This window comes from Apodemus sylvaticus, chromosome 22 (genome assembly GCF_947179515.1).
Source record: "Apodemus sylvaticus chromosome 22, mApoSyl1.1, whole genome shotgun sequence".
Taxonomy (NCBI): Eukaryota; Metazoa; Chordata; class Mammalia; order Rodentia; family Muridae; genus Apodemus; species Apodemus sylvaticus.
Genome location: NC_067493.1, coordinates 57,622,696 through 57,749,064, shown reverse-complemented (window position 1 = coordinate 57,749,064; position 126,369 = coordinate 57,622,696). Strand labels below are relative to the sequence as shown.

Here is a 126,369-nt window from a genome sequence, read left to right as displayed (position 1 = left end):
TGTAGGGGTCTAGAGCTTGGGGTGGTGTGACCCAGGAAGGAGAGCAGTGGAGACCAAACCCCAGCCCATCCTGTCTGGGATGCCTCGGACACACCTGCTTACATACTGACCACATGACCTGATGTGAAACCAGCTGCTGGCTTCATATCCTCTCAGGGATGCTATGTCAGGAAAAGTCAGAGCAATCCATATCCCCAAACCTTCCTGGGGTGCCAGGCTGTCTGCTGCTCACCCCTTACATCCACCTGATAGTGTGCCACATGGCAGGCCGACTTGAAACCCCTAGAAAGTGATTGGAAGGAAACCTTTACCGACACCATCTTCCCACCTGTCACCTTTCTGTGGCTTGGTCTTTGTGTATCCCCACTTCAGAAGGAGGAAAGGGGCCCACAGAACCCCTGTCCTCTCCAGAAGACCCTGGGCTCTGTCCGGGTAGCCACCACCTTGAAAGCCTGGGCTAGGTGCCACTCCTTCAGGAAGGTGCTGCTTGTGGAGCAGCCTCTGCCAGTTCCAGCCCTGGTTGGTCATTACTCCTGACTGATGGGTGGCACCTTTGAATCTCACGTTTCACACCCTGTTTTAGCTTGGGCACACTAATCAGAGGCAGGTCACAGCTGTGCCCTCTCTATCACCTCCTGTCGTGGAAGTTTCAGCCATGAGCCTCAATTTCTCCAACAGCAGAAGTGTGCCTCTAGTGACAGGACACCTTAGTCTTGGGGTCTAGCACAGGTAGAACACAATCTGGTTTCTGTCCTCAGAACCTATAACAGCAGCTGTTGACCAGCCTGGATCTACCCTTACTCCTCCCTTCAGTCTCCAGAATGCACTTCTGTCAGTGCATCACTGTAGCCACTCCAGGCAGGAACCCTGGCTGCTTCCCCCAGCCTAAAAGGTATTCTTGGATACAGGTGAGATCCAGCCATCCTTTGTCTTTCAATCCAAGACGTGTCCTGCTCACCCTCACCACAGGAAGGAGACCACAAGTCTCATGGGAACAATAAGCTCCCCGGACATGGTAGTGCACAACTTGGCAAACCTAGCGCTCAGGAGAGAAGCAAGATTTCAGTTGAGCCTGAGCTACTTAGGGAGTTCCGGATCAGCCAGCCACAACTGCACATTGAAACACTGCCTCTTTGTTTGTTTGTTTGTTTGTTTTAAGGTGGTGTAGTATTTGAGGCTTTGTGTGACATTTTCAGTAACAGCTGTTTGTCTTTGCTTGGTGCAGAAACAGCCAATGACCTTCATATAGTATGTGGCCAAAAAAAGCTATTCTTGTATGGTCAGAAGCGGAGGGCCCTGTATGGCTAGCCCTGAGCAGCTTTCTGGAATCCCTGTGATGATGATGGTGCGTTCCGACTCCTCAAGGTCCACAATGAATTGCCACTAGATGCTTTACCCCAATGGTGCTGGCGTGCTGCCCTATCTGTGCTACTCAGAGAAATAGTTGCAAGCATTTCATTTCCAGCCAGCACAAACCCAGAGCTTGCAGGATGGCACTCCAGTGAGTTCACAGAAGCCACCGAAGACAATACTGAGTAAATTCTTGGCTGTGTGCTGTGACAGCCCCAACTTGTTGGCCTAGGCTTTGTGCCGTGGCTTCTGGTGGGGTTTGGCTTAGATTCTGAGAAGCTATGAAACACCTCACAGTTGCCTGTGGTGTATTGATCTCTTATTGCATGTTGATAGTAAAATAACATTACACTTCAAACTATGGGAGGCACGGAGAAGCAGAACAGAGGCATGGCCTGCAGGGGCGGTTGGTTCATTAATGTTTATGTAAAACAAGCTTTGACTCTGAATGGCCCATGACAGGATGACTCCCTGCATCCCTGGTGCTGGTAGCTCATCTGAGCACACCCACCCAGAGGTGCTGCTATACCCCGTTCCCCTCCAGTTTGTGCTAGCTAGCTTCCACACCCATGTGTCCTTGCAGGAGAGGATCTGTGAAAGGCCCCAGAACAGCTGTGGTCCACAGTGGTTGTGCAGATTGGGGGCTGGCAAGCTTTCTATAAAGGGCCAAGGTGTTCATTGAGATTTCCATGCCACAGTCTTATACAACTGCCTTGTGCTGCCCCCACAGCAGGCATATAGCCTTGGTATCACAGAGACAGGAATGGCGTCATCCATCCCAGGGTGAGAGGTGTGGCTCCACATGGGCTGGGTGACACCTTGCTAAAAAGCTTTTTAGATCTCTCCCCACAGTTTCTCTTAAGACATCATCTGATTTCAAGAACAGCGCTAACACTGACCAGCCTGTGCCATCCAAGTAGACCCCACACTGCCTTTGCTGCTTTACAATGCCTGTGTGGTAGGTTCCACTCCCTGCACATCTGCTGAAAATGGAGACAGGCTGCCTTCTGATCAAGGGTCCCACAAGCAATGGCCTGCTTGTCTAGACTCCAGACGCCCGTTGCAAAGCTCCAAGCTTGTGGATTTCACAAAGGCAGAACAGCCTTGCTGCTGCTGCTGCTGCTGGTGTGTGTGTGTGTGTGTGTGTGTGTGTGTGTGTGTGTGTGTGTGTGTGTGTGTGTGAAGAGCCTTGCTGCTGCTGCTGTGTGTGTGTGTGTGTGTGTGTGTGTGTGTATGTGTGTGTGTGTGTGTGTGTTTTGAATTTTGAGACAAGGGTTGCTCTGTGTAGCTCTGTTCTGTAGACCAGCCTGGCCTCAAACCCAAAGATCCACCTGCATGTTGGATTGTCAGCATGTGCCACCTCTGATAATCAACATCTTAATAACATTTCCTCATAAAGTCCTTTGAGGCACAGCTGAGCTTCCCCATGGTGGCAGGGAAACCCTAAGATTACACACTTGGGGGCCTCACTAATATGGAAGAGGTGACAACCATCCCCTCCCCTTGCTGAGGCCCCCTGCCTCAGTGGTACCATGTCTCTCCCTAACCCCCAACTGACTTTATGTTAGTGCTGTGGACATGAGGGGTCTCCAGGAACCTGTGGTGTGTTCCTTCTAAGTGTACTTGACAGCAGTTGGGGTAGCAGGGGAGCTTGGCCCATAATACCTGGGTGGAACAATGGCCACCCTGTGGGCAGGGCTGCTTCACTTTACCAGAGACTACCTCCCCTACATCCCTGCCCAGCGTTGCCTTATCTGTTGGGCATCTAGTGGGCCATGAACTCAGGATCCTGTTAATATGGGATCTCATGAAGCAGGCATTATCTTGGGATGCTGGGAGGCCGGAGGTGCCAGGATGAGATGGTGACCCCGTGCTTGCTCAGGGTTTATTGTTGCTGCCAATCTCCTGCTAGTGATCCCTACAAGTATCCCTGAAACCACGGAGTGTTAGCACAGGGGTGCCTGCTCACACTCTGCCAGAGGCGGAGATGGAAGGGCTTTGGCATCTTGCACGTGAATCCCTAATGCCTGCCCCTCCTCCCCCGAAAAATAGGCCCAAAATGAAGCCTTGACCCCTCTGAGCCTTGGTGTCCTGCCAGTGGAAGTCTGGATCGTCAACACCAACATGGAACATGGCTCTGTGACAAGGAAACATGAAAACAACACTTTATGCCCTGGTTGGGCTCTTAGCTGGAGTCGCCAGCCAGCCCACATTACCCAGGACAAAGGATTCCTGGGAGGCCAGACTTTGGCGCTAAAACCAGGACAGTCCTGGACAAACAGAGACCATTGGTTACCCTGTTACAAGAATGCAGCAGTTTCCATTTAAAGGCAGATGTAAACACTGGGCCATTGTACAGGAGACAAGCTGTGCTGCAACCTGACTGCCCCCATCTCCACCGGCAGCTCACAGGTTGTAGAGCTGCACGCAAGAGCAGGGAAACCAGTCTCACAGGAGGTCTCTGAAAACACTTAGCCGGGCCAGGGAGAACCCAAAGTGTTCTCACAGTGCTCTGTTCCTTCCAGACTGCCATGGACAGTCAGGGCAAGTGCATCCAGGCATATTGAGCTTCCAGCAACCAAAGACACTTTCCCAAAGGCGTGGGGGGGGGGGTGAGGGGGGAAGGGGCCTCTCTGGACAGCAGCCTGCAATCTTCCCACCGGTTCATTCTTGCCACTCACCCTTAGGCTCCACCCACAAGGGCCTTAAGCCAGATCCTGGGACCCTAGAGCCCATAGGTCTGCTTTGAATGAATGGAACAGAGCAGGATTTAACCCATTCCTGGCTAGCTTGCCTCCTGACATTAACCATTTCTTCCCCCTGTCTGTGGCTTGCATGACCCAACAACAGCGGCTCAACTCTCCCATTTTGCAAGGGAACATTTCTGCTTTATGACTGACTGCATGTGCTCTCGTTTCTCCCATTATCTTAATGAATTAACTGGGTGCCCGTTGCTCCCTGGCCCCCCACAGTTTACGAGCCGTACAGCGATCACCGCGGTCTTAGTCAGCTCCACACAGTTGTTGTACCGGTTCCTATTACAGTAATTGGCATGAACTTTATTCTTTTGCAGAGAGGTTCTTTGGCCCGCTGAGACTGCATAACCATCTGCCATAAATTGAGACTAGTACGGCTTATTTTGGTGAATGCAAAATTGGATCCCATTCTTTACTCTGTGGCTTGATTCAACTTCCAGATGGTTAATCCACATGAAGTAATAGGAATGCACCACAGCTCTGCTTAGCCGAAGATGGAGACGTAATATTTATTTGCTGATGCGGAGGCCTCCAAACGCTGCCCTGTCGGGATGTCAATATATAACATGGCAGCACAGAAATGTCAGCTTGTTCTGCAGGAATGACAGGCTCCCCTAAGTTGCCACGGGGGACCCCTGGGTACCCACCCCCCTTCTGTCCTTGACCCAATCTCAAGAGGTTTTTATTCTCTCCTGGGCTGTTTCTTATCGGCTAGGTCTGCCTGTGTAGCTGGCTTCACATCTGCTTTGACTTTAGTGCCTGTGACATTTTCATTAATACTTCTCCAAGGTTGAGCCTTTATTCCAAATACCCTGCAGCTCCCAGAAGCTGAAGTTCAGCTGTGCCCAGCTGGGGGCTGCTGGGAAACTTGGCCCTGAAATACCAGCAAGTCTGCTGTCCCCACTCAGATGAGCTGATTGTAACTTTTTAATTGTTAACTGATCATGCTCACCTGCTATGCTGCAGGATGCAGAGGCAGATCTTGGGGTAGGGGAGAATTGCTTTCACTCTGGGGAATATTGACTGCCTCTGTATGTATGTCCTGTCTGTCCTGGGCCTCAGCATGTGGTACAGGGAAGTCCAAAGCCTGCATCCCACCACCTGGGAGTGCTAAAGCTACAAGACTCCCTATACCAGATGGGTCCAGCAACCCAGTTTACCTAGGGCTGCTTTGACTGAGTCCCTACTTCCTGTGCACCACTCAAAGCTGGGAAAACTGAGACAGTTGCCTACCCTATGGCCCTATCTACTCTAGATTTACAGAGAGAACCTCTGGGACTCATTCTGAAGGTCCTACATTGTGCTATGTTCAGCGGTGATTCCGGTGAGGTCCATGAATTTAGGAACCACAGTAGTGAGTCTTGAGTGCTTCCGTGGCCTGACATGGGCCTCATCTTGGGTGTAGAGGGTAGACTTAGGTAGACTTGACTAGATATTATTAGATCAAGGAGATTCTACACATGGGAATTAGACTTAAAAGGAGCTAGTAAGTGCCAGGTATAGTGGTGCACACCTTTAGTTCTAGAACCCAGGGTAGAAGCAGGCAGATCTCTGGGGCCAGCTTTAGTTATGTAGTGAGTTTCAGGCCAGCCAGATCAACATAGTGAGGCCCTTTCTCAAATAACCAAAAGAAGTGGAGTGTGTGTGTGTGTGTGTGTGTGTTTGTAAAACAAAAACCAAACCAAAACAAGACCTTGAAAGTTTCCAGATGGAACGCATAGTGCAATAAGGCGGCAGATCTCAGAGGCTCCTCAGCGACTGGGGCTGGTGGGCAAGAAAGCAAGACCGCCAGCCCCTTCTCCCATCACACACAAAGCCACAGGCCGTCTCCGGTCGCTCGAGGCCACCTGTACCATGCAGATGGAAAGACTTTTAAGCGGGCCCCTGAAATGCATTGTTGGCAAGAAAACGGCAGCCAATCAGGAGCTGCCAAGAGGAGCCCAGGGTCCATCCAGCAGGACCAGAGCCTCTGGCTGCAGCCCATTGGCTTCAGTGGCAGGCAACATGTTTGTTCAGGTGGGCTAACCAAAGCTCCAGGCACAGGCTGCGCAGTGGAAGGAGGAAAGGGTGCAGCCAAGCCGGACGCTGGCTCAATCCAGCTCCCTGGCTGGGTCAGACCACACCTTTTGCACTAGTGTTGGATGCATCCTCATATCCTCTGGTCTCCACCCTCAGAAAACTCTGAAGTCCTGCCCTTTCTCACTGCCTGACCAGGGCTTCTCCCTCCTCCCTTCTCATATGTCTGTGCTCAATGCTGTCCCACAAAACAGGGTCATTCGCAGATTCCTTGGTGGCTCACACTGTGTCCTGGCTAGCGTGTGACCTGCCATGCAGGTCCCTTCCTCAGCGACTGATCCTGTTCCCTGGAATGATCACCACATCCCTTCAAGGCTCCTCCACTGACTCACTAGGTCCAGTGGCCCCTCTTCATGTCTCCTGAACCACCTTTTGGGTCCTCTTGCAACTAGTCATATAACCTTTCTCAGCCCTTACCACAGGGCAGGTGGACAGAGCAGAAGAGGGAGGCATTTCCCACCCGACCTAAAGTTCCAGGAGATCCCTGCCTTTGTGGTTGGTAAGTGTGGGTTGAGCAGCTACTATCTTCAGTCTTTGGATGGGCTGGCATCTCTCAAGAAGACGCACAGTAGAGTGCAGAGAATGCATACAACCGAACAGGGCTGTCCAAATGTAATAATGGTCGTCCGTGTTGTTCTGCCCAGAGCAGCCATTCTGGAGCATTCTGTGTAATTGGAGCACAATTAAGCATCTGGCAGTGTTTCCCTAGGCTGAGATCTGATTCTGAGCTTACTCAACACGGGCTCTGGTTTCTCTTTGCTAGAACAACAAATCTGGATTCCCCCCCCCCACCAAGACAGACCCTGTGGTCTGAACTGCAGGGCAAAACTGGAGAGTGAGGCTCACATTGAAGAAATTTAATCTCCAGACAGCGGGCTGTATATTCAGGGACAAGTTCTCGGACTTTTCATAATACTACGAGACGAGAAGCTGAACTGGAGCAGGAAGCTGCCCAGCCTGGGCTGCCAGAGAGGACCAAGTCAGCGTAACGCCAGATGGAACCATCTGAGGTGCGCCTCACCACGCTTCCCGCCCAGCCAGCACTCACTGGCTTCACAGTCCTTGCAGAAGTGCCAGCCTCTGTGTAGAGCTCCCATGGCTATGATCTTCATCTTAAAAGCAAGTGAGCAGTCAGGTGCCTGCAGGAGCAAGACTCACAAACGAGAAGGTGGTAGTGAGCTGCAGGGGCAACGGCATTCACATTCTTGAGAGCCATATACCAAGGGACTGTTGCCTGTCGCCCTGGACCATGAGTGTGCAGAGAGAATGGCTTGGAAGGGTGAGACCGTAGGGTATGGCAGGGGCGAGAACAAGCTCCTCACGTGATGAGGAGGACTCTGACCTACCCATACACTAGTGTCCTTGAGGAAATAAGTTCAGATATGGTCTCTGGTGATTAAAATCAGGAGGGTCTTATGAGCCATAGCCTGCCTCCCCAATGGGTCCTAAAAACTATATGGCAGACAGTAACCAGGGGTTAAGAGTGCTGCTCTTCCAGAGGACCCAAGTTTCAAAGGACTTGTATTCAGTTCCCACACCAGGCAGCTCATATCTGCCCAAAACTCCAGATGGTTTCCAAGGGCACCCACATATACTTACACAGACAGACACATAAGTTATATATATAGTTGGATTCGCGGGACTTCTACACTTGTCAAAGCATGCAGGCATATATAGTGTCCTAAACTGGAATTATCTGGGACCAGAAGTGCTTCTGGTTTGAGATCTTTCAGTGTTGGTGTGCTCACTCAGCCAACATCCTTAATCTGGACATCTCGTGTCCAAAATACTAGGAACCCAGAGCTCTTTCCACCCAGAGCAGTGTTGTTTGTGTCTCCTAGATACCTAAGTATTTGCAGAGTTTGGATCAACGTGTTCAGAAAGCGAGTTTCAAATTAAAGGTACTTGGCCAAGAAAAGATGAAAACCTCCATTCTAGCGTATTCTCTCCTCCCCTGAGATTCTAGAGCATCCTCGGGTTTGTGTGGGGCTGCACGTACTGGGTTTTCCTGTTCTCTAACCCTGGCACCCTTCCTGAGGCTTTCCCACCCACTGACAGTCCCTTTGCATCTTTCCTGATTCCTCTGCCTGCACTGCGGTGTGAGAGGGAAATGTTGAATAAGGCTGTACTTCTAAGCGGTTAAGACTCTTTGCTGTCCCTACCAAAGCAGGTCGTCGGGGAGGAAGCAGGGATAGTGTAGGGGTCCAGGGATCCCCAAAGAAGTGCTTCACAGCAGGAACCTCACAAACAGCTTGAACCCACAGGTTTGTATGGCAAGAGAGGCCTGCAGAAGGAGGAATAGAGGCAGGCTCCAAAGGGCCTGGAAAAGCCAGGAAAGCCGCACTCCATTGCAGAGGGGGATGCCTGCTTGTCTGTAGCCCTGTAGGATCCAGTTAAGAAGACTGGGGGAGGGGGGCCCAGCTGGGAATCCACAGGCTGAGACAATTAGGGGATAATTGGGGCTGAATCATCTTGGTGGAGGCCCAGGAGGGTGCTGGGTGGGCGTGGGCCCTGTAGCGATTGCTCCAGACCAGCACTGGCTGAGTTCATTCTGTGGCTCACTTATCCTGGCATTTACCCGCACAAGAGCCTGGCCTTGACACCAGGGTGACCTGCTAAAGACAACACAGGCCCCAGGAATGCCCCGGTTTAGGACTGGGACTCAGCGGTAAGCACCGGCCTGGAACATGTCAGCCCCTGGTCCATCCCCAGCACTGTGGATATAAGAAAAATAGTGTCTTAACTTGGGACAGTACCACAGCCCATTTGTTCAACGAAGTTCTCTTTCCGTATCTCTAACGTCGATATGGGTTTCACAAGTGATAATGTCTTGACTGTGGTGAGATCTCACAGTAAGAGAAAAGTCGTAGACCAATAACCATTATGCAAGGCCTAACATGCATCACGCTGACTCCACGGGACTTCGTCTGTCCATGATGTTTGAGAGCCTAGAGGTTCGGGGCCGGTGTGCATTGAGTCTACGGTTCTACTGAAGCCATCCATAGATCCGGATGTCTGTGGAGCCAAACAAATCATAATACACCGTGCAACAGCCACGGGCTAGGTATGGCTCAGAGAAGCGGAGAGACACAGAGCTTCAAGTCAGGTCTACAGGAGCCCTGTTCCAAGTCTCCTGGATCGTGGGGTCCCATTGCTTCTCTGAGCTTCATCTTCTGGGAAATGAACCCTGTTCAGGCCACAGAGGGGACCCGGCTATGGAGTAACGCACACTGAGTTCATCATGAGAAGCTGGGCCAGGATTCCCCTACAGGGGCACCACAGGCTCAGACTCGCTAGAGCCTCACATTCCATTCCCCTTTTACTGTAAATGGGGAGATGCCCTCCTACACAAGCCCATGTATATGAGATCCCATGTGCAGAAACTCAGCCTCAACATGCAAGTGGACTCCTGGCCAGTTCTAGCAGCACCCCCCAAAACACAGGTCCTCATTCAGATTCTGGGTTCTGGCTTTTCTCCCATCTCATCCTGTAGGGTGGCCGAGATTAGGTCGGCACTGCTGTACCTGATCCTATTAAAAATCATTTTATTCCTGTGGTGCTCTGAGGACTGTCCTACTGCAGGGCTTCTGGACAGGCTGTCTGGAATGGTAGGGGAGGGAGCACCCAGGGAAGCCCCTGTGGACTCCAGCAGGTGGGTTCTGCCCCTCTCTCCCTTTCCAAGGGTAGAGGCTACCCCTGTTTTGGTCAAGACTGGCCATGTACAGTTTGACATGTGGACACAGTCCATGTTTGTTGAGCTAATTCTAGATGGAGGTTCTGGGGCGTATTTCAGCCCTGTCTGGAGGGCAGGACATGTGTGCCCCGCCCAGCCCTGCCTCAGTTTCGAGGTTCCCAGGGCTATCCAGCCTGTGCAGAACAGTGAGGACAGCAACCCAAAGCAGCGAGGAAGGCTAACAACAGCCTCACCCATTAGACACTGCCACTCCTGCTTTCTTCAGAGAGGATTCTACCTGGTGTGGGACGATCCGGTCCCCTGGAGCCCAGACCCTGGTGACATCTTAGTACAAGACCTTTGCCTTTTGTGAACTTTTTGCTGGGTAATGTATGCATGTGAGGCTTTGCCAACATGTATGTATGTATGTATGTATATCACATGCTTGCCAACACATATGTATATGTACCATGTACTTGCCTATTGCCTAAAGAGAGCAGAAGAAGGTATCAGAATCCCAGGAACAGATAGCTGGGAGCTGTCTTGAGAGTGCTGGGAACAGAACCAGGTCCTCTGCAGGGGAAGCCAGCCCTCTTAACCACCGGACATCTCTGCAGCCCCGATTTCTGTTTCCTGTCAGCCAGGGGAAGTGCATCTCCTGCTCTTTCCTAGCTGTCCTAATACCTCCAGCTGTTCTCCCAACATGCTGCCGGGATAACAGCTAGAGGCACCTTTTCAATTACAGATTTGACCCTGTACGTGCTGTGTAAACACTCCCACTTTCTTATGCTGCCATCCAGACCCTTTAGGCTCCTACCTGACCATTATGCCGTCTTATTTCACCACCACAGTCCTTGGTGTCCTTCCTGCCTGTCCTACATTTGAGACTCTGCTCGCATTGAGATAGGCCATCTCCAATAGTTTGAATCTGAGGTTGTGACAGAAGCCATTTGCTCCAAGCACCCTCAGGGATGTCTTCCTAAACACAGGCACCTCGAAGGAAGAGCCCTGCTTTCTGGGATTGCAGCTAAGGAAGCTGAGATGTTTACAAGGCGCACATCTGTGGCTCTAACACTTAGAAGGTTGAAGCAGGAGGATCGTGAGTTTGAGGCTAGCCTGGGCCACATAGAAAGACCTATCTAAAACACACAAAAATAAATTAGAAGACAACCTATCTTCCTTCCCTCCTGTGCCCACACATCTTCAAACCTCAGTTGCCCACTGTGTAAATTGGGCATATTAAGCCCACCAGGAGAGGCAGCTAGGGGCCCCATGATCATAAGTCACTCGAGGACACTGTTCCCTAGCCACCATGACAGAACATATCTCTCTCTCACAAGGCGGATTAACTGTCTCCATTTGCCCAAAACTGAAGGGTCTCCTTGAAGGTGGGGCTCAAAGCGGTGGGGCTGTCAGGCCCAGCAGATGGAGAGTTGGCAGCTCTCCATCCCCTCTTCTATTTGTTCTGGAACAACTGTCTTGCCTGACCAGAGAATGCCAAGTATGTCCAACGACCAACCCAGGGGCTGCAGGCTCTGTATAGAAGTGCAAGCTGGCTTTGAACACACGAGGGATCGGCTGTTTCCTTTAGGGGAATGAGAATGATGTCAGTCTTCACCCTTCAAAGGCCACACTGTGCTACCCCTCCCTTCCGACCACCCTCTTCCCAGCATGCGGTGGCCAGGCTCGGGTTTGGACCTTCCATGACTGCATATTTCCCCCGTCGGAGTCTCTCCCCCCTCCTCACTCCTGCACTGAGTTTCTAGATTTGAGCCAAGCAGCTCCTCACCCCAACTCTTTCCCCTACTTTTAAAACCCAAGGCTGTGTTCAACCTCCAAGTCCAAACCGCACTTATGTAACCCATGGTAATGCCGACTGAGCTTGGCTGAGAGGTGGACCCCTTGCTCTCCCAGGACAGGGGACATTCTGTCCTCTTGAAATGGTCCTGGTGTGTGTGTGTGTGTGTGCACGTGCATGTATATATGTGTATATGTGTATGCATATGTGCATGTGTGTGTGTTTCCTCTCGTAAAATGTAAAAACAGCTCCTTCTGCTCAAGATGTCAAAAACGAAGGACTAAGAGAAGGAAAAAGGCCTGGAATAATTTCAGCATTGGGCCCAGATCAAGAACGGCAAACGCTGGGAATATTTTCCGAAGTCAGGCTGTGAGCAGAGTCACCCTTACGGGAAACTGGAGCCTGACCTTGTGTAGCTTCAGGGGTGTGTGCTGGCCACATCACACATCACACATCACAGGGACAGCAGGCTCTGGTCCTTCCTCATCACTGAACTCTTGCTCTCACTCCAAGCCCAAGCAAGTTACCTCTCCCACCTCACAAACGTGTTGTGATGTTGAATCCATTTTCTTAGGAAGTAAATCTAGTTCCAAGAAGCAGTAATGTCCATGACGGCTTGCTGGTTCTGGAAGAACAGGGCTTGAACCAGATCCACTTGTCCATCACCACATGGTGCAGTGTGCAAGCACTTACTCTCTGCAGCTCACCCCGCTGAACAAGCACCTACTCTGCTCGCCCTGCTCAACATCCAGCCAAGACTGCTTTCAGTCTCTTGCCAGCCAACTAGAAATGGAAGAGCAGCACCTTTAGTGACACAGTGTCTGGATGTTTGGGCCTGGATGAATGGAACAACCATTCCTACAACCAAGTTCTTAACTGGGGATCCTTAAGACCTTGATCAACTTCCAAGGGTAACGGGATTCAGCACTGGCCTCCACCAATCAGCCCAAAGTCCCCAGAGGGCCTACTATGCATTTGACGGAGTTTGACTTCCCTCTTAGAACAATTTCCCAAGTGGCTTCTGAGGCAGAGCTGGGTGGAGCCCAGCCTCATCACCCTGTTTGCTCAGCTGGAGTGCAGATCCAGGCCAGCGACTTCATAACAAGGCAGCACATGGTCCAGGGAGCTATAAGGAGGGTGAGCCTATCAGCCAGAGAGGTTCAGGGTAGCAGAGGCTGAGTGTATCCTGGTCACTACAGAGTCCCCAGCATGGTGCTTGGTACCTGGTAGGCCCCAAAATGTGTCTCTGAATCGCCAAAGGAAGGGAGCTGTTTGTCTGGGGAGGACAAAGACCCCAATGGCACAGTCTTATACACAGAGCCTGTGAGTGTTTCTTCCCGTGGCAAGGGACACTTCTGCAGGTGGGGCGAATGCGAAAGGACTCGAGATGGTGAGCTTGTCCTGCACCATCCTGGAGACCCGGTCTAGATGAGACTTTAACATGAGCAGAAAGCTTCTGGGAAGCTGGGCTGCTGAGGCCCATCTGTAATCCCAGCCCCTCCCCCTCCCGAGAGGCTGAAGCAGGAGCCTACAGTTCCAGGCCAGCCTGGGCTAGGGGGCACGACCCCATCTTAAAAAACAAACAAACAAATAAACAACCAACCAACCAACCAAGGAAATGATTACTCAAGAGAACATTCCCACATGAGAGAAGAAGATGCGTCTACAAGACCTGAGGCTGGTGGCAGACAAGGAACCACCCCAGCCAAGGAACATGGTGGTCTCAGGATTCAACTTGTCCCTAACCTCTAGGAAGAAATGCAGCCCAACTACCACTTGATGCTAGCCAAGTGAGACCAATGTCCCAGTGTCAGACTTTTGACCTCTAGTTCTGTAAATAATGATAATGATAATAATAATAATAATAATAATAAATCAATTTGTGTTGTTTAAAGTTAAAAGCCTGTGGTGGTTTGTTATAGCAGCAGTATCGTATCAAATATTGCAGAAGGGGTTTCCTGGTGGTGGAATAGCATTGGTAAAATCCCAGGACAAGAAAGGACACAGCTGGCCGGGCGGTGGTGGCACATGCCTGTAATCCCAGCACTCTGGGAGGCAGAGGCAGGCGGATTTCTGAGTTCGAGGCCAGCCTGGTCTACAGAGTGAGTTCCAGGACAGCCAGGGCTACACAGAGAAACCCTGTCTTGAGAAAAACCAAATCCAAAAAAAAAAAGAAAAGAAAAGAAAGGACACAGTTATGCGTTTGTGTGCTGACAGGGGCTACTCCTGTCCTTCTAACTCAGGTCTGCAGCAAATACATCTCGGAGAGCTCCCATCTTCCTGACTAGAATTGTTTTGCAAGGTCAGGCAAGGATGAGGCACTGCTCCCATCAGGTCTGAAGCTTGTCTTCTTCCAGAGCACTCGTGAAAACCACCAGTGGAGGGGCCCCTGTCAGACGGAAGAGGATTAGCTGTCAGAGCACAGCTGCCTGCTGTCCTGGGAGCCTCACACTGCTCACTGGCGGTGTCTCTCCCTCACTGGCCTGTCATAGCATACTCTGAACATCGTTACATCTCAGAGCTAGGAGGAGGACTGCCAGGCCTGGGGCAATGACCCCAATAACCAGGAGGGTCCCTGAGGTGAACCAGCATGTCAGTTGGGCCTCCGCTCAAACCTGTGTCTTCTGATGGCCTTTCCAGGGTTATTTCCTGTGCATGGGTCGTTTCCTAGTTCTGGGTTGGAGCACCCGTGAACCTGGTGCTGGGCTATGGAAGGAGCCTCTAGCACACCTGGACATTCACCGTGGGAAGCAGAAGCCTTTTGAGACGTCAGAGAATTCCCAGCCAGGGCTGCCTGACCACTCTGTTTCTGTAAGAACTCTCCTCAAACGCTTTCTGATGGTTCTGCAGGTGAGTGCTTTGCACTGCTAATATTTACAGGGTTTTAAAAACTAGTTTTGCAACAAAGGGGCCTTTGTCAGCTAGGCCAGAAGCCTTGTAGGGATCTTACCTGAAAACTGATCAGCCTCCGCCAGACACAAACTATCCCACTGTGGTGGTGATGGTGGTGGTGATGGTGGTGCTGGAGGCTGGCCCTTTGTGGGAAAGGCCACCAGCTCCTTGACACAGTTGTCCTCAGGCCAGCAACTCCCTCCTCACCCTTCACTTCCTGAAGTGGAGCAGGTGATGAACTTGGTCTGGGTTACTGGCACAGCTGTGACCCAGTGGGACTATGAACTTGGATTTGAACCTGAGCCTATATTCTCCCAGTACTGATTTCTCTGCAAAGGCTTGCTGAATGCATACAGTAATCACCTCCTCATGCAGATGTCACGCCCTCTCATTAGAGATAAAGAGCTTCACACTGTCACATATCCCAGCTCTTGATCCAAAGGTGGGGGCGGGGGAGGAACTTTCTAGAAAATAATAGTGATGAGGACAGCCTTGGTTGAACTCAGTAGGTTACAAAACAGCATACAGGAGAGGGGCTGTCTGGAGAGGGAAGGACAGCAACCAGAATCCACTATACACAATATGAAGTTGTCAAAAACCACATCTAATAAGAATCAAAGAGCAGGGGACTGGAGAGATGGCTCAGTGGTTAAGAGCACTGACTACTCTTCCAGAGGTCCTGAGTTCAATTCCCAGCAGCTACATGGTGGCTCACAACTGTCCGTAATGAGATCTGACGCCCCCTTCTGGTGTGTCTGAAGACATCGACAGTGTACTCATACATAAAATAAATAAACAAATCTAAAAAAAAAAAAAGAAAGAGCAAATGAAAAGTGAAGCACAGTGTTTCACAGAATCTCCCTAGCTTCAGGATTTAAGATTTTTATTCGTGATGACTCCTTAGAGAAGCTACATCAGGGGCATCCTATTTAGGACTGAGCGCTCAACTGCTACTTATTCTTAGCACAGTCTCAGTCTTCTCTGTTGTTTGAGGCCAGCCTGGTCTACAGAGAGACTTTCAGGACAGCCAGGGCTACACGCAGAGAAACCCTGTCTTGAGAAACCAGAAGAAAAAAAAATATTATGGGATGGCACGTGTGAACTACAGTGTTCATGTGGCAGTCAAAGGATATCATGTAAACATTAGATCTCTCCTTCTGCCACATCTTGGGGTCCCGGGGATTGAACTCAGGTTGTCAGGCTGAGCAGCAAATATGCTCGCCCACTGAGCCATCTTGCTGGCTCCAGTTTTGTTGTCGTTGTTTTGTTTTAAATTTTATTTATTATATGTCACTGTAGCTGTCTTCAGACACTTCGGAAGAGGGCGTCAGATCTCATTACGGATGGTTGTGAGCCACCATGTGGTTGCTGGGAATTGAACTCAGGACCTTCGGAAGAGCAATAAGTGCTCTTAACTGCTGAGCCATCGCTCCGGCCCCTCCAGTTTTTTTCCCCCTCTGAGTAAGCATAGTCAACACCAGCACACGATTGAGCTGCAGAACCAGTGTTTGTGTTTGTGTTCAGTTATTATGCAACTAGGACTATGGTAAAACCATAACAAGGTAATTCTTATTATTTTCTAAAAATAATTGTTTCTTCTTAATGCCTGTATTAATCCATGTATCCTATTATGAGCTGAGCCCGTGAGCTTGAACTAAAGCCAAATGTGCACAGCATCGAAACCTCCCCTTAGCAAGCAGCCAGCTACTTTTTGGTTGACGGGGTGGGGGTTGGGGGTGGGGTGGATGTATTAAAAACTGTGCAAGCTGAAGGGCAGACCCACAATAACAGGAATGAAGTGTTTTGTGACGTTATTAGATAAATACATCTGAACACCGAATTGAATGGCACACGCCGAATTTGGGCAGAATGGCCTGACATTTTTATCGTAGATTTTATGTAGTGTTTCTTGGAGACGCTGCTTCCCCTGGGAAACTTTCTAGGGCATTTAAAAGAATCAACATGTGCTGAATTTAATGGTGATCCTCCCCCATATTCATGTCCACAGGGAGCCTATGATATGACTTTATTTGGAGATGGGTCCAGATGGAGGCACCTGGTCACAGGTGTGGCTCAGTAGGTAGAGTACTTTTCTAAAGTGCAGGAAGTCCTGGGTTCTATGGCCTGCACCGCCTAAAACAGGTTTGGTGGTGCACACCTGTGATCCCATCACTGACAAGGTAGAAGCAGGGGGGGTGGGGAATTTGAGGCCATCCTCAGCTGCTGAGTTTGTGGACAGCCTGGGCTAATATGAGACCCTATCCTCAAAACAAAAACCTTGCATTGGCTGTAGGGAGGGAACTTAAGTCTAGGTGTCCTTATGAGAACAACTTCAACAGAAGCTTGAAGAGGCAGTCATGGCATGAGGAAGGAGGGATCAGAGCCGTGTGTCCACCAACCTGGGGTTCAGGGCTCACCAAGAGGTCAATGCAGGCTCTCTTAAAGTCTGAAAACAGCTTGCCTTCTGCAGAAGGCCTTGTGTCTCTTCTCTTCCCCTTGTCTCCGTACTCCCACCTCAGGGCCTTACAAGGACCCAGTCACAAAGAGTTTTCCCAGAGGTATCTGGGGATGTTGGGCTACCCGGAGCTCAGGTTGGGAGTTCAAAGCCAAGGTCAACTGTAGGAATGTCTGGGGATATGACACCTATCAGACAGGCATTTTAACTAGGGAAGAGGAGAAGAAAGCATGCAGAGTGGGCACAAAAAGGGAAGAGAAGACAGCTGAGATGAGCAGAGGCTGAAGGGACTGGGATGGCCTAGGAGGTCATCAGGCCTCACAGACAACCCGAAGAACCTCGCTGTCCTCCTCAGGGGACGTCGCTGGGACGAATAGGTGCTTGCGTGTGACCCGGTTTGAACACACTTAGATCTTGGCTGCTGTCTGGGTAGGGGCTGGGGAGGGGAGTTCGGGACATGAGAATGGGTGTGTAGCATTTGTTCGTGTGCGTGCATGTGTGTGTGTGTGTGTGCTTCTGTGCACGTAAGGCACACGTGTGCACCCTTCAGATGTCAGGGTGGAGAAGTGTTCCAGGGTTCTTCCCCTCAATCTGAGGCTTCCCTAGGGTTTGGGTGGTGGCTGTAGCGGGAAGAGACCCCGGACCTGGACCAACCCCTCCTCTACAGTCCTCTCCTTTGGAGCGTCTCTGTGTCCCCGCCCCCCGCCCCCACTTTCTCCCGGCTCCCTGTGATTTAAGAGGCATTTTCCTTTAGGGTGATATAGCTTCTGAGGCGCAGCATCCATCTCCAGCTTGGTGAGGCCGCCTGAGTTATAGCAGATTGCTTTCTGTGCAGGGGCGGGGGGAGGGGTGGAGGGAAGGGGCGGAGGCCGCTGGTTGCTTTCTGCTCCCCGAGCCTGGAACATTTGAGCAAACATTCCTGGCTGCTTTAGAAGTTACCAGACCCAGATGAGCTCATCGCAGCCAGAGGTGGGGGCAGCTGGCGCCTGGAGCCCAACCAGAGCTCCCCAGGTGGCCCGGTGGCAAATGGAGGCGGCTGAGCCTCAGCTGGGAAGAAGGCAGGCAAGGCAGGGTGGGCCCCTGCATGGCTGGGGCTCCCTGAACCCGGTGGGTTCTTTGTGTAGGGCCCTTCCTCATAGCTAGGGAGGCACTGGCAAGGAACTTCTGCAGCACAGCCAGAGATTGGGAAAGCCACTCTGAGAAGCCTGGCTCCAGCCCTTCCTGGGGCTACCCCAGGGATCTACCAACTCCTCAGGGCCTCAGGGCCTCCCTCCAATGCAGTAGCTGCCGTTTATTGAGTGTTAACTACGTGCAAAGTGCCTGGGCCCCATTCATCCTCCTGAAGTTCTTAAGATCTCTTACCCTTCCCATTTGGCAAATAGGGAAACTGAGGCCAGGTGGGTGTGGTAGCTATGCGTGGCCAATATGGAAGCCATACGGTCTTCTTGCTAGCCACAGAACAGCTTTCAGAAAATGGGTGGTCATATTGCCACAGAAAATTCAGGACATCCCTGGAGGACTCAGGGAGGGGCCCAGCCATGACCCTCTGGGCAGTTTCTGAAGGCCAACAAGCTCTTTCCTACCCTGTCCCATCCTGGCAGCCTGACAAGGCAAGGGGTGTGCCCGGCTTCCCCCTCAGAGCTTCTTTTCCTGGCTCGGCCCTTAGGTCTGTCCTGGGTCTCGCATGTGCTAGGCCATTACTCTGCCGCTGAGCTCCTGTGGGCAGGTAGAGGGAGGCACATTCCCCTGTGGGATGTTGTCCCTATGTTCCCGTCTGTGAAATGGGCACACGTCCATCCATCCTCGGGTGGGACTGGTGTGGGACTTAGAACTGATCTCTGGAGGGCCCTCGTGAGCGGAATATTACTCCCTTGCAGCTTGGTCCCAAGAGGATGGCCAAAGCCACCACCATGTCCATATCCTCAGAAGTCCAGCAGAGGGAGCCACTAGGTTCTCTACCTTCCTGGAGTGACACAGGAGAGCCACACCTAACCCTAACACTTCACATTCCGAGCTGCTAGCACATCTCCGTGTAGGCAGCATTGAAGCCAGGCTTACAAAGGAAATTGAGGCACAGGAAGATTTACTCTAAGGTACGCAGCATCCTCTGCTTGGTAGAAGGGGGTCAGTGGTGCTGCACAGCAGGGCTCTACCTGCCCAGCACCTAGGCAGACATCACTGCTGTCTACCGTCTGTCACAGACCAAAAGACAACTGCTCTGGGGAGTCAGTGTGATGACGCAGGTGACCTTCCTGTGGCTGTGGGGGGCTTCTCTCTGCAGCTACATCTATGACCTCAGCAGCCTTGTCTGCAGCTGAGGGGGTGAAGGCAGAAAAGGGCACAGAGGAGGGTCATTGAGAGGGGATGGAGTAATTTTGGAGGCTCTGCGAAGGCTGTTTAGAAGCCTATTTACTGCTCAGTTCTAGTGGTAGGGAGTCCTGTTGCCACCAGAATAAAAGATGGGTGTATGTGGGGAGGGGCAGAACATGACCATGCTAGATAGGGTTGTGTCTTCTCCCTCACTATGTGTCATATGACACTTGTGTACCAAGTCTGTTTTATTTTTTTATTGCTGATTGGGCACTCTAAGGGAGGCCCTGGAGTTGCTGGGTTTCATTTCCAGCCGGTGGAGTTGCTCTGAGTTATTTTGGGACAGGAGCCGGGTTCATCACACTTGGCTTCCAGGATGGAGAACGGAAACTCCCGGCTGGTAGCTGGAGAAGAGACATCCATATAGAAGGAGACACAGGCAAGGCTTTGGGGTCCGATGGTCGGAGGGTCTGAGGCGTCCATCTGTGAGGCCTGGAGCAGGTAGCCACACCTTTCAGGGTTCAGGGGCTAAGGGTTTAGGGGAAATCCAGAAGTTCCATCCAGGCAGCAGTGCAGGCTTGTGATCCCCCCCCCCCCCAGTATTCCAAGCGGCAGAGGCAAGACGTTCATCAGAGTTCATTCCCAGATGGTTTATCTAGTGAGTTCCCAGTCAGAGTTATGTTACAAGACTCTTTCAAAAGAAAAAAAAAAAAAAAGAAAAAACAAACAACACAAAATAAAAATAAAACAAACAGAAACAAATCCCCAAAGAAAGAACTAGCTCTGATTGCTGTTGGAATGTCCCCTCTGGACAGTGGTCTCCCTTCAACCGCTGTGTGCCCAGGGTGGTGCTACCCCAGGGCCTGCTACATGAGCTGGGCAGCTTCCTGCTGTGCTGAACTGCCTTGTGCAACCCAAAGAGCACTCAGCACAGCCGAGCCCTCAAGTATCTGGGGATTCCCTACACCCCTAGTGGCTGGATACTGTGCAGTTGAACAGCCTATGGTGCCAAGAAGGCTTCTGTGGCACGGGATCCACCTGGCCCCAATAAGCTTCCTCCTGAGGGGACAATCAGTGGCTTTCCATGCTTACACACTGAGGGCAGGTTGCCTGGAAGGAAAAGAGTGGAGACTCTCTCTCTAGGCTGAGGGCCTTCGGGGCCGCGTTCCCTTGAGAGGATAGCTTGGATTCCGAGGAGCTAAGCAGAGTGGAGCAAAGAGCCGTGGCCCGGTACCAGCTACTTAGGTGCTAGTTCTGGCTTGTTTGCTTTGTGAGTTTAGGCGCGTCGGTTTACCTATCCATGCTTCAGTTTAAAACTTTTAGAAAGTGGAGAGCAAAGAAACCTGCTAATAAATAAAGGTGGCTGTTGGTTATATTAACAGTGATCTATTAGTCTACATAGTGCCTGCTAGGACCCCTGTCCATCACCTGCTTACCTAAACTAACCATCTATCTTTACCTACGAATCACCCATTAGTAGACACATCATCCCTTTCTGCCTGTCTGTCTGTCCATCCATCCATTCATCTATCCACAGTTCATTACTATTCTATCTATCCTCCATCCAACTATCTATTTTGTCTATCTATTCACCTTCTTTCTTTCTGCTTCTTTGTTTCTAAGTTTCTTTTTGTTTCTTTGTCTCTTTTCTTTCATCACCTGCTTACCTGTCATCCATACATCCAATTCATCTTCCTTCGTCCCTCTCTTTCCTTCCTTCCTTTTTTCCTTCCTTTTTTCCTTCCTTCCTTCCTTCCTTCCTTCCTTCCTTCCTTCCTTCCTTCCTTCCTCCTTCCTTCCTTCCTTCCTTCCTTCCTTCCTTTCTTTCTTTCTTTCTTTCTTTCTTTCTTTCTTTCTTTCTTTCTTTCTTTCTTTCTTTCTTTCTTTCTTTCTTTCTTTCTTTCTTTCTTTCTTTCTTTCTTTCTTCTTAACTAATTATTTATCTGTTTGTCCATCCATCTATCCAGTGAGCCAGGTTCTTTCTTGCACATCTGCCCCTCCCCGACCCCTTCAAGGCAGCTTTGTAGGAGTGAGACATCTTATAAGGCTGCTGCCTGCTCAGGGCGGTGGCAGTGGCTCTGAACCTGACAGTTATGACTCTCATACCCAAGATGCAAGATGTTTCCCAGGGAGCGAGTCTTGTGCCACAAGACTAGTCTGTGCAAATAGTGTGGCATGTTCTGGGTTAGCTGCTTAGGGACAAACACAGGACTACCTCCCTCCCAGGACTACCTCTTTCCCAAGGAAACCAGGTGAGAATGATTTCTGGGACCACCTTGAAGGGCAAAGAAAGGAATGGTTCTCAGGTCTCTAGGACTTTGCTTCTGATCTTTCATGGTATTCTCGAGGCCTTCTCTGGAGGGTCTCCTGATGCAGGTCTTAAACCTTGCCTTCTCCTGAATGTTGCCTGAAACTTCCCATATCCCTCTAGCCTGTGTTTATATCTGGAAAGGTCCTTTGGCTTCTTCTGAGTGTCAAACTCCTATTCTACCTTCAAAACTCACTTTAGGGAACCCTTTTCTATTTCTTTACCCTCTCATCACAGGTATTTTAAGTCCTTATTGATGGAATCCTCATGTCAAACAAACAAACCAAAAAAGGGGCGGGGGACAAACCAAAAAAGGGGCGGGGGGACTTCTTTGATCTGATCTGAAGGTTGAAATTGTTTTTTGCCTTTCTTTTGCTGAGTTTCCAGATGGAACCTTCTCATACAGTGGGTATTCAGTGGACAGCTAGAAGAGATACTCAGAAGATATCAGGTATCATGTGTAGAGAGGTGGAATCATTGTTGCTTAGCAACCAGCAGCCTGTGGCTACAGGAAGTTCTCATCCCTTGCACCTACTAGTCAGTCAGCCCCTTGATCTTCTCTCCTGGTCACACTGGGCCTGCCTGGAGGTTTCTGACCAGGGTGCCATCTAGACTGCTCCATGGGCACTAGCTCGGAGCGGGAGTGGGAGCGGGGGCAGGGGATGGTAAGATGCCCACCGAGATGTCCACTTTTGATAGCTGGGCTACTGAGCAGTACTGAGCGGGACCATTGTTTTCCTCTGCCTTCTTTCATTTAAATGCAGAGACAAACAGAGCCTGGACAAGAATAGTGGCTGGGACAGAGGCTTACTCGCCAGCCACACGTGAGGTCTGTTGGCTTTGCAAACATGATCAATCACCTTTATGCTCTGGCATGGATGCTCCTCTCCAAACAGAAAATAGAAGCCCAGAGAAGGTAGTATTTTGCCCAAGGTAATACAGCCTACGAAGATAAGATTTAAACCCATAGGTCCACGAAGAACTTCATCTTGGGGCTACTCTGTGGTAAGACCATTGGAGACTCAGGCTCCTCCAGATCTTTCAGAGGTCAGGGCCAAGTGCCCAAGCTCTAGAGTGCATGGGAGACTTGGGAAAGGGAAAGGGGGAAGGTTCCAGGGTGGCCATGCGCAGCTATGGCCTGGCAGTAGCCTCAGGATGCTGTCTGTGGACTGGAATTTGGAATCTGCTATTACTTTGCTCTGGGCAAATTCCTTGACCAAGAGCAGCATCTGACAAATGGGTCAGGTCTGGACCTTGAAGGGACTGTGGTGATGAAGTCGGACTTTAGATGGGAAGTCCCTTGTACACAGCCAGATGAGAGGACACTTTGCTGGCCTGTCACTAGGACTGTCTACTGTCTGTCTACTGTGCGTGTGCTGACAGGCACCCTTTGGATTTGTGTGGGCTGATGGGCAAACATGAGCGCTGTGTCTCCCACGCGCAGGACCGTGCGTTTTTGAATGTGTGTATTTTTGTATGTGGGTTTCAGAAGCCCTTCTTCAGCCCCAGTTGGAGGCTGTTCTGAGCAGTTAGGGGGACATTCCAGGCAGCTCCTCACATGTTACCAGCTCAGAGCACCCCCAGTAGCCCTAGGGGCCCAGCCCATCTGTGTCCCTTCCTTCCTTTGCTGGTGCCAACATGCTCAGTCGCGGTGGTGTTGGTGGGGTACAGGAAGGGGGAGAGGGAGGAGAAGGCCTGGCTAGACGCCTGAGGCTCTGCAGCTCCTGGCTTGGTGCCGGCAGGGACTCTGAGTTCGTTTGAGCACTAGGGGGCAATGTGTCTGTTTGAAAGAAACTTAGAAGCCAGCTACACACACACACACACACACACACACACACACACACACACACACAGAGGCATATACAGGGGTGTCCACACCATAGAGGGTTCACGCTGTGGTGCAAGAGGCCCCAGAGAGAAGAGCACATCCTCATGTCAGTAGGACAACAGGCACACAGGGGCAGGGGTGAGGGCACCCAAGGGCCAGAGACAACTAACTGCACAGAATACATAGTTGCACACCCAGAAAGAGGTGGTGGCTAGGAGCAGACAACACACACACACACATACACACACACACACACACACACACACACACACACACACACACACACATCCCGCACAGTGGCCTTCAAAGATGCATACACCTACCATATATAGAAACACATAGGTACAGGCTGGCCTCCTGGGGCAAGGACAAACGTAAGTACAGTCCATTTATAGTGTTATGGAAGGGGACCCCCATTTAGCACCCTCTTTCAGACACCACCCCCAAAGTGCTGACTCTGGGAAAGAGCCTGGAAAACATATGCCCCCTTCTCCCTTCAGATGTGGGGACCCTCTACCAAGGAGTATGAAATGACACCCCAAAAACTCAAATCAGTGCTCCCCAGACAGCAGACCTGTGAGTCCTTCTTCCCAGCTCCTGACATCCCTCCCTAGTGCTCCAAACAGGTCCCCACACCCCCTTGTCCCCTCCAGACATGACACACAAGGCATTCCATCTCTACCTCCCGAGAAGGCTGCTGTCCCCAAGCACATGGCCAGGTGTCACAGCTTTGCTACCCGGGGTCTCCTCCTGACATCTATTGGTGAACTTTTCCCTCTTTCTGCACAGGAGATTCAAGAGACCCTAGCTCTGGGCCTGGAGGATCAGTTGGGGGTGTCTAGCGGGGTGTTCTTTCCTTTGTGCCTACACAGGCAAAGCCTCTGTCTTCTCTCTGGCTTTCCTTCCCTGTCACTTTGCTAAGTAATAATTTCCATGTCCAATTCCATTTCTTTTCTAGTTCTGAAACCTCTAAGCTATCAGCAAGAGGATAGTTCGCATGAAAACTAATTACACAAAATCAATATTTAATCACAGACCAACAACCTGATCCTGCAGAAAAATCCTTTTAAAACTCCACCACCCTGCACAAATACTTCTTCCCAATGCTTATTTATGGGCCCCGGTTTTGGTGGGGGTAATTTTCATTTTTAATTTCAAAAGGAAAAAAAAAAATCTGTAGACTGCAGGAAAAGCCAGAGCTTGTTGCAGCTTCCTGAGAGCTTTTATTTGGAGTGTGTGAGGGTGGGGGTGAGTGTGTGAGGGATGGGCTTGTGTGGGGTGTGGGGGATGGGCTTGTGTGGGGTGTGGGGGATGGGTTTGTGTGTGGGGTGTGTGTGCGCTCGCGCGCGTGTGTGGAGAGTGTGTGTCGTGGGCGAATGTGTGTGCGTGGGTGATTTCTTGAGAAGTCTCTTGGGGCTTCCTGCCCCCCTCCTAAATCGAGCCCATTTTCCAACATTTGCTCAGAAGCTTCGGGGAGTAATGAATCGGCCGCGAATGACACGGTAACTTTTAACTCATGCCCGCGACAGTGGAGTGCTTAATCTGAGGTTTTTAAATAAAAAGGGCTCCGGGTTGGTTTTATTATAACGTTTATTTCATTTCAGATTTCATGCGTAATTTAGCAAACGCTAGACAGACTTGGGCGATAAACACTTTCTTTTGTTGGGGGGAAAAGGCATTTTTATACACCATGCTTAATTTTATTTAGATTTAATAGCGATATCGGGGCACTTCAACGAAAGTTTTTTTTTTTTTTTTTTTTTTTCTTTTCCCCTCTTCTTTTAAGAATCCTGGCCTGCCAGCAAAATTGTCTCGCTTTATTTCACGGCAAGGAAAATTAAAGGCCTTTCCGCCCCTCCTCCCCTACTTACACTTTGAGAAAACTCGCACACGCATGCTGGCGCTTGGGTGCGCGCGCGCCCACAGAATAAACACCTCCACGTCCTATCACCTCCAACTTCCAACTTTTAATTGCAAGATAGATTTCAGCCTCTGCTCCGTGAGGAGTAGAAAGATCTGAACATTTAAAGTAAGATTATTGGGATAAATATTCCATATGAAATAGGGCAGGTATTAAATCACTCTTATTGATTTTAGTATCACAATCCAATTCCGTTCTTTGACCTCTTCAGTTTAATTGATCTCTTAAGGAGGCCAACTTCGCGCCCTTCAGGGCCTGGGCCTGCGCGCTTGTGGCCGCAGCAAGGTGTCGTCCCCCACCCCCACCCCGTGCGCCCTTAGCGCCCTCGCTCTCCTCAGGGTTTCGCATTGTCTCGCCTCGCCGCTCCCGCGCCGGGCTCACCCGAAGTGTCTCCACAAAGCGGCCGAGGGTCCGTGGCTTCTTCCCGGGTTAGCCGGCGGCAGAGAACCGGAAGCCGCGCACGGTGGGTGACTGGGGAACGAGCGAGCCAGTCTCTAGTCCCGGAGACAACCTTACTTCTTGTTTTTCCTTGGCGATCACCTCGTGAACTTGCCAGGGCCGGCTCCCTGGGGCGCCGCCCTGGGCCGCAGCACAGGCGACACTTAGCGACTTTCCCTGGCGCGTCCGGGGACTCTGCCAGGCTACCCCCCATTGTCTGTGCGCCCCGCACAGCTCACCGCCCACCTCCCCGCCCCCTGCCCACCCGGCAGGTCGCGCTGGCTCCGGTTGGGGGTGGGGAGTTGGGAACAGCGTGAATGGGAAGGGGGCGGACAAAGCCTGGCTCCCGCCGTCGTCCTCGGCTCGCGCCCTCCCTAGCCAGGGGCATCCCGGGCGCACCCCCAACGCCTTAGTACCGGACCCGGAGTAGCGCGGGTCGGTGGCCGGGCCTGCGCAGCCGGGACCCGGGACCACCTTAAGAGCGAGCCCCGCCTCCGGGCCCGCTCGGGCGGTGCTGATTGGTGCAGAGGTAATGGCTGGAATGGATTGCTGAAACGCAAAACTTGTTGCTGCTTCTCCCGGAGCCGGCGAGAGGCAGACGCGGAGCGGGAGCCCGGACCGCGCAGCGCCTTGCCCGCCCCGCGCGCCCTGCTCGCCCGCGCGGCCCCTTCCCGGGTCCGAGGGGACCCGCGGAGCGCGGAGGCGGGAGCCACAGCTTCGGAGCCGACGGCCCCACGCCTCTCCTCCTGCGCGCGGCCCGAGACTCCCGCGAACTCGCGCGGCGACCGGTGATCGAGCCCGAGCCGCGGAGCCGCGCGTCTCCCGCAGCCTGCGTTCCCGCTCCGGCGCTCGCATCTCCTGCTGCCGGGCCAGCACCAGCGATGAGGAGCCGAGCAGCCCGTCTTCCGAGCCGCTGAAGCTTTCACCGCCGATCGCCCGCGGCCGACCGGAGGTGCGGGAGCCGGTGCGGCCCGGGAGCGGGGACTCGGGGCAGGGGAAGGACCAAGGGGCTCCTCTACGGTCCCAGCCGCCGCGCCGCGGACTCCAGAAGGTGATCATTCTGCTCTCCCGCCCCTTTCCCTCCCCCTTCCCTAACTTTTTGTCTCAGGTCGTCGGCCTCCAGGTCTCTTCTCCGCATACCCACCCGCGGTTGTGCCATCCACCCGGGGCATGGGCCCCCCGACAAGGCTCCAGGAGGCGCCGCGGCCTCGCAAGACGTGAGAGGCCCGCTTGGGTCGATTCCGAGGTTCCGGAGAGCAGCGGAGAGAGCTCCTAGCCAGCGCCCGCGCGCTCGGCCGGGCGGCAGTGAGCGCTGCGCCGCGCCCCGCGGTGCAGAACATCCCGGAGCGCCGGAGCCGCGCTGAAGCGAGTAGCTGGCCCGGAGGCTTGCGGCGGAGCAGGCTGTCATGCCCTATTGATCCCCCCCGCACCCCCACCCCCCGCCAAGTATGTTTGGGCTGGACCAATTCGAGCCCCAGATCAACAGCCGGCACGCCGGTCAGGGCGAGGGGAACTTTAACGAAGCCGGACTGAGCATGAACGCCCACTTTAAGGCTCCTGCTTTCCACGCCGGGCCTCCTCCTGGCCCCGTGGACCCTGCAATAAGCACTCTGGGCGAGCCCCCGATCTTGGGTTTGAACATGGAGCCCTACGGCTTCCATGCGCGCGGCCACTCCGAGCTGCACGCAGGGGGGCTGCAGGCGCAGCCTGTGCACGGCTTCTTCGGTGGTCAGCAGCCTCACCACAGCCATCCCGGAGGCCATCACCCACATCAGCATCACCCCCACTTTGGGGGCAACTTCGGTGGTCCGGACCCAGGTGCCTCATGTCTGCACGGGGGCCGATTGCTTGGCTATGGAGGTGCAGCGGGCGGCCTGGGCAGCCAGCCTCCCTTCGCAGAGAGTTATGAGCACATGGCGGAGAGCCAGGGGCCGGAGGGCTTCGGCCCGCAGCGGCCAGGAAACCTCCCGGACTTCCACGGTTCGGGCACCTCGGGCCACGCCGTGCCTGCCCCGTGTCTGCCTCTGGACCAGAGCCCTAACCGGGCTGCCTCTTTCCACGGCCTGTCTGCCTCTAGCGGCTCGGATTCTCACAGCCTGGAGCCTCGGAGGGTGACGAACCAAGGAGCTGTAGATTCCCTGGAATACAATTATCCGAGCGAGCCGCCCTCAGGACATTTTGACATGTTTTCACCCTCTGACTCTGAAGGGCAGCTGCCACATTATGCTGCAGGTCGCCAGGTTCCCGGGGGCGCTTTCCCGAGTGCTTCGGCCATGCCCAGAGCCACAGGCATGGTGGGTTTGTCCAAAATGCACGGCCAGCCACCGCAGCCGCCACCACAACAGCAACAACCGCAGCATGGAGTGTTCTTCGAGAGGTTTGGCGGGGCCCGAAAGATGCCTGTGGGTCTGGAGCCTGCGGTGGGCTCCAGGCACCCGCTAATGCAGCCTCCCCAGCAGGCCCCACCACCCCCGCAGCAGCAGCCCCCGCAGCAGCCACCGCCACCACCCGGGCTTCTGGTCCGACAGAATTCTTGCCCTCCTGCGCTCCCGAGGCCCCAGCAGGGTGAGGCTGGCACACCCAGTGGCGGCCTGCAGGACGGGGGCCCCATGCTGCCCAGCCAACACGCGCAGTTCGAGTACCCCATCCATCGGCTAGAGAACCGGAGCATGCACCCATATTCTGAGCCTGTTTTCAGCATGCAGCATCCCCCTCCTCAGCAGGCGCCCAACCAGAGGCTGCAGCATTTTGATGCGCCCCCCTACATGAACGTGGCCAAGAGGCCGCGTTTTGACTTTCCGGGCGGCGCAGGCGTGGACCGCTGCGCCTCGTGGAATGGCAGCATGCATAACGGCACCCTGGAAAACCAACTCTCTCCCTCTGCCTATCCAGGCCTCCCAGGCGAGTTCACACCGCCTGTGCCGGACAGCTTTCCCTCGGGACCGCCCTTGCAGCACCCGGGGCCGGACCACCAGTCCCTGCAGCAGCAGCAGCAGCAGCAGCAACAACAGCAGCAGCAACAGCAGCAGCAACAACAACAACAGCAACAGCAGCATCAGCAGCAACGCCAGAATGCGGCCCTCATGATTAAACAGATGGCGTCCCGGAACCAGCAGCAGCGGTTGCGACAGCCCAACCTGGCCCAGCTAGGCCATCCTGGGGACGTGGGCCAGGGAGGCCTGGTCCACGGAGGTTCCGTGAGCGGCTTGGCCCAGACGAACTTTGAGCGCGAAGGCAGCAGCGCAGGTGCGGGGCGCCTGAGTGGCTTTGAGCAGCAGGCCCCCCACCTGGCGCAGGAGAGCGCATGGTTCCCGGGTCCACCCCCTCCTGGCGACCTGCTGCCCCGGAGGATGGGAGGCGCGGGGTTGCCGGCTGACTGCGGCCCGCACGACCCTGGTCTGGCGCCTCCCCCTGCCCCGGGTGGCTCAGGGGTGCTATTCCGAGGCTCTCTGCAGGAGCCTCTGAGGATGCCTGGGGAAGGCCACGTGCCCGCACTAGCCTCGCCCGGGCTGCAGTTTGGGGGCAGCTTGGCTGGCCTAGGCCAGTTGCAGTCGCCTGGGGCCGGTGTGGGACTGCCCAACGCTCCGTCGGAGCGACGGCCTCCGCCTCCAGACTTCCCCGCGCCAGCTCTCGGGGGCCAGTCTGGCTTTCCATTCGGCTCAGGCAGCCGGCAGGCCACGCCGCACAGCGCTCCAGGCGTGAATTCGCCCCCGAGCGCGGGCGCGGGCAGCGGTAGCTCCGGTGCTGGCGGGGGCGCTTACCCGCCGCAGCCCGATTTCCAACCTAGCCAGCGCAACTCGGCCAGTAAGCTGGGCGCGCTGTCGTTGGGGTCTTTCAACAAACCGAGCTCTAAGGACAACCTGTTCGGCCAGAGCTGCCTGGCTGCGCTCTCCACTGCTTGCCAGAACATGATCGCCAGCCTGGGTGCTCCCAACCTCAACGTGACTTTCAGCAAGAAGAACCCACCCGAGGGGAAGAGGAAACTGAGCCAGAACGAGCCCGACAGCGCGGTCGCAGCCAGTAACCCAGGCTCGGATTACTTCCCCGGCGGGGCTACTCCTGGGGCCCCTGGACCCGGAGGCCCTTCCGGGACCAGTGGTGGTGGCTCCAAAGCCTCAGGACCGCCCAACCCTCCCATCCAGGGGGACGGCACCAGTCTCTCCCCCAATTACACCCTGGAACCAACGTCGGGTAACGAGGGCAAGCCTGTCCCTGGGGGCAGTGGCCGGGGAAGGGGACGCAGAAAACGGGACAGTGGTCATGTGAGCCCCGGGACCTTTTTTGACAAATACTCCGCAGCTCCTGACAGTGGGGGCGCACCAGGGGTGAGCCCGGGGCAGCAGCAGGCTCCTGGTTCAGCCGCTGGGGGAAGCTCAGTGAATGAGACCCGAGGGCCCACACCCCATGAGAAGTCCCTCACATCACCATCGTGGGGAAAGGGAGCCGAGATGCTCCTGGGGGACCAGCCCGACCTCATGGCATCCCTGGACAGCACAGCCAAATCAGATGGCAGTTCCCCGCACGTGGGTGAGTTCGCCTCTGACGAGGTGAGCACAAGTTATGCGAATGAGGATGAAGTGTCCTCCAGTTCTGACAACACTACAGCCCTGGCCAAAGCCAGCCGAAGTCCCCTGGTGACCAGCTCACCCAAACTCCCTCCTCGAGGGGTGGGTGCTGGGGAACACACACCGAAGGCTTCTGCCCTGGGCCTGGGCATCCTGTCTACCTCTACCTCGACCCCTGACAGCTATGGTGGGGGCGTGGGCACCGGACATCCCGGCACGCCAGGCCTGGAGCAGGTCCGGACCCCAACGAGCAGCAGCGGTGCCCCGCCGCCTCCTGACGAGATTCATCCCCTGGAGATCCTCCAAGCCCAGATCCAGCTGCAGAGACAACAATTTAGCATCTCGGAGGACCAGCCCCTGGGGCTCAAGGGCAGCAAAAAATCCGAGTGTGCGGTAGGGGCCTCGGGAGCACAGAATGGTGACAGCGAGTTGGGTAGCTGCTGCTCTGAAGCAGTCAAGAGCGCCATGAGCACCATCGACCTGGACTCCCTGATGGCAGAACACAGCACCACCTGGTACATGCCACCTGACAAGGCCCTGGTGGACGGTGGAGACGATGACAAGACGCTGGCGCCCTGGGAGAAGGCCAAGTCCCAGAACCCCAACAACAAAGAAGGTATATGTACGCGCCTTCCTTGTTTTCTGGTGCCAGCCCTAGCCCAGGCTGGCCTTCCTCTCCACCCAGACCCTCTGGTTGCACCCTGTTGGACTGTCAGGCAGAGTTTGTCTTTCCTGGTAGCAAGAACTTAGATTCCCCTTTGGAGAATCATCATTAGTTGCCTTCTTGCTCCCCATTTTTCTGAGTTTTTCAGGGTTCGGGCCTTGGAGAAGCTGGGCCCCTCCCATTTCACACTAAGACCCTCTCAGCATTCAGCCTCTCTCTGACAGGACACCTGGAAGGCCACAGGGCTGCCACCCTGCCCTCCTTAGCCTTCAGCTGGAGTTGGCTTACGGTGGTTAATACTTTTGCAAAGTCCCCGCCCTGGTGTGGGCAGCGTCACTCGGAGGCCAGGCCTCATTGGGCAAAATTTGTTTTTAGAGAATAGTTCTTTGGGCGTTTAAGTTGGAGAGTTTCACGGGAAAAGCAAAACACCTGGGGACCTGTCAGGGTCCTAGGCAACCACCGCAGTCTCAGGTGGGTGTGAAGACCAGGCCGGGTTCTGCTTGGCAGCAGCCACAGCACTCCTTCACGACACCATTTGTGTTTGGGGTTATGACTATGTATTCCTAAGGCACAAAGGACCTTCGCTTGTCAATATCTCACTTGGCGTTGGTGACAGATGTCCAGTCCCAGGTCTCATTTGCATTCAGAGCACCCCTTCCCCTCCAGGCCTGGAGGCCTTTAAGGTGGCAGGGACGGGTGCAGGCACAGGCTAACAGCTTTTAAATCCAGAGATGAATAGACTGCAGTAAGTTTACATTTTTATTTTAATGGGACTCTTCTTTTCTTTACAAAAACCAAAGCAACAACAACAACAACAACAAAAAACCATTGCTAGTACCCTTTTAAAATTGGTAACATTGTTTGTTTGTTTTTTTTCCCTCCTGTCCTTACTTCATTTCTAAATCCTAGTTAGCTTATCCAAGTTTTGCTGGACAGAATATTACCGGGTGCCGTGGCCAGCTGTCTTTCAAAAATGCGCCCTTGCTTACGCCTCTCCTCGTCCTTTTCTACTCCAAGTCGAGCCCTCCCAGAGTCTACTGTGTCTTAAGTATATCCTCGGGAGGGTAGGTTTTAAGAAAATATAGTCCTTTTAGGGAAAAGGAAGGTGGGAGTTTGGGTGATCTGGAACTCTCTGGGTCGTCGTCCTTCAGTTTCTGGTTCACGAGTGTGGCCTGGCTGCTTTTCTCTTTGTTCCTCCCTACTGCCCAGCCTGGGATGCCCAGACGTCCGCGCGCTCTCATTTCAAGCCGGGTGTTTAGCATGCACGGCAGACACCAAGCCCCGCATCAGCATTCCACAGACTACTCCCAGGCAAGGCCAGAAATTGGTTAGTTTGGGACCCTCAGCTTCCCCCCCCCCCACCGGCTCTGAAAATGGAGTTGGACAGGGTATCCTGCCACCCCCTTATTTTCTTGTATATAACATCTCGATCTAGCACAATCAATAGTCAGTTAGCAGAGAACTCAGCCCTGTCACTTCTGGCCCAGCCTGCTGCCTCCAGTAATCAAGAACATATTGGCCAAAATGGGGTGAGAAAAGTTTTCAAAAATTAGAGAATTAATAAAGAAAACCAGTTAGTATTTCTCCTTCCAGTCTTTGGAAGGACTTTAGTAGGTGGAGAAGTGTTGGAGGTTTTAATGAGATTTTTTTTTTTTTTTAAACGTAGCTTCACGTCTCATTCTTAACAGGAGAGGTGCAGGCTGCAAGCCCTGAAATGTCTTTGTAGACATGCTTTTAGCTTGTTTCAGTGTCCTAGGGTCATACATTTATGGAATCAAGTGCCAGCTGCTTTTGGGTTGATTCTCCCTGTAAACCGGGGGAAAGCCCTCCTGCATGAGGTGTCAGAGACTTCCCTGGTGCCCAGAGAGCTGGCTGCCTCCCAAGCCTGGGTGGGGGGACGACACCCACTGGATCTCCTTTGTTCCCCACTCTGATGTAGGAAGGCTAGAACCCCAGATAGGTCTAGGAAGTGAGGGTTTCGAATGCTGCTGTTTGGGCTGCAAACTGGGGCTTAAGAAGGTCTCTCAGACTCTCTCCCTTGCTGGTAGTAAATAATGATGATTAAACTTTTCGTTACGATAACACCCCACAGTCCCATCTGTACAAGTTGTATAGGTTGTTTAAATAAATACACACGTTTTTTTTGTCAGGCTCTGAGAGACCTAACTGAAAACCAGTGAAGAGAACCACTTTGAAATAAGTCGGGGGGGGGGGGGGGGAGGTGAGGGGGAAGTATAAGAAAAATGGTCTTTTTTTTTTTTTTTTTTTTTTTTTTTTTTTTTTAAAGTCCTATAGCCCCATTAGCTGGAGTGGAGATACCCAGAGTCCTGATGGGCCTCCACCTTCCAGCACAGAAAGTGCTTCCTGCCACTACCCTCCGAGGCAAAGGCCATCTCTGTAATGATATTTTATTTTGTCTTGCTGTAAAACACACCAGTACTAATGCGATTAAATATTAACTCAGTTTCTGAAATTCTCTGTTCAGATGACAAAATGCGAGTCATTGTTTTACAAAGTGATCTGTGCTGGAGAAGTCTCAGGGACATCTCCAGCTGCGCCCTGCGCCCTGCTTGTTCTCTGGGCTGTAGATGGTCCCTGGGAGAGGAGCAAACTTGACAGGTCCATTGCGGTTCTTTAAACGTCTAGACCACAAGGTCATGTGGCAGTGAGGCCAGCGACCTTCTCTGGGTGACTTGGCCCTTCTCTGCCAACGGGACAAATAACTTTCTGCAAGGAAACTCCATGTTTGCGCGTGAGGCTTCTTCCACGGAGTTGGAGTGGAGGAACGGTCGGGGTGAGCGAACCTGCCTGCCTTTGAGGTGATTCTTTTACGTCAGCAAAGACAACAGGGGTTTTAGATAGTTAGCCAGACCTCTACCTGTGTGGAATATTGTAGATTTGGGGAATTTCAAGACTCAAAGGAAGGAAAACTGACAGGAGATAGGCCGTGGGTACTGATGTGGAAAAAATTCGTTTTCCCTCTCCTTTTGCTCTGCATGATTTTCTTTTCTTTTCTTTTTTTCTTTTCTATATTCTATGTTTACATTCCAAATGATTTTCCCTTTCCTGGTTCCTCCCTCCCTATAAGTTCCCTAAGCCCTCTTCCCTCTGCTCATTCTCCTATCAACCCCCTCCTACTAAGACGGGAATTATGCTCCCTCCATACTGAGTCTGTTCCCACCAAACTTCCCTTTCTGCTGGCAGCTCTGTATATTAAACCATGCGGCTAGAGGGTCTTCCACGCACAGTGAGGCTGGAACTGCCTCTGTGTGCACTTAGCACCCAAACCTCGTCCCATCCAGCACCCAAACCTTGTCCGGTCCCCCGTCCTTTGGAAGTTGTGTGTTTTCACAGAGACTCCGGAGACATTTTTGGAATTTCATGCTCCTCTGTGTTCCCTTAGGAACACAGTCAGGGCTGAGAAATAACTAGGCAGGCGGGAATGGAACTCTAGATTTTGTTGGATGTAGGGTGGGCTTGAGAAGGGAAGGCTTGCCCTGGCTAAGCCCTGGCTGTTGCGGCCATTTATCCAACCTTCCCGCACTAGGTACGGAATTTTGAAGTCTCATTCGGACTTTCCCTGGGAAAGGAAGCCAGCATTGAAATGCTTTTTCTCTGAAGCATTGCCCAATGTGGTCTGTGTGCCTTCATGTGACTTCTGTGCCTTGGGAAGAACTCCTCAGGTGCTAATCAAGGGTACTGTAAATTGATAGGGGCCAGCTTCGTGTCAGCAGTGCTCCGGCTGCCCACTCCCTGGCTCGTGGAGGGCATATAACTACTGTTCTTCTACGCTTGTTTAATATTTCATGGCTGTAATAAACCTGTCTTCCTTGCCCGCCTCCCGACATAAAACCCCAAGTAGCACACATCTGCAATTATACATTTCTACTAAATATTAATAAAGGACAACGGCTTTTTAAGGGGGCCGACGCTTGGTAGAGTTGAACTTGCCCTAGACCCCGTTCCTTCATGTTTCTGGTATATGTTTTTTTAACATTTATTTTTTATTTTTTTATTTTAAGTAACAGTACATTCCAGTGGGTGCCATTTACTCATGGCCGCATACAACCTGGGCTGACTGAAAGACATTCCTCACATGGCTTTCTCTCATATAAATCCGTTTAGATTTCTTGAGAGGCCCCCTCAGACCGGAAGTGAGAGGCTGTTGAAATGTGCTCCTGTTTTATTGAGGGCTTCAGGAAAGGCGCGTGGGTGGCTTAATCTCATTTCTCTTTCTAGCAATGAAATTCTATGATTCCTGATATGATTTTGTTTGCCTGACAGAGGTATTTAAATTTCTACAAAGAATCTTAATAGGTCCTGAGAATACAGCTGGCCTCGCCAACAAGCTCCTGGATCCTCTCCCCTTATATAAAATATGCGTCTTTAATACACAGTGCTAGAGGGCCAGGTGAGTGAGAAGCCTGAAAATCTCCTCTGGGTGGGAGGGCTGGCTGAAGGGGATCAGGGACGCTTCAACACGGCGGAAGCCAGCAAATCACTAGTGGCCCGTTTCTCTCCACTCAAGTGACAATAACATTGGATTGTGTTCCTTGCCCAGGGAGCAATCTCCTTTGCCAAAACCATTTAGGAGATAAATACTGTCAGTTAGGAATACTGTATTTACCTCTGTTTGGCTAATTTTAGAGATGAAAAGCCTGCAGCTTTGTATAATGGGATCAAATGTCTGGGGAATGTGTGGGGACAGGCAGGCAACAGGAGGAACCGCCAACTCCTCCCTTGCCCAGGGGTCCTCAGCTAGCGTGTTTCCTTGTAACCAGCATGCCTGTTTGGCTAATTCTCTGTTTTTTTCTTTGCCCAGGAGGAGCTGGCATAGCCCGGCTTCCTCACCTTCAGTCAGGGTCTGTCTGGTGAGGGTAGGTTTGTTAGGACGGTGTCTTTGGTAGATAGATTTGATTGTGGGATTTGATTGCTCATGGCAGACATGTTGATAGATCCCTGTGTGTGTGATGGAGTGATGGGGCAGCATTAGGAGTTCCCCATCCTCCTCGTACACACCAAGGCTGGAATAAAGTCTGGGGGCTTGCTGGAGAGAGTGTCGCCCCAGTGGGATTAAAGTCCTCCGTCAGGTCTTAGGATGAAAAGCATAGGAAAGTCCTGGGCCGCTTCTCCCCACACATAGATGTGTGCGCATGGCCAAGTGTGCCCCCCTCCCTCAGATCTGTGCCTTCTTGTCTGCCGTCCCAGAAGTGAGCTAATCTACATCCCAGGGGCCATAGACAGGTTCTGATTCCGTAACGGGATGGAACAGACTCAAATGCCAAAACCGTTGCTTTTGACCGTCCTGCTGACAAAGCCCCAGGCTTGCGGCTGCTGGCCTGTGGTGGCTTCCAACTGCAGCGTCTCGGCAGTAGACACCGGCCGCTGTTTGCTGGGTTTTGTGTGTGACCATGTGGTGTGGAAATGTCTTCCCAGCCAAGTTCAGCCAGGTCTTGGTTTTCTATGAGGGGAGAAATGTTTGAGTCGGCGATCCCCACCTCCCCCAAATGTGGGCACCGGACACTGCTGGTTGTTTGTGGAAATTCTGCTCTTTTTATTATAATTCTTTGGTGCCAATGATGTGGCAGAGATGATGCCTGGCTTTCAAATTAGTCATGGTTCAGCCTGCAGGGACCCTCTGTGGCCAAAGGACAGCCCTTCACATCCCCAACACCCAGCTGTTTGGGGGACTGCAAAATCCAGAATGGGGCCCCAAGCTTAAACAACTGCTGGGATCTGGCACATCTGTCTGGATGGGTTGCCAGCCCAAAGGTGGCTGGCATTTCCTGCCATCTTCCAAAGGGCCTGCATGCAATACCCAGTGTCATGTGGTGGCAACTGCGTGCCAGCCCAATTTGAGGACAACTGGTTGTTCTGTTGGGGATGAGCAAAACGAAGCATCTACAGAGATGTGTCCAGAAGTGGGGAAGCGACTTTACTTTTCTTGGGTGAGGAATGGGTTTGAATGCCATCATTTTCTTGGGGTATAGTGACCAGAGGGAGCTGAGGCCTGCTCTGTTTTCTTGCCTGTATTTTAACCTCTTGGATTGAGGTTTGGGAGTCCAGTGGAGGAGAGTCGCCACGTGTTTGCCCTACAGGGGCCTGAGGTCCAGGAGGCACCTCCTGAGTCTTGCAATTCTCTAGTCATTTCAGCTTGGACCTAGCAGCCTTATTGGTAAATACTCCACAGAGTGGAGCTCAGAGCTAGCCACAGCGTTCATGGCTGAGGAAGCTTGTGTGTTATCCCCATTCCCTTGCGAAGCTAGATCAGAAAGAACTTTATAGCGATTGCCTGTGAATCCTTCCACGATTTATACATCATCGAGGGGACCCAAATGCCCTTTAAACAGAAGGCAATTGAGGTCTTAGCACATTCCTTTTCGATCGCTGGCTCTTTCTGAATGTCCCGGAAGAGACATCTTATGTGAAATGAACTGCTCTGAAGAAGGAGGGTTAAAAAACACCCAGTCAGTTTAGGCCAGCGCAGACCATGTTTTTTGGCAGCAGAAGCTGACTCTTGACAGTCTTACCCTTAAACTGTAGAGGTTCAGCATGTCTGCCATTCCATGTCCCCTCTAGATTGTGAATAAGCTGTGTGGCTAAGAAATCTCTATCTTCCTTTTCATTTTTGACCTCTCTGTGGAGAGTTCTGGACTCTTCACAAAACTCTCACTCCTAGGCTTCGGATGGCTGTCAGCCATTGGTTTTAGGTTTGTAGTTGAATCTACCTGGGCTGACACTTGCTCTGGTGAACTGAGCTGGGCTGGAAGAGCAGGTTGGGGACAAGTTGCCTCTGAGGGTCTTTGGAAAAGACATGTGGAGAACTGTGCTCCAGAGCCTCTTGCAAGTCCCTCAGGTAGCCAGTGCCCTGGAGGAACCCTACATTGACTCTGAGGGACTCCTAGTCTCTTGTCCTTCCCCTCGTCCCAAAACTGGCCTGTGGTGGCAACTCGGTATGTGAGCTCCAAGATTTAAAAATTACTTTTTCTTCCAAGGTGCTGATAGGTATTTAAGGAGTCTTTGGGCTGAAAGGTTTCTTTTGACCCTAAGGCATGGGAAAGGCATTTTTCTGGGCCTGACAGGATGCTCTGACTTTTCGGATGCCTTGGGCTTCACATGGAGTAAATTGGGAACCCTAGCATGCTTTGTCTAGCTTTCCTGGTTGGATTTGGGAGTTCCTGGAACGTGAGGTGATAATTAATGAATCTCTCCATGCATGTGCTCATTTGCTTTCCCCCTCCCAACACACACACACACACACACACACATACACACAATTCTCTAGTCATTCAGGACACAGGGCCTAGGACCTTTCCCAGTTACCATGACGTCCTTGGATCTTGGAACCCAGCATTGTTAGATGATTGACAGCGGCCACCAGGAATAAGATCCCTTAGATCCGAGCGGCTGGGTGAGACTGCAGAGACCCCCACCCACACCCCTAATCAGCCCTGGGAGGAAAGCTAGCCTGGGCTGAGATTCTGATAGAAGTTGGGGGGTCCTCTCTAGTTTGGAACTCTTAACTGCTTTAAGTTTGTGGGGTGACCTGCTCTCCTCGGGAGCCAGAAGGCAGAGGAGGGAGAGAGGGAGGGAGGGGGAGAGAGAGAGAGAGAGAGAGAGAGAGCTTTCTCCAGTTTGAAAGACTTGGGTACAGCATATTTTCTTACAGTGGGAGGAGTGGGTGCCACAGAGTGATGGACAGGCTGAACTGCACCCTAAGAGTACAGGGTTATTTACTGCATCTCAGGATTTAGGTGTAGAAAATAATTTCTAACAGTGGGAGTCATTTCCACCTCCCGGACAGAGGCAAGGACGTGGAAATCACTCGGAGACTGACGTACCCATCAGGAATGACAGAGCTGAACTTTCCCCACAGGGCTGTGGATGTGTGTGGAGAGACACAGCCATGGAAGCTCTCACTTGGAAGGTCTGTTTCCAGTCAGAAATCATTTCTGTGTGGTTCTCGGCCTCGGATGGCTTGAGCCACAGAAATGTCCCTCCAGAGACATCCCACAGATGCGATGAGATTAGAGGATGTGCTGGGGTTGGTCAGTAAGCCAGGGACAATGGGATGGGGAGTGGCCTTTCCCCTGGAGACCTGTGGGCTGGCCTTCCCTTCCTCAGTCCCTGAGGCAGGCGCAGGCCGTCACAGCTCCCACTGGCCTCCCACTCAGGAGATATTTTTATCCTTTTTCTGAATGGTGAGGAAAGAGGGAACTGAGTTAGTGACAGATTTAGCAGAAGGGAGATTTCCTGACTTGGGGTAAGCAGGTATAGGAGGGAGCCACAGCAAAGGGATTTATGCCTGGCCTTTAAGGGACCAGAAACCCTCACACCCCAGTGAAAGGCCTGGCTGGTTGAAACAGGTCATCTTTTCATCTCTGTAGCTGACTGTTGCATATTGCTAGTGGCTGAGAGAAAGGCTAGGATTTGGCTTTTCTTTTTCTCTCTCTTTCTTTCTTTCTTTCTTTCTTTCTTTCTTTCTCTCTCTCTCTCTCTCTCTCTCTCTCTCTCTCTCTCTTTCTCTTTCTTTCTTTCTTTCTTTCTTTCTTTCTTTCTTTCTTTCTTTCTTTCTTTCTTTCTTTCTTTCTTTCTTTCTTTCTTTCTTTCTTTCTTTCTTTCTTTCTTTCTTTCGAAGGGGGAGTGATTGCCTGATTCTTCTGCTCCAAATGTATCTAAATGATCCAGGCTCCTCTCTCTCTCTCTCTCTCTCTCTCTCTCTCTCTCTCTCTCTCTCTCTCTCTGTGTGTGTGTGTGTGTGTGTGTGTGTGTGTGTGTGTGTGTGTGTCCTTCTGAGCTAAGGCCTCAGAACTCTTCCTAGGAAACAGAAAAATAATTTTCACTCCTCGAAGCTCAGACAAAGTTCTGGCCCCATTCGGCGTGAGGCGGAGGCTCCCTGATCTCGGTTGGCATGATCAGGTTTCGCTGAATTGGCTATACTGCTGAGCCTCCGGGAGAGGACTGGTGAAGTTCCTTGTGTAGTTCAGTATTTGGCTCAGTGTAGTGATTAAACATTTATTTTGTTTGATTCATGAGAAGCATTTGCGAGCACATGTGAAGTTAGAAGGGTCTGCGTGCAAACGCATGTGCGCACACGTGCACGTGTACATGTGTGCATTAGTGAAGGAATCCAGTCATTGGTCGCAGAAGAGCACCTCCACGCCCCCATCCCTTCACAGGCTCGGAAGAGGGGACGGTGACATTCAGCCTTACCCTTTTGGAGAGAAGGTAGTAGCTATTCAGCTGTACCTGCTACCCAGGGCCTTGGAGGCAAGCAGAAGCCTCTTCTAATGACCCCATCCTGGGACCCTGGGATGTTTCTGAGCATTAATTCCCCAAAGCCTGGGAGGCAAGTGGAATAACCCCAAGCCTGGGGCATCTCAAAGTGGTTTGGGGTGCCCTGCTCATCTCTCGCCATAATGAATGGTAGGAATGGCAGTGTGTGGGCCTCTGAGTGTTCGTGTAACTTCAGAAATGTGTGGGTGCACTTCCAAAGAAGGAAGGGAAACCGTGCCGGGGCTTCATAAGCCAGAAGAAGGAAGGAGATGGCTCTGACCCAGAGCCTTTCTGAACACAGTCTCCATGGGGTGGCACGTGCCAGGTTGATGGTGGGAGCTTCAACCGCTACCCCACTCTGTCCGTGGGCTCCTCGTCGGTTCCTGTCTCTAAGATGGTGTTTGAAGACTCCGCGTTCTAAAGCCGCTGCCACCATAAAGCTAGATTAAGTGATGACAAGTCTTGAGCAAAGGTCTTTCTGAGACCCCCCCCTGGGTCCACCCCTTACTTTGACTCTCCCACGTTTTCGTCCAAGGCCTCGTCTTTGCACAGGCAGGCCCAGTTTGGGTGTTTTTGGCATTGCACCAACCTTTAGTGAACTTGAGGCTCTGAGGAAACTGGCGTTTGGAAGGATGAGGATGCCATTTCTTTTTTTATGTGGGTCTGTTAAACTCTAATGGACATCGGTGGCTGGCTTTAAATTTGGAGAGGGTCTTTATCTAACCCTTAAACCCGGAGTCATTTCCTGTAATTACGACCCCCATCTCCCTTGTTTGGGGTACTTTGGCAGGGTGGGGCACAACCGGTTACCTTTCTTAACTGTGATTATGACATTTTGAGCTCCTGGTTGGTAGTAAGAATTTATGGGCCAGGTCGTGCCAGAAGACGGCAGCCAGAGGCATGGTAGTGGGGGAGCCCCACGCCCAGCCTCTGCCACAGCCTCAGCCACAGCCTTACTTGTCTTTAATGAATTAATTTAGTTTCCCATACTTGGTATTCAGTAGTTATTTTGGGAATCCAAAGGAGAAAGCTGGGAGATTTAAAAAAAAAAAAAAGACACTTTGAGAAAAGAGAAAAAGATAAAGTGCTGTTTTTGAAGTTTGAGCTGACTTGGCATGAGATACTGTGGGGATGGACACGAAGCCAGAGCTGGCCCCGCTGACCCCACTTCTCTCGTGGTGAGCTTTTCGTTGTTCCGAGTTGCAGGGTTCAGGATGCCCGGGAACCTCCGTGTGCCGTTAGGTGCAGCTGTTTACACGCTCTGGGCTTCCACGGTTAGAGAAAAGAGGTTTAGTGGGAAATAGCGGTCTTGCCACCTCGATGTCGGCTCTGTGTTTAAAAATAGTTTGTTTTGATGTTCTGGATCCCGTCCTACCCTTATTTGCTTGTTTGACAGAGACGTGTGCACCGTCATGCCATAGCGCGTGGATCCCGCACGGGCAGGGTTGGTTGGATGGTTGGAACCACGCAACCAAAAATCAACAGGGATTTGGTGTGGCGCTGGTGAAAGGGACATTTGCTTTTGGTTTAACTGTCTCCTCTCTTCGTCGACTCTCTCCCCCCACCCCTGCTCAGCAATATTTTGTTTCTTCCTTTTAAAAAAGGGGGGATCTGGGCCCTTTTGCTGAGTGACCCCTCTGAATAGCATTTGAGGGGTTACAGTAAATTGGAGGCGATCTCAGCCCTCAGCCTGGGTGTCCCGGCACTAATGGTTAGCAGGGCCTATTACAAGAAGCAAAGTACATTGTAAATGGCTTATGCAGAAAAACCATTTAGATAAAAATGCAATTTTCCCTTCTGCATGTAGTACTAAGAATTAATAGCATATTCCTTCTAAATGGGTATTTTCATATTATATTTTCCCCCCTAATGAAATTCTTTTCCCAAACAGGAACAAGTTTCATTTGAACTTGGGGGTAGAATGAATGGATGTGTTTGGTAGCGGGCAGATGCAGCCACTACCCCAGCTCCCCTAGCTGCCAGCCCTTGGCTGCAGGGGAGACCGGGGACTGACCATGCATGTGTAGGCTGAGACTGGCAGAGGGCTGCATCTGCCCGAGTGGGTTTCCTTCCTTTTTCTGGTTGTAGGCTTGGGGTGTTTTTGATGCATTGAGCAATTAGCCCCTAGGCTCTGGCCCTTCCCTTCAAAGTGGCCTCACCTCTCCAGCGTGGGGAGTTCCCATGATTCTCTCTGATTGTGTCTGCCTGCCTTCAGGCCAGCTCCTTTATAGGTGACAGCTGGAAGGGCCTGCTTTGTCCTGGGTTCACAGCAAGGGGCCACACTGGGGGGCCCGGTCCAGCAGTGTCTGCCTGAGTGACTCTTCTGGGCAGGAGATCAGGTACAGGCAAGACAACAGCATACAGCGGAAGTGTTTTGCCCTTGTCTCAGCTTTCCTGGGACTGGCTAGTGGTGGGCTAGCCTTACTCAGGTGATCAAGTCTATGTGGGAGGTGTTGCTGCCGTGGAAGAAGACAACTCTGTGTTGTCTCCGTGCGTGAAACAGAGTTAAAAGTGAATGTTCCAAGATGGGAGAAACTTACGCTTGTCTTTCATGGTCCCGTCCTAAGACATTTCCCAGCTAAGAGAGAACTGCCCAGAGATGTCAGGCAACTCAGAGAAGATCACACAGCACAGCTTCTAGTGGGCCTTTTCTTTTTCACTGGGGGATAGGATCTCATCCAGCTAAGTGTTATATGGACCAAAACCAGATTTCAAACCAGAGATTTCCAAACCTTTCTAGACTGCTCTAGGACACAAATCTCCAGGTGACTTTCAGCCCATGCAGGGCTCACATTGGCAGATGGGTCTGGATTCTGAGGAGGCCGTGATGGCTCTCATCTCTCTAGAGGAGAGACTGTGCCTCAGGCCCAGCTCTCGGGCTTTTTCTGAGCTGCATGGCCCCTGACATCCTCTTCCTCACTCACTGACTGGCATCTCTGATGTGGGATGTTTGCCCCATAGAAGTCCTGTGAAGACTATAGTGAGAAGGTAGCAGGTGTCGGGTAACATTGCAGAAGCTACGCTCCAAAGTCAGACCTGGGTTCAGGCCCCAGCGGCTCTCCTTCCTACCTAGTGCCCTTGGGTACTTTACCCAGTCTCTCTGTGCTCCTATTGAAGCTAATAATAGTTCTGTCTCAGCGAGCCGGCACCGGGAGGCCCTAGCACAGCCCCAGCCATTATTATTGACGGCCTGCTCTGCAGGTCACCTCTCGTATGAGGCCTTCAGAGATGTAAGACACATGCAAAGAGTTGGTTTCATCGTTTGTCTGATCCAAGGGTCGGGGAAACCGAGGCATGTCGCGGGTGTCACGGGGATGGGGCATGCCAACCCTGCACTAATGATTCCACCTTGCCATCAGGCTGGAGGGTGGGAAACAAGCTGTGTATAGACCCTCTTGTTTGAGCCTGTTGGACAGACCTCATGCAGGCATCGGCGGGCTGGCGGCGGCACTGTCAGGCGCTGTCAAGCACTGTTGGTCGCCAGCAGCTGGAGGCACGGAGGTGTTTTTCTTCCTTCTGACAGCAATACCCGGCTGGAAAGCAGTCTCTGGTGTGCATAACGGTCACCCCCCACTCCCCGTTGGAGGAATTCATGAGTTACCCCGACCCTAGCCTCCCAGTTCTGGGCAAGGAGCCAGAGCCAGCCATAAACAGTCTGGGAGCTGACAGTACACCCGCAGAACCCCAGTGTCTAGCACCTCAGGTGGGGCCTCAGCAACCTGCAGAATGGAGCTGAACAGGGAGAGTGATCTGGGGGCAGAGTGTTGACAGACTGAGGTCTTTCTCTGCTGCTGTAGGGTGTAAGGAACGGGGAGGTCTGTGTTGGATCCCCCTGTGCTGTGTGACCTTGGGCAAGAACTCCACCTCCCTGATCACTGGTTCCTTCCCCTGTAGACAGGTAGACTCCTGTGATCCTCTCAGGAGTGGGTGTGGGTTGAGCAGTGGAGAGGTTGGGGCACTGAGGAAAGGGATGGCAACTTCGGTGTTCATGGCTGCCAGCTGGGCTGTGGTGGCCTCAGGGGGACGTCCCCCAGGGCAGTTTTGGCAGCATCTAGACAGCTCTGGTTGTCTGTCTGAGTCCAGCTCCTCCTGGAGTCTACTGGACAGAGGCCTGGCAGGCTGTGAAACGGTCCACTCTTCGTGAGGTGTGGCCCCTTCCCCCAACAACAACAGCAGCAACAAAAACCCATCCAGCCATACACATCAGTAGTGCCCCAGAACCTGAGAAACCCCTGGACAGCAAAGAGTGGCCAAACCTCAGGATAAACCTCAGATCATTCCCCAGGTGCCCACCAAGTCCTCACCATGCAGTAGGGCCACAGGGACCACCTCACTCTGGTGTAGTCTGCCTTTTAGGGAAGGAGATAGGCCACTGACAGCAAAAACAGAGTCGCAGGATGGACCAGCCTGGAAATGAGGGACGTGCACAGTGTATAGCCTGGGCTACAGGAAGGTCTGTGGAAGATGGAGACACATGCTAAATTCTAGATGGTGAGAAGGCGTGGACTGCAGCATTCTGGGATAGCAAATCAAAGTTGCCAATACCCATGGTGTACGCACTGGAGCTGATGCTTCATCGGCAGACTTTCTGGATCCGTAACACGGACTCCCGCATCTTGAAGCCAGCCATGTCCAACAGTGCAGGTTCAAAGGTAGTGCTGTCCAGAGGGTTCTGAGCTGTGATTGGGGCAGTGGTATTTCATTGTGGGTATGGTGGGAGCTGGGGGTGGGGGAGGTTTTGTATTCCAGAAGGTGAGAGCCCGCATCGCCATGGATTTCCAGTTAACTGGGGCTTATTTGAATCCAAGGTATCCAGAACATTTTCCTCCTTCAGAGCCACGATACAGGTTAGGACAAGGGATGTCCCTGGCACCATGGAAGGGGGAGCTGGGGCACCAAGGTGGTCCAGCTCACCTCACTCGGGAAGTCTGTTGTCCTCTGCTCAGGGCAAAGTAGGATTTATGTGCTGGTCCAGGGTGCCCGCCTCCTCTGTTCTGTCCCTCAGCCATTGTTCCTGAGGCCCCGGAGGTCACCAGCAGGGAAGCACAGGCTCCAACCAGGTGACTGCCCTGGCTTCTGCCTTCTAGAATCTTCTCCCTCTTGCTTTCCTCCCAGCTCCGTGTGTGGCAAAGGACTGTGAACCCTCAAGTCTACAGATAGGGAAACCGAGGCTCAACAGTAGGTCGTGCGCGCCTGGTGACATGCAAGGTCATCCATCTTGGAGGGATGGTAGGCAGACTCACAACCGGCTCTTCTGAGCCATGCTTAGGGGAGGGCACTGGAGTGTGTGTTTCCCTGCCGTGTACTGGAGGTAACACTGCTCTCCCACACTCCCTGCCCTGCAACCGGGCTGGGCCTAGAGCCCCGGGCACCAGTGTCATTATGGGGTGTGGCTGGGGTGAAGCCAGCCTTATCTCCTTACCGGGCCTCTGGGATCTTAGACAGGGATCCTGGCCTCTCCTGATGAGCAGGGAGCTTTGTGTGTGTACAGGGGCACAGGGCCACCCTGGCACAGCTGCTTCCTGTTGACTTCAGGTGGGCTTGGCACCTGTCAGGGATAATACTGAGCACAGCTGCCCTAGCAGCACCCCACTGTCTTTGACCCCTGAAGCTTAGACGCTCTGTCTCTCTCCAAGACCATCCATCTTTGCCTGTGAGGAAGCTACAGACTGATCTCTCCTTTGGTCCTGACCAAAATCACTGTGCAGGGCCACTGGCTCCCCGCTCTCTGTCCACCTACCCTCCCCACCCCATACATATCTTCAGTTTCTTCCTGTCTTCAGAACCAGGGTGACTGTGGTGGGATTTCCTGTACAGTTGTCACAGGCCTTGATGGAGTCAGGGTTTACATCATTGATAGGTAGAATCGGGGACCTGCAGGCAGTGAGGGATGCTGCGGGGGGAGGGGGAGCCAGCATCTATGCACAGTGATCTTGGGCAGGACCAAAGGAGAAATCTGTCTGTAGTTTGGGGTTGTGATGATCCCAGGATCTGGGGTGTAGGGCATCCTAGGTTGGCTTTGTGTTTTCCAGTGCAAACCAGTGCAAATATGCATCTGTTGGGGTTGTGAAAATCGATGTTTTTTTTTTTAGATTTTTTTTATTTTTTATTATTATTTTTATTATTTTTTTTTCCAAGGCATGGTTTGTCTGTATAGCCCCAGCTGTCCTGGAACTCACTCTGTAGACCAGGCTGGCCTTGAACAAATTTTGCCTTCCTCTGCCTCCCAAGTGCTGGGATTAGAGGTGTGTACCACCACTGCTCAGCGGTGTTTTTTTTTTAATTAAATTTTATTATTATTATTATCACTTATTACTTGTGTATATGTGTGTATGCATTTCATGGTGGTCGGAGGACAGCCTGTGGAGGTTACTTCACTCCTTCAACTATGTGTCCTGGGGATTGAACTCAGGTCATCAGGCTTGGCAGCAAGAGGCTTCACTCACTGAGCCCTTTTGCCGGCCTAAATCCATTTGTTTTCAAACCCTCTGCTCCATGCATCTGCTCCTTCGGTCTTGCTTGTGTGAGCTTTGGGAAACCTGCCCCTTGCTAATATGAGAAAACTGTTGTAGAAGACCCCTGGGAGACCGCTAAGAACATCTCACAGACATTGCCTGTGTGCGGGTGTGGGCAGCGAATACACAAGCCCCATGGCTCTTGTCACAGGTCCATCCTTGCTGCTTGTCACCCACCTTGGGAGAGGCACCCAGTAGGTCTTCCCTCTTCTGAGAGGTAGCCCAGGCTTGCCTCAGACTCTCAAAACTGGGGCTGAGCTGACCAGGTATGGTGGCCGCCTTCTAGACCCCCACTCTTCCTCCTCTCCCTTCTTTAGAAGCCACGCCAGTGTGCCCTTTCACCCCCTAACCCCCTACCCGAAATGAATCTGTAATCCAGATAGCCTGTGTCATTTTTGACTACCATGGTGCTTTGGAAGAAATCAGAGCTGTTGAGGAGCTGGGGCCATGCGATGTCAAGAAAGAACAGTCCAGGCACAGTGATGCACAGCCCAGGGACTGAGGCCCCCCCACCTTCCTCTAGGCGAGTTTCTCAACCTGTGGGTCATGAGCCCTTCAGGGGCCAAATGACCTTTATCACAGGGGTCACGCATCAGACATCCTGCCTATCAGGTATTTACCTTACGATTTCTAACAGTTGCAAACTCACAGCTATGAAGTAGCAACGGAAATAATTTCATGGCTTGGGGGGTGGGGCGACCCCAACATGAGGAATCATGTTGAAGGGTCTAAGCGCTGCTCTAGGTACTGTCCCCTGCCCGCCCTGGTGCTGCTGGCCAGCCACCCGCTGTGTTAGGCTTCCCCGGGCATTCTCTGGGTTTTTTTTATCGTTTAACAGGGTCGGGCTGCATTTGAAGACAAGCAAGGGTCCACTGTTTAATGGGGGTGGGGGGAACCCTGCAGAAATCACGTGGTAAATTCCTCATCTTCCAAGTGCCCGAACACCCCCAGCATGAGGCAGCTAAGTTTCTTTCCCTCAGAGTAACCACCCCTGCCCCGGGAAGACACGGCCAGGGACCCTGTCAGGGTTCATTGATCCAAAGCACACCAGCCCCAGCGGATCGGATCTCCTGTCTGAGTCCAGATCTGTTTGCTTGGGTGGAGCTCTGCGGGAGGAAAGCTAGAGCTGTTCTTCTTTCTGCTTTCCTCTTCCCTTCTCCACAACCACAAGCTCCTGTCTCCTATATGATGTTTTCTCTTCCTTTCAGGGACTAGTGGCCCTGGGGTGGAGCTTCTGGGGGTGGGGTGGGGAAGGGGCGGCGGCAGCCTAGGCTGCTCTGGGTGTGCTGGGAGAGAGCTCAACCCTGGAGGACTCTGGATTGTGGAATCCCTCCTTATCCCTGGACCATGAGCTGAGCATGGGCTGTGGGAATGGTGGTTCGCCTTAGCGGAAGGTTTTCCCTTCCTGCGGACACTGATGGTGCCATTACTCAGACGTGGCTGTATCATTGAGGTCACACACTCAGCACCACGTGTTAATTGTGATAGACGGTCATGGCTACCCACATGTGGCTGAACCCAGAGCTGGGTTTCATGACCCCGAGGGTGTTCAGTGACCCCGAGGATGTCTGGTGACTCCAAAACTCTACCATGGGGTGGAGAGTCTTCCTATCAGGAGCCAGTGGCAGTTCTCTGGGAGAGATACTTGCCACGAGCTAGCCCTTGGCCAACTGGGTTGGTTGTGGTAGGTTGTCCTGGCCTCGTGGCCGTGGCCTCCATGGTCCTGGCGGGCTATAAAGGACTGACCGGGTGGAGTCTCATTTCTAAATCTCAGGGCTATTGGTGCACGTAGGCAGGGGCAGGAGAGGGTAACCTGGGGACACCCTGACTCTGGTCTCTAGACTGTGTGCTGCAGACACTGCATGTGCAGAGAGTTCTTGCAGACCCTGCAGTGTGTACAAGGCAGGTGGGAGGAACGCAGGGAAAGTTAGCTCAACAGATGCCCTGCTGACCTCCCAACCACCACCGACCTCCCCCACCGACTTCCCCATGCCCCTGTGCTCCTGACCCCATCCAGACATGGCTGCAGACCCATGTGCCTGCCTGAGGTCAACTTAAATATCACTCAAAAATCAGATATTGTCCCCAAGATTCACACAGTAGCAAGGCAGGGTGGGCATGGGGGCCTTCCCAGAGCAGAGGGCATGGCAAATACCTTGCTAGCCATGGCCAAGTCTAGCCTGTGCTCTCTTCTTCCTCTCTGGATCTGAAGCGCCCGGGAAACATTCTAGGAGCCAGGCTCTGAGGCAGGGCTGTTGGTGTGTGGGTTCTGTGGGTGTCCTTGACTGTGAGCCTGGGGAGTACCCCATCTGTGGGGGAGCACCTCGACTGTGATCCTGGGGAAGTACCCCGTCTGTGGGGGAGTACCATGACTGTGAGCCTGGGGGAGTATCCCATCTGTGAGCTTGGGGGAGCACCAGTCTGTGAGTCTAGTACAGCATCATGACTGTAATGCTGGGGGAGCACCTCGACTGTGATCCTGGGGGAGCACCCCATCTCTGAGCCTGGAGGAGCATAGTAGGCCCTCAGGAAGTTCTACGTCTTCATCCACCAGCAGTCGTCTTCAGGTTCCCAGTCATATTGCCCTGGAGGCCCAGAGCAGTGGCAAGGCTGCCTCACCGTGGGGCTCTGTTGGGACCTGGCAAATTACAAGACCTACTGTGTACAATACCAGAGCCAGCCCAGCGACCAGAGGATCACTGTTGGGTTGTACAGACAAGTATGAGAAATTGGGGTGCATGGTTACAGGATGGAGAGCACCAGGTACTACGAGGGGCATAGAGCAGTCTTGCTAAGGCTGGAGAGAGAGAGAGAGAGAGAGAGAGAGAGAGAGAGAGAGAGAGAGAGAGAGAGAGAGAGAATGAATGAACACATGCACTGCTGTACTCCTAGGTGACAGAGGACTGTGAGGGACATGACCACACCCTTAGAGTGTCTTTGATGGAGCCCATCACATTTCTGCCATGACCTTTAAAAGGCCAGCCTTGGCTTCCACACTGTCTCCTACCAGCCCTGCCTTCTGGGGTCTTTTTTCTGTCTTCTTTGCAAGGTCACGGGGACAAGGAACTTTGACCTCTGCCCTGGGAGGAGAAGCTCTGGGCCCCAATCCAGCCCGGGTGTCCTAGAGACATAAGCCAAACAGAGAACGCCGCTCCCGAGGTGGAGTGTGGGTATTACCAAATGTGACTTGTCGGGGGAATCTGACAGGAGGTGAGGCCACGCTGACTCAGTCACTGGCCTCCACCCCCATACCTGCCTCCTCCCTCGGAGGCCTCTGCTGCTCGAGGAGTCCACACCCCACCTTCCCTGGTTATGGCAGAAAGTGCACTTGGGTGTTACAGGCCCAGTGGGAGCTTTCAGAGCTAAGCCAGTCACCAGCTCAATCCTTCAAAGCCCTCTCCCACCCTCAAGGGAGAGATTAAGGCATATTTCCCAGCAGTCCACGGGGCGGTTGGGGGTGGAAAACACCCACGGGGGCTTCTGCCGGTCACCGGAGTCACGATTCTGTCAGCTGACTCTCCACCTTCCAATCACCAAAGGGATAGCAGCCAAGAGACAGGCAAACTTCTGAGGTCACACAGCCAGGTTCTGGCAGACCTGGTACCTGGTTTTCTGTTATGGGAGAGGAGAGCCCGGTGAGAGGGGCATCAGACTGGGCACTCCTCTTCCTGGAGACTCAGAGGTGGGCTCTCACGGAAGCCTTGGGAGGTAGGACCTGGGGGTGAGTGTCCAGCATATCTCGCAGAGATGTCTGTCCCCACTGCTGGGATGTATGTAAGCACAATGGCTCCTTCTAAGTCCAGAGACTGTTTAACACGACGTGGAGTCTGGACTCATACAGACCTGTGTTCAAATCTAGCCTGTCACTCTCAGTCATGCAGCCTTGGTCCCCACACGCTGCCGGGAGGACCAGGTGGGGCTGTGGGTGTGGCTCAGTGGGCAGAACTTGGCGTGTGTGAAACCCTGGATTTGATCCGTAATACATCAGAAGCAGCCTCTGTCATCCCATTCAGAGATGTCATCCCAGCCCTGGAAAGGTGGACATAAGAACTCCCAGGTTCAAGGCTAGCCTGGGCTATGTGAGACCCTGTTTCAAAAAGACATCAGTCAGCCTGAAGAGACTTGCAGCTGGCCTGGGCATCCAGTCCCAGGCTAGCCCACCTCTGTCTTTATAGTTGGAGGCTCAGCTTCCAGGGTGCTGCTCTGGCCTGAGGAGTTCATCTTCCCTCTGTGCAAACGCCTGGGCGGATTTTTTTTTGTCTTGTTTTCTTTCTTTCTTTCTTCCTTTCTTTCTTTCTTTCTTTCTTTCTTTCTTTCTTTCTTTCTTTCTTTCTTTCTTTCTTTCTTTCTTTCTTTCTTTCTTTCTTCCTTCCTTCCTTCCTTCCTTCCTTCCTTCCTTCCTTCCTTCCTTTCTTTCTTTCTTTTTTTCTTATTCAAAAGCATTTTTAGAGCAACTCTGGTTCATTGGTTTTATTTTTTCAGTTGGTGTTAAGAAGGTGACCCGTCAGCTAAAAGGAAAGGTAGGGTTACAGAGACCAGTAAGGGTATTTCAGACCCCAAGCCTTATGGCGTGATATCCTTATGTGTCTAGAGCATGTATTGGTGTCTTCTTCCTTGTATAAACTTGAGCCTCAGGTTTGAAGGTTAGCAAACTTTCTCTGCCCAGGGACCAGCTAATATTTGTGAATTATATAACACAGTGGTTTGTTTTACCTGGGTAATAGGGTACCCAGATTTTTGGTTAACTACTGTTTGTCTCTAAAGCCCAGTCTAGGCCACAATGACTTGAAAATAGTCACAAGGAAGGCTGCATGCTAGTAAAACTTTACTTGCAGGTGAGCGTCAAGGTTAGCTAGCCTGGGGTAATCTCTGTGACTAGCCTGGGGTAATCATCTCTGTGACTAGCCTGGGGTAAGCATCTCTGTGACTAGCCTGGGGTAAGCATCTTTAAGTCTTCCCTGGGATAAGCTTCTCTATGACTAGCCTGAGGTAAATGACTCTGTTACTGGCTCAGGAGACAAGACATGGCCCTCATCAGTGTTGAGGTCTAGACTCTGGGGCTGCTAGCCATAGTTGCTGCATGAGTGAGCCCTGCCCCTGTGTCTCTCATCTCACGGTACACAGGGAAACTGAGACTCAGCAGCATGGCCTACCTGACCCCACCCATGCACCATGGGAAAGATCTCACTATTTCCCTTCCTGGGCCTCTGTCTCCCACCTTATAACTTCAGCGAGGACTTGCTGATGTGAGGTGCAGGCTGTGATCATTGTGCCTGTCTGCCGTTCCTAGGGGAGGCATAGGTGCAGGAGGTGTGGCAGGCTGAGGCGAGGCCACCTGGGTCTGGGGACCCAAGCTACAGGTGTGACTTGGATGCCGTCCAGGGTTCCAGGTTGGCCTAGTTAGGCAAGAGTCTTTCGGCTTGTCATTCAGGTGTTGTGACAGTGGCTTTGATCTCCAGCTTGCTCAAGGTTGAAAGACACCAGGGACCGTGTGGTTTTCCAAGTCAGGAGTTCTGTGCCAAGACTGGGGTAAGGAAGGTGCAAACTCCTACCCATCTTGATATATTCCCAACACCCTGCCCTTACTCTGATCCTCCCGGGCTCCCTGTTGTTGTCAGGAGGGCCAAGCTCCTTCCTGGATACCCCAAGACTGAGCCCACTGGGCCTTTCAGCTTTGCTTTCCTCACCCCAACCCTAGGTCCAGGCAGGGGGATGTCCAGGGCCGTGTGAGGCTCTTTGCTGTTCAGAAAGAGCCCCTCCCCCACATGGCATCAGACAGACCTCCTCTCCTGAAAAATGCTGTGCTCGTTCTTAAATCTGCCTGCTTGCCTCCCTCAACTCTGAGTCCTCATTGAGTGCTGGCTCTTGCCCAGTCCACAGCACAACCCACAACACAGCCCACGGTACAGCCCACGGCACAGTCCATGGCATAGCCCATAGCACAACCCACATCACAGCCCATCACACAGCTCATGGCAGTGTCCACAGCATAACCCACGGCACAGCCCACGGCACAGCCCACGGGACAGCCCACGGGACAGCCCATGGCATAGCCCATAGCACAACCCACATCACAGCCCATCACACAGCTCATGGCACAGTCCACAGCATAACCCACAGCACAGCCCACGGCACAGCCTATGGCACAGCCCATGGCACAGCCCACAGAATAACCCACAACACAGCCCAGCTCTATAGCATAGCCCACGGCACAGTCCACAGCACAAATCTATAGCATAGCCCACAGCACAACCCACAGCACAGCCCACGGCACAGCCCACGGCACAGCCCACGGCACAGCTCACAGCACAACCCACATCACATCCCATGACACAGCTCATGGTACAGTCCACAGCACAGCCCACAGCACAGCCCACAGCACAGCCCACGGCACAGCCTTTCATTATTACCAGCATATGACAAAAATCTCTTTACTGCAAGCTCTGAGGACAGGGCATGGGTTGGAGTGACCTCTCAGAGCCTAGAACCCAGCACACTGCATGGAACACACCGCTCTGTCCCACGAGGATCTCCATAGGTCCACAATGGGGGTCACTTGGAGAAAAAGGCCCAATGTCCCTCCACTGCCAGGCAGGAGTAATCAGTTGTGCTTTTCAGAGTAGGATGTGGAGACTCAGGGAGCCGAGGTGAGCCTCCTTAGCGTCACAGCCTGGCACGCATGTATCAGTGAGTTATCCAGACCGTTGTCTGCATAGCATGTGCATGACTACCCACAGACCACGCATTCAGGGAAACATGGGAGCTGTGGGAACTTACACAGCTGGCAGGCAGTTAGCATGTTCACCGTCCATCCCCTGAAGAAGTTCCCCTCCAAGAGGAGCAGGCACCCCCAAGGACCTCAGCCTGGAACGTCAGCTCCTTGACAGTACACGTTCTGAGATCCATACTTGATTGAAGCCACGAGGAGGCCGGATCGCTAACAGAATGGGTGAGCGTGTTTGTCCCGACGGACGGAATATTGTTGGGCCAGGGAGACCCTCAGAGGGTACATCAGCCTGCTGTGTGGACATGAGGACCCAAGATCCAAGGCTCAGCACGGCTGGAGAGCTAGGTGTGAATACACAAGATGGCAACTCCAGCAGCATGCAGAGTAGAGGCAGGGAATGCATGCAGAGTAGAGGCAGGGAATGCATGCAGAGTAGAGGCAGGGGATGCATGTGGCTTGCAGCTATCCAGCTCCAGCTCCAGGTCCAGTAAGAGACCCTGCCTCAGGGGGATGAAGCAGAGAGTAGTGCTCCAGGACACGGACATGGACTCTGGCTCCATAAGTATGGTTGCAGGAGGACCTACCTGCATGTACTCCTGACACACACAACACAGTGCCTCTCCCCCACACCCACTACATATACCCCCACCACACACACGCCATACATACCATACACACATACATACCACATACATACATGCACATCACATACCACGCACAAACACATATACATATCATCAACCACACACACACACATCATATACCACATACACACATATCATATACCACATACACACATCATATACCACACACACACACACACACATGCATCACATACCATGCACATACCCACACATACCACATACACACATGCACATCACATACCACACACATACACCATATACCACACACACATATCACGTACCATGCACACACCCACACACATCACGTACCACCCACACCATCACACACACACACACATCACATACCACATACTCATGTTCACACATACATACATATATACCATATATATCATATCACATACCACACTTACACCATACACTGTCTCTCACACAAACACACACACATACATACCACATACTCACATGCACACACACACACATACACATATCACATACCACACATACACCACAAACTCTCTCATACACCATGCACACACATACCTATCAAACCATATACACACATATCACATACCATGCACACTCATGCACACATACACACATCACATACAAACCACACCACATGTAAGCACACGCATATGCTCACATCACCCACTCTGCACACACACTTGCTGTCGAAGTCACCACATCCTGGCAGGGTGCGGGAGGCCCTTAGAGCTCAGAGAGGCTCAGCATCATGTGTGAGGTCACCCAGCATTCAGTTTCCATTCGCTGTACAAAAGAACAACTAAAGGCCCCTGGGGTCATCGCAGCTGGAGTCAGCACGCAGCAGGAGTGGTCACGGGTGACAGTTCATCCGGTGCTCATGAGGGTGGCCTTTGGGAACCATGCACTTTCTGTTCTGCGTCTTGGATGAGGACCCGAGTCTTGGTGGGAACTTGTGGCTGGAGGAGCTAAGTCCCCAAGTGTCAGGTCAGCCCAGAGACCACTGGGCGTGCTTCAGGCCAGGATCTCTCAGAAGAGGGTCACCAGAGTTGCTCCAGCCTAGAGAGCCGATGCCCAGCCTGTGGACAGTGTCCCTTGTGTCCCCACGTCCCCTCTCCCACACCCTCCCCTCCCAGCTTTGCCCTTTCCTCCCCTCAGGGCCCATCTGACTGACAGCTACCATTGTCTCAAGGCAATGCAAATTGTTAGCCCAGAGTCCTCACAATGGCCACCCTCACTTTTCTGGGCCTTGAAGCTGGGCTCATGGACTCCTGATCCTCAGTGAAGCTTTTATCCGGCCTGGCCTGTGCTGGGGCTGAAGGGCAGGCGAGAGGCTTTCTTTTGGAACCTGTGACAAAGGGCGTAGCTGTGGAGCGGTGTTCACGGGGCAGCTTCCAAGGGGCCCTGTGTCTGTCTACCTTGGGTAATTCTTAGCTCAGTGTGTCAATCTGAGCACCCTTCCTGGAAAGCAAGGAGGGTATTGACCAGAGGAAGGTGCTAGAAACAGAGAAAGTGAGAGAGACCATGAGGGAGGTACTGGGGCCATAGTCCCTACCATCTAGGTAGGAATATTTTATCTCTGCAAATTACTCCGTACCAGACAGTATAAATGTGGCCAACTATACTGCTCATCAGCTCTGTGGATGTAGTGTTGTGAGTTTAGTCTCCCTGGACTCAGTTTCCAATGTTGTGAAATGGACTGTATATTTGGCCCCAGTGCCCTGGCTGTTTCAGTGACCCAAGGTCAGCTGAGCCTGTAGCTCTTACCCCTCGTGGCTGGCGGTACAGAGACATGGCTAACGTCTCTTGTTCTCTGTCATACAGCACTGGGACTGGACATCATAAGGAGAGAGCTGAGACCACAACATGGTGGTGGGCAGGTGCTGTAGTGTCACCAGCAGGCCACTCACTGCCCCTGACTCCTTAGGTCAAGGCCTCTGTCTCTTGCTTTGGGGGCCTCAGTTCTACCCAACCTCTGCCTGTAAGATGGACTCATTCCCAAGGAACAGAAGGACTGTGGGTCAGCCAGGACCCTAGCTACTTGTCCCGATGCAGGGATAAGAAACAGGGACAGAAGTGGTTCAAGGAAGGAGGCTTTGTTCAGGCTGACAGTGCAGGGATGCAGCCTGTCATGGAGGGGAGACATGGCGTTGGCCGATCACACCACACCACAGCCAGGGAGAGGAGAGGTGGAGGTGGCACTTAGCTCATGGTCTCCCTTTCGTTTGGTCCAGGAGCACAGCCCACGTGATGGAGCTCCCTGTATTTATGACAGGTCTTTCTTCTGTAATCAGCTCAGTCCAGGACATCCTCACAGCTGTCCTGGAGGCTTGAGTTCTAGGTGACTCCAGAGCCTGTAAAAGTGACAGCACCAACCACGGCTGGCATGGGGCGTGTGCCATGACTGACACTCAGGGTGCTGAGGCAGGACTCTAAGTTTAGGATAGCCTGGGCTACACAGAAGGACTGTGCAGTACTCCCTCCTATAAAAAGGAAGGCTGAACACTCACTTGCTGCAGTCATCAGGCCTGTCTAGTGAGGGTGAGGGGTTTACAGAAGGCCTCGCAGTGGCAAGGTACCATGAAGACATTGAACAGATACCTAAGAGGTATTCGCTGAGTGCCAGGGGCAAGAGGGCTGAGATGGGCTATCTCCTGAAACTCCACACAGACTGGAGAGACCCCGTCCTCCATGCACAGGTGGTCCTCATGACTTAGCCACTGAGTGCTGGGATAGAGAGTTGGGGGCCGAGGAGACAGTTCAGTCGGTAGTGGAATGCAGGGGCAGGGACCTGGCCTTGGATCCCCAGGCCCCATGTCAAACCCAGACATGGCAGTGTGCACTCATAATCACCACACTCAGGAAGTAAAGGTAGGAGAGTCCTGGGGGCTCAACAGTGAGTGAAGCCAAACCTGTGAGCTTCCGTCTCAGTGAGGGGTCCTGCCTCAAAAACTGAGAATAAAGGAATGTATGGACTCTGGCTTCTACATCACACACACACACACAAACGCACATATACACATGTATACACACACACAAATGCACATATACACATGTACACACACAAGTGCCTATGTGCACACAGAGGCACACATGTAGGCACACTCACATGCACACACAAGCACATGTGCATGCATATGTGCTCACACACAAATGCATGCACATACACATACAGACACACATAGGCACAAGTATGTATACACACATGTACACATATACATACACATGTACATACAAATACACAGGCACATGTGCACACATGCATGCACATACTTGTACAAATAGGAACATGCACGCATACGCATTCACGCGCGCGTGCGCGTGTACACAGACACACACACACACACACACACACACACATTTGATGACCCTTCCACAGTTCTAAAGCCTTGAACAGTATAGCCTTTGCTAAGCTCCTGCTCTTTGGAAGGCCTGAGAGGCCAGTGTTATTGGCTAAGAAGCTCTGTGGCATCATCCATATCAGGCTCTGCCATCAGGAATTCATCTACCTGAGCCTGAGTTTCTAGGTGTTTGATCTTGGTAGTCTGTGGGGAGAAGCCTGGACACACAACTGCCTCCCTTTGTGCCTGCCAGCAGGGCCAGAGCTTGTGTACCTTGGGTTGGTGATCCCCCATGGATCTGATGGCTCGTCAGGATGGTAGGAGTCAGCAGGGGTGCAGAGGAAGGGTGCTGCAGGCAGTGTGCATGTGGCTGGGACAGGACTTTGTGCAGGGACTGTACACAGAAGGAGAGACAGAAAATGACACACTCCAGAGGTCAAGCAGCAGGAGGCTCAGCCCTGGGGACCTGGGGAGCTATGGAAGGTTTGAGTGGGAGAGAGGTCTGTTCAGGCCTGTGCACAGTAGATGCAGAGAAAGCAAAGTGGCTGCAGGCTGAAGCTAGTGTAGGCAGGCTGGAACTGGTGTGGGCAGGCTGGAACTGGTGTGGGCAGGCTGGAGCTGGTGTGGGCAGGCTGGAGCTGGTGTGGTCCAGCCCTGAGACCTAGCAGCCCTGCCCCAGCCAAGGTCAGAAGTCACAGGAGACAGTGTCTCTCCCTTTACTGCTCCTGGGTCCAAATAGAGGAAATTCAAAGCATGCTTCCCTTTGTGGGAATCCGGTGAGGTGGCTGTCGGGGGCGGCATTAGCTGGTGTTCAGGCCCACACTCTCTCTTACATAAGCCACGAGTTAAAAATACCACCTGAGCCTCAAGCTGGCCGTAGGGAGCCCCCACAGAGATGAAAGCACCGCTATTCTGGGTCTGGCACCCCCCAAATCCTGGGCTATTGAGTTGCACGTGTAGGCCCTGGGCCTTTTGGAGGCTTGGGTGTCCGGTGGACGCACCCAGAGGTGGGATTACCCACCTCCCCTCTGTACCCACTCTCGATCTGCATGCTAGCTAGATGGACTCTGTTCATGCCCCCCATCGTGGGCATCCTTCTGGTGGGAAAAGAACAGAAGACCAGGCCAGAATCCTCATCCCAGGACTCAGAATGGTTCTGGAGGGCTGCTGAGGCAGGAGGCTGCCAACAAGGTTGCTGGTATCTGAGCATGGGCCCCAGGGGGGATCCTGGCTGGAGATTCTGTGCAGAACAGGAACAGCCAGGACTGCTATGTCAGCCTAGAGGAAGAAAGAAAGGACCCGGAGAAAGCACCCAATGCAACGGAGAGAATGAGCTATGGGGGGAGGAGGGAAGAGGAGATAGAGGAGGAGGGAGAGAGGGAGAGAGGGGGGATGAATAGAGGAGGAGAGGGAGGGGGATAGAGGAAGGGGAGGAAGGAAGGAGGAGGGAGCAAATGAGGAGGAGGGTGAAAGGGAGAGGAGGAGGGTGAAAGGGAGAGGAGGGGGGAGGAAGGGAGGAGGAGGGAGCAAAAGAGGAGGAGGATGAAAGGGAGAGGAGGAGGGAGGAATGGAGGAGGGAGGAAGGGAGGAGGAGGGAGCAAATGAGGAGGGTGAAAGGGAGAGGGGAGGAAGAAGGAAGGGGGAGGGAAGAATGGAGGAGGAGGGAGGAATGGAGGAGGAGGGAGAGGAAGAGGGAGGAAGAAGGGAGAGAGGAGAAGGGGGAAGAATGGAGCAGGAGGGAAGGAAGAAGACAGGAAACTAGTAGGCAGGTGGCTCCAGTAGCCACTCAAGCCAAGCCAGGCCCCTTTCCCATTCCTGGTTTCTCTGCTACTTTGCAAGGTTGCTCCCCGTCTCTTTGACTCCAGGGTCTGAAAGCCTAAGGGCGGGACACATACAAATATCCCCGTGCACAGGTGCCAGCTGCCATTGCTGTTGGACCCACAGGAGAAGCAAGGAGACATCGGGCATCCGCCCCCTGGCCTCCCTGCACTGCTTCCTCTGTTTCTGTGGCCAAAGTCTTGCTGTCTCTCTGGGGCCCGAAGTTTGGCAGACGGAAACCCACATGGGTCTTGCAGCTGCCGTGCCTGACTGGTTCTGACCTCAATGCCATGAGGCAGAACCATCTGCAATAATAACCGTGCGTGGAGGTCTGTGGCCAGCAAGGGTTGGTCTTGTGAGGAGGAAGGGTCTTGGAGGTCTTACAGGGGCCACTCAGAGCCAGCCTTGATCCTGGCTGTGGGCATGAGAAATCTATCTTATTTCTCACAGGAGCTGTTCAAACTCTCCTGGCCAGTCAGCTTTGGGCCCTGGCTTCTGCCACGTCAGTGAGGTTCATGCAGAGGATATTTAGAGACGCTGGTACCCCTCCCGTCTGGGTGGGCCCTGTCAGACCTCACCTATACCCACGAGGCCTACCCTTCTGCTGTGGGAACCTGGTTCACCCAGCATGGCCCCTCGATGCAGAAACAGGAACTACAGACAGTCCAGCAGCCTACGTGTGGGGGTTCTTCACCTATCAGGAACCCCAGGATAGAAAGAGAAAACCAACTTGTGGCATCTGCCAGCAGTGAGTACCCACGGATCGCAGGTCCCCCTATACCCCGGGGGCTTGGTGAGTGGACTGTGTTATCCCTAGATTGCTGAAATGGAGGCCTGGGTGTGCCTACCACCTGAGGCATAGGGACTCAGTCTTCCTGGCTGGGACAAGCTGGGACTCGAACAGCTTCTTTGGGATAGATTTTTCATCCGTGAGTTGACAGCGGGAAGGGCTACCATCCTAGGGCATGATGGGTACCCCCACTGTACAGACTCTGTAGATGGGATGACTGCAGTCATGTTGGCATAGTCAAGAGCTGAAGAAAACAACATTCTCTCCTAAAGGGACTACATGGAGACACTAGGTGGGGGTTGACTATCTCGCAAGGTCCCTGCGGAAACTGGGGAGTTCTCTACTCATGCTGTGTGCCATCAGACCAGACCCTCACCCTCTCTGAGCCACAGATGCTTCTTCACAAAATGGAGGAAGAACAGTGCTTTGCTGGCTTGTTGGGGAATAGGACTAGACAGTCCTGGATTCTACCTCAGGGGCAGCAAAGGCCTGGCTCTGAGATCCAGACAGAACCTAGCAAGTGTCAGGTGGAGCAGAGAGTGACCAGGGAGTGGGTTAGTTGAGCCTGCCAGTCATACATGCTTAAAAAAATGGAAGTGGGGAGGGAACCCTATTTCCTGTCTCACCGTCCTGGGGCCTGTAGTCAGAGCTGGGCCAGGTCTCTCTGCCCTGAGCCCACGTGGCCTATCCATGCTTTGAGGAGGGGTTCTATTTCTTGGTGTGTCTGTCTCTCTCTCTGCGTGAAGGATGCAGGCATGGCTGAATGGGCCTGTTAAGTAGATGACCTGCCCCTCGTGGGATAGTTCACTCTAAAATGATCTAACACTGGGCAGGAAGCAGGGGTTCTGCTGGGGGCGGGGCCTGCATGGGCTAGGGGCGGAGCCTCGTCCCTGCCAGGTGTACTGGATATGGGTCCACCAGCGAAAATCAACCCGTAACCGACACCTGAAACCTCAGTTTCTTTGCCGACATGACTCAGGCAGTGGGTGGACCACCTGACAAAGACTTAGGAGATGAGGGACTTCACAGGCGAATGGGCGACTCCCTTCTGATCTTCCCAGGGTCGTGCTAAGCTGCCCTAGGTGGGAACTCTCTATACCAGGCCATCACAGGGCCCCGGGAGAGAGAGTGGTAGAGCTGTCACAGAGTAGTGGACATTTTCACCACTTCTGAGCCACCCCAGGTGGTCACAGAGTGGTACTGCCAGGTGTCACTCAGGAGGTTCCACGGGTCACCATGCCAGGCAATAATAGTTCCCAGATCAGTGTTTCTTGACTGAATGAGTGAGGGCAGATTCCACTGTTCTCCCCACCTTGCAGGTCTGGATGCCCTAGAGTGGGGCCCTAAGTCATGGAGGCTTGCCTGGCCCAGGGAGTGGGGCTTAGCACTCAATCTTTCTTCTCTGCAGCTTGTTAGGACACTGGGTGGGGTGGGTGGGCAACTTCTGCCGTAGTGATGAGCGTAGGGTGAGCTGGTTATGGGGTTTAGTATCTAGGTGTGCACCCTTAATCTGAGTTGGCCCCCACCCAAACCTCAACCTTCTGCCTGTCGACAGCATTCACCACTAAGCCCATATTCAAACCTATCCTTCTGAGCCTTCCTGGCAGAAGGGTAGCCTCCGGTAGCACACCTGAGCCTCTGGAAAAGGAGATTGGGAAACTGTCACTCAAACATAGTAGGGCAGGGCCCAGAGTTGCTTGCCGGCATGCTCCGCGAGTTTCCGATCTCTACCTCAAGCAGAGGAGAAGGGCTTAGGCCTAACTCCTGCTAACATGCTAGTGGATGCTAACAATGCCTGATCCTTGGGGGCATATCTACCCAGAGACAGCTGTGACCTGTTCTGGTTCTGTGTAACCAGCCGGGTGAGATCGTGAGCCCATGAACCACCTCAACCACTGGCCTTCCCATAGTGATGGCTGCTACAGTCTGGGAGCTGAACCCTGTCTGCTGCCTCGGGCACTTCAGGGCACTTTACAGTGTATACACACCCCTGAGAACAGCCATAGCCTTGATAGCTGAGGCCCATGAGGCCTGTGTGTCTGGGTCAATCCCATTTTCAGAGAACTCGATTTTTGTTCCTTTGTAGGGCTAGAACCAGGGTTGGAGCTGTATGTCTCCAGGCAAGTGTCTGCACCTCTCTGGGCCACAGATGCCTTGTCTGTGTAGTGCAGGTCTGGAAGGATGAAGGACATTAGCAGGTGCCCAGCCCTGGAAGGATGAAGGACATTAGCAGGTGCCCAGCCCACTCCCCAAGTCACTGCTTCTGATCCCTGTGCCCTAAGGACGGACAGAAGCCTCTGGATGGAAGGAAGCTACAGAGATGTGGTCACAGAGCAGTCTGAACTCTGCCTCACTTGTCCCCAATGACTACTCCTCCATCCTGTCAGCCATGTCCCCTGAGACAGGCCGTTCCACTATCGGATCTCGGTTTTCTTAGCTATATAAAGTGAGGTGATCGCTGTTAGCTCCTGGGGTGTGCTAGGCAGTCTGTCTATGTACGAAAGTTAGGCCCATAGTAGGTCCACAGCAGGTGTCTGTCCAAAGGAGTAGCCAGTCTCCCCACAGCCCTTCAGAGTCTGTAAAGTCCTGTGTGCCCTTCCATGTGCTTTTAGATGGGCTTCTCACTCTCCTGTGTCTGGTTAGTCTTTGTCCACCAGAGATGGACAAACTATGATGTCATCCCAGCATCCCCTGCTTCCCAGAGGGTAACAAGACCTGGATGCGGTGCAGTGTATTGTGGTGGGGCTTTTTTTTTTTTACATCGTCTTCACAGCAGAGGCTTCTGAGGCCCTCTCCAGTCATGGAAGAAGGCCAGCCCCCGCCTCTCACCATCAGCCCTGCATGGTCTCCCAGTGGTCACTAATGTGTGTCTTCTTTCTCCACAGCCCACGACCACCCCACCAACAAGGCCTCAGCCACCCAGCCCGGCAGCCACCTGCAGTGCCTGACTGTCCACTGCACAGATGGCGACCCCAAGGCCCGCACCTCCGTACCCACCTGGCGGTCCCTGCACTCCGACATCTCCAACCGATTCGGGACATTTGTGGCTGCCCTGACTTGAGCCCACGAGAGTTGCTGTCCTAACCACCACGAGGGCCTCTGTGGCTGAGCAGACTCTTTACATTTTGTTTTATTTTATTTTATTTTTTTGGTCTAGGTTGGTACTTGCTTAGTGGCACTCAGAATGGAAAGGGTTCATTGAAAGGGGCTGGGGAAGGTGATATAAAGAACCTTGAAATGTTATCTTAAACCGTGTGCCACACTGTGACACACCTGTGCCACCCTCAGCAGCAAACGCTGGCTGGCGCAAACCTTTTCCCTGCTAGAGAACCCCCAATTCCTATACTCGGCGTGTGTTCTAGAAGGCTCTTGCCTTGTTTAAGCCTGGCCAGGGGTATCTGTAACCCCCCCTTTAAAAATTCTTTTCCTTCCCCCTTTTCTGTTTGATTTGTTCTATGGAGATCTTGGAGGATAGCATCCTGGAGCATTCCCCGGGTGGAAGCCACAGGGTCGTGCCAGTGTTGACTGGTGACACAGATCAGCTCGAGAAGGAGCAGCAGGCCCTGGGTTTTCTCTGTTCCCTGAGAACTTGCAGAGAGAGGTCTTTTCCTCGCTGGTCCTTAGCCTTCACTGAGATTCCATTTCCTCCCACTGGGAGCTGTCCCTCTGGCCCCTCCTGAGCTGGATGCTGGGATGCAGCCTGCCATGGCTGTGAGCACCCTCTCTTTCACTAAAGTCACCATTGTAGCCTCTGCCTTCTCTGTGGCCTTGTGACCCTCAAAGGGCACAAGGGAGGATCCATCAGTTGTCCAAGGGACTTCCTGGCCCTGCTCTCCCAGATGGAGGCCAGGGTGCCTCAGCCCCCACCCCCCGACTTCCACCTACATAGCACACCCTAAGTGATCCCATCCCTGGGAGGAAGGATGGAGGCCCAGACACAAGGTCCTGCGCTGATCCTGGAGGGAAGGAGAATAAATTGTCTTTGTGATGCCGGTCCCTGGGCCTCAATGTTCCCTTTGTGGGATGTCTTCTACCCTTTCGATTTGGTTTCATTCTGATTTAAAAGCAGAGCCCTGCCCAGTGTGCCCCCTGGGAGAGATGCCCCTAAGCGCAGAGGAGCAGAGATTGCCAAGGTGATATGGACAACAGCTTACGTTATGGTCTATACCCTGCCAACTTCTGCGGCCCGCTGCTGTGCTGTGGGGCCGTGCATCCCTGGGAGGGCCAGGCCAGGTCCAGCACTCCTGTTTTAGCTCCTTCTTCATTGTCAACACGGCTCCTCAATTACTCCTGTCCGCGCCCCTATCCTAACTGACAGTCACCCTTCCTTTTCTCAGCAAGAGGTCTGAAGACTCGGGGCCCTCCAGACGCCCGTATTGTTTGTGTCAAGGGACTTTCAACTGTGGAAGCCCCTTGCCAGAAGTGGGCTATCTCCCTCAAGTCCTCCTTCTCCTCCTTGTGGCTGAGGCCTGAGCCCCCAGGGTCTGCACTTGTCGCCTGGGCAGTATGATGGGGCTCAGAGGGCAGAAACAGGTGGCATGGGCTGGTGAGCAGGAAGTTCTGTTCTGTGCCCAAAGCAGTGAAGGGATGGCGTTCCTCCCTCCGCGGGCCACAGGACCATCCGTCAGGCTTTGGTTGCTCAGAGTTTGTGACAACTCGGACATCTAGCTGTCCGAGAGTGCCAGCCTTTCACTCCCCAAACAAGAATGACCGTTTTCAGTGCTTAAGGCTGGGGAGTGAGCGTGCTAACGGCCATCAGCGAACTTCCCAGCATCAACCCCCCACGCAGCATGTGGCTCAGGTCACCTGGAAGTGTCCAGTGTTACCTGTTCTCGCTCCCTGAGACCCTGGGGTGGAACAGCTTTTAAAATAGCCTTAAGCAAAAGGACATCGTGTCGTTAAATTTTTGGTTTAGCGGGAAGAATAAAAGTAGAAGAAAAACACACCTGAAGCGCAAGAGCCTGGGAACACTGTAATCAGTACGCAGCCGACTCCAGTAGAGAGAAGGAAATCGCTATTGCACATGTATAATATGAACCCTTAACCCTGCGGTGCGGTGCGCGAGCCTGTAAGCTTTTTTGACTCTTAAAGAAAACCATTTCTGAATGCTTGGTTGGAAGACAGTGACTGACAATAGCTCATGAAACTGAGTGGTATTTTTCTTTCTTTTTTTAAAAAAAAATATGTAAAGTTGAGTCTTCCGTATTCACGCCTACTGTATATACGTGTATATGTTTTGCTGAGCAGCTTAAATAACAATAAATACAACGTTAACGGTGTCTGGGGCATGTTTGTGGGTGGGGCTTGTTTCTTTCCATAGATTCTTTCATTGTGCACATGTGCTATGTGAGGTGTGCCTGTATGTGCACATGCATGTTCACATATGTGTGTACATGCGCCTGCATGTTTGTGTTCACATGTGTGTACGTGTATGTGTACATGTGCCTGAATATTTATGTGTTCACATGTGTATGCATATGTGTTCACTATGCACGTGTGCACATGTATTCATATATGCCTGTGTGTTCATATATGTGTTCACATGTGTGTGCACTTGCATCTTCCTATCACTAGTAGAGCCCAGCTCCCACCAGTTTGGCTAGTCTGGCTAGCCAGGTTGCTCTGAGGGTGCCAACTCTATCTCCTGAGGGTGAGGGTTACAGGCGGCCATCACACCTGACATGTAAATATCAGGCATCCACACTCTAGTCCTCAATCTTGCACAAGAAGTACTGAATTCACTGAGCTATATCCCATCCCCCATGGGTTTTTTTAATGTTCCATGGAATGCTGGGGAGTGGAGGCCCTGGATTCTACCCCTCATGTTTCAGGGATGCAGATACCATCCAATCTGAGGGTCTCCCACCATCTTCTGTGTCCCAGAATTCCAGGTACAGCTCTGTGGTGTGGCTGAGACACCCCTTCTCCCCTTCACATCTTTAGTGATGTGTCCCCTATAGTGTAGTCCATGAAATGTGCCAGCGAAACCCAGAGGGCGTGTCAACATCAGCTTGCTGGTGGGAGTCAGACCCTGGCCTTGAACTCTCCCTAGTCATGTGCCCGGGCTTCTCTCCTAGCCTGCCAAGGTCAGCAGTGACACAGGATACTACACGGGAGCCCAGTGGCATGCTCCCCACCACATGTGACTCTACTGCCCCTCCCCCTCCCCCCCCCCCACCCCCATCCCCCACCCCCGTTTATTCTACCTAGCTGATCCCCAGATAGGCATGGAACTGGCCAAATAGGCCTTCTATGCCTCTCTCAGGAGCATAGAATGCTGTTTCCCACAATGCTTTGGGCCTCACCTGGTCCTGCCTGAGCCCCACTCTCCTCCGTGGTACAGTACACCCAGATAACTCACTACAAACCCCACAAAACTGGTCTGTGGGCACAGAGCCAGATGTGGGGTGAGGGGCAGATGGGAGACCTGAAGCCCCTTACAAAGGATACTGGGAAATCAGTGTTGTATTTGAACTCAGCCAGTTTATCTCACCTGCTGTGACCAGGTGACAGAGGTGGGGTCCTGCGAGGCATGCCCCAGACCAATGTTGTCTCCTCGAGTTTCCATGGCCACTTGTGCCAGATGGGACCAAGGGCTCAGCTTACAAAGCTGTGTCGAGTCCTGTTACAAAAGACACCATGGCCTCCCTGTCCATAAATTATCTAGGTCTAGGAAGAGAGTGGGGGAGTTAACTGAGAGTTTAAAGTAGTGAGTCAAGCCATAGTACTGGTATAAACGTCTCAAGGACGGCTTCCTCTAGCTGGGCATGTCCAGATAGGGTTTTGAAGGATGAGTAGGAGTTCATCTACTTTTCTCACCATATAAATTGACCTTGATTGTTCAGATCTTTTGGGAGGGGTGTGAAGTCATCTTTATCAAGATCATAGTGTCTTTGCCTCAGTAGCTCAAGGACAGACCTCTGTCTTCAGCTTAAAGATTCTTTAACCTTTAAAAGGCCCATTCCAGAGTGTCACTGTTTGATGATCCTGGTCAGGTCTCGAGGAAGGGCACAGATGTGGAGAGTGTGTCCAGCCTGAGTGGGCTTCTAGGAATGACTGAGTCATTCTCCTGATGGCCTGGGAAGCCTATCACCGGGGTGGGAACCCAGACACAGGCAACAGAGAGAGGGGCTAGCTCTGGAGAATGCCAGCTCAGGGACTCCACCACAGGCAGGGGTACCACTCATAGCCTAGCCTTCCCATTCTGACAGGGGAGGCCCCAACCCACCCTGCTGCAGACTGCCCCCCTCCACCCCACCCTGACAGTCTGCGGATGAGGGGCAGATGGTGGCCATGGGTCCTGCCCCACCCCAGTCAGGACTTGGGGAGACTCTGCAGTAGCAGGGGAGAGAGATGCAGAGTGCAGGACGAGTGGGTGCGTCACAGCCCAGGGCCTGCCCTTTGTGCCTCTGTCTGTCTGTCTGTGAGGAGGGGAGGAGGGACCTCCCTGTTCCCTGAGTAGTTCAATGTGACAACCCAGAGTCACCAGAGAAGAGGGAGAAGCAGCTGAGAAACTGCCTCCATTAGGTTGGTTTGGGGGCCAGCCTATGGGCGTTTTCTGGATTGATGATTGATGGGGGGGCGCCCAGCCACTGTGGGCAGTGCCACCCTTGGCACCGGGTCTGAGGTGTATTGGTAAAGCAAGCTGAGCAGGAGCCAATGAGAAAGCTGGGCACAGGCTAGTCAACAGCCTTCTTCCTGGTTCCTCCTCTGAGTTCCTGTCCTGACTTCCTTCAAAGATGGCGTGGTGGTTGGGACGATCATGGCTCCCATATTTGAATACTTGGTCCTAAGTTGGTGGAACTATTTGGTGAGGATTAGTAGGTGTGGCCTCGTTGGAGGAAATGTGTCACTGGAGGTGAGCTTTGAAGCTTCAAAAGCCCAGTCTCTCTCTCTCTCTCTCTCTCTCTCTCTCTCTCTCTCTCTCTCTCTCTCTCTCTCTCTCTCTCTCTCTCTCTCTCTCTCTCTTTCTCTCTCTCTTCTCCCTCTCCCCTCCCCCCTCTGCCTTGCCCTCTGCCCTCTGCTCTCTGTCACTGATTCAGATGAAAACTCAGCTACTGCTCCGGTGCCTTACCTACCTCCTGCCATGGTGGTAACAGACTCACCCTCTGGGACCATAATCCCACAAATTAAATGCTTCATGAGTTATCAGTTATGGTGTCCCATTATTCCAGCAATAGAAAAGTAACTAAGGCAACTGAACCTTGACCTGGACATATAAGTCAAGCAAACCGTTTTCTCCTCTAAGTTGCTTTTGGTTAGACTATCTTATCACGGCAAACAGAAGGGAACACAGACACAAAGCTGACTGCCCTCTGGGACAGGAAATGCCCAGCCTGAGCAGCACCAGGTCTCACAAGTTCCTGTGAGTCCCTGTCCTGTGCCAGGACTGAGGCGGGAGTGTGCAGCACGGGTCGGGGGTGGCAGGCTGCTGCGTGCCCATCCCGGTGTTGGCTCTGGATGCTGCGATGCCCCCGTTCAAGCTGAGATCTCCTCTAAGTTTAAAATGTGCTCAATGCTCAGGAAAAGAAAGGGGAAGGCCAGGAAAGGAAAAGATATTATGTATCTCACTAATTAAAATCGAGGTTCTTTTTTTAAATTAGAAAAGTTGAAATAAACATTTCGAGTATCCTAATAAAATAATTTCATCTTTTCTTCTCAATCAAATTGTGGTAGGGCGGTTTCTTTCACTGTCATGTCTGTCTGCTTCCAATGGTTATAACAAAATAGTCAAACCTGTGAATTTTCTCAAGCAAAAAGGTTTGGTGTGAGCTCATAGTTTCTGGAAGCTGGAAGTCCAAGTTGGTTCAGCTGCATCTGCTGTCGCGCAGTGTGGACTGTGGGTGCTGCATGGTGATGGTTGGCAAAGGAGGGCAGACAGGAGAGGGGATGGGGGAGGGGAGGGAAGGCAGGGGAGGGGAGGGGGAAGTGGGGATGGAGGGGGGAGGGGAGAAAGAAGTGGGGATGGAGGGAGGGGAAGGGGGAGGGGGATGCGGGGGGAGGGGAGGAGGAGGAAGTGGGGATGGAAAGAAGGCGAGGGGGAGGGAGAGAGGGATGGGAAGGGGAGGGGGAGGGGAGATATGGAAAGGGGAAGGGGAGGAGGGGGAGGGGATGGAGGGGAGATATGGAGAGGGGGAGGGGAGAGGGAGGGGAGATATGGAGAGGGGGAGAAGAGCGGGGAGAAGGGGAAGAATTGGGGAGGGAAGAGGAAGAACAAGAGAGGGGAAAGGCCAAACTTGCTTTTCTGTGGGACTAACCCAGTCCCCAAAACCCACCCAGTATTGGGACACTCGACACAGGCTGCAGAAAGGGAAAGTCCATTCCGGGACTGACTTCCTCAGAACACTAAATGCCTCCTAAATTTTCACCTGTGCACAGTGTCACTCATCAGAGAAGGAAACGCATGGGGGTTGGATACATCGTAACCCATATAGCTCAGAACAGGGCCTGTCACTGAGCTCATGGTCTCTCTGGGGACAGTCCTCTTAGAGAAAACAGCCTGGTGGGCTCACAGACTACTTAGCCCTCGTGATGGGCTCTGCTGAGCATCCCTGGGCAAATCACCTCCCCTCTCTGAACTTCACTTCTTTTAGCTTCAGCCTTGGGGAAGGTATGCTTCTTCAGTATTCCTCAACCGAGTGCTCTATACTTAGTAGGTGTTCACTAAACAAGAAGCCTTCTGACTAACACATAGTGGGTTTTCACCCTGAGTGGGAAGGAGGGAGAATTGATGTGAGGTTTATTTCCTGTTGTTGCTTTCGGGAGAGGGATTCAGCATCCCCACCCCACCGCCAATCCCCATCTGTGAAATAAAGAGTACAAACATGGGGGTTCTTGAATTAATGGCACAAGTGGGGTGGGGTATACACAGGGAAGCAGGACAAGGGCCTGGGCACGTGGGCAAATAGCTCCCCCAGCATGCCCCGGGGTCCCATGGGTGCCATGGAACAGAGCATCTTTCCTTGGAAGGATGTAGGTACACAGAGGATGCCTGGCACCACTTTTCCTTCTTAAAAGATCAGAAAAGGGACCCAAGGGCGGACAGGAGCAGTGATATCTATAGAGGGGTTCTTCCAGGAGAACTGTGTGTTGGGATGCTGTAGTTAAGCCGTAGAAAACCAGTCAGTGGCAGTGACCAGCCTTTTTCTCCACCCAGGACTGAGCCAGCCAGGATGTGTTGGAGTAAGGACCGAATTCTACAACTGTAACCCTGCGTGTCTCCGTTTATTATCTCTTACTAAATGAGTTCAACATCAGGTGGGTCACACCCACAGGCAGAGAGCAGGGCTGGGGAACAGCAAGGTGTCAGGCTGAGTTTTCCTCTTTCTAAAAAGCCACTAATGCGACTGCGGAGGCCCCACCTCATGATCCCAGGTAACCTAGTTTTACCTACAGCCCCAGCAACACACGGAGCCCAGAAAGGCCAGGGACTTAGGACCGAGTCACAGGCAGGACCACAATCACCTGGCCTCAGGACTTTTCCTGAGAATCCCAGCACCATGTTTTCTTGTCAAGGGAACATCTGCCCTGTGATATAAGATTAGTAGTTTGCTGGCTGTGAGGAGAACAGGCAGGAGCCCCAGGGCATTCACAGTGTTGCTCCCTGGAGAAATGATTCACCACCAAAGAACGGGGTCCCTTTAGCAACCACCCCTACATGCCCTAACTAATCTGTCTGTCTCTGTAGACATCCCTGCTCTGGTCCTAGAGAACCACGTGCCGCATGGCCTTTCTAGCCTGTCTGGGCTCATTCAGCATGATGTGTCCCTTGGAGCGAGAGGGGGAATATTTTCTCCTTGCACAGTTAAATGTTATTCCATTGCATAGCTATACCACAGTTTGTTTATCCATTGTCTGTTCACAAAACTTGGACCCATTTTACCCTTCCGACTGTCGTGATCCTGTAACGACTATTTGTAAACAAGGTTTCATCTCGGTGTATGCTTCCAATCAAAAATGTATAATTAGCCAATATATTTCTGATAAAGAGCTAACTTCTGTGTGGTGCTGTGTCATCTGAGTCTTGGAAGGAGTCATCTGATTATTACTTTTGTATAGGCTAGGATGATTTTGAACTCACAATCCTCCTGCTTCAACTCCTGAGACCTGGGATTATAGGCATGGAATATATTTATGCTTGGAATTGATTTTTGTTTTAACATTTTTATTATTGTTGTTGTTTGTGAGTGTGCTGTATATGGGGATGTTGAGAGTGCTGTGATGAATATGTGATATGCATGTGATGTACATGTGATATGTTTGTGGTGTACATGCAATGTGCAGGTGATGTGCATATGATATACACTTGATGTACTTGGTATGTGCATGTGATGTGCATGTGATGTATGACACATGTGGGTTCCAGAGGAGAATGCTAAGGAGTCATTTCTCTCCTTCTACCTTTACATGTGATGTACATATGGTGCACACATTATATACATGTGATGTACATGTGACAGTCAGAGAACAACTCTAAGGAGTGTTTTTCTCCTTTTACCTTTACATTTGATGTACATGTGATGTGCATGTGATGTACATGTGATATACATATAGTGTACATGTGGTGTACATGTGATGTACATGTGGCAGTCAGAGGAGAACTCTAAGAAGTGATTTCACTCCTTCTACCTTTACATGGGTTTTGGAGATCAGTCAGGTTGTCCAGGCTTGCACAATAATTACCTTTAGCCAGAGTCAGCTTATCAACCTTCGTTAACCCCAGTGGTACCTCTTGTCCCATTTTAGATCTGAGTCTTGGCTGGGCACAGCTCCTCAGTAGAGCACACGCTTGGGTTCAATCCCAACACTGAGATGAAAAGCCAGAGTTAAAAGTTGGAGTATGATTTACACACAACAGAGCACACAGATCCTAAATGTGTAATTTGCTACCTTCATAAACACCTGTGTAGCCCAGGCCTCCATCGGGATGAGCTCTCCAGAAAGTTCTTTCCTGCCTATCCCTGAATAGATTCCCTCCAGCACTGTGGTTCCCATCAACGTGGAGCAGCCTAATCTACCCTGGGGCCCTTAAGGGCATGAGCATTGACAGAAACAACCAACTGTGCCTTCTCCTATGTATAATGCTTTACAGTTGTCCTATCTGCAAAAAGTTCTTCTGTTTTATTGCTGAGTAGTATTTCACCGTATGGACATACCATGGTCTGTTTACCCAGTCACCTGCTGATCCATGGTTTCAATTTGTAGTTATCTGGGACAAATAATATTACTCTCGATAATAATAGTTACTGTTTTATTACTGTGAAGAGACACCATGACCAGGGCAGCTTATAAAAGAAAACATTTAATTGGAGTCTTGTTTATGGTTTCAGAAGGTGAATCCATGACTGTCATGGTGGTGGAGAACATGGCAGGAGGCAGGTAAACATGGTGCTGGAGCAGGATAACTGGGATCTTAGATCAGATCCATGGACAGCGAGGGAGAGAGGGGGAGAGTGGGAGGGGAAAGGGAGAGGGAGAGGGAGAGAGGGGGGGGGAGAGGGAAAGAGGGAGGGAGCGACAAAGACAGAGAGAAGACAGAGAGACAGAGACAGAGACAGACAGTCAGAGAGAGATAGACATAGTGACATGGAGCCTGGTGGCATGGATTCTGAAAGCTCAAAGCCAACTCCCAATAACATACCTCCTCCAGCAAAACCACACCTCCTAATCCTTCTCATACAGCTCTGCCAGCTGGGGACCAAACATTTCAAATCCATGAGCCCAGGGGAGCAATCCTTCAAAACACCACACTTCTCTCCCCAGCCCCTATAGGTTTGTAGCCATAATATAATGCAAAATGCATTTGACTTCAAAAGTCCCCATAGTCTTTCACAACCTCAACACTGTTTAAAAGTCCAAAGTCTCTTCTGAGACTCCAAGTAGTCTCTTAACTGTAACTCTCCACATCCAGATGCTCCAGGGCTGGGAAGGGAGGAATGGAAGGTCTGTGCAGGCACCGACTGTAGACCCCAGGACTGCCTGCCTGCACTCGGACTGCTTGGAAAGTCGGCTGTCTTCCCAAGATCCCTGTGTGTGTGTGGGGGGGGGGGGGGCAGCAAGGCAGAGGCTGCACGTCCCTGGGCAGGGCTGCTCCCATCCCCAGCTCTGGGCCGAGGGAGCACAGGTCCAGCCTTGCAGGCTGCTGGTCCCCCCAGCTAAAGGTCGGTGCACACAAGCAGCCATTGTCTGGTCCAGGAAATCGGTCCTCCCAACCGACAGGAAGGGGTGGGGGCGGATCTGCACGGGAATGTCTGCTGGAGAAGGAGAAATGATGTCACGGCAGCCATAAAAGGCAAGTGCCCTGAAAGTACAGGGTTCCTTGCTCGGAGGGGGCAGGAGTCTCTTCCAAGAGGCCGGTCCCTGTCGAGTGGCCCCAGAGTCCAGAAGGGGAGGAAGGGGAGGTGGCCCCCTTCCCCTGCCACCACGTGGGATGGACAGGAGGGATTCTGCATGTAGTCTTGCTTTTTGTGGCGCTGGGGATGGAACCCAGGGCCTCGCGTGTGGCCAACAATGGTTCTCCCGAGGGCGATTGCCACACCCCAGCCTCTGTGATAATTATTTCCTAATTCCCAAGGGAACCTGCGGCTGTCTGGTTCCTCCTGTGCCACTGGGAAGGCACCTCCAGCCAGGGCTTGGCTCTCTTATGTGAACACACCCAAGACACTGAAGGCCTGCTGGGCAGCTACCCAGGGTGGGGGGAGCTACCCAGGGTGGGGGGAGCTACCCAGGGTGGGGGGCAGCTACCCAGGGTGGGGGGCAGCTACCCAGGGTGGGGGGCAGCTACAGGTGAAGTATCTAGCCAGGCTCCCTTCTGCAGGCAGCCAGCACCTACAGGAGCTGGAAGACTACACTGGAATCTCATCCTGGAGACTCCAGGAGTGGGTGTGTCTGAAAAAGGAAGTCCTCGTGGAGGGTGAGAAGTCAGAGGAGGACCCCTCCAGAGAAGTCATAGCACTACATGATATATGGGGTCCACCGTATGGGTGGTAGGGACACAGTGAGCAGGAGCAATGGTTTGGCAGACAGAGGAAAAAGTGACAGAGTCAGGAAAGAGTCCACTAGTATTCCTGGCTAAGCAATGGAGGCTTTGGGATAAAGCAACCAGTGTCAGCCGCCAATTAGCTGCCACCGTGCCTGGCAATTGGTGATGCTGATGCTGGTGATTGTGATGCTGGTGATGTTGATGGAGATGATGGTGGTGATGGTGATTATGGTGGTGATGATAATGATGTTGATTGTGATGGTGGCTGTTTGTGACTCTTGGTTCTCCTTGCCCCTCAAAGCCAGAGTCATCAGAACCACCTGTCAGGCTGAACTCCACACTGCACAGCAGTAGCTGAGCCTCTGGGGCAGCGATTCTCAGCCTTCCTCATGCTGTGACCCTTTACTACAGTGTCTCATGTTGTGACCCCCCCCCCCACCACCATGAAATTATTTCTGTCGCTGTGTCGTTGTGATTTTGCTTCTGTTAGGAATTGTAATGTAAACATCTGACATGCGACCCTAGTGAAAAAGTCAGTCAGCCCTCAAGGGGTCTCAACCCACAGTCTGAGGACCATTGTTCTGGGGTATTTTACCCCCTACAGTAGCTCTGGAGAGGGTGTTTGTCACCTTCTGGCTCACAAACATACAGAGGCATACTGCTCTTGGGCATTCACTGCGGGTCAGCCATTTATACTGAAGCCGTCTCAGCCATGAGTTCTCTGGAGTCCTGGCAGTGCACAAATATTAACGGAACCCTGCCCTTGGGAACCCAGCCCCCTCAGCGTCTCCTAGCTCAGGGTTGTTGGCTTCCTGAAGCAGACACTATTTAATCTCGATTTGGCTTGAGAGCTGAGTGACTTACCAAAGGCCAAAAGGCTAGACAACGATGACAGAGTCTCCCCTCCCACGTTATCTCTGTAGCCAGTGTGTGTGAGCTCTGCAGCATGCGTGGACCAAAAGGCCCCGCCCCCGCCCCGCCCCTGCCCTGCCTCCTTATGGCTTTTGGCTCCTCTGTAGCACAGGGTCGGCTTTCTGTTCCTTGAATCTAGTCACGATCAGTCATGACACCGGCAAGGAGGTGTAGGCAACACAGAAGCGTCTCTGCCTGGGGGCTGCACCCCCAAGATCAACGGGGTGCCCTGCCCTTGCTGAGGCTAACAGTAGCTGAAGAGAGGCATTTTCTTCAGCTGTCCTGGCTCTGGTTAGCAACCCCAGTGGAACTCATTGGTTCATAAAACAAAACAAAAAACTCCAAACCCACAAAGAACTCAAAACAACTAAGATGTCACACAGTGGGTGTTGCTAAAATTCCTTCCTTGAAGGAGAAGTAAAACATCTACCCCTCCTCCCAGGGTCCAGTGGACAACCCAATTGTGCCAAAGTTCCCTTTGGGTAATCAATGAGTTTATTGGGCCTCCCCACAGACCAAAGGTGAGGGGTTATCTACAGGAGAGGGTGCTCCTCCTCAAACTGGCTACATTGGAAAGTGTCTACTCAACAGAGATGGCTTCCCCTGGTAGCACAGAAGGAGCCCCTCCGCTGACCCAGTCTTTCCTGCCAAGCATTGCCAGGTGGCAGAGCAGCTGGGTACCCAGGTAAGGACCTCGTGCCCTATGCCAAGCTGGGCATAAATTATCAAGCACTTGGGATGACCTTTAGCTAGGGGGCAATTCTCCAAGATAAATTCCCCACTCGCTGACTGCTTGACTCGCGGACAGCCACTCACGAGTGCGCTTCTGCTGAGGGTTCCCTTCCAGCTTGCAGCTACTTCGACTTTTGCCACCACCACCGCCTTTCTCCTCCTCCTCCTGCTGCTGCTCCTCCTTTGCTTCTTCTTCCTCCTCTTCTTCCTCCTCTTCCTCTTCCCCCTCCTCCTTCTTGTCTTCTTTCTTCCTTTGCTTTTCGAGACAGGGTTTCTCTGTGTAGCTCTGGTGGTCCTGGAACTTACTTACAGTCCAAGCTGGCCTTGAACTCAATTTGTCTGCCTCTGCCTCCCGAGTGTTGGGATTAAAGGCCTGAGCCATCACCACTTGGCATGTAGCCATTTTCTTACTGTGGTTCTTGAACACGGAAGAGATGAAAATAGAAAGGGAAGAAAGGGGAAGGAGGGATGGGGAGGAAGGAGAGGGGGAGAAGAGGAGGGAAGAAAGGGGAGAGAAAAGGGAGGGGAGGAGGAATCTTTTTTCATAAGGCCACAGCCATATTTTATCAGGGCTCAATGGTTATGACCTCATCACCTTTATCTCCAGATATCCCACTGGGACTTAAGCACAGTGGGATATCTGGAGATAGGGAGCTAGGAGATAAAGGGTAGTGGGGGCAAGTCTGTAGTACTGGGTTGCTTGCGTATTAGCCAAACACATGTGACAGAAGTAGGTTTGTTCAGCTCAAAGTAGGACATCTGAGGGTCTGTGGTCCCTGCTCCTATTCAGAACCCTTCACTGCCAAAGGCCAACGTCTACCACACACGGTTGAGTGACCAGCCCCACGGCAGGGGGATAGAACCGTGAGCTAAATCAACACATTTTGTTTGGGGATAGTCGGTGTCCAGCAAGATTGCACAGATTTTCTTGGGAAAGGTTTAACTGGGGTTGTTTCTAAGCAGTGAGGAAGTAGGGGTCAGGCCCATGGGAGATGGAGACTTGAGGTGCAAAACTAAGTACACGCAGCCACCGTGATGTGGTTTTTTTTGGCCCACAGATCAAATAAATGATCGTGGTGGATGGCTCACACCTATAATTTTAGCACTCAGACAGCAGAGGCAGGTCAGACAGTTGGAGGCAGGACTGAGAATAGAGAGAGGACAAACAGCAGAGGCAGGACAGACAGCCGGAGGCCTGAGCTATGTAATGATTGGGATGTTATTATAAATCCTCGATTTGGCTAGATCTGGGTTTGCCAAAGACACAAGCCTCTGGGTATGTCTGCAGGGAAGTTTCTAGATTGGGTTAACTGGGAAGCACACCCAGCAGGTAGAGCACAAGGGCTCTAGGAGCCAGAGGGCTGTGGTCCAGGACTGAGCTCTGCAGTCATACTTTAGGCTACTACCCTTTTCCACCCCAATTCCCCCCAACCCCCAACACTAGGTATTCGAGAAAGAAGGTTAGAGGGGAAAAGGACATAGACCTCTTTAGACTACTTCCTGCTGATTAGGGCAATAGATTCCTTGGAGCAAGTCCAAGCTTCACCCTCAGGATATCTCCGACCAGCAGCCAGCAACAACAAACCGCAGGGGCAGGAACCACCAGCAGCAGCGGCAGCAGGGGAAGCAGTGGCCTCCTCAGTCTCTCAGCTCTGGCAGAATTCCGCCAGAATTCTCCAGAATTCCACTTGTAAACTATCTTTAGCTGGCAGAATCACACCCCCTCCTAGAGCACAGGACAAATCAGTTAGCGTCTGTGAACAATCAGAAGCAACACCTGGGTTGAAAGCAAAAACATAGTCACATAACATAACTGGGCTTTTAAAAGAAAACAAATCTTCAGTACAGGATACACAGGAGAAAGTGAGTTCAGGGCCAGCACGCGTTTCTCTCAGCTTCCGGATGGTGCACATTGCTCTGCCTTGATGTACCACATCCTCAGGGTGTGAGCCAAACACAGGTATTCCTCCCAGCAGCCAGCAAAGTAGTGACCCAGTGGTGTCCTGACAGACCTTTCCCGCAGAGCACAGTCCATGTTTGCGCAGCACTGCAGTCTCCTGACATTGCGTGACTGTATCTCTACACCTGACTGAGCACTTCAGGTAAAGACAGCAGCGATGGCAGTGTGCGCGTGTGTGTGTGTCCATGTATCTGCTCTGGCCAGCTCTGAGCACTGAGCCAGGCTGCTTGGCTGAGTATGTGGGTGTTGCAAGGCACAGAGCTGGATACCTGTGTTTCCATTCATCTGCCTAGTAGGGAGGCACAGGCACTCTAGGGAGACCCCAGCATTCACCCTCCTGAGCACTGGACCCAGCTGCCATTACGGTCTCAAGCCCATCAGGGGACTGAAGCAGCAGTGGATTCCTCTTTGCCCTGGAGCCCTTGCATAGAGTAACTGGAGTCTCCATTTTCTGGGTCCCAGGTCTTGCCCTCTCTGGGAGAACATGACCACACACATGCTATTAGAGGTGCGGGCTCCTCCACAGATGGCACATAGTGGTGTGTGCCTCAGTACTCTAGAAGAGGGGTTCAGATAACAATGTTCTAGATGGGATGTTGGCTTCCTGCTGCCTGGGACCCTTGGATGGAAACCTCGGTGCTGTTGGGTGGGTGGATTGTGTTCCTCCCTTGTCCTGGGCTTCAGGGTTGTCAATTGCTTCTTCCTGGGAGACTGGGGACACTCACCCTCCCTCCCCAGGGTTGTGTGTAGGGCCAGAAGTCAGTGGGGTGCAGAGTCCACTCCAATAGTGGCCCTTCTGCTCACTGTGGCTTAGAGATGTCTCTCAACTAATCAGAGCTCGACTGCAGATGTTCCACCCAGGCCATAGATCAACCTCAGGTGTGCATGGTGTTCCGCAGGTGCTGTCCACCTTGTGCTTTGAGGCTGCGTCTCTCACTAGCCAGGAGCCTGATGATTTGGGTAGGGTGACTGGCTAGCACCTGTCTGTCTTTACCTTCTCAATGCTAGCACTACAACATGTGTGCTGCCATCAGAGCTGGGATTGCACATGTGTGCACTACCATCACCAGGTGTACATGTGTGTGCTATCATCTGAGTTGGGATTACAGGTGTGTGCTACCATCAGATCTGGGATTACACATGTGTGCTCCGTGCTGGGATTACCCAGGTGTGCTACCATCAGAGCTGGGATTATACATGTGTGCACTACCATCACCAGGAGTACACATGTGTGCTACCAACAGCACTGGGATTACCCAGGTGTGCTACCATCAGAGCTGGGATTATACATGTGTGCACTACCATCACCAGGTGTACATGTGTGTGCTATCATCTGAGTTGGGATTACAGGTGTGTGCTACCATCAGATCTCGGATTACACATGTGTGCTCAGTGCTGGGATTACCCAGGTGTGCTACCATCAGAGCTGGGATTATACATGTGTGCACTACCATCACCAGGAGTACACATGTGTGCTACCAACAGCACTGGGATTATACATGTGTGCTACCATCAGAGCTGGGATTACACAGATGTGCTACCATCAGAGCTGGAATTACATATGTGTGTTACCATCAGAGCTGGGATTACATGTGTGTGCTACCATCAGAGCTGGGATTACAGCTGGAACTACATGTGTGCTACCATCAGAACTGGGATTACATTTTTTTTAGCTGATGCACACACATACATGGATACTGAACACATGTGGAGATTAGTAAAGCATGGAATCACCCCTGCAAACAGGCTGTGTGTCTCTACCTCTCCTTGCTCTCCTTCATCTTTGGCAATCACAATTTTATCCTCAGCTTCTGGGAGATCAATGCCCTTGACCTTGCACACATGAATGAGGCCACAGGATGCGCCTCTTTCTGTGCCTGACTTACTCCATCTAACCTGGGGACCCACCCCCCACCCGTGCTGCTTTCCACTGACAGGACACCATTTTTTCCTTTGTAATGGCTAAGTAGTATTCCAGCTGTACCAGCACCACGCCACCATTTTGCAATCTTCAGTTGATAGATACCAAGGTTGTTTGCAGTTCTCAGCTCGTGAGGACCATGTGATCGGCTCTGTGTGCCACTCTACTCTCTGCAGATAGACCATAAAGAGGGATGGTCCAGGGCTCTCCACAGTGGCTGCGCTCTTTCCAATATTTCAACTTGGGATGGTTTCACTGGGAGGACCCTTGTTGTCAGTAGTCACATGGGTTCCCCCGGGCGTGGCACTCTGGGTTCTCTTCTGACTGGCTCAGTCGTGTGGTTTGTGTGCAGTGAGGTGAGACACTGCATGCCAGACCCTTTACCATCTCCAAGCAAGGACTTTCTGGGGGTGGAGGCAGATGGGACAGGACCATGGCCCCTAGTGCTACAGCCAGTCTGCTCAGATCACCTAGCAACAGCACCACCCTGGGCACAAGACAGAGCCCAGTTCTGCTCTGCAGGGCTTCTGGGCTGATGCCCAGCTAAGCTACAAAGTGTGCCTAGCCCTGGATGCTCCAAGGTTGTGGTATTGCTTTGTATTCAGATCTTTTATGACAAGGAGAGAGGAAAGAGAGGGTGTGCTGGCCTCAGCCATCTGCCCCTGTGTGGTGTTTGCAGAAGTCACAGTGAAGGACCTGAGAGACCATCTTTGTCCCCATGCCTACTTCTGGCAGTGATGTGTGTCACCCCAATGTTCTAGGTCACTCTTCTGTCGCACTGAGGGAAACTGTCCCAGGGCCCACCCCCCATATCCCCTCACTGCGCCGTGTACAGGAATTGAGTCATGTGTTTTATCGTACTAAACGAATCATCAATCAATAAGACTGAAGGCACTTGGCTGTTCCCCATTGGCTCCCCTCTCTGCTAACTATCTCGCTGGGTGGCAGTGGGTGCTCACTGGACCTGTGTGGCAGGCACAGAGATCCCAGAACCAGGCTGCCAGGTGATGTTCTGGGACAAGCCTTTCATCTTTCCCATATCCTGGATCCTGCTTTTCATCAATGTGGAAATGGAGACACAGAGAGGTCAACTGACTCATTCAAGATCACACAGCAAGAAAGAAAGAGGGACAGAATTTGAACATACATATACAAGTGTCCCCTGGGCTGCCACCCTGACTCTTAGGCCAGCAGCATGTTGTTAGTAGCCTGGGGAAGCTGTGCGGGGAGGGAGATGGCGGCTGGGAGACACCGTGGCCACTCTGTCTCATGGAGATGATGAAGTGGTAGAAAGGCTTCTGAGCAGGAAGCTGAGGTCCTTGCGGCTGGAAGGAGGAGGCAGCGGTGACAGTTCTGGAAGCTTGGTTGACTCCACGTCACTCCTGTGCGTGGAGCGGGGGAGTCTCTTTTCCCTGGGCCTCGCGTCAAGCCAGCTATTTTTAACTCGGCTTTTTATAGTTAAAGCATGCTCATGTCACCATCACCAAGAAGGAGCATGGCAGGCTCAGGAATGACGCTCAGGCAGAGTGATGTCGGCTCCCCAAGTCACCCACCTTCCCTCTGAGTTCCTTGGTGGGAGATTCTTCAGGACAGGAACTCTGGTTACAGCAAGAACCGACTGTCCTCTTAGTGGCCCAGCCAGAGCCTTGGGGACATTGTCCTCAGAGTGCATGCACAGATATCACCTTCTGCTTTAGTGACTGAACCTCATAATCCTGCCTGTCCCCAAGCCTGCTGTCGCCCTGGCTCAGGTGCTCCTGTTTAAAAGGCTAGATCTGCTAGGGAGACAGTCTTGCAAGAGAAAGGGCGTGACTTTAATCCCTGGGACACACATTTTAAAAGCTGCTGTGTGAGCTGTAATCTCAGCAACAAGAGGAAGGTCCCTGAGCCTTGTGGGCCAGTTGGCCTAGCCAGGGTGAGAACCTTCCTCAAAAAGGAGGAGGAGGAAAAGGAGGAAGTAGAGAAGGAGGAGAAGGAAGGGAAGGAAGAGGAAGAGGAGAAGGAGGAGGAAAAGGAGGAAGAAGTAGGGAAGGAGGAGGGAAAAAAGGAGGAAGAGGAAGAGAAGGAAGTAGAGAAAGAGGAGGAGGAAGAAGAGGAGGAGGAGGAGGAAGAGATTGGCCTCTACATACATACATACACACATGCACTCACACTCACACACTTTTGTACACACATGCACACATGTGTACACACAGATAAAACCTGACCCCTGTTTTCAAAGTTGATACTCTCTCCCTCCTCCTCCTCAGAATGAGGCCCCTTCCCTCTCCCCAGCTGGCCCTGCCACGGCCATTCAGGCCTCTGACATTCCTGCTCCTGGCCCTGATGGTCATTTGATGGTCACTTGGCTTAGACCCACCACTCGGCATCCTTTATTGTCTTAAACATCTCCAGCCAGACCTGAAGTCGGGGTGGGGTGGATGCCTCCAGGAAACAAGACAACAGACCCCGGGGCCTGAGAGAAAAATGCTGACCCACTGAGTGAGGGACTGATGTAGCCCCCTTCTCACAGGGCTGCATGGTATCAGGGAACTCTTCCTCTGGGCTTTCAGTCACTCCTTGGAACTTTGAATTCTGGATAGAAGCCCGGGAGCAGAGCAGGAATCATTACTTTGCTATTCTCCACTGCTGCCTAGGGCTGCAGTGGAGACTGTGTTAGCTCAGTCCGCAGTGGACACTGATTTAGCTCAGTCCATAGTGGAGACTGTGTTAGCTCAGTCCACAGAGGAGACCATGTTAGCTCAGTCTGCAGTGGACACTGAGTTAGCTTGGTCCACAGTGGAGACTGTTAAGAGGAGACGTTATGGCTACAGGATAAGTTTGGAGACAACCGAGTAGTGAAGCCAGCTGTGTCTTCAGCCACGTCACTGTGACTTTGGGTACATGTCCTAACTTCTGTGAGCATCACTGATGAAATGGGAATGATAATCAACTCCCCTCACCATTGTTTTGAAGAACATGGTACATTGTGTTTTCTGAATATGCCCTCACTGCCTTGTAGAACATTGAGGTTCCCCCTACAGGAGCCATGTTTCTTCACCTTGACCCTGGGGTGCAGAGTCCCGTGTGACTGCAGACTGTCGTCTGTGGTGCTATAGGCTGTTTAGTCTGGGCACAACTTGTGCTATACCAGAGCAGGAACAGACAATGTCCCGGCTCTCAGGAGACTCTGAAGCCCAGAGATAGCGGTGGGTGGTTCCTTGCTCACAGAGGTCCTGCTGCTCCCGTGTGGGCATGAGTGTGCGTGAGATCACGGGTTCTGAGTCCACCGAGGGCTGATCCTGTCATCTCTCCTCACAACATTTAGCCTGTATCCACGTCTTGTACATTAGGGCCAGCCGCCAAACTGGTGCCTCCAGCCAGATCTGCCCCTGCCAGCTAAGTCTTCCTGGTCTCAATGGCAGCCGAGGAGGAGGGGCTGCGGAAGACCAGCTGAGTGCTGGCAGAGACCAGGGCTCTTGAGATGGGGAGGGGACATCATCTGGCACCAGCCACGCTTCCTGGAGGCCTGTGGTTCGGCTCATCCTCAGATCTGGGGCTGCCCCATAGAGGATCTGTGACTTCCCTCTTGGCATTAGCAATACTGTTAATTAAGCAACCAAGGGGGGAGGGCATGGCTGGCGCCAGTGAGGCAGGGACAATGGCCTGAGGAGGGACAGGGGAGGCACATCCACAGCTTCTCATACAAGGCTTTCAAAAGAGCAGCTGTGGGAAGCTGGTGGGCAGAGCCCAGTCGGCAAGGGCAGGGAACACGGGCTGCTCTGTGCCAGCTGCCTAACTGCGCCCCATGGCATCCCAGCCCACCTGCTGCGGCAGGACTCTCCCAGATCTGTCAGACACATCAGGCCTCATGGATTCCCCAGGACAGAGCATCCTACCTTGCTCTTCTAGAAAACAGACTAAAGTCTCCTCTTTCCTCTCTGGGTGGAGAGCACCAGGACAGTGGTTCTCTGGAATGTTGGCCTGAGAATTTGGGCCTAAAGTCAGTGCTTCCTGGAGAAGCATGCAGGGGTTGATTAGCCATGTCTGACATGAGTGCAGGGTTGGGCACATGGGGCCACGGAACTATCTAGGGATTAGAGTGTCACCTTGCCTGCATGGGATTGGATTCAGGACTCCTGTAGACACCCAAATCTGAAGGAGGTCTTCGTGCTTCTTATGAAGAGTGGGTGTTGGCCTGTGAGCCATTTACAGTCTCCCAATACTTCAACCCATGACTTCCCATACTTAGCACCAAGCAAATGTGTTGTGGGGGTCAGGGAGTAAAAGAAAACCAGTCTATACCTCAGCTCATGGGCCTTTAGAGATTAATCCTTTCAGTCCTGGGTTAGGAATTGCGGAGGGCTGGCTGTTTTCCTTCCCTCTGTGCTGTGCATTTTGAGGTTAAAGTGGGAAGACTCTAGGGTCAAGCGAGAACTGTACCAGGAGTGGTAATCGAGCCTTGACATTTCTCAAGTCGCAACCCAGGGTCTGATAAATATAGCTTTGTAAATGTAATTATTAAACGCTGGCTGAGGTGGCCCTTGCTGCTATGCTAGAACCCAGAGCTCAGGAAGCGGAGACATAGTAATGGAGAGTTGGAGGCCAGCCTGGGCTACATAGTGAGATCTTGTCTCAAAAACTGACCAGACAGGGGGAACTGGGAAAGGGGAAAGCTTTTAGAATGTAAACAAAGAATATAGAAAAAAAAAAAAAACAACTGACCAGACAAACACAAAACCAAACGAAGTGTTACCAGCCACAAGTCTGCCCAGCGTGCCCACCCTGACAGAGCTTAGAACCCCAAGTGACAGAGATCACAGAGCCCCTAACCCAGTGCCTGGGCGTCTTGTCTCCAACTGAGTTCTCTCAGTCCCTGCTTCGCCTGGTTCTGTGTATTTTCCTATCCTCACCTCCCTTGGTTTCCATGGTGACCCTCTGGGTTTGGCAGGGACAGGCAAGCCCCCTTTCAGAGCTGGGCAGGAGCAGTGGAGCCTTCAGCCTGCGCATCGTTCCTTCCCCCCAGCCTCTTCTTCTCAACAATGAAAGCTGCTGGCTCTGTCTTTCAAATCCTCACACAATTCCCAATCCCTAGGTCGCTAGCCGGAGCCATCCTGTCATCCCTGGGGTTTCTCCTACAGGGCCTTACAGGGGTTTAGGAAGAACATTCTGGTGACCAGAAAGAGAAGTCTGGGTGCGTGTGATGTGTCCCGTTACAGGCATTGCAGCTGAATAGCCAGGTGAAGATCCTGTGGTAGAGTAGGGAGGTGGTGTGGGTAAGGAGGAGAAGCCAAGAGTTGTGAGGAGGGGCACACCAGTGTTGTCCAGTGTGTGTGAGCGTGTGTGTGTATGTGGTGTGTGTGTGCGTGTGCATATGTGTCTCCAGTGTGTGTGTCTCTGGTGTGTGTGCATGTGTCTGTGTGTGTGTGTGTGTATGTATCTCCAGTGTGTCTCCACTGTGTGTGTTTGCATATGTCTTCAATGTGTGTATATCTTCGGTGTGTTCGCATGTATGTGCACGTGTGCATGTGTCTCCAGTGTGTTTGTATCTCCAGTGTGTGTCTCATGTGTGTGTACATGTGCATGCACATGTGTGTCTCTAGTGTGTATTTCCAGTATGCATGTCTCCAGTGTGCATATATGCCTCCAGTGTGTGTCTTCAGTGTGTGTGCATGTGTGTACATGTGTATTTGTCTCCAGTGTGTATCTCCAGTGTGAGTATGCATGTGTGTGTGCAGATGTATATGTGCTTCCAGTGTGTGTGTCTCCTGTGTGTGTGAATATACATGTGTGTGCACATGCATATGTATCTCCAGTGTGTGTGCACATGTATGCATGCATATGTGTCTCCAGTGTATATGTCTTCAGTGTGTGTGTTTTCAGTGTGTGTGTCTCCAGTGTGTTGTATGTCTCCAGTGTGTTTGTCTCCAGTGTGTACATATGTGCATATGTATGCATGTCTATGTGTCCCCAGTAAGTGTGCCTCCAGTGTGTGTCTCTAGTGTGTGCATGTGTGTATGCGTGTCTCCAGTGTGTGTCCATGTGCATATGTATGTGCATGAGTGTGTATTTGCCCAGTACAACCACTTTCCAGGGCCCTGGAAGCATCAAGCCTGGGACAAGGGTCCATTTGAAGCCCCCAATTCCTTCCTCAGACCCCTCTGACCTCCACTCACATCCTCATGCACACTTGCACTTACACTTACCTTCACACTTCCCTCAGCCACATGGGAGCACACTCCTATATCAGTCAGCACAGGCTGGGCTATGCTCAGTAACAAACATCCCCACACAGCACCACATGGTACAGGATGCTTTGATCAGATTCCATTGTCTTATTCTGTCTTCCTTCTGTTCCCTCTTCTCCCCACTCCCTGGACTCACAATCTCTGTTCCAGTCAGTGCAGGACATGTTGTGCCTCAGTAACAAGCAGCCCCAGGCTCAGCATAGCTCAGCCACTGTGGCTTCTTCCTGCCCACTCTGGATCCGTGTATTCCCTCTCATCTTCTGGGACAAGGGTCCATTTGAAGCCCCCAATTCCTTCCTCAGACCCCTCTGACCTCCACTCACATCCTCATGCACATTTGCACTTACACTTACCTTCACACTTCCCTCAGCCACATGGGAGCACACTCCTATATCAGTGTGGCTCTATGAGCTCTGCAGGGAAGCCACCCGTGTCCTTTCATGTTAATCAGTGACACTGGCCATGGTGGATGTTGAGGGATGGTCCTTCTGTAAGGAAGCATAGGGCATCTGTATCTACGTGCATAGAGGCCCAGATGCCCTCTAGCAGGACCCTCATGGCTACACAGTTCTGCACAGAGCTACACCCCTACCCTACAGGCACCCACATTTTCTGCAGGCTGCAGATGAAATGCTCCTAAATGTGGACCCAGGGAACAGTGACAGCATCAGGGAGTGGGACCTTCGGAGGTGACAAGCTTGGGAGGGCCAGCTTCTGAATGGGACACTACAGGCCAGCAGCTTTTAGGAAGTGGCAGCACTTGGGACTGCTGGGGCTTAGACCTTGGGCTTGGCAGCTTGCAAAGTGACCGACACTTGTCTGTGGCTCTTCAGCTCCCATTCATGGTGGCTAGTTCCGAGACACAGCCACAGTCAGGCCTTCCAGCCCCCAGCCAAGGCCACCTGTCCCGGCTAGTTTTATGTCACCTTGACACAAGCTAGAGTCATTTGGGAAGAAGGAACTTTAGCTGAGGAAAAAATAAAAACCAACTATGGTGCTTTTCTTACTTAATGATTACTATATTTGAGCCCTGCCCACTGTGGGTGGAGCCAGATGACTATGGGTGTGGCTAGATCATTGTGGGTGGGGCCATCCCTGGGCTCATGGTCCTGGGTTCTATAAGAAAGCAGGCTGAGCAAGCCACTGTGAGCAAGCCAGTAAGCAGCACCCCTCCATGACCTCTGCATCAGCTCCTGCCTCCAAACCCTGGTGCCTGCAGAGCTCCTGGCACCAGCCCCACCTTGGTTGGTACATGTTCCCTGAATGAATATGCGAGAGGAAACCTTCTCAAGTGACAGAAACTTATCAACAGTGAGACAAGAAAGACCAGAGCAGGGGCTGTGCATGAGGTTGTATGAGCGTGTGTGTGTGTGTGTGTGTGTGTGTGTGTGTGTGTGTGTGTATGAATATGTATGCAACTGTGTGTGCATATATGTGGTGTCTGTGCATGTGCACATGCATATATGTACATTATTGTGAGCCTGTGCATGTTACTGTGTGTGTGTATGGTTGTATGCACATGTGTGTGACTGTGTATAAGTGTGTGCATGTGTTTGTGTGCATGAGTATATGTGTACATGTGAGTGTGTGTGTACATGGGTGACTTTGTGCAGGCATATGTGTATGTGTTCATGGGAGTGTGTATGGTGTGAGCACATGTGTGAATGTGTGCATGTATATATGTGTGTGTGTGCGTGTGCGCACATGCATGTGTGTAGATTCCTGACACCATGTGGAGACCTGGGAAGCATATTTCTAGGAGTCAGCAAATGGGAGTCCATGGACATGTGGTGGGGGCAGAGTAGGTGAGGAGTGACAGACTGGGCTTGCATGGGATTTGCCAAGCTATGGTTTGAATATGAACCCCAAGTTCTTAGGAGAAACCCAGCCACTGGCATTCAGAGGCAGAGCTTTGGGAGGTGGGTAGGTCAGGAGACAGCACATCAGCATCATCCCAGAGGTTCCTGGGGGAGGGGCTCTTCTGCCCTGTGCCAGGCCCAGTGGCGTGCTCTCTTTGACCAAGGAGAGGGGTTCTCAGCCGATGTCCGGGACACCAATGCATACCACAATCTTCTCTTGCTTTGGTTTTGGGTTTTTTTTGTTTTTTGTTTTTGTTTTTGTTTTTTTGAGACAGGGTTTCTCTGTATACTCAGAAATCCGCCTGCCTCTGCCTCCCAGAGTGCTGGGATTACATGCGTGTGCCACCACCGCCCGGCTTCTCTTGCTTTTCAAATCCCCACTCTGGGTCTCCAGCACTGCAGTCTGAGTGACCCTAATCTGCCCGTGTCCACACATCTCTGGCTGCAAATGTGTGGGTCTGGGTTGGACTTGGGTTTTCTTCCTACCTGTGTCCGTGGAGCCGCTGGCACCAGGATAGACCTTGGACCTGCCCCAGCTCCCCAGAGAGTGGCCTTCTCACGGGCCACAGCCTCAGGCCTGATCCCCACTCTCCTATTTAGAGGCTCCGAAAGGGCAGCTCCAGCGCTGAGGGGTGTCTGGGGTTGGTTTAATGTGCCCGGGAGTTCTCATTGCCCCGGTGCCAGCCGGCATAATTCACTCCTAAATTATGGCCATAAATTCCTTCAAAGAGATGGATCCTCAGGCCTGTGGGGGGTTGATGCCAGAGTTGCTGAAAGGAGCTCACACTTCTGCTGAAATTAACAGGGCCAGCGGCCTGCTCCCGTTGGCTGGCATCTCTGTCCCTTCATGAGGCAGGGAGTGGGCTCTGGGTGTTCCTGTCTGCAGGGAGATGAGCAAGGCTTCCCTTTGAACTCACCTGTAGTACTGCTGCTGGGTGCCCAGGACCCCTAAGAGCTAAAATTGTGTTTGTTGGAAGTTCCCAGCTGTAATTCAGCCAGGGAATCTGAACGTTGCAGTGGGTGCTTCAGGGTGGGACGGGAAGGCAGAGCTTTCAGAGGACAAAGAAGAGGGTGGGCACAGAAGCCAGGACGGGAGCCAAGCAGTCACAACACATGACAGGACACCAGAAGGTAGGAGAGGTGGGAGCCAACACCCCACTGGTGCAGCCAGTGGTGACTACGAGGCTCAGGGTGGGTGTTCTTGTGCCGGGTGGGTTTCTCACATGGACAGATTTTGTGACTGCAGAGCAGGAGCCATGAGGTGATTCTGGTGGCCCTGGGGTGATTCTGAGGTTCTGGTGGCCTGCCTCTCAGGTGATTCAAGGGTTCTGGTCACCCTGAGGTGATTCATGGATTCTGTTGGCCCTAAGGCGATTCAGGGGTTTTGGTCCAGGGTCTTGGCTCAATCAGAACTCTCAGTCAGATTGCTTTAGTCTTCTCTCAGACCTCATCTATGAAATGGGCCGATGGACTATCAAATTCTCGGATTCCCGCCCAATCCCATATTCAGCTGATACTGTCCGAGTCCTCTCCGTGCAGGGCCAGATGCTGGGCTGCAGACTGAGGAGAAATGAGATTCCCCAGCAGGTGTGCCCAACCTGTAGCCTATGGGCCACACCTGGACAACGATAGTCAGAAACACTGTCCAATGCAAAATGGTAAACCGAGTTGAATATTCTGAAGGTGGTGTGTTTGATTTTGGTCTTAGATGGTCAGGGTTGCAATGCCTGTTTTGTAACCATACCAAAGGTTTGGGTAAGGAAAGTTACTGACAGGAGGGAAAGATAGACGCCAGAAGTCCCAGGCAGGTCACTGGATGAGTCTGTCCCTGCAGCTGGGATGGTGCAGAGGGGTATCGAACTCTAGCTTGGGTCCGGATCCTGACCACTTAGCTGAGCATGTGTGGAGGGAGAAGAGGCTCTCCCGACGTGGGCGGAGATGACTTTACCTACAGTTTGCCCGTCCTCAACACTACTCTTCTTCCAGCCACTTTAGTCTTTAGGTATCTAAGTAAGGCAGGAGGGGCTTGTTGTGTCCATCAGGTCTGAAGGGAAGTGCAGTAGGCTGATTCATCCTGTGCCCTGCCTACAACCAGACTCCACCCCAGGCCCACCTGTCACTCACAGAAACTCCCTCCTAGGACCAGGTTCCAGACTTGGTCTAAAGGTCAGCTTGGCGCTGATATCTTAACAGCTTCTGACAGGACAAGCAGAGGGAGGAGCATTGGGCTCAGCGCAGCAGGACAGTGTGGGCTGGGGCAGTGCCAGGCCTCCTCGCCCGCTTTTCCCATCTTCTCTCCTTACAGGTCTCCGTTTCTCCTTTCTTTCTTTCTTTTTTTCTTTTTTTGGACAGGGTTTCATGTAGCCCAGGCTGGCCTCTAACTCACTGTGTAGTCCAGGATGATCTTGAACTTCCAATCCTCCTGCCTCCACCTTTCCAGTCCTGGGATTATGCGTATGCACCACTGTGCCAGGTTCATGCAGTACTGGGGATTGAATTTAGGGTTGCAGCCATACAGGCAAGAGGTCTACCCACTGGCCCACACCCCCACAAGCTCCACCCCCATTGCAGCTGTGCCCCATCAAGACACGCCCCCACTGGGCTGTGCCCTGCTGAGCCATGCCCTACAGAAACTCAACCTCAAGGGTCACACCCCCATGGGCCACCCTCCTGTGAATCCACATCTACTTTTATTTGGGTTTGTTGTGTGCCCATTTAATTTTTCTGCAATGATATTACACTCCATCATAAAAACACTTTTTAAGGGGATAGATCTAAAGAAATCATAATGCCCAGAAATGGATCCTTCAGGATGCTTGCAGCTAAAGCTCCTGACCAAAGTCAGATGCCAGGAGGTAGACTGGCATTTGGGAGCCTCTAACCTGGTAAGTATTGGAAGCCATTGACAGTCTGTGAGCAGGGAGGTGCTGACCTTGGCTGTCTCCCTGGAGGTCCTGGGTACCCTCCTTCAGGGCTATCTTGGGTCCAATACACCCCAGGCCCCCAACTTCTACACTGATGGAGAAATACAGAGACAATCAGGCAGTGAACCGTAGCAGAGGGTTTATGAGGTGGCCATGCTCGAATGGTCGAAAGTTAGGGAAAATGTATTTATTACGCTTTTCATGGGCAAGTTATCATTTTGTCAAACTTTATTAGAGGGACTAATTAATGGGTTGTAAAAAGTACTAGTGCGTGGCCAGAGAAAGAGCCGGTCTCGGGGACATTGGCAGCCTCGGGATTTATGAGCCCTTGGTTCCCCATTTATTAATGTGGGGAAGGTGCGCAGGAAGGGTTATATATGGCCCGGTACGGAGCGAGGCTGCCTACCCTCCCTCCCACGAGGCGTCCGTCCATGGACCTGGGAGGGGAAGAAAAGGACTCCTGGGGAGGCAGAGAACTTGGGCTGCCCGCGTGACCTTGGATGACCTTTTCCTCTCTAAGCTTTTCTGAGCCTCAGTCTGCTTGTTCTTGTACCTGGAGGCAGACGTGGGGAGGGAGGAAGAGCTCAGCAGCGCCCATTGCTGAACCGTGCACGAACCAGGGAATATGGAGGAGGAGGGAGAGAAGAACCCACACCCTAGTCCAGATATATCCACCCGTGTCTGGGGAGGCGTGAAATCCCAGCACTCATGCACACAGGCAAGAATTGGAAGTTCGAGGCTAGCTGGGGCCACAGAGTGACGCCCTGGTTGATAAACCAAACAAAAGAAGGGCGCAGAGAGAGTCAGTTGCTTTTACTCAGCTCCCCTCCTATGTTTCTCCACACCTTTGTCCCCGGCTCCTCTCCTGCTCCACGCTCAGGGTCACCTGCAGGAGGCCCTTCAGGTGACTGCATGGATGTACCAGCTATTCCACAGAATCCACCAAAGCCCAGTGGCTGTTCCCTGCACTGGGCACAGTTGGGTGTGTTCTGCTTTCTTCTACATTGGACTCACCAGCAGCTCCATAAATGGCTGCTGATTTGGGCACCGACCGGCAAGTGAGAGTACAGGGTCATGAGAGGTAACAGAAGCCCTTTCCTTTGGGTAGAGCCTTGTGGCTTCTACACGGACAGCCTCGTTGGCTAGGGGACAGATTCTTTTTTAGTCTATTGACCACCCTATCAGAGTCAGCTCCTTTCACAGGGTGGGGTTAGGATCAGGAGGAGAAGGGGACTTTGAACACTCCTCTTTGGCTTTCTGCTTCTTCCTTTGATGCTCTGGAAGGGGCAGACACTGGTGCTCCCAGATTAGCTGTAAGGGAAAGATCAGCATTGCTCTTGTCCTGTGATCTTCCTATAGTTCTCCAAATGTCTTTCCACAGGCCTGGGGGTTTGGCATGGTGATCTGGTTATCCAGACAGCATGAGCTCCATATGGCCGCCTGCCACTGACAGCTAGCACGCTGGTTAGTTATAAGATGTCCAATCCTCACTCACAGGAACCTTCCAATTCAGTGTAGGAAGGCTCAGGATGAAAGAAGAGTCTGAGATGCACGTGGGACTGGAAGAGGTTTCAGGAGGGAGGATAGTTTAGCTGGGTGTTCCTCTGGGAGATGGTGGGAATCAAGCGATGGATTCGTGTGTGCGGAGGTGAAGAGTGGGAGAGGGGAATGCAGGCTGCTATGATGCACACAGTAGGGACACCTGCAAGGAGAGGAGAGAGGGCAAGATCAGCAGCCGCACAGTCGAGGGAAGCTCCCACAGTAGGCCCAGGAATTTGAGAGGAAGAAGTTGGTGTAGACAACATGTGCCAGGGTCAGATCGTCAGTTCATTGTGGATAAGAATATTCAAGAACAACCTTGCTGGCTGGGACCAGGGCATGGAACGGCAACTCTCTTCCTTGTTATGAAGATCTGGCAGCCATCACATGACCATAACTCATAACAGTGTGTGTGTGTGTGTGTGTGTGTGTGTGTATGTGTGTGGGCGTGCACGCACACGTGCATAGGGAGGGGAACCTCAAATTTTGTTTTGTTTTGAGATAGAGTCTTACCATGTAGCTTTGGTAGGCTTCGAACTCTTGATCCTCCTGCCTCAGCCTCCCGAGTACTGGGGTTACGGGTGCACGCCAGCGTACTGAGGAGTCTTTAACCTTTGATTAGCTTCCCATCCCTGCTGACTCCCGATCTTCCAACAGTCTTGTCAGGAGTTCAGGGTTAAGCTGAGTGGAAGCGGAAGACGCTGGAGTGAGTGGGCTCACCTCCGGCAGGGCAGCTGTCAGTTCACAGCATGGCGGCTGGAGGTAAGGGCTATTGCCTTGACACTTGACTTCAGTGTTTTGAGTCAGTCAGTCCTTCCAGGGAAGCTGTCAGGGGTGTGTGTGTGGGGGGGTTCCCAGGGTTCTCAAATGTACCAGAGTCTTCTAATGTCCACAGTGCTGATGTGAAGGCAGGACTGATGCAGCAAGAGCAGAATATCCGTCGAGGCCAGAGGACCGAGACCTCCTGGGGCCGTCTGGGAGACTGCGCCACTGCTGTGCATAGCTTTCCCTACTGAACGGAAGCTTCTCTGTTGCACACCAGGCTCTGGAGCTCTGCTCTGTCCACCTGCTGCTGCCATTTGTTTCTCCTTCCTCTACCTCAGGCACCAGGTACCGACACACGGTGGGAGCACACAGTAGGTGCTCACAGCCCTGGCGCACAGTGGGAGCTCCTCAGGTCCTCGGGTGCATGATGTCTGGGAGGCTAAGTGGAAGGTGGTTCTGCAGTGGCGAAGAGGCACGAGAAGTTGTGTATGACTACCCATCTCTTCCCATCACGGCCTGCTCAAGAGACTTGTCCGGAGGCTCTGACCTTCTGCCTCAGTCTAGGACCCAGGCTCCTTGGCTTTATCTACTCACGCAGCAACTCGGAGGACCGCCCTGCTCTCCCTAAATCCTGCCACTCGGGAGGTGCTGACAGCAGGGTGGCTCCCTGCATGCTAGAGGAGGCAGGGTAAGGGAGGCAAAGGGAGGGAGGCAGGGGTGAGGGAGGGAGGCAGGGGTGAGGGAGGAAGGCAGGGGTGAGGGAGGGAGGCCTGGGTGAGGGAGGGAAGGCAGGGGTGAGGGAGGGAGGCAGGGGTGAGGGAGGGAAGGCAGGGGTGAGGGAGGCAGGGGTGAGGGAGGGAAGGCAGGGGTGAGGGAGGCAGGGGGAGGGAGCCTTTGGGCTCAAGTTCTGGTTCATTCTGACCTGGATCCTCTGGGGACACCTGTACAGACTGTGGAGCCCTAAGGTCTTGTTGCCAGCACAGGCGGCAGGGGGATGATTTTCCTTGTTTTTCCGGTCTGTCCCAGGAGGTCCATGCTCTTTCGCTTGTGGCCTCTTCCTGTTGTACACGGTAAGTGGGCTAGCCTCTTCCGGATTGCCCCTGCAGTTCAGTCTCTATGTGAAGGGTGTGACAGCCACAAGCGTCAGGGTCTGTTCATGAAGCGCTCCGCAGCCTGTAGCAGGGCTGGGTCAGGGCGGCACTGGAGGCCACCAGGGCTGCAGAGTGAGCTGTTTTCTCTCTCTCTCTCTCTTCTTCAACCTCTTTCCCCGTTCTGTTTTATTTTTCCTTTCCAAGCAGAGATCTCTTATTTTCCTCCTGAAGAAGGAACATGGATTTGCCTAAACCATTTCAGCAGTGTAAGAAACTACAAGTACGGCTGGAGAGGTGGCTCTGTGAGGAACCACACTGGCTGCTTGTGTAGAAGACCTGGGATCTATTCCAAGCACCCATGTGGTGGCTCATAACTATCAATAACTCCAGTTCCACCCTTCTGGCTTTGGTGGGCACTGCACCCGTGTGTCACACAAACATATTTACAGGTACCTGCATGTATGCATGTATATATGTATATGTGTATGCATATGCATATATGCACATGCTTACATATATGTGTGTATGTGCATGTATATGTATGTATACATATATGTACATATATGTATGTATATGTACTGTGTATATATGCATATATACACATATATGTTTGTATGTATGTATGCATGTGTATATATGTATATATGCACTATGTATATATGCATAAACACACATATATATGTTTGTATGTATGTGTATATATGTATATGTGTATATGTATAAGTATATATGTTGTTTGTATGTGTATATATATATGTATATGTGTATATGTGTACGTATATATGTTGTATGTATATTTGTGTATATGCATATATGAATGCATGTATGTTTACATGTGTGTATGTATGTGTATATATGTATGCATGTATATATGAATGCATACCTGTAGACATGCATATATGTATATATCTATATTCACACATGTACACATGTATATATTCATATATGCACACATGTATATATTCATATATGCACATATGTATTATGTTTATATATGTATATATATCTAGATGCATATCTTATATATATGCACATATGTAAAATAAATGAAAGTTTTTCTTTTAATGAGTAGCTACAGTCCTACCCTACTCCAACTGCACTCCTCCTCAACACACATGGTCTTTCCTAAGACCTTCCAGGAGTTTTTATGGCAGCTCGATGGCCCACATGTCTTCTGATAGGTGGCCATGACTCAGGAGACACTGGTGCCTAGCTCAGTGTGTGTTGACTTTGGCAGGAGACTTGGAGTTTGGTTTGCAGAAATAGAGGATCCCTGCTCTGGGGTTATGTTTTTATTAGTTTAGCACCTCATTGTATGTAAATAGTACAAATGAAAACATCAAACTTCTGTGAAAACAGACCCACAGGTATTCAGTCTTAAGGGGGAGTTTTCTTATTCCAAGCTCCTGACATGACACACACACAATTCCGTGTTGGCGCCTCTTGCTTTCTTTCCTCCCTTTCTTCCTTCTTTGACACAGGTTGGCCTCAAGCCCGTTATGTGGCTAAGGATAACCTTGAACTCCTGGCTCTCCGGTGGGTCAGCACACTGCCTACACTGCCCTGCTCTTTGCCTGCCTTTGAATGTGCTCTGAGTGTGGTTAAGACTACATATATGGTTAAGCAGGGGCTTGTTTCTATCACTTTCCTGTCCTGGTAAGTCTGTTAGGCCCAGATCCTCTGGACTCCAAGAGGGCACCTGGCTTCCCACAACATACATCACCCGTTTCCAAGAGCTTGAAACCTATCCATTAGGACGCTGGTATCTGTGGGCAGCTGTGGCTTTCAGAGTTCCTGGGTGGGATGGTTAACCCTGGTTGATCACATCAGGATTAACTAAAATCCAACCATCTGGGCACACCTTTGAGAGGTTTTTCTTGATCCGATCCTTTAAGGTGGGAAGGTCTATCCTAAACCTGGGCTGCCCCATCTGGAGGCAGCTATAACACGACATGGGAGAAGCAAGCTTTTGGTCTTTGCCTGCCTGCCCCCACTCTCGCTGGCGAGTTCATCCACTCTACTGCTGTGCTCCTTCACTGGCGTTAGAGTACATGCCTTCAGGATCCCAGGGTACACTGAAGACTAGCCGGGTGTGCTGAACAAGTGCTGGATCCTGGGTCTTTCCGTTGGGAGACAACCACTATTGGACTAGCTGGATCATAGCCTAATAACACACACACACACACACACACACACCACTGGATATGACAGTTAATCTAGGTCATCAGTTTGGATGGGTTTGGGATCAACCTGGAGATACTCTGGGCACTGGAACTCGTCTTTCTTCCTATATTCCTTCCTTCTGATCCCCATCCCTCTTTTGAGACAGGGACTCACAATATAACCTTAGTTGGCCCGGAACCCACAGACATCTGCCTGCCTCAGCCACTCCAGTGCTGGGACTAAAGGTGTGCACTACCACACTTGGATCCCTGCTGTTTTAAACAGCTGTGCTGTATTCCTTCACAGGGAGACACTGCAGTTTATTTAACCAGTGCTCTATGGGCTGGTGTTTCATACCCTCCCAGTGCCCCTACAACCTACCTCCCCGTGTCTGCTCACCCTTAGCATTCATCATGAGTTCCAGATGACCTCCAGGGAAGTCCAGAGACCGTTTTCCAAGGGAATTTAGTTCCCCACTGCCCCTCTTCTCTCCCTGAGGCCTCAGCAGCTGTGGTGTCTGAGGGACTGACTGCATGCAAACTGTAGGTGCTCTGTGTGGACTGGTGAATAGATCACACTCTCTCCTCAGCTGTCTCACCTCAAGGGAAAGATATCATTACTAGGAAGCAAGAGTGTTTCAGATGGCAGGAAGCACAAGGCACCCTTCAGGTAATAGGATACAAGAGCGCCAAGAAGAAAATGTATTTAGCATCACTTCAGACCTGGGGATACCAAGCTTGTTTATAGTTCTGGAGACTGAAGTCCATTCAGAGAAACTGAGGCAGCAAGCCAGGCTCTGGGCAACCCTAAACCTTAGGCCAGCCATTGCTGCTTACTGAACTAGTAATGCTCATAGCCACGGGCATACTGTGGGGCTTCTCAGAGCCTCCGGAGATTGTGGCACACGCCTGTAATTCCACCGCTCAGGAGGCTGAAGTAGGAGAATTTCAGGTTTGAATCCAGTCAGAACTACATAGTGAGACTCAGGTTCAAAACTGCAAAAAGAGAAGAATCTGAGTGGGTGAAAGATCTTGCTACTTCTCCTCACTAGCTGGTGACCTGGCAGGACTCTGCACCCTTACCCATGGCTGCTCGAAAGTCCACGGCTTCTGAATGGGCTTCACCATCACCCAGGAGCTCACCCAGCCACACCCATGGGGCTGTGGCTGTGCACACACTTGTGCATTGAGTATACACACAACTCAGCTCAGGGCTTGGCACACACTGGGTATCCATAGGGAGCAGCTGTGTGTCGTCCGACTGGCCTTAGGACTGTTAAATGAAATAATGTATGCATAGCTGGAAAAACATTCGGGTTTACGGTGGGTTTACACCTGTTAAAATGTTCAAAGTACTCTAAGTTGCAATGACACGGGAGGCCCAGCCCACTTCCACGGGCCTAGGATGCTCACCTCACCCTGCCGGAGGTTTGCAAAAATCCAGTTTTCGATGGAAGCATCGGAAAGCTCGTGCAGTTCTTGGAACAGCCTTTATCAAGATGCTGGGCTCCCAGTGCACTGCGGAGGGGTACAGGTTGCAGGGGCTGGAGTCTGGCATGGCCAGGGAAGATGCGGATTCTAAGATGTACGGAAAAATATTACAACTGAACAGGTCTCCCGTCTGCACCACTGTAACACAAGTAGGAAAATTATGACTGGACTTGTCGCAAGTCCACTCGGGAACTGTACCTTGGCGCTGGCTGCTGCAACAAGATTAGTTAGTGTTTTCCCTCATATAAATGGGGTTTCCACTAACGTGGAAGCTTCTGGCTGGCCTGTGTTCCTCCCTGCAACCCCCGGGGCATTTAGGATGCTCTCATCCTTGACCTCTGTAGTTCTCAGCTCTGGGTGTCCTCACCTGGAGGGAGGAAGGAGAAAGAGACCAAGGTGTTAACACCTGTTTATCAACCATGACAGGAAATAACTCAGAGTGTCTTCTCAATCTATTGGCCAGAGAAAACCACATGACCCCCAAGCTGCAAAGCCTCTTGGGATATGTAGTTTGGGTGTAAGAAGTTCTCCATCCTGGAGAAAGCAGAAATCCTTGGTGGTCTCTTCTGCACAGCCCAAGGCTCCCTCATTTTTAGAAGACCCAGAGATGAAAAGAACAGGACAGCCCTGCCAGGGGCACGTCCTGGGATCATTCAGGGAGTCAGAGCTGGAGCATCTTTGGTGGGGGTTATCCTGGGCTCATCCCAGCTGAGGCTGTATATAGAATATCTTCTGCATCCAGGAATGATGTTGGTGCTGGAACCCATGCCATCCTTAGACAGGATGTGACAAAGACAGTGTTCGCCAGGGGAGTCTCTGGGATCCAGCACATGCTACCTTATGGCTACAGTGAACCCCAAATAGCTTCAACAGAATGCCCCCTCTTATGGGGATTGAATCCAAGGCTTTGTGCATCCCAAAGAGCACTCAGCCACGGAATTACGAACCCCCTTTATATTTTGAATCAACTAACCCGCTCAGGTTGACCTTGAACTCACTCAGGCCAGCCCCAAACCTGCAATCCTCCTACCTCAGCCTGGTAAGTTGCTGGGGTGACAAGCCTGGGCCACGTCCAGGTCAGAGAATTTTCTTTCTCTTACTTTTACCCAGGTCACAATCCAAGCAGTGGCTCAGTGTGGCCATGTGCCTTGCACAAAGTTTCATAGCACAGGGGAAGACTCAGAGTACATGCTCAGTTTGCAAGGTGAATGATCATCTTAGAGGAAAGATTCCCACCATGGCTGGGGGGGCAGGGCACCTGCAGGTGGGGAAGGACTCTCCACCTTCCCCCAGCAAAGCTACAGACAAGATGGCCCATGCAACCAACCAGCCTCTGGCTAAGGAGCCTAGAGTGGTAGCTTTGTGGAGCCTCTAGCTGCTCCCCGCGTATCACAAAGCCTCCTGCGGCCCTGCTAGTGGTCTGAGTGGGCTCTGAGCTCAGGTGTATTTGTGAATCTCTGGGTGTGTCCAGTTTAACACAGTTAGGCATACAAAGAACTTGGCAGAGATTTGTTGAGCCAAGGTTAAGAAATACCAAGAGATGGTGTATAGTGTACATTGTACACACATTGCCCTGGGTGTGTATCTGTCTGTCCTTCTGCCCACCCATCCATCCATCCATCCATCCATCCATCTGTCTGTCTAGGGATGAGCAGGTACCAGACCCTAGCCTATAAGTTTAGCAGGCCTGGAAAGAAGGCCCCACCAACATCTCCACTTTGACAAAGAAACCAAGACATTGCATGGCCCCTCAGTGTTTAGCCAGCCTAACTCTTGGTCTCCTCACCGTGTCTGTTCACTCTGTGTCACTGCCCTATGACTTGTCCAGGTCCTGCAGAGCTGGGAGCAGACAGCACGCTGGCTGCCTTTGAGCAAAGACCATGTGACCATTGGAGACCCTTCCTTCCCTGGCCAGCTCAGCTTCCTTGGCCCCTGTCCCGAGTCACAAGAGGCTCAGAATGGTCTCCAGGCTTCTATAATTAGGCCTTGCCTGCTGTCAGGCCAACAGATCCTCTAGCTTGGCTGAGATAACCAAGTCTGGCACTGAACAGAGCCCTTTGTCGACTCGTTGGCTTTTGCAATATCCAGAGGAAAGATGTCCTCACTGATCGATGTTCCACTGGGGAAACCGAGACCCCAGGAGGGTCAGCTTCCATTGAAGTCGGTCAGGTAGAGGGAGCTGAGGCTGAATTTAAACCCTGACTCCTGAAACTTTGGTCACTATGTCCATGGTATCCCCACATCTCCACGTCCAGGTGCCACCGGATGGGACAGGAAAGAGGCTTGTGCAGAGAGCTGGGGCCATTCTTCCCCTGACAGCTCCAGTTACTCCGTCCCTTCCTCCATCTTCCTGCCTGCATGTGTGCATGCCCCTCCTCCCAGAATGCTTTCATGGCTGCCAGCTTACTCCACAGGTATTGCTTCATCGGGCGAGCCTGAGCCTTCCCAGCTCTTCCCTTCTTTGGGCTGAGTTCTGGAAAACTCTGGGTAGGTGGAGGTGGGGGCAATGCATGCCCCAGAGTGGGGTCTCTTCAAGCTTGGGGGAGGGTAGGGGTGGGATCCATAAGGAGAGAAGCCAAGCTTTGAAGGAGTCAGGCCATGCCGAGGACGAGGACACTATGGCCTCTCTGTGACCCAGAACTTGGACACTGGGTTGGCTGCTGGATAGGAGTTAGTTCCTGGCTTGTGGCCTGGGTGTTAGGACAAGCTGCTGGGTTTGGTCCAGGTTCAGGGATTTGCACGATGGGTAACCAGGCCCCAGTGATGCCATAGGTGTATAGTGATGACCCCTGGGTTCTGAGCTGGGAAAAGGAAGCTTGCCATGGTGTGGCCAGCTGCTGCCTCCCTGAAGCTGGGGTGAAGGGGAGCCCTGGCAGACCTCAGGTTCTTTTTATTATTATCAAAATAATTAGCAAGCTTCAAAGGCATTTGAGGGCTGAGGAGGGGCTTAGGCTTAAAAAGTGTGAGGGACCAAGTTCAGACCCCCCTAAGCCTCCTTTAATGCTAGCGGGCCTGGTAGCTTGCCTGGCACCCCAGCCATGGAAGATGGAGACAGAACCCAACAGAGCAGACTGGACAGGAAGACTGGACCCATCAGCATCTCTGGGTTGGACTGAGAGACCCCGCCTCACAGAGTAAGGCAGAAGAGTGTCAGGATGATTCCAGACAGCAACCTCAAGACTCTACATGCATGAACACACAACCCCTGCAAGAATGTATGCATACCACGAACATATGCACACCCCCATGCAAGCAGGTATACCCACAAGCACACATGCCACACACATGAAATAAGAAATAAAACCAAAGTGTTTTGATGTGTAGGTGTGCCTCCTATTCTTGAAACAACCCATGCGTTGGGTCCTACCATCCCACCCATCTTACAGAACTCATTGCCGAGGCACACACACGCGTTGGGTCCTATCATTGTACCCATTTACAGATCTCATCACCGAGGCACACACAAGTGAAGCCACCCCCCTAGGGTCACACAACCAGAGCTTTGAATCTGGCCCACTGTTCCTACCATCCTTCTCGGCCACCAACTCTCCCTATTGTGGCTTCCAACAGGTTCCTTACTCTAAGACAAAGAGGCAGAAGAGGCAGAGGGTACAACCTGTGGGAAGGAAGAACAAAACTACCCCTCTCTTCCCGTGGTCCCAGGACTGTGTGCACCTACTGGGCTCAGCTGTGCTCTGGTAAGACTGTATTGGCAGACGTTCGCAGTGTGCTGGCTTCAGCTGCTAGGCTTCTGATTGCCAATGTCTGCTCTGGAAACTCCATCAAATGCTCTCAGTAGGCTAGAGACCCCATGGTGTGTGGAGACCTCCCTGCCTGGTCCTGTGTCCCTTACCTCATTAGTCCCTTCTCCCAGGCTTTCTCCTCTCCATCTCACCTCCTGTCTAGTTTTCTCAGATTCTCCTGTGTGTGCATGCATGCATGTGCTTGTGTGTGCATGTGTTCACATGTGTTCATGTGTGTGCATGTATATACATGTGTGTGCATGTGTGTGCACGCGCGCGCGCGTGTGTGTGTGTGTGTGTGTGTGTGTGTGTGTGTGTGTACAAACACAAATGTGGAGGCCAGAAGTCAACCTTGGATACTTTCCTTAGGAGATGAGCATCTTGTGTTTTGAGATAGACTTTCTGGGACCTGTTGATCACCAATTAGGCCAGGCTGACTGGCCAGCAACCTCCAGGCATCCTCCTGTCTCTGTCTCCTCAGTGTTGGGGTTACAAGTGTGGACTAGCCTGCCTGACACATATGTGGGTGATGGGTATTGAAACAGGGGCTCACGCTTGTATAGCAAGCTCTTTACCAACCGAGCTGTAGATCCAGGCCCCAACATTTTCCTAAAAGCTAGAAACGGACAGATTTGATCACTACTGCTGGCTGTTACACTTTTAACCCCAGAAATTACAAGATTGGGAGAAGCAGCTTGGTTGGGGAGCCCAATAGCCCCTTACCTGAAGAAGGGATCCGAGAGAGAGACCCCTAGCAGTCCTGGTGCCTCCACCCCTACCCAAGGCTCCAAAGCTCTGCTGTGCCCTCACAGGATAAGGATGTTCTGAGATACCACATAGGATCTTGGCCTTCCACAGCCTCTTCTGAGCTGGTCTCACAATCTAAAGAATCTTCTTTTGGGTTGCAGACCATTTAAACATTGTAAAACACATAGTGTTAAGAAGTGATACCCTACCTGGAGAAAGAACTATCTCCTTGCAGGCTTGGTGACACATGCCTTTAATGTCAGCACTTAGGGGCAGGTGGATCTCTGTGTTTGCAACCAACATGATCTGCACAGAGCTCTAGAACACCCAGGCCTACATAGTGAGGCCCTGTCTCCAAACAAAAACAGCCTCTATCCCAGACAACTCCTTAGGAAGCCTAAGTACTCTAACCAGCTTGAACCTGTTGAGGTCTTTTTAGGGGATTTCCAAAGTGGGGGAACCAAATCTGACCCACTGTCTGCTTTTGTTAATAAAGTTTTATTGAGACAGGACTGGTTCATTTTGTATATAATGCATAGCTCCTTTCTTTTATGATGGCAATAGAGTTTGATAGAGAATAGTCCAAAAAGCAAAAACCATCTTTCTCTTGTGCAGGACTGGTTCAATTTGACTTTTTAATTAAACATTTGCCCAACCTTATTCTAACAGAGCCCTGTCCACTAGAATACTCTGTAACCACGAGGATGCTCTAAGGCTTTGCTGACCACAGACTCACCACAAATCACACACAGCTGTCAAATATCGATGTGTGGCTTTTTTTGATTTAGGAATGGAATTTTTCATCTTGTCTCAAGTTAATTCACCCACATTTAAATAACTTCATAGGCTCTTGCCCTGTGGTGCTCTAACATATAGAGGCTGAAGATTCCAGCATTGGCCATATTGAAAGCCTGCCATTTGGAGAAGGGACAGAGATGAGTATCTAAGGTGGGGTCTCTAGGAAAGCCTCCCTCCCAACTACCTCTGGCCAGCAGTTTCAGGGTTAACAAAGAGGCAGCCTGAGACGCTGACATTTCCTTCAAAGATGTTGTTTGTATTGATATATCTGAGGGAAGATGTGTTAGTAGTGTGTGTGTGTGTGTGTGTGTGTGTGTGTGTGAGAGAGAGAGAGAGAGAGAGAGAGAGAGAGAGAGGGAGGGAGGGAGGGAGGGAGAGGGAGAAATCAATGAGCAGCTGATTGTAGCAGGAAGGGCGGTCATTTGGGGCAAAGGCTGCAGCGGTGTATTGGGAAATAGATTTTTCTGCCCTCCAGACATTAGCTGGAAATTCTTTGAAATGAAGGCCCACAATCTATGTCAGAAATGAAAGATTAAGGAGGTTAATATGCTGGGCCTCCCCCCTCCTTTTTAATTTCCACGTCCTAGGTGCCCTTGGCCTCCTGAGGAGGGTGTGTGGGGGTCCCTCTGCCACACTCTATCTGAGGGACCACCCCCACCCGTCCTGATCTGGGAGGGATCACCACTGTCGCCTCCTAAAGCCGGTAGAGATGAGCAAGAAGGGAGATCTGCTGCCTTAGTTCTGAGGTGACTTGGGCCAGGGGACTGTGCCACAGAGCCGTGCCCTCGCCTTGGGATCCTCTCCAGGGGCTGCTGGTCTGACACTAGTTCTGGGGATTGCTGCCGGCCTCTGGAGTCCCGGAGTTTTGGGAAGTTCCTGAGCTCTGAGGCCCTTACTGCTGAGGCCTCTAAGCCCCGCCTGCTCCTACTTCATGCATGACAGATCTGTGATCATGATTCCAAACTCAAATGGCTGAGAGTTGAGCATGAGGCTCACATTTGGGAGAGGTGGGGGTGGGGTGAGCGTACTCTATCTCTGGAGAGCAATACGAGACAATCAAATCGCTGAGCAGATTGTGGTTGTGCAGTCAATACTTCTGTAGCCTTCTATGTGTTTCTTTCCTTCATTGAGAACAGCTGGCTTTTGACTGTAATGTCACAGAGTTCTGGCTAAGGTGGAGGGTCAGAGCTGGGCCTGCGTTTCCTTTTCTGCCTCAAAACACCGATGATTCCCAAGACCCAGCCATGTTCTGGTATTCACATCTTCAGGAGCAAAGGGGAGCCTGATCTTCAACCATCTTCACAGAAAAGGCCTAAAGGGAAGCGTGCAGCTCTTGATGCCACAGATGGGGGGCCCACTGGATTCCTCCTCCTCCTGTGCATGCTGGGCAGGACAGCACCAACTTGGGATCCAGATTCCAGAGTGTGGTGTGCCCACTTTGCAGCTGCTGCAGCTCCCTAGGGGTGCTGTCCCTGCCCAGAGGCTGCAGCTGGAGGTAGAGGCTGCCAAACTGTGCTCTCGGATGCCACCGTACCCTGACTTCTGGCTGGTTCTGGGCACTGTTAGGAAGCTGTGTCCATACAGAGGATGGGGCATCCTATTGTGTGGACTCTGGGCAGATGGTCTGTGAGTATAGACTTTCAGAAATCCAGAGGCATGGATTGTCCTTCCAGGTCTTTCCCAGTCCTGATCCCCCTGTGAGCTCCAGAGCAATATATTTATTGATGCCATGGCTGGGGAATGCCTCTGTCCCCCTAGGAGGGACACTTAGCTAGGGCTGCAATGATGCAAGCTACCCCCCTGTTATCTGGCTAACTGAGGCCCTTCACCTTTTGCTGCATTCTCAGAACCTGGTACATAGTTTGGTGAATCAAACAATACATGGAGACACCATGAAGGTGAAAGGCAGTGCTAGTGTGTGTGTGTGTGTGTGTGTGTGTGTGTGATAAGTACTCAGTGCTATCATGGGCAGACACCCCTGAAGCTCCAGACAGTGTAGCTCAGGAAAGGCATGAGATGGCTACTTGTACATGCCAGGCCTGCTGGGATCCAGGTGTCACCTAGTGTGAGGTTGCCTTGCCAAAGGATTCCATGCCCTTCTCTGAATTGTGGTGCTGGGGAACACAAGAAACCCAGATGCCTCTCGGGTAATGCATCTCAGCCCTGTCTCTATGTTCCCAGCGGTACGGATGGAACAGGACAGGCAGCAACTGACATGCTAGTTCTTGTGACAGTTGACTTGGAGCCTTGTGAGATCATAAACTGCTGTCAGATACGACACCCAAACAGTGGATGGAGTTTGGGGACTCTTATGGAAGAACTGCATTATGATTCCTCATAATGGAGCAAAGACTGCAGGCCCTGAAGGGGACAGGAGCTCCACAGGAAGACCAATGGCGTCAACTAATCTGGGGATTTGGGCCTCTCAGAGACTGAATCATCAACCAAATAACATACACAGGCTGGACCTAGGCCTCCCACACTTATGTAACAGATGTGCATCTTGGTCTTCATGTGGCTCCTGAACAACTGGAATGGGGGCTATCCCAAAAGCTGTTGCCTGTTCATGGGACATGCTCTTCTAGCTGGCCTCACTGGGAGAGGAAGCACCTAGGTTCACAGAAACTTGAGGTGCCAGGCTGTGGGGGATAGCCAGAGGGCACCTGCTCAGAGGAGGAGGTGGCATGGGGGAAGGATTGTGGGAGGAGGTAACTGTGAGCTGGATGTAAAGTGAATAAGTAAAAAGTAAAATAAAAAAGATCATAACTGAGAGACACTCAAAAGCACTGCATCCTCTCCTCTGCCCACCCCACCCCACTACCACCTACTGACCTACTTCTCACCCGCTATTCACCCATCTACCACCTGCTTACCCATCTATTCACCCATTCACCCATCTATCTACCCATTCACCCATTTATCCACCCATCTATCCATCCATCCACTGATTTATCCACCCATTCACCCATCTATCCATCTACCCATCTATCTACTCACCTACCTATCCACTCACTCATCCATCCATCCATCCATCCATCCATCCATCCATCCATATATCTACCCATCCACCCATCCATCTACCCACCCATCCATCCACTCATTCATCCACCCACCTACCCAACCATCCACCCATCTATCCATCGATCCATCCACTCACCCATTTATTCATCCATCCATCCATCTATCCATTCACCTACCTACCCACTGACCTATCCATCCACTCACCCATCCATCTACCTAACCACCCACCCACCCATTCACCCACTCCCCCTCTGACTATCCATGCCTTCATCTTTCACTGTTGAGGCTGAGGCTGACTGCTACAAAACCTGTTTCTCTTTCCTCTTGCACCACATTTCCCAGGCTCCTTTTGCCCTTGATTGTGCCCATATCGCTGTATCACATTGGGGTTGGCCATAAACCAGCACCTATGTCTCCCACTCTCTCCGTCTGCCAGCAGAAATCCAGTGGCTCTGAGACCTTTAGAGAGGAGAAAAGCTACTAACAGGAGGGACTGACATCCTTTGGCTGCAAGCCATCTATCTAGGGGAGAGGAGAAAACACTGCTGCAGATACCACAGAGGATGCTCATTCATAGCACGGGGAACAGTCCTCAGTGAGGAGGTACACTGGGCAGCTATTTATTGAGCTAACCCAGATAGGACACAGTAACGTTCATTCTGCTAGATAGAAAGACAGAGCAAATAGCATTTTTTCACATGTTCATAAGTATAGAAACAGAAAAAGAAGCAAGATCACGGGCTGGAAGTGGAGGGGACTTCCCAAGGAGGTTAGGGGACGTTGGCCCAAGAAGAGACCATGACATTTCTCATGAAGTTGAGGACTGAGAAGAAGCTGAATATGCCAGGAGTGGTAGTAGTAGGCCCTCCTAGACTCACTCACAGTCCTGACGTGCAACCAGAGGAGAGTAGGCAGGCAGCTGGAGCTGTGGAGGAAGGCTGCAGAGATCAAAGAAAGAAGCTGGGGCACTGGCTGGCTGCTGTGAACTCAGGACATGGGAAACTCAGCTTCACAGCACAGCAGTGTGGGGGAGTGGAGCCCAGGGGGGGCATGCAGGTCATGCGACGGAGCTCAGAATCGATGCCTTTCTTCTGGGGGGTTTGCTATCCTGGGAATCCAGCCCTTTCCTCACTTCTGACCATGCCAAGCTTTGCTGATCTTCCAACTTTGACTTGAAGCAGAATCAGGCTCTTGCTGGAAGCTGAGAGGATACTGGCATCTGGCTCCAGGAAGTCCTAGAGTCAGATAAACCTACCTGTTTTGGGTATTCTATCTATCTATCCATCTATCTATCTATCTATCTATCTATCTATCTATCTATCTATCTATCTATCTATCTAAAGATTTATTTATTTATTTATAAAATTTATTTGTTTTTCTTTCTTTTTTTTTAGTTTTATATATGTGAGTACACTGTCGCTGTCTTCAGACACACCAGAAGAGAGCATCTGATCTCATGACAGATGGTTGTGAGCCACCATGTGGTTGCTGGGAATTGAACTCTGGAAGAGCAGTCAGTGTTCTTAGCCACTGAGCCATCTCTCCAGCCCTTATTTGTTTGTTTTTATATGAGTACACTGTAGCTGTCTTCAGACACATCAGAAGAGTGCATCAGAACCTATTACAGATGGTTGTGAGCCACCATGTGGTTGCTGGGAATTGAACTTAGGACCTCTGAAAGAGCAGTCAGTGCTCTTAACCACCGAGCCATCTCTCTTGCCCCTCCCCCCCCAACTCAGGTATTCTGTAACAGCAACAGAAAATGGGCTGAAGTGCCTGCCAATATTGTTTTGAGTTGTTACGATGCATGCATTGTGCTTTGAAGACACACTACTCAACAGACTGAGCACTGTGGGTGTCCTGAAACCCAGATTCTAGTAAGGGAGGCCTGCTGGAAAACTTGATCCTCTTGTGTCTCTACCAGGTTGCTTGTATACCTCCAGGGACAGGGAACTCACTAGCAAACGAGGCAGCAGGGCACACATCTGCTAGTTAGAGTTTTCTCCTGTAAGTTTAGGGTGCACTGACAGTACCATGGCTCTTTTTGCTGGATTGGCTAAGCACAGACTGTCAGCTGCAAAGACCACCTTAACCTCCCTGAGCAGAAGGGCAACCAAGGGGAAAATTGACCTGAAAGACACAGGCAGCGTAGGATGAGACCCTGAATCCCGCCATGCCTGAAGTAGTGCCTTCAATGATTTTCACATGCGTGAAACTCATCGGTTTCTCAAGCCACTGTGAGTTGGGTTCCCTTCCTTGCAAGCCTTGACATTCTGTAAAAGCATCTGGGGTTGGGAGAATGGATGTGATGTGTGCATCACTATGAATTGATTGGCTCCGCCTCTTCAGTTTCCCTGTGGTATAGGAGAGTTACACACACACTCATCACACACACACACACACACACACACACACACACACACACACACACACACACATGGTGGCTGGCACTCATGTGGAAGTACATCCAGGTTTTTAATGCTTAGCAGGGAGTGGTCTGGATTTGCTCTTTAATAACTCAGGCCTACCTCAGGCTCCTGGAGGGGACAGGAGATGAGGCACTGTGCTCTTACCTGGGTTCCCTTGCTCCTCTGGTCAACAAGAAAAGAGGCACAAGGGGGTGTGTCCAGAACTCCAAAAGAGTGGAGTCTCTCAGGCAGCCGCTGCATCTGGACGGGGAGCTCAGCAGATGGCTGGACCATCGCAGTCACACTGCTGAGTTTATGGCAGGTTCCCCCCCCCCCTGCTGTGTTTACAGGGACCTCTTCACAGTTTGCTTTTTGATATACGATATACAGCAGAGGCTCTTCGGCTGGTGCCCCCTCTGTCAGATGGAGCTCTGAGACTAAATCACTGGAAACCAGCCGGCACTGTACACCACTGTGGGATAAATCTTCTCCCGGATGCACGCACGATGTGACCCCGGGGACCAGACAGTGTAAGAGGTCAAGTACAGGGACAACAGGGAACTTGCCCTCTGCCCCCATCCAGACTGGAGGTGGACCTGGTAATGGCAGGCGGGAGGGTTGCTCTCCCAGGATGCCGTAAGAGGGGCCGTGGAACCACAGACGTGTATGAATCTCTTTACTACTCCGGAGCACAGTGATCTGGGAAGAAGGTGCCCTTGGGATGTGGCCTTGTGTTTTGGCCTCTTGAATTCTGGGTTCACAACCACATGCTGCCAAGTCAGTTTGCCTCCTTCAGCAGATATGATGCCCTTATCTGAATGTGGCTGCACTTGTGCAGACCGGTTTCCACAGCCACAGTCTGGCCACAGTGAGCGTCAGTGTGGGGAAGGTACAGGCATGGAGAGGTGGGTCCTGGAAGTGGGAGGAACTGGGAATGTGTATGAGGCCCTTAGGTGGTTTCTGTAAAGAACAACTCTCACAGCAATGTTGGCTCATGGCAACAAACATCCTTCATGGAAACAATGTGAATGAAGAGAGTGTGGTTTGGTTCATCCTTAGAAGCTCAATGGGGACAGACCAAAGCTTTGGCATGCGCTTTAAGAGAAGGGATCTAATGAGAGGTTGGGTGGATGGATGGATCAATGAGAGGCCCATCCCTGGGCCAGTACGTTCTTGTCCATGGGTTTCCTTTGGTGCAAAGTTCCACATATTGCTTGTCATTGCTCCAACCCACCCATCTACTCACTTATCCCACCTATTCATCATCCATCCATCCATCCATCCATCCATCCATCCATCCATCCATCCAGCGATCCATCCATCTATCCATCCATCCATCCATCCATCCAGCGATCCATCCATCTATCCATCCATCCATCAATCCATCGGTACATCCATCTATCCATCCACTCACTCACTCATCCACCTGTCTGTCCATCCATCTATCCATCTACTCGTCCACTCACCCATCCATCCCATCCATTATTCACCCAACCATCCACAATCCATCCATACACCCACATATCTATCCATCCATCCATCCACTCACTCATCAATCCACCTGTCCATACATCTAGCTATTCACCCACTCACCCATCTACCCGTCCATCATCCATCCATCCATCCATCCTTCAATCAATCCACTCACTCAGCCATCCATCATCTATCCATCCATCCATCCATACATACATACATACATACATACATACATCTAGCCATCCATCCATTGACCAATCCATCCATCCATCCATCCACCCACCCACCCATCCATCCACCCATCCATCTATCCATCCACTCACCCATCCATCCATCCATCCATCCACCCACCCACCCATCCATCCATCCATCTACCCATCTACCCACTCATCCATCCATCTATCCACCCACCCACCCATCCATTCATCTACCCATCTACCCACTCATCCATCCATCTACCCACCTACCCACCCATCCATGCATCTACCCATCCATCCATCCATCCATCCATCCATCCATCCATCCATCCATCCACTCACCCACCCATCCATCTATCCATCCATCTATCCATCCACCCACCCATCCATCCATCCATCTGTCCACCCACCCATCCATCCATCTATCTACCCATCCACCCACCCACCCATCCATCCACCCATCCATCTATCCATCCACTCACCCATCCATCCATCCATCCATCCATCCATCCATCCATCCATCTATCCACCCACCCACCCATCCATCCATCTACCCATCTACCTACTCATTCATCCATCTACCCACCTACCCACTCATCCATGCATCTATCCATCCATCCATCCATCCATCCATCCACCCATCCATCCATCCATCCATCCATCCATCCATCCATCCATCCACTCATATTTCCCTGCTGAATACACTCTTGCTATTCTGATTTCATTTTCTGTGAGACCTCATTTGAGCTGAGTAGATGACAGTCCTGTGTCCTTGAGTCTCTAGAACTGAGTCAAATGAATCTTGTTTCTCTATAATGTTGCTCACAGCATAGTTAGTTGTCTTAGATGGAAAACTGAAAACCACTCAGTGCAAAACTGGCCAAAGACCTACATACGGATCCATTAAGAATCTAAGCCTACATCTTCTCCTTGCAATCTGTGCTGGCCATATGATTCTCTGTGGTCAGTTGGAGGTAATGAAGCCTCAAAAGGTCTCAAGTGCTTCTCTCTGCTTTCTAAGAAATCTCATCAGGTGGGAGACTTCTGTTGCTGTGGCAACACACCCGATGAAGGTGACAGGAGGAAGAGAAGGCTTATTCTGTCCACTATAGTGGAGAAGGCAGGAGTACAGTGAGGTGGGTGTCACATGGCATTCAGTTAGGAACCATGGAGAAATGAGCTCTGGTGTTCAACTAATTTCTCTTTATTCAGACCTGGACCCAGCCTATGGGATGTGACACCCACATTCAGGGTTCCCACCTCAATTAATCCATTCTAGAGTCCCTCTCAGACATGGTTAGAGATCTGTTTCCATATGATTCCAAAACCTGTCAGGTCGACAGGGAAGATGACTCATCACAAATCCACCCCTTGTCTACTTGACACCAAAACATCACTTTTAAATGACAAAATTCCACCCTTGGTCTTCGAAGGCCAATGGACATCTCTTAGTGCAAACCGTTTTAGGTTCACTCTGAGAGTCCCCTCAAAATGAACAGTTCTCATATATTTAAAAAGTCCTGAATCAAAAGTTTGTTCTGAGCATCTCAACGAAATCTCAAGGTGAGCCTTTGCATTTGAATTTCTTCCCTGGGGAGCCAGCAAGGTCCCAGTGACAAACCAAAGTACAAATCTATTAAAGTTCTTCCCGTGGAACCCATCAATTTTTTTGGACTTCCTTACAGAGCAGGGGTTAGGCGTTGCTTAAAGGTGTGTGCGTAACCCCAAGGCAGTTTCACAATGGCTCCTTCATAGCGCTCACATGGTACTCTCTTTATCTGTCTTCTTGGTCTGAGCCAAGTGCAATTAAACCACTAGGAATCACAGAAGAATTGCACACAGTGTTTGGATGGACTCTCAGGTGATGATCCAATGACCACCCAGGTCCTCCTCTAAGGGAACCTAACATCAGTAATGACGGTCTCCCACAAGTATGAGCTGATATAATAAAGATGGCCGATGTTCACACAAAAGATAGTGGTCAACAGCAGTGTGTAAATCACAAGTTTTACATGCCCCCAACATACAGTGGTGTGGAGTGTCTACTCCCACTCCAAAAAGGAGGAAAGGAAGGAGAGGAAAGGTCAGACCGAACTCTGCAGCTCTGTATCCAGCATCTGCAGATTGGGGCACCATCCCCTGGGCTTGGGTAAGGCCACCCTTTAAGCACCCATCTGCAGCACGCGTATCTTCAATTCCGCTGGCCCCCGAGCTTCTGGAAGTCAGCCAGCAGGGTGACAGTCACTTCACTTCTGCATCTGAGTTCTGAGCTTCTGGGATCCACACCCAGGTCATCAGGATTGCAAGGCCAGCACTGAGTCATCTCCCGAGCCCTGAAGAAGGTCTTGAACAGGCCTGGCCTCACTTTTTTTTTTGTATTGCTGGGATGGGTCCTCACATGGAGGACAGGTATATAGGACAAAGTCATAGAATGTCCAAATGCTTTTGGATATCCCTTGAAGTGCCACCTCTCCGTGAACCTAGCAGAGCGGCATGTCCCACACTGGCAGATCGCTAACCGTCTTGCTAAACTGTGTTGTGAAAGAGTCACACAGTGTGTTTAGAGGTTGCAGGATGGGATAATTAGATTTGGCTGTCAACTCCACACAGTGCAAAGTCACTTGGGAGGGGCGCACCAATAAGGAGTTGTCTAGATTAGACTGATCTGTCAGCAAGCCTGAAAGGGATTTTCTTAATTGGGTTGATGGATACAGGAAGACCCCCTGTGAACGTGAGAGGCACCATTCCCTAGGCAGAGTCCTGAACTGTATGGGTGGAGAGAGGGAGCCCAACACACACACATTATTGACTTGGGCACACACACATTGATGGCTCTGCTTCTTGACCACAAACGTAGTGTGAGCAGCTGCTGCCTCGACTTTCCCTCAAGAATGGCCTGTGACCTGGAAGTACGCATTACAGGAAACCTTTTCTCCCCCAAGTTGCTTTTATCACAGCGTTTTATCAGAAAGAGAAATGAGTTTAACATGGTGAAACTCTCCCAGGGGCCAGAGGAACTCTAAAGACACAGAGCGAGACACCACAGAGACTTGAGGGGCCCAAGGGGAGACCTGTGCTGGGGAAAGAGACAAATGTGTTTAGTTGGTTAAGTTGACCCTGACTAGATGAACTCAATTAGTGCAGATTTAAGGACAGTGGGAAAATGGGCTGTTCAGGTCTTAACTGGTGGTTGCCTGCTGTGAGCCCACCACCTCCAGCCATGTTCAAACTGACTGTGCCTCTCCCCAAGTCTCGGCGTCTTCATTTCTTTAAACATTTTATTATATTTTAAATTTATTTTGTGTGTGTGCATGTGCGTGTGTGTATGTGTGTGTGTGTGTACGTGTGTGTGTGTATATATATATATGTGTGTGTGTGTGTGTGTGTGTGTACATGTGTGTGTGTGTGTGTATATGTGTGTGTGTGTGTGTGTGTGTGCGCACACACGTGTACTATGCTGCACCTTTGGAAGTCAGAGGAGAACTTAGAGCCAGTTCTGTCTTCCCACCATGTAGTGGAACATCAGTGGTCAGGGTTGGAGCCAAGAGCCTTGACCTCTTTCGCCATCTTGCTGGCCCAGTGTCTTTTCTAAACTGGGAAGGTGACTTGGTCAGCGTGGGCATTCTGTGTTAATTAACGAGAACAAAACACCTCATGGAGAAGGTAGCAAAAGCTACCACAGGCTTTCTGACTGACTTCAGACCAGTGTCACCTGGCTGGTCACCTCATCTGTGCCATGATAGATATGGTGGTGGGCAGAAATGTGGCTCATTTTTGGCAGGTATTAGACAGAGATAGGGACCAGGGAGTCATCTCAATAGCCCAGGCTATAAAAGGGGATATGACCCACCATACCTCTATCTCAGGACCTATGAGCCCAAGGCAGGAGCCAGCCTGGGCTAACATAGCAAAACCCTGTTGTAGCAAACAAACAACCAACCAACTAACAACAGCAACAAGGAAATAGGAAGTTGAGGAGCCTGAACCCTGGTTGCAGGACAGCCTGCAGTGAAGCTGGCTGTTGGCAGGAGGAGCCAGAAGTGCATGCAGGGGACAGGCAGGGGACAACTTCCCCAGCAAGCTGGCTTCCAGGGAGCACAGGTGAGCTGCTGTGGTGTGGGCCTTGCATCCTCTGGGGTGGACTAGAGGCCTAGGGAACAGATGAAGTGCCAGCCACAGGCACGCTTTCCGGTCAGCACCAGAAGATGTTTGCTCATATTTACTGGGTGTTCACTAGGCCCCAGGTGCCATAGATGTGCAGGTGCATGGCTCAGAGTCTGAGCACACAGGGCCTTTACACGGCTGAGCAGAACACTTCAGAAACACGAATGCCCAGCTGGAAGGAGCTCTGTAATCTGTGATATCCTCGCCTTTCCCTCATTACCCACAGGCCTTCCAAGCCCACCTGCTCCCACATAGAAGACCCATAAAGAAGCTATGGAGTTCTGAATTCAACCTTGGAACACGTGGCCACAGACCTCACCCTTCTTCATGTTATGGCCTGGAAGTCTGTTTCCGTATCAAAGCCTTCAGGGTCCAGTGGGCCCTGGAGCCCAAGCAGTAGACACGTGTCCCCAGGCGCCTCTTAGCCACACGCCGCACCCTTCTGCAAACACACAGAGCTTGTGATTGATTCTCTGAGTTCTTCACACAGCCGGGCGGGGCTGGCTGAATGGGCCGCGTGCAGCCCAAAGGCTCGGCTGGAACCTTGTTGCTGCCCTCTGCCCCGGAAGTCGTTTGTTTGTTTTGAGAGACAGCCCTTTCTGTCCAGCTTGGAAGGCTACTGCTGGCCTCCCTGGACCACCCATCCCAGCTAGAGCAACAAAGATCCTCTGATCTGGGGCTGGCAAAAGGCCTGGGTGCTCAGGTGTAGACATGGGTCAGTTGGAGCTCAGGGGGGACTGCTGGGTTCTCCTGCTGAGGTGGTCTTTGCATGGTCTGGATAAGATGTCCACATAGGGAGGATCCTCCCCTGCCCCCACCAGTCTCTTCTTTCTGAATTACAAGTCAGCTGTTGCCGCTCCCAGTGCCCTGGCTCTATCTAGCTCAACAGCAGGCTCTGGAGTTGAACAGACCTGGCTCAATTCCAGTCTTGGCTAACCTCGCTCCAGCTTCCTTATCTAGTCAGGGGTGTGGAGTAGACAAAGCCAGCTTTGGAGGTAAACCAGGAGCTTCCCCACCCTGTGAAATGAAGAGACATCTCTCCCCTCCTCTTAGCCAGTGTCACCTTGCTTCTGCCCCATCTGGGTGTGTCCTAGGGAGAGGACAGCGGTGAGCCAGTAGTCCTTCTCTGGTCTGGAACCACCTGCACTTTGGTTTCTCAAGCTTTGGTTAAGTTATGAAGTCCCTTGGGAACTAGACTCAGTTTCTTTTTCCTGTATGCTTCCCACACACTTGGTAGACAGAGGTGAACGTGTAAATGAGACAAGGGGAGCTGTGAAAACTTCTGGGTCCAGGCTGCAGATTTTGCTGAGGCTTTGATAGAAGCAGTGTGGTGTTTCTCTCAGTGTGGCTGAGAGAACTGGACCAGGGGAACTAGGAGGGGAGAGACTGTGGGATGCAGGGGTCCTCTATAAGAGCAACCTGTGCTCATAATTGTTGAGCTATTTTTCCAACCTCAGCATATTTTTATTGTGGAAACTCTGAAGCCATCTACTGTCCCCACAGTCCAGCCTCTGAGGGAAATGGGATAGGGGCATTAGTGGTGCAGCTATGGCTTTGTGGAGCAACCAGGCCCTCTCCTGTTGGCTACCCTGTGGCCTAGGAAGACACCTACCCTCCCTTCCCTTTCTTTTTTGCCTAGCAAATATGGAAACAGTTCCACACATTCATCTGGTTATCCCACCCATCTCTCTATTGCACACCGATTTATCCATCAGTTGATCATCTCTCCACCATTCACCCACTGTCTGTACACCCATTTGCCCATATATCTTCATTCACCTACATGTTCATCTGTCCAACCATCCTTTATCTGTCCATCATTCATCCATCCATCCCCTCATCTGTTTATCTACCCTTCACCCATGCTCCATCCCTCTACCAACCCATCTCTCCATTTACTCATGTTTTTATCCATCCACTCACCTACTGCCCAGTCACAAGCAACCCATCCATCCATCCATCCATCCATCCATCCATCCACCCATCAATTCATCATTTATCTATATGTCTAGTCCATTTATCCATTCATCAGTCTACCTATCCATCTACCCATCCATCCACCCATCAATTCACCATCTATCAATATATCTAGTCAATTCGTCCATTCATTAAGCCACTCATCCATTCATTCACTCACCCATCCATCTACCCATAATCCACCTGTCTATCTACCTATCCACTCATCCACTAATCTGTTGTTCAATCATCCACCCATCCATCCACCTAGCTATCTAACATCCATCCTTCCGTCCATTTGTTACCTCTTCATCTACCCAAAAGCTTGGGTGGATGATCCATCCATCTCAAAAGCTTGGTTTTAGTTTGGTGAGGCATTGTCCCAGGTCTGAGAGGAAACAAGCAAGCCAGGGTTTTGCCCTTAAGGGGCTCTGACAGTGTGTGGTGGTGTCAGTGGATAGGGACAGTTAAGGGACTGTGGGCCGTGAAGAGGTACATAGGGCAGAAATGTCCATGTGAGGTCAACAAATCACCCAGTACTGAGACTACCCTGCAATCAGGGTGTGCTGCCTGGAGGAATTCAGGATGGGGACAGATTGCTGTAGAGAGATAGGGAGGTGCTAAAGGGGAGGAAGGGTCCTGTCCACTGAGACAGTATGGGCAAAGCTCTGGGGACAGGAGAAATGCAGGGAGGGTGGGAAGTGAAACTTAGCAGTACCGACTGCCCCATCTGCTCCCCTCTTAGTGTGTTTGCTTAGGGGGCTTTCAAACACCCATCTGGTTTACAGGCAGGAAGACTGAGGCTCTTGGAGCTGGGGGGCAGATAGCCTTATCATGCTCTGGTTGCAGGAGCCTGTGCTCTGCCCTGGGAGACCCTCCAGAGCCCTGGGGGAGGGAAGCTGGAAGGCCCCAGGGAGGCCTGTGAGGCGGGTGGGGCGTGGGAAGACTTCAGACTGCTGTGGGATAGCAAGGCTTTCCTGTCACTCCTGGTCCCCTCCTTTGTCCCCATGTGTCACCAAAGAACGCAGCCACAATCTTGATAAAGGACGCTTTGTCTGGCAGCCTCGGAGGGGGAAGGGAGAGAGTGGAAAGGGAGGCCCTGGGCAGGAAAGAGTTACCCCTCCCCTCTGGCTGGCCCTGCCCCCACCTCTGGCTCTGCGCAGGAAACACCTATGCCCCATGGACACCCACATCCTTTGCCGAGCCCGGGACGGGCTTCCTGACTTGGGGTGCGCAGCTTCCCGTTTCTTTGAGCCTCGGTTTCCTCGTCTGGAGGGAGTCATCTGTCAGCTCTGTGGATGGGTGTGGGGTTAAGCCACAGAGGCTGCGTGGCCCACTGTGCTGGCCATAAGGCTGGATGAGGAGAAAGCAGTCCGCAGAGGCAAGGTGCTTGGTCAGAGTCACATAGCTTGGCCATGCGATGTGATACAGCTCTGATGTCTCATGTGTGCCTGAGGGTGAGGGTGGGTGGCAGCCCCTTAATTTGTCTTTGTGTGCAGGTGGCTGGAGTCCTGGGCAGGCTTTTGACAGAGAGGAACATGTGGCTGAGAGTTCGCTGTTCACTGAAGCCTGTGAGGGAGAGCAGTGGGTACCTGCTGCCCACATGCACTAGACACGGGACAGCTGCCACGCAGGTCCCGGTCTGCTCTGTGCCTCCGTTTCCTGGGTTGAAGCAGATCTTATGTGAGCACCACCTCATGGTTTTAGAGAGCAGCTTCCATCCTTGGGCACCAGGGTCACTGGGACAATGGTATCTGCTTCTGGCCACACAAAGACTTTGTTCAAGGTCACAGCCTGGGTGAGCTGGGACTAGCCCAGCCCCTCCTGGCGGTTCCTGCCTAGGAAGGAAGGGTGTGGGTAGAGGGCTGTGGTCCTGGGGTGAGGAGGTCTTGTGGGCAGGAGGCATGTGAGCTGCTCTGTCCTGCTGGGCACTACCTTTTGTGAAGGAGCTGTCACACCGGTCCGGAACTCAGGGTCTGGATCCTTGTTCTCTCCCCACAGTGATGGATGTGGAAACAGATGGGCTTAGTCATGCACCCATGGAAGACTCCCTAGATTTTCCCTAAGCAGCAGCAGCAACCACCTGGTGGATCTGAAGCCTAGCTGTCCCCTGCATTGCCCTGTGTTAGCCTCCACAGGAAATACAAGCCCAGAGAGGGGACGTGACTAATCCGGAGCCACACAGCTAATAAGAGACTCACTCCAGGATTCCCCCAGGCTTTGGCCTGGCAGCTGTGAACGGGGTACAAGGGTAGGTGGGTCCTTCTGGGGAAGGTTTCCCAGGGGAAGGCTTGGCTATGTTCTAGGCCTTGTGCTGTGGCCAGTCTGTTGGGGTCTCACTTTAGCTCTGCTGCATGCTGTGTGACCTTGAGAAAGAGAACAGACTACTCTGTGCTTGTTTCCTACACACAGGATGCAGATCTCCACAATGCTTGTGTCCTAGGGTTCTGGTGAGAACAGAATGAGGTGGCTGTGGCACACTTTGTGCTCACTGAAGAGCTTGGGTCAGGGTGGACACACCCGTGATGACATGTAGCACTGGGAAACTATCTGCCAGTACCACTTAGGGAACACGTAGAGCCCCGAGGCTGGGGTGTGACAAAAGAGGGGTTGGGGATGCATGTACTCCAGGGTTGTGGTGATGTTCTGCCCAGAGCTAGAGCCAGGTAGGAGAAAATGCCCTGTGTGACTGAAGACAGGGCTGGAATGGGGTGGGGGAGGGGTGACCATGATCACAGCCCAGTGCACGGTCTGTAGGGGTCCAAGACAGAAGTGCCAGAAGTGTGCAGTAGTGCCAGAAGTCTCCCAAGGCCTAAGGAAGAGTGTGGCACACTCTGGTGGCTGCAGATTTCCAGGCCTTGTAGGAATTAAGTTTAGGGCAAAACAGCAGCCAGAAAATAAACTGAAACTGATGCGATGGCACATGCCTGTGAGTTCAGTGCTTGGAAGGTGTGTGTGTGTGTGTGTGTGTGTGTGTGTGTGTGTGTGAGTGTGTGTGTGAGGGCATGTATGTGTATGAGTGTATGTGTATGTATGTGTGTGTATGTCTGTGTGTGTGTGAGAGTGTGTCTGAGTATGTGTGTATGAGTGTGTCTGAGTATGTGTGTGTATGTATGTCTGTGTATATATGTGAGTGTATGTATGTGTGTGAATGTGTGTCTATGTGTGTGTATCTGAGTACGTGTGTGTGTGTCTGAGTATGTGTGTGTATGTGTGTATGTGCATGAATGTATGAGTGTGTGTGTGTGAGTGCATATATGTGTGTGAGTATGTGGTTGTGTGTATGTGTGTATGTGTGTGTATGTGTGCATGTGTGTATGTGAGAAAGTGAAGAGAGAGAGAAGAGAAATCAAGCAAAATTTTCTGTTTGTCCTTCTTTGTCTTGAATATATCTGCCATGTCCCCTTGGCTCTCACAACACATAAGTTCTAGGATAAAACTAAGAATTTCAAGACTATATGGCCACAGGGTCCTTTATCCCTAAGAGTGGCTCTGATCCAGCCCATTTTGTAGATGGGAAAAGTGAGTCTGGGGGCGTGACCCATGCTGGCATCGCCACTTCCTACCTAGACACCTATCTCATCTCCGTGTCCACACGCCTCTTCTGCTAACTCATTTGTCTCCATAGAAGAGTCTGAGACCATCTGAAGGAACCCTGTGGATCTGCTAATACACACACAAAGAGGGAAGTTCCACAGCCCTGGGCAGGGACTGACAGGAAGCATCTACCCATGCTTCACTAAGAGCCTCTGTGCTCCCCTGACTGGGAGTACCTCCCTGCTCCATCCCCTCAGTGTCTGAGGCTCTGCGCAGGCATAAAAATCCAACCACTGTCCCCAGAACTGCTCAAGATTCTCTGCTTTTCCCCCCACTAAGGAGTCTAATAAATGGCCAGCCACTTGACGTGATCATTAAGGGCTTCAGTGAGCTGTGTGGGCACCGTTCCCTCCTTCTCTGACTGGCCTGAGGCATCAGCCACAGAGGAGGGCAGAGATTAATAAAGTCCCTGTGGGGCCGTGAGAGGCAGGCACACTCCTGTAACCCCTGGGGCTGCTGTGATGGTCACGGGAGAGGCTGTATGGTGCCAGCAATGTCTAGGCAGCGTCTTTCTTTCACATGGGACTTCCAAGAGCACTGTGGCCAGGGTGACGGAGGAGGCCTGGTGCTCATCAAGGCCGCTGGAGAGGGCCCAGGAAGCAGACTGAAGAAAAGGAGGGCAGCTCACGATTATGCATGAACACATGAAGATGACCACATGGGTAGAAACTCAACGGCTTGGGGTAGGTGAGATAGCTCAGTGGGTAGGGTGCTTGCCTCACAACCAAGCCTGACAACCTGAGTTCAATTCCTGGGACCCACGTAGTACAACGAGAGAACTGACTCTCAAAACTTCTTCTCTGAACACACACACACACACAGACACACACACACACACACACACATGCGTACACACATACACACACACATACACACACACATACACACACAGACAGACAGACAGACACACACACACACACACACACACACACACACGCACGCAGGCACATACATACACACAAACACACACATATGCAAACAAAAATAAAAGCTTGGCAGTGGTGGTGCCTTTAATCCCAGCACTTGGGAGGCAAAGGCAGGGGTATCAGAGAAACCCTGTCTGGGAAACAAACAAACAAACAAGCAAAACAAATCTTTAAAAAAAGAAATTGTCTTATACGTACCCTCACATTTTCTCAAAAATATATGAACGGATTAAATCTAAAGCCCTCTGATGTGTCCCTGATGCTGGGCTCTGGGGGTTGCATGTATCAGTTTGGTTTTTCTGCGCATAAGGCTAGACAATCCTGTTAATATGAACACCTGGATTCCAAACCTTCCCAGATCAAGGATGTTTTGAGTACCACATGTTGCCACAACTGGAAGATTTTACATCTTACCTCACAACACGGATCACACCAGAACTTGTGGTAGAAAATTACTGTTGGAACAAACATTCCAAAACCTGACCAAAAACAAACCAACAAACCAAACCAACCAGAAATAACTCTGTCCCAAGTTCACCCTGAGTGTGTGGATCGACCTCTTGCCCAAGGCCACATTAAACACAATTGTGCAGAGCCTCTCTAGGACATAGGATGGCCTGTAACCTGGTGCCAAGGCTAGCCCGTCTTACTCAGCCTGATGTCAGTTATCTTCACTAAGTATGGGTTATCTTAATAAATACAGGGAACCCCCTGTAAGATCAGTTAAAACACAGATGGGGAAGAACTCTAAAGTGTTAACGAGCCGTGGCTGGGAAGGGCTGAGGGACAGGCGTGTCTTAGTGTTTACGGATGATGTGGAGCTGGGTGGCTGCTGAGGAAAGCTGGGTGATCTCATTTCTGTGGCGACAAGAACACCCTGGACTCTGGGTGAGTGGTCAAGGAAGAAAGGTGCACAGATGTCGTAAGTCCAGGTGGTGCACTCAGGGGAGGGTCTGCCATGCATGTGTGTGATGTCCTGGCAGTGGGCATAGACTGGAGCCTCTGTGAGGGGAGGGGGCTCAGGATAAACAAACCCAGGGCAGGTCCCAAGGCCAGGCAAGCTCTCTTACAGTTCATTCTCCTGAACCCGGTACAGAGTGGAGCACCAGACCCAGCAAGCTCCAGCTGGCCCTGTCCCTAGAGTGTCTTCCCCTTTGCTCCTCTCCCCTCCCTTCCTGTTCTTTCCACACCCCCTCCTTTCTCTCCTCTCCACACAACACACATCTTCCCTCCTCTTCTCATTTTCTTTCAACTCCTCCCCTTCCTCCCCTCCTTCCTCTCCTCTTCTTTTTCTTCTCCTCCTCTCCTCCTTCCCTCCCCTCCCTTTTCTCCCCTTCTTCCTCCTCTTCTTTTCTTTCTTCTTCTCCCCCTCCTCCCCCTCCTTCTTCCTTTTCCTCTTCCCCTCTTCCCTTCCTCTTTCCACTCCCCTTCCTCCTCCTCCTCCTCCTCCTCCTCCTCCTCCTCCTCCTCCTCCTCTTCTTCTTCTTCTTCTTCTTCTTCTTCTTCTTCTTCTTCTTCTTCTTCTTCTTCTTCTTCTTCTTCTTCTTCTTCTTCTTCTCCTTTTTCTTCTTTTTCTTCTTCAACAGTATCTGTCTGGATATATAGCCCAGGTTGTCTCAGAACTCACTATGTGATCCTATGAGGATCAAACATATAATCCTCCTGCCTCAGCCTCCCAAGCACTGGGATAACCAATGATTCCCATCACACTGACATTGGCTACTCCACAATACTATGACAAGTGGGCTGAGTATCAACATACAAACCCTTAAACAAAACTGCAGCAGATGGTGACAGTCACAACCCCCTTGGTGCTCAGGCTTTGACTGTCAGGCAGTGGCCACAGATTAGTTGGAAGAACACAGGCTACCTCGTCTGGGAGGACCTGAGCTACCTACTCTACCTTCAGCTGGATGCCCAGGACCCACACAACTCTGGTACCCATGAGGAGCTAGCCTCAGCCCTAAGGCTTGACTTTAAGGGAGGGTTGGGGATGCCTCCCTGGCCACAGAGGATAGGACCAGCTCAGTTGGGCCCTGTAAACCTTCCTTGCATCATGTCACTTTGTGCAGGGACAATGGGGGCCAGGCTGGGTTCACTGTCATCACAGGAGAGAAACCAGATGGTCCAGCTCCTCGGCACCTGAGCCAGGCCAGAGCCAACGAAAGTGTCTACTCTTCCTTTGTGTCACGCTCACTCCAAATTCCAGGGCTCTCTGTGCATTTAGTGATGAAGCCACAGTCTAGACTGACACAGGTGACCAGGAGTGCCACTGGGGATCGATTAGGTCACCTCAGGGCCTGGTGGTTTTACCCCAGACTTTCTTCCTTAATCCCCAGGAGGAGGCTCCCACTGCACAGGGAAGGGTGCTCCTTCTGGTAGGGACAGCATCCACCTAGTGTTATTTTGGACAGGCCACAGCTTTTCCCTAATGGCCTCGAACTCTACACAGCTCATCCGTTTGAAGCACAGACCCAGAGGTCTTAGCGGATTCAAGACCCGTGTAAACATCAACACAATAATTTTAGAACATTCTTTTTTTTCTACCTCAGAAAGAAACCTCAAATCTTTCCCCACTGGCCCAACCTCCTTCTCCACCCCCCCTCCCCAATCCTGGCAACCAGGCATCTGCTGTCTCTAGAGATCTATTTTTGGAATTTCATCTAAAAACATCATATAATACTCAGAGGCTCCTCTCAGCAGTGTCTGTAAGTCTATCGGCGTGGCTGCCTGTCCAACCCTTGGCTCCACAGCCACTCACTATCCACTCCATGGACAGAGCACATACCCCTCCCTTGGCAGAGACTTTTGCTCTTTCTTCTCCTAGCTACTGTGGTATATGTTTCCATGGACCCAAGTCTTCCTTTGTTATGGTAATCCTGCATGCAGGTTCTGGGGTTGGCAGTCATTGTGCGGCTGGTGGGGAGATACCACACTGTTTTCCAGAGGGTCCTTTTATTTTGTTTTCTGGAGGCTGAACTCATGCACACAGTGAGCAAGGTCTCCTCTGCCCAGCCAGAGCCCTGCCTTTTGGAGTTCCACTTAGAGATTAAGTAGCCTCGGCCTCTGGAGTGCTGTGGTAACAGCTGTGCACCTCCATGCCTGATTTGAATTAAACTTTTATTTTGTTTTTGCGTTTTGAGATAGGGTCTCATATATCATAGCAGGCTTCAATAGCGACGATAACTGTAAACTGGGGATCTCCATCTACTGAATGCTGATATCACCATACTAGTGTATGTGGTTCTGGGGATTGAACTCAGGGCTCTGTGCATGGTAGGTGAGCAAGAATGACCTTACCTCAAAACCCAAGGATCTCTTAAGGTGGCACTTCTTAATGCCATTACACTGGAAATTTAATCTGAAGGTGAGTTTGGGGGAAGGTATCCAAATCCCAGTACACAAGGGCACCAGTGCCTGCAAAGATTTAGAAACATCTCACCTGAGAGATGGGAAGACATTCTTTCCCTGGAAAGTGCTGGGAGCTGGCTGGGTCCACAGCAGGCTTCACGTTTGAGCCTGTATGTCTTTCTTTCACCTTTCCAGCCAGGGCCACCAAACATCACATGCAAATCATATGCAAATTTCCCCCTCCCATCTGCCCTTCGCACCCAGAGGAGTAGGAAATGTTCTGGGCTGGGTCCTTCCCTTCATTAATTTCTAAGCCTTAGTATATTACTGATGGGTAATTAAGAGTGAGCTATTAATACTACATTTAATATTTAAGTGCAGCAAAGAGGAGAGAAATTTAAGTTGAGAATTCTGACGAGATGCTATGCTCCAGAGATGAACTGCTTTATTTTTTTTCCCCTGCTTTTCCTAAAGCTCCAGACCGTTTGCATAGAATACATAGATAGAATACATGGGCTTGAGGACTTCATTTAGTGATGGAGTTCCGGGGAGGCCTCAAACCCCAGGAAAGCCACTGGGGAGCCAGCAATAAAAGCAGGATTTGTGTCCCTCGCTGATGGAAGTGACGGTGAAGACGTTCTTCTGAGGCAGAGAAAGAGAAAGGAGGTAGAAACAAGATCACATCTGTTCAAAGCAGGGGCAGTAGTAATGAGAATGCAGCTATCCATACCAGGGGCTGGAAGGGTGTGGCTACTGGGTTCTCCTCATGTGGCCTTGAAAATGAGGCCTTTTGATTTCTTGGGAGTTACCCCTTAAAAACTTGTCTTGGGGGTTCATATTCAAAAGCCACAAAATGGCCTTACCCTGGAATAATCTGTGTCAGCTAGCTCCTTCTTACCTTTGCTCCAAGTGTGTGCATTTGATGGCATGGGCCACATCCCAGGGCTGCTGATGTTGTGAGGTGATTATCTTGGCCAATACAACAGCCAAGAAGGAATAAGTTGCCACAAGACTACCGGGAACTCTAGTGCTCTAAGTGTCTCCAGGACTCTGGGCATTTCCAGGGATTGGTGTCTTGGCTCCACCCAGGTCAATGGGATTGCAGTTGCTTGTGGGTGGCTCCGTGCTATAAGCTGTATTTTCTGTGAGTGGATCAAGTGGAGGTCAATGGAGGGAGGCTGGGCTGTGGGCAGGGAAAAGGGTTGAAGGGAGGCCTACTCTCTTCCAGGTGTGAGATGGGCACTTCTACAGAGCCTGAATAACACAACTCAATACCCAGCCAGCATGGCACAAAGGTTGATCTGTTCTGTAGGGAAATCTTCCCAAGGCCACCCAGGGCAGCTTGGTATCCATTCCCTTAACTTGGGTTGTGTCTTGCTGGGATCCAGGGGGAAGCCAAGTGGGTGGCCTTGGGAATCGGAAGGCCTAGATTCGAATCTCTGCTTTTCTGTGTGTTAACTCTGGAAATGTCCATCTCTGTCTTATCACACAGGCCTATCCTCTCAGGAGTGGGAATCAGGGAAGCAGAGCCAAACCTCTTGGCTGAGTTTATATAGGTTGCTCAACACAGCTTGTCATTGGTAGTTACCCAAGGTCCATTTCACAGATGCAAAAACTGAGGTTCACGGAAGAGAAGCAACTTTTAGGTCCTTTGAGTATCATCCCTCCCTGGACATCACAGGAGAGTTGTGGGTCTTTTGTTTGACTGGACCCCAGAGGGAAGCACTGTGCTGTGTGACTATGAAGACTGTCGGACCTCTCTGGAAGAGGTAGGTTACTGGGGTAAGTGTGGAATTCCTTGAGGCTGTGTTTCTATGGCCACTTCCTGTATCTCTCGCTGCTTTCTATCAGATATTTCCCCTCCCAACATACACACTATGATCAACTGAATTTTCAAATCAAAAAGAATCTCCTTTTCCTGAGATTGTATATATATAGGTAATATAGACACAACAAAAGAGGAGCAGCCAAGATTCTAGGTATACTAGATGGCTCTGGATCTCCTGTCAGCTGATGCTGTCTATCACCCACACAATTTGTAGATAGGGACCTTGCAGAATTTTTTCCAGCAGGAGAAAGCCAGAGGGGACTGGGTCTAAGACCCACATAGCTGCTATAACAGTCAGAACTGGGTAAGGAATAGGATTATTAATGATATGAACATACAGAGAGGCAAAAGTACATCAGCGGCTGTAAGAAGCATTCATGCTCCTAATATTGGGAACAGACAGCATGGTGGGGTCTCTGAAGAGAGGAATCAGGATGCACATGACAGAAGTGGAGTCTCTTTAAAC

At 51.7% G+C, this 126,369-nt stretch overlaps 1 protein-coding gene across 1 annotated transcript; it reads left to right on the top strand.

Moving 5' to 3' along the window:
• The first annotated feature begins 27,238 nt into the window (after positions 1-27,238).
• On the top strand, positions 27,239-65,406 carry Mn1 (MN1 proto-oncogene, transcriptional regulator). Its single transcript, XM_052167438.1, has 2 exons — positions 27,239-30,986; positions 63,013-65,406. The coding sequence occupies exons 1-2, from the start codon at positions 27,254-27,256 to the stop codon at positions 63,186-63,188; spliced, it is 3,909 nt and encodes a 1,302-aa protein (XP_052023398.1). The 5' UTR covers positions 27,239-27,253; the 3' UTR covers positions 63,189-65,406.
• The last annotated feature ends 60,963 nt before the right edge of the window (positions 65,407-126,369 follow it).

Excerpts from the sequence above, each read along its gene's own strand:
- Mn1 (XM_052167438.1), top strand. The coding sequence starts at position 27,254 with ATGTTTGGGCTGGACCAATTCGAGCCCCAGATCAACAGCCGGCACGCC. Across the intron at positions 30,987-63,012 it reads GAACCCCAACAACAAAGAAG|CCCACGACCACCCCACCAAC; the intron begins GTATATGTACGC and ends CTTTCTCCACAG.